Here is a 144,179-nt window from a genome sequence, read left to right as displayed (position 1 = left end):
ACACGTGAATTCCGTGACACGTGTTTTAAGAGCTCTACAATACAGTATCACTCGAAATAAATTGTACTTCAATGTCATGTCATAGAAGAGTCTGAATAAATATTATGACCAAATCTTTATTCTTGTGACAATTTTTTTAATTAATCAGTACATTTGTGTATGTAGAAATAAGTTTCATTTACTTTTGGTCTTTAATAAAATAAGCATACTACTTAATAGTACTTAAGCAGTGCATTTTATAAGGAATTTTCACTGGGTGACAAAAAATATTTTTCTCAAAATGTCAATGTAATATCATAGTACGATTATAGTATTACACGTTTGTTACGCATTATTAATCTTTCAAAATATTGTCGATAGAGTATAATCACTGGGCGACATTTGTGTCGCCTAGTTAACTAGTTAAAAAATGCACTGACCTTAAGATTACTTATAAGTAAGTTTTCACACGAGGCAACTTCCTGGCGATGTGACACATAGTTGAATATTGTCTGTTTGATTTGCTTATCAGTAGGATATCCATTAGTAATGATGTAGCAAGAGTGGTGCAAGGGCAAACGTGCATTTTTGGTACCCATCCACTCATTAAAAATTGATAATGTCTCTGTAGAACGTCTAGGTACATTTTTACAAGTAATAACTGAACAACTGATAATTGGCCTAGTTTACTATACCTAATAATAATTTATAGAACAAAATATATTGTGTAACAAATATTAGTGCTAAGAGTCATTACCATCCCTTCAATATTTGATACGGACAATTGTCCGTTTTGGACTCATGTTCACCACACCACTAGTGGTGGATTTACCATTAGGCACTGTAGGCAGCAGCCTAGGGCGGCAAATTCTGTAGAGTTTCATTAAAAAACATCAAACGAATGAAAAAAAATTGGAAAGTAAATTACTTTATATTTACGAAAAATAATTGTAAAATAATGTGTGCATTTCGTTAATATTTTTATATTATTGTTATATCTATTTTGTTCATTATAATTTATAGTCATTTATAATGACTCATAAATAAAAACAATTGTACAGAAAATAGTTGTTGATAATATTATACTTAACACGTTGGTATAGTCCGCCCAGAGCCCGCGTTGCTACGTTAAAAAAATGTAAGGTCGACTATGGGTCATACTCATATTATATAAAGCAACTATGGTTATTAATAGGGCAAAGAAGTTATAGGATTTGCATGTTTTATTCTGGGCCTCTATTTTATAGCAAACCAAGATATAAATATAAGCCCCACAGTTGAAATCTAAAATTTTTTTTGCATATTTTGAAGATTTAAAAAAAATTGCATATTTCGTGCATATTCTACATAAAAACTGTATGGTATTATTATATTTTATATACTATATAGTAACATTGTACACCACCCGATTCCCATGTAGACTATGTACTATATTATAGGTACCCACATATTTTAGGTGGGCATTCGGATGTTATCGAAGATAACTTATCTTTATTATTATAACTTATTAGTTTTACCTACGTCGAAGTAATTGGCATTTAAGTATCTATATCAAATTTTATATCAAAATTATTAAGTGTCCAGAGTTCACTGTTCGTCGTTCGATACGAAACTGCGTGCCGTTTGTTGTGTTTTCCATGCTTACATTTTACTTTTAACATTTTTGCTAACATTTTAGACAATGCCAAAAATAAATGCAAATATATTTAACAAGTATGTGAAACAGTTTGGTGAAGATACATTTACTACCGATGGTACTATGCTTTATTGTAAAATTTGCGAAGTTAAAGTAAGTGCTGATAAAAAATTTACAGTAACTCAACATATAAAAACAAATAAAAACGAACGATTATTAGCTTGTCAAAATAACCCTGTAGAAAATAAACAACAATTTATATTACAGCCGTCAAACAAAAAAATCTGTTTTTTCACATGATTTATGCAAGGCTATGATATGTGCAAACATTCCTTTACATAAAATTTCTAATGTTCAATTCCGATCGTTCCTTTAAAAATATATTCTAAGTGACATCCCAAGTGTATCTACGTTGAGGAAAACTTATAAAAACGATTGCTATTTAGAAGCTATTGATCAAATTAAAAAAGACGTTGTAGGAAATAAAATATGGGTTTCTATAGATGAAACGACAGATGTCCAAGGGAGATATATTGCAAACGTAATAATCGGAACTCTACTAAAGGATAGACCCGAAAAAGTATATTTACTAAATACCGAAGTTTTAGAAAAAGCCAATTTCAAACTTTTTGACACTTCAATGTTTCTCCTGTGGCCCGACGGTGTTCGTCATGATGATGTCCTCCTATTTTTAAGCGATGCTGCGCCATACATGAAGAAAGCAGGTACAACTATCAAGGCTTTGTACTCCAAGATGATCCATATTACTTGTATAGCACACGGATTACATAGATTAGCAGAAAATATTCGGAGTCATTTCCTAGAGTTGATAAATTAGTAGCAAAAGGAAAGCAATTATTTTTAAAAGGATCTTCGCGTACTTTATTTTTTAAGACAGAAGCTCCCGGAGTCCCTCTTCCTCCCGAACCTGTACTTACACGTTGGGTTTCTTGGATTTAAAATACTTCTTATTACTGCCAATATTTTAAGTAAGTACGAGATGTTATGCAACATTTTGATTCTAATGATACTGTATATATAAAAGAATCTCAAGCCCTTCTAAATGAAATTTCAATGGAACCAAATTTGACTTTTATACATTCAAATTATGGGTTTTTACCATCAACTATAACTAAATTAGAATCGCAAGGAATACATTAACTGATTCAGTAACAACAGTAATGTTCACAAAAAATAAATTGGAAGAAGTTGCGCGTGACGTTGGAATGAAAGTAAATACAAAATTTAACCAAGTTTTAGAAAAAATTGATGGGTTTGCAATAATATTAAAAATTTTAAAACATTTGAATGGAGAAAGTTCATTAATGAATGGTTTACCAGAAGACCTAACGGGAAATGATTTAACATTTTATAAATATGCACCAGTAACATCAACAGACGTCGAAAGAAGTTCTTTTCAGTACAAAACCATACTGGCTGACAATCGGCGATAATTTGACGTAGAAAATATTGAAAAAACATTAGTTGTGCAATAATTTATCAGGTGAGAAAAAAGTTATTTTAAAACTATTTTTGTATTCATTAATTTAATATTTATTTTAAGAATAAATTCAAAATTCGAGGTTGAAGAAAACCATGCTAACAATTGGCGATCATTCGACGTAGGAAATATTTAAAATAAAATTAACTGTGCAATGCAATAATTTTTATATTTCTTTTATATCTAATTTTTTTGTTTTACTAAAATATAATTTAATTTTTTTGTGCATATTATCTTGCATATTTAATGAATTTGAATGCATATTTTCAATTTTTTATGTGCATATTTTTCCAATTTTACCTCCTATAACTTCTTTGCCCTAATTATTAATATTATTTTTATCGGATATCGTTGTCGTCAGAATTTCGGGGAAAAATAAATACCCACACTACAGAAGAGATTTTATTCTGTTCCCACACCACCACACTATATTACTAAATCGACTGTATATAAATAATTCTATGCTGTTATGAAAATCTGTTTTTATTAACATTTAGAAGACATCCATTGACATTTTTTCAAATGGATATAGGCAGTACTGTGCCTAGTATAATTAGCGCCCGGTGCCAAAAATCATTTTTAGCGCCCTCATCCCTCTACAAAATATTTTTGAACCTATAACTATAGCTAAGCTTAAACTATAAGGCAGTGGTTCTCAATCCGTGTGCCGCGAGATCAACTAGGTGTGCCGTGAAAAATGTCTGATATTTGAAAATACCGATTGATGAAATTATGACAGCTAAATATCAATTAATTAATTGTGCAGATAATACGATACATATGTAGATAAACTGTACGGTTCTAACCCAACTGGATATCTTAACGCGTAGCCAAAGTATTTGATGTTGTCAAGTGCATGAGTGTGCCGCGAAAACTTGTGATGTATAATGATATTCCGTGAAAAAAAAAAGGTTGAGAACCACTGCTATAAGGAGACTACTTAAGAATATGGGGTTTTATGTAACTTCTTATTTTGTATTTATTAAATTAATAAAAGAAATAATTTACGACTAAAGAACAATATAAGTAATATAACTCAAACTGATTCTTCGACGCCATGTTTTCTTACTATGGTCTACCTACTTGAACAAGTTACCCGCGAATTTTGCCTCTAGATTTAAATCTGTAGTTCCTGTTATACTAGACAAAGTATGGTTCAACGATCTCACTTTTTCCAGATCCCTCGTAATCAAATTTAACCGATTACGCACTGGCCATCATCTCTTACCATGTTGCTTGCAAATTAAATCTTAATGATTCCCTTCCAGTGGTGCAATTATTGGGAGTATTGTGTGTAAAATTCACAAAGATCCCCGGTTTTGGGGAGCTTCGAGATCTCTTCTGATATTACCAGGGCTTTGCACCCGAATTAACCCGAACCCGTAATACCCCTAAGAACCCTTAAAAAATTAAACACCCAAAACCCATATAACCCGAATGATTTTTTTTTTTAAAACACCCAAATTAACCAAATATTGGTTTTAACCCGAAACCCAAATAATTTTTTATTTTACAATCTTTATGTGACATAATTTTGTATGTATTTTTATGGTTATTTCAATTTTGTCATTGGTTGTTTAATAGTAAAATTATGATTCACAGGAATAATTTCACATATAACATACAAAATTGTTAATTAATCTTAATTTATATAAATAAAGACAATAGCAATATATCATATTGACAGTTGTACATGAATTGTATGGTATGTTGAATGTTCAAGTGTAAACAACTGGGATACTATTTTTAAAACAATCCCAAGCGGATACATCGTATTATTATAATTTAATAGGTAATAGGTCTTTTACGAATCACCGAGTCATTATTTATTGCAATACTGTAAGTCTTATATAGAACTGATGTCTCGCGTATGATTACCTAAATTGTTGTTCGCGTTATTCGTATTTGTTCAGTGTATGGCGTGTAGTACACATGTATATGATGTGAATTGTCAATTTTTGTTAGTGTAATAATTTCATCGTAACATTCATAAGTACAAATTATTATTATTTTTGTACTCGTATTACACTATGTCCTAGCTAGTGCGTTTTTAGTGTGTGCGCGCACCACAAACCATAAGCGGAAATTTGGTGAAATTTGTGGGGGGGCTGAGCATTATTTGCTTATTACTCCTATAAATACCACTGTGCGTAATTATTTATTTCAACAAGGCAATTTACGAAGTTTGACAATTTGACATTTTTAATCAACAATTTAAACAAAAAAACAATTAGGTGCTTTATCTTATACATTTTTTTGAGTAGGTATTCTAAACAAAAATTATTAATTAATTAAATTAAACAACCTATACGGGTATTATTACATATTAATATTACATTAATTGCTATCGTTCCAAGTGATGACAAGAAGTTTGTAAAATCTTATGAATTTTCTAGAGAATTGTACAATCTGTAAAATTACGGTTTACAATAAGCACAAGTGATAAGGGAGTAATAATGTAATTGGAGCACCAATTTTTAATTTTAGCTTATGTGGAGGAAATCCCGAAGAAGAAAGAGAATTGAGAAATTCTTGTGGATAATGAATAGCATCATCTGTTGATGTAACTGTATCAATTGATAGATATTAACGTGAGTGTCCATCGAATTTTAGAAGGATGATATCATTAATTTCTCCTGCTGCTACATTTCTCGGAGAGATAATAGCTCTTTCACATAACCACTGATAAGATTTATTGGACAGATTAAAAATTTCAGGATAAACTGTAGAAATCAACTCTTCCACGTTATTGACCACCCGTCCAATCGTGTGATTGACAGAAATATAACCATTTTCATTTTCTAAAGTTCCATTTCCAATTTTCAACAACTGTGCTGGAAAAATATCGTCCCCTCCGCATAAATAAACTCTCATGTTTGTTCGCAAATAAAGTTTTTCAACATAGTTCCATATAGAGGAAGATTTTAAGCAAGCATTAACGACATCAGCTCGAGTACCTTTAGGGATTACTGGTAAGGTTTGACGGAAATCACCAGCGAAAACAAATGTTATGCTACCCATAAACTTATTATTACACCTTTCAGAAATCATTTTTGCCATCATATCTACGGCGAATTGGGTGAATAATGTTTTGTAATAATGTAGATGATTTAGACTTGTTTCTCTAACCTATAAGAATAAAATTGCATGCAGGAGACAGTTTTGTTCGATTTTGGTTATTTTTCTGTAAAATATTAATGTGATAACCGTCTTCGTCTCTATGGATATTGCAGTGCATCATAAGATCTATTCAATTCGGAAACTCGACTCAAGTGTCCACTCCGACCGTGCAAAACTATATCTCTGGGACCTTTATCTTCATTAACTAATAATACAGCTACTTCATCGATGGTAGGTGCATTATATTGACCTCTGTGTTCATCTTGAAGAACTCTGTCAGCATGAATAATTAACTTAAAGTTTTGCAACTCATCAAAAGACCTTGAATCCAGATTAAATCTGAAGCTCTGTATGAGGTGATTATTTTCACGCAAAACTGTTTGCAACGATTCAATGAGACCTCTTTTTAAATTTGGAATCATATTTGTTCGAATAGATATTTGATCCGACTCTGACATAAAATATATTTGTAAAAATTTAGCATTATTTCCAATTTCGGGTAACAAACTACCTATTAAATGATGCACTTGACCCTGAATTTGAAAATAGGGCATGAAGTTCCCTTCAGCTATTTCGTTTGCTCCAAACGATGTCATTTGAAACAGAGTATTATACCGTCTAGAATTATCAAAGAAATGTTTTGATAGAGGGTGAGAATTATCAATTAAACTTTTAATTAGGTCTGGAAGATCCTCAAATTGGTATAAAACAACTTTACCGTCAGCGCAGCAAAGTCCATGGGTTTCATCTTTCCATTTTTTTGCATGGCACTTAGGACATAATATAGTCATTCGTCCAATTTGAAGCGCTTTAATATTTAAATAATCAATCTCGGAGGTGCACGCACAATATAGGTACAATTGTTTTTAATTTTTTATGAACTTTTATGAACTTTTTTACTGACAAAAGTGGTACTAAACCCTTCAGCAGAGTGTCGGGTTTCAGCCAAAAAAAAATTTCAGCCAAATCGGTTCAGTAGTTTTCTCGGTTAGCGTGGTCGAAGAAAAACCCTTACAATTTTATATATAGTATAGATAGATAGATAGATAGATTGATAAGATATTAAGGTGGTTTTGGATAAAGTTTGAGGCCGTTTCAGGGTTTGAATGGAGAGCCAGGAGTGCCTTGTCATCGACAAAGTCCCCAGTAGTTGTATGGACAGTGTAGGTTGGTCAGAGATGATGAATTTGTTTAAATTTTTATCATAGAATATTTTTTTTTTAATTCAGTTATTAAAAATACATTTTACAGTTATAATAATTATTGTATTTTTAGTCACTTAACAATTTTTAGGGCTAGGGGTCTCATACCTGTACTTTATATTTCTTAGTCCCCTCCCCCGATTTCCGCCTATGCCACAAACACAAACGCAGAATACAAAATAGTTTGTTCTTTGTCGCATGCGAAATGCCCGCATTAACTAAGAGTAAGACATAGTGTTACTATTTTTAATTTTAATAGATATTTTAATTTATAAGCTTCATACACATATAAAATAACCCCCTCTTCCCCGAAAATAAATTGTAGTTACACCATTACTTAAAATTAATATAATAATAGTTTAGTCTAAAAAACTGTTGTACAGTTGTATAAGAAATTGATATTTTATCACATAGGCAGGTAACAAAAAATATAAATATTTCATTAGTGGAGAGGGACTCAGCTTTTCCAACACCCTCCACCAATGAAAAATAATATTTTTCCTTGACTACTTAATCCCGTATTAACCAATATTAACTCAAATAATTACGGTTATTAATACCCAAACGTTTGTTTAAATCAGAGGTTCCTAACCAGGGTGCCGCGGCACTCTAGGGTACCGTGAGATTAAATTTAATGTTCCGCAAAAATATTTGAAATATATATTTATTTTTAAACACCTTCATGAAGAATGTAGCACTGTGAGTAATAAAACAGACTATACACTATGTCTATAGTATAAAACCTATTGCGTATAATTAATTAGGTATATACAATATAGTTTAATGAATTAATCATTAACACATATAATTTTTACATAGTAATACTGAGATGTTCAATCTATTTTAATTTTCATACTGGTTTGATTGCTAACGGTTTTATGTGAACTGTTTTAAAATGATTTACGGTGATATACTTGTGACTTTATCTTATATTTATTGTTTATTTTAATGCTAAATAAAACCGAAGTTACAAAATATAAATTTAAATTTACGATACATTAGTATTGCGTGTTTAGTATATACTATAGAGTATAGGGCATAGGTTAAAGAGTGTTTGCAAATTTTTAGAAAATAATAAAGGGTGTCTTGAGTCAAAAAAGGTTGGGAAGCTCTGGTTTAAATGTATTGCGGTGTTTGAACACCCGAAAAAATTATTCGGATGCAAAGCCTTGAATATTACCTTTGTCCCTTACAATATTTCTACTATAATCTATAATATACAAATATTATGTTGTCTGTTTTAATATAATCATAATAAATAATAATATAAGTCTGGACATTTTCACATGGGCCCCTTATTGTCAAGTTGCGCCACTGTTCCCTTCTCTGCACACTCCATTTAGAAAAAAAAAATCTATATTCTATCTTATATTCTCTTTGACTGCCCTTCCTTACCTACCATAGACATAATATAATATTATATTATGTCTATGTTACCTACCAAACGTAATATCCTAATTAGTCTCTCAATAACCCATTCAATACTTTCAGTATTCTAAATTTCAAAATGTGCTCTCATTCTAATTATTTCCTTCATTCACGAGGTTGATTTCTGTATATAATCTATTATTATTTTAATAATTTTATAAATGGTATATTATTGTTAATTTGTCATCTCGCCGATTTCGGGGCAAAAATCAATACCAATACTAAACACCTGCGCTCGACTTGTGGAGGGACGCAAGGGGACAGATTACCCCAATTAATTTTCAGAAATTTTAGCGTCCCCCTACTATTATTATGTTATAATTATAACGCTTAACAAGTTTTGGGGACGCTCTTTTTTTTAAAGTAAATAGAGTCCTCCTTCTTTAATTTTTCCAAATCTAGCATTGCTAAACATAATTTAGCAAACACCGCCGATCAAGACAATGTAAATGATGTCGACTATGCGCGAAACCATGGCGTTAAACGTGAAAAATATTTTGAATTAAATAATATGGTTAACTTTCAGTAATTTTACTTAGATTAAAAAAAGCTTTTGGCATCCGGTGCACATGAACCTCTCGTACCCCCCTGGATGTAGGTATATTTGTCTATATATTTAATATTTAGATTAGGTATTTTGGAAGGGGTAATATAACTTCTTTACCTATTATAGGAGCAGCAAATTGTTGGTACCTATAGCCGTAAAAAGATAAATCCGCTTCTACACGCTGCTATCCATAAGCAATCGATCGCCACACTCTTAAGTGATGAGATCTTTACAGTATACCGCTAGCCTAACATTTGTTTATAACTTCATTGTTGCTTTTCGTTTTATTATATTATTGAGTTTTCAATAAGTCGTCGAGTGATGATGATATAGTTGATACTTATTATAAACGGGAGAAAATCAAAAACTGCCCTTGACTAAAAAGAACATTCATTAACGCTTATTTGTTGCTCCTAAAGAGCTAAATTTTAAGTTTATAGCATTCTACCGCATGACAAAAGAATCATACCAACTGTTAAAGGCATGTTCGGCCATAGTTGTTTGGAAAATACTTGTAAATCGAGAAATGTAGAATACGCGTCACTTGGCAGTAGTGTCGTTTGTGCCTTTCCAGTATTACATATAGTAAGATTATAAAGTATCCCTCGCGTCACCTGGAAATTGACTTGTGTGAAAATGGCCAGTTATTAAGTTAACCTTTTATAATCATCTTTATTCATTATTTGTAGATGAAATACTTAAATAAGTATATAAACATTGATGATATTGATATTTAAAATAATTATAATGAGCTTAGTAATTAATAAAATATTTTAGTAGAAAAATGATTCGGAGAGAAGGCACATATCAGGGACAGACCAAGTATTAAGAGACCCAAGAGTTAATCAACTAGATTATTATAAAATTTCAACTAATAAATATTTTTAGTTAATAATGCTCAATTCAGGTATTCTAATAGTAAATTATATTTTGCATATGAGACTAAATATGAAAAATATGACACTAGAGGAAAATCAAGGGCCGGGAAGCTACTGCCCATTTTTCTCTCTGGCCAATCCACTTCTTCACATATTAGCATCTATAATATAGATGTTAATATTAATATATTATAACTACATGGTTAAATATTTTAAATATTATTGAGAATAAAATATACTTAATAACCACCAGTATTTGTAAAATCACTAGACATTACTCTATATTACTAACTTCAAAAGAATAATGTAAATGGGTCAATAATTTGATTCTAATACCATATGAAATAAATTAATAATTTGATTATAATACAAGGCTATTTATCTTCAGTATAAAAACCATGAAACAGTTATTTCCAATTTCTCTAAAAATTCAAATTTTTGTAGGTAAATAATAAACTTTATAAAAGCACTTCAATAAATAATGAATATATAACTTTATTTTATTTAGAATTGGTATACACCATTACAGTAATCTAATCTTAATATTAACCATTTAAATGATTTAATTAATATGAATTATACATTGAATTTTTTTTTAATGTACCAATGTTCAGGGTATTTCAGAAATCACAATACTGATATAAATATGGCCAATATAGAAAAATAAAAAAAAACACAAAATAATAATTATTAAATATTTTTTTTTCATAATTTTTTATAACAGTTAACTTCTTATATCTAATACTTAAATATTATTGATGAAATAATACACTTACATTGATTCATTTATATTTTAAGGAGTGGTTATGAAAATATGATTATAATTTGAAAGGGAAAGGGCCGACAATATTATATTTTAGAGTAATTCATCAATAGTACATGTATTTAATAATTATTAATAATATAATTTAAAGAAAATAACTAAAATTGATACTATTAACAATATTATAAAGAAAAACAATTAATGAGTATTAAAAATACATATTAAGACATGAAAAGACAAATAAAAGAGTAAATATGTAATTTATATTGATTTTAAAATAAATGTGTTAATTAAAACATAATTTAATGATTATAACCTAAGAAAAAAAAATCTAATTTCTAGTGTTAATGGAAACAAAAATATTATGCAAGTTACTTCTCTGTCTGTGGAGATAGAAAATAGTTAAATAATTAAAAGCTAATTATATTCATAAAAGAAATAAAATTGTAAAAATAATAATCACACATAAAAATACTAATAAACTTGAAAATACATTTATATTATACCTTTGAGGGTAAAAATAAAAAAATTTAATAATTACAAGTTATTTTGACAGCAGGTTAAGAATGTTGTATTTCATAATATATCTCATATCTGCTTATTAATAGTTTTAAAATTAAAAAAAAAAAAAAAATGCTTTTATTGTTAACTTTTCATTTGTATAAGTCACATATATAGGTTAAAGTAGTATTGTAATCGTCCAAGATACACCTCCACAAAACTTTTATGTATTAAAATATAATATATATAAATTTTTCATTTTGGCGGCCCTTATTTTAAATTGCCCATTATTAAATTGTTAAAAATTACATAGAAATTATAAATTTACAATCATATATATATGCTTGTATATGAAATTAAAAATCATATTAAGTATTAAGAAATTATAAAAGTATTTGGGTTAACAAATTAGAAAAATATGATTAAAAACAATTACCGCGACAATAATACTTTTGGACAGCAGTCAAAGGATAACGATTCATATTATTTTTTCATTTGATTTAAAAATATAGTAACGTTAATAACTAATTATTATCACCATGGCTGCACAAACAATTACCAGACAATGATATGTTTGTGACAACACTTTAAATATCAGTCTTTCGATGTTCACAAATCGGATAATGTAATTTAATCCGTGGGCGCCTTCAGATAACAAAATGTTAATAATTTACAAAATAAAGAATAAAAACTACATAAAAAAAAAAAAAAAAACAATATGTAAAAATTAATAAAAATGACTAACATTTAGCATCGTTCTTCACATATTTCAACGTCTTTCGTTTGCAATAGTATTTACATGAATAAAACTTGAGTTCTGGATAACTTATAAGGTAAGGCCATATGAACAAATTTCTAAATATATTTAAAATAGTATATTATTATACTAATAAAAGTATAACATAACTCTATTACTTACATTTCAATAATTCAATTTTCAACCTCCAACGCAGGTTTTTGAATGATTTTGGATGTACTTTCTGATAAAGAACCAGACACACCATTTTCTAAAATAAAATATATACACAATATTATATAAAGCAATCAATCATTGAAAATTTGTTGATGTTTTATATATACACAGTTTTATTTAGAACTTATAAAACATGATATTTATTTGATGAAATAAATTATATAATTATTATAATAAATAATGAATAAAGATGGATAAAATATTTCTGTTTTGGATAAATTCATGACTTCAATGCCAGTATATTCACAATTAGTAAACAACTATTGAAGACAAGAAAAAGTTTGAAAATTTTTTGAATACACCTAATCATAAAAGCTTATAAACATGACAGTTTTATATATTAGAAAAAAAATAATATAATAAAATAATAAATAAAAAAAAATGAAACAAAATAAAAATAAATAAAAAATGAAATAAAATAATATGTTACTACCAGCTAAAAATCATGTAGTTGATACATATATAAACCTAAAAATTTAAGTACATTTACTAATACACATTAGTTCTCACCATTTGGAGTAGTATTTTTAAATTGTTCTTCAACTGATGAATTACCATTCACTAAAGGCAAAATGCTTTGTACAATACTAAAAAATCAATAATTAATGAAAAATTAGATACTTCATTAATAAATACAAAAAAATGTACATACCAATTTGTTTTTATATCTTCATTTTCTTTATTTAATATTGACAATTTGGATTCTTCTATAAGTTTAGAAGTTAAAATTGTTTCACTGAAAATAAAACAAAAATAAATGATAAGATATAAGGTATTAGCAACATTTCCTATTTTTAAATTAGATAAATTTGAGTTCCCATATGATTTTGAAGGTAAATGGGATTATAACAATTGTAACTTGGGTTAATAATAGTACACAGAAATAGCATAAATATAATTTATAAACTCATTTATACTTAAAAATTCTAGTAATAAAAAAAAAAAAATATACATCAAAATATGTCATTTTTGATTCCATACAGATTCTTTATTCATAACATATTATATCTTTTTTTCATTCTTGTAGGAATATTTATATTAATGAGCAATACTATAGACTAATTTATAACATTTTCTTTTGTAAATAAATTACAAAACAGACAAATGTTGTGTATGTTTAACAATAAGTTACCCAGTGTTTGGAGTTATTGTAGATATACCGCGCCCTTTAGAAGGGGTCTTTTTGATGATATTATCTTTTTTCACAATATTATGAGTGATCTTTTTTTTATTATTCTATAAACCAAATAGTTATATTAATATAATTAATAAAATAATAAAATTATTAATTAATCTTTTACGTGTATTTTTTGAACATTACTACGTCCTCGAACAGATTTTGAACAATTCCGTGTATTAAATACGGGTCTTGGCATGAGATCACGTTGATATAAAGAATTTGGACCACCGATTGGAGGCATTACCTAAAGATCAATTAATAATTGAATTTTTTATTTAAAGTTCAAATACATTTAAATATTAAATCTTACATGTTGAGATGGTAGCATATTACCACGAGCCATGTAAGGGTTTCCAGTAGCAGCCATACTATAATTTGCACCCCAGATACCTACAACAGCTCCGGCAACTTCTAATTGGCCACCAGATGATTGTTTCATAATCCCTCTTTGCCGACTATTTTGTTGTATATCTCGAAACTGACTAGGATTTTGATTTACTAATCTACTCAGCCTTTGTTGCTGCTGGTATGATATACTAGCATGAGCCACATTAGAGCTCATTTTTTGGGGAGGAATCATTCTTCTTTGATTAAATATTGTATCTATAGATAATAAAAATAAAAATAATTTTTAGAATCAAAAAATATATTTAGAATAAAGTACCCAAGAATGACCCTTGAAATGGTGGAACTGATTGAAAGTGTTCATTTAATCCTTCTAAAATAGCTTGTCTCATTTTTTCAACTTTAATTGTCAATGAAAAATGATTTTCACACAAATCTTCTAGCTTATTTGCAGTTGATGCTCTAGCTAGATGATATTGGAATAACCTTCCATCAAAATACATCCATGGACATGACATTAACCATGGTACAGGTGCACCACAAGAATCATTGACCAACATAGCAGTTTCAATACCGCACATAAGAAGTGTTGCTAATTGTACACCTCTCACACTAACAGTACCCTAAAAATAAACATAATTTAATACTGCAAGAAAATATTGCCAAACCTGGAAAATCGTTGGCAAATTCAAGTTAAAATAAAAATTATGTTAAATTATTAATAGAAATTTTACATTAAGTTTGGTTAATACGTTTATTTATTTATTTATTATTTTAATTATAAAAATAAACATAAGTAAATAATAAAATATATATATTTATGTAATGATGAGAAAAATATTCTATAACATTTTAAAGAAATTTATATATTTAAAAAAAATTGTTCAAGTTTAATATTTTTACAAGCTATTTTGTTTAGTTATAAAGAAAACTACGACAAAGAATAATACATGAGAAAATTGCCAACCCTTATTACACAGAATAATTACAATACCTTAGAATTTTTTTAATCCAAACAATAGGATATATTTTAAGGTATAAATTATACATATTCAATTGAATATATCCACAAATAAATATATACTATAATGAATAAATATTATGAAAAAAGAAGTTCCTTCACATAGTCACAATTTATAATTAACAGCATTATTCATAACTTAAATCACCCTCTTTATATTTTTATTTTTTAATTATTAATTGATACAAGTTGACAATTTTAAGCACACAGTTTATAGTATACGTACAATTTAATTTAATTTAACATAGTTGGTAGGAAATTTTTTTTTAATAATTTTAAAAAAATGAGGTTCAGTTGCACAAATCAATTTAATGACATGATTTATATTTAAATATTACTTAAAATTAAAAAATAATAAATTAATTCATCTCTTGTCCAATTGAAGAATTATTGAACACAGATGATTTTTTTATATATAACTATAATACATAAAATGGTCAGGCGAATTACTCTTAAGAAATTATTAATTTATTTTTGTTAAATTAGATAATGCAATTACGTAAATATATTTAAAACTCTTTAAATAAATTAAAGTCTGCATTTTAATGAACATTTACCATGTTTTAAATAAACTAATAATAAAAATATACCGTGAAAAATTTACAATATTAATAATTACTAATAATTCTCAAATCTGTGTTATTATTATTTAATCTCAATAAGTTTTTATTACTAATAGGTAAACCTTTGTTAAGCTATAATCGCTAATACCATATTTTGTATTGTGATTGGTATCAAGTTAGCATTAGGCTAATATTATGGTTTTTTGGTCCTATGCATTTTTATAATGAATTTAGTATAGTGAAACAAAGATGAAAATATTTCTCTATTTATAGCAATTATTATTTAAATTTCTAGAACAAAAAATTAAATACCAATAATTTTTTGATAAAATACAAAGTATATTATAAAAATCATGACTCTTCATTAGATATTTTCGAGTTTTGTTTTGCGGTATTGTATGTTAGACAAGTATGGGTAGAATATTATGTAGTATTTGCAATAACAAAGTCAGAATTGGCATCAGTATCTTCGGAAGCATGTGATCATTCTCAGACTCAGCCTCACTTAACTATGCAGATATTTTTTCGAAATTACTGCCCATATTATGAAAAAAAAAAAAAAAATGAAAACCTTTTAGACACAATTAGCATTGTTTGAACAAGACCCTAACAAATTCAGTACTGTGGAAATTAATAATTCATAAAATCCACAAATAAATATTTTCATATGTTAGTACATTATTTTGAAGAAAAATATATGGAATGTCATAACAATCTATTTTTATTAGAACGAGAGGTTCCTAATATAAGTTCAATGTTAGTGAAACACTAACACTGATACTGATAACAGGTTAAAGAGGTTAGTCAAATCTAACTTAAACTTGATATTATTGTTATAAATTCTAACATCAATCACTTAATTTGACTTAATTATTTATTATATTAAGTAACATGATATGTTTTAAAATTCTACAGGGTTATATTATATTATTAGGTTATATTTTGAAGGTTTAATTATGTATACATAATACTAACTTGTAATTCCTGAGTGTTTTCATTTTTTGATAGTTCAGGTGCAACAGCTGTTATAATAAATGCATCAAGTTCATACTTTTGTAGAATAGGTACTTCTGTAAAAGTCATAATGTATCTAAGGACAGATGCAATGATTAATGTATGCTGAGGAACATAGTCTGTGTTGTACATAAGAGGAGTATCTGAACGCATACAAGTGAGAAAAGCCCTCAAACGTCTTATGTTGTCTTCTGGAGTTGTTCTAGAAGGTATGTAAAAATATAAGTAAAATTTTATTAAAAATTAATAATAAAATTATTAAAACTAACCCAAACCAAAGTCTATGGACAGTAGGAACTCCCCACCCTAAAGGTTCAGCTTTTACTAAATGGTATCGTTTATACAAATTAGTTTTATCTCTAATCCATTCACGTACTTGAATTATTGGCAACTCCACTGAAAAATGTATACATCAAATAATATATAATATTAATTACTAACTATATACAATAAGTAATTTACCTTTTTGACCGTTACTTGATTTTGCTAAATAATGTGCATGATGAAGATTAAATAAAATACCATAAACCATTTGACGAGCTTGTCTATAAAATAAATGAATGTTTGGAATTTCATGATTCATTTCATCTTCTAGGACAACAGGTAATTTTATTTCGGCCTAAATGTAAATAAATAAGATAATTAAAATATAAATTTAACTATCCAACTTTTGTTAAAATATGATAAATAATTGTAATTTTTACTTTTGTTAAAATATGATACAAATAAGTAGACATCAGACCAGATGTATGCCGTTCATATGCTGTATTTACTATATCAACAGAAACTTCGGGAATTTGGAACTCAACAGATTTATTTGGAGATAGCTGATTCGATGAAGGTGTTTGAGTGTTGACACATGTATTAGAACCAGATTCAGAGTTATCATCAAACAACAACAAATTATCCAACTAATGTAAGGAAAAATATTGAATTAATTAATATAATTCTTAACACACTGGAGCATTTATGTGTAATATAATGCTGTAATTTCACTGTAATATTTAAGTGTGTACAATGTTACTGTGCATTTCATCACAGGTTAATTCAACATTTGGATCCACACAAAAGTTAGTATTTTGATAAATATGAAAAGGAATATTACATTACAATATGCCACTAGTATGTATGGTAAACCAGTTATTCACAGCAAATTGCCCTAATCACTCTACCTCTACTGAATTTTATTTTAATAAAAATTGTTACTGCAAACTTAATTGATTTAATTAACTTGATATGATTCATCAGTAGTCAAAAATTGTTGTTACATCTAATCTTTCTTGCACAGGAATGGTTTTATGGAAATAAATATTTTTTTTTTTTTTAAATGTTTGCATCAATTAAATTTATTAAGCATTTCAAATCAATAGAAGACATTCTTATGAATTTTTTTAATTGTCTACTTATTTCTTGTTACTGAAGATTGTTAAATCTGAACAAATAAAACAAAATATGTTCCACAATTTTACATCACATTTTCTTCCGCTTTTTTTTTTTAATATAATGTATTAAATAATATTGCATTAGCTTAGGGTAAACATACACCTGGTTTAAACGGGATAATATTTTTCTAATAATCATGTCTTGTTTTCCCAACAAAATAAAATTGGAATGCTTTTTATCCCTTCCTTTCCACATTATTACATTATATTTATAAGAGAAAAAATGTAAATTTTTGAAACAAATATTAAACATTTATAAACGATATACTATAAACATATCAAAACCACAAATTGATAATTATTGCAAAAGGTACTGTAAAATTTAATTTGTTCACAATTTTATGAACTTTTTTTGAAGCACCCAAAAATGATTATATTCAATAAGTTCTTTAGAATAGTGCGAAAAAGAGTGAAAAGTGTAGAGAAAGAAATATTAAATTCATGAACAATGTAGATTAATAATGTAGTTGTTACAGATATAAATAATGTATGCACTTACAATTATTATTACATGGGGACTACATAACTAATATTAAAATAACTTTTACTATAAATTTATTATGATACATAAATACAAGTCACGCAATAACAACATATGAAGGATTAGGTATGAAATTTTCAAGTCTCGAAGCCAATCACTCAAGTATACAATTATATCAAAGTAGAATAGGTACTTAAATTAGGACAATAGTATCTAATATATTAGGTACTTAATGTAGAACATATTATAGCGGATGGAAGAATTAAATATAACATGTATATCACAATTATAAAATACTAATTGCAATATAAATTGGACCGTAGCCGGATTAAATGTGTTTACCCCTTGAGAGGACCACAGTGTCATACAAAACATGGTATATAAGGGGGTTCCAAACATACCCATAGGTTGATGTATTTTATTCCGATTATAGCAAGCACCTTCATCCCAGTTTATTTAATTAATAAATTAAATGTTTTCGACTTAGAATATTTGATAATAATATAAATAATATTAATTTAATGTCAAATTATTATTTGAAACACCTTCCCACTCATCTTCAAAATAAGAACCATTGAATTGACAACACACAAGATAGCTCATATTGTATTTTTTTTATTTATGGTAAAAAAAAAAATGAATCAGTAATGATTTGTAACAATGTACCTACTTTTTTAAATACGAGTACTTAAATAATAAAAGGTAAATTATTTAATTGTTAAATGCAATAATGTTAAAAGTAGTATTATTATTTTTAAAAATAAATGTCTTATATTTGTAGTCATTATAATGTTTTGAAATACAATTTTTTATTTGAAGGGGAGAAGTAACCACTGTTGCTTTTTTTCTAAAAGTGGTTACCATACACTAGCTACTTGTAAATTAAACATTGCACACAATGTTACACGACATAAACTTAAGGATTTTGGTGAACAACTGACATACAGTAGTTTTTGATCTGTACATACAAAATGGTAATATGTAATATATGTTACGAGTAATGTTAACATTTGGATAATGTCGACATTATCCGGCTAATGTCAATATTAGCCATCTGTTATGGCTAATGTGTAATTTTTTGTTTATAAGCAGGAATTATTAACATTATCTGGATAATGTTAACTTTAACCAATCAATATTGGATTATGTTAAAAGTTGTATATTAAATAGACTATAGTTTTTATTAGCATTCTATACAATAATAAAGCTTCGGACTTCCAGAGTATAATATTTTATCTCTTGACTTGTAACCGAGTTAGTCAATTATCTTAACGATAATGTGAACAATATATATCGATATATCGATGTATAAATGCAAATCATCTAGCATTTTGTGTAATTCAAAATGTCACGAAAGCATGCCATGTAATAATAAAAGTTAAAACATTAGCGTTTTAATTCTATAGGTACTTAAAATAATATTTTAAGAAATAATTTATAATATAAAATGAAATTCAATATTGTATCATTAGTAAGTTAGATTATTAAAAATAAAAAATAAATTCATACTAATAATATTATGTATTTTATGGTAATTACTAATTTATTATATGTTAAATATATTTAATATTATTAATGATTTACAATGATTTTATCTCATGCATGTTAAATTTTTATGGTTGTTAAGACATTATCCAAAAGTTTTTGGCTAATATCATATTATCTGGTTGATGTTAACATTAGCTAACATTTAATAATTTTCAATGCGGGTAATAACAGTTGGCTAATGTTGACCTTAGCCAGATAATGTCGACATTATCCAAATGTTAACATTACCCGTAACATATATATATAGAAATATGTATGGTTTTACATACAAGCGAATACAAACTCTCTAATATTACATACAATTTTCCAGTGTGAACACACCTTAATACAAACTCAATTTAAATTCATAAATAATACTAATTAAATTTAGTTTTTAGTAAAATAAAAATTTTACCTGAGTATTGAGATTTTCGGAACCCAATTTTTTAAAATCGTTTATTTCAACTATTGGTCCAAATATATCAATTTTGTCATGAATGTTTTTGTTCTTTTCTAGGGTTTTACTTTTGTTTTTAACTATATTATCTTTGGCACCATCTAAATAATATTGTATGCTTTTAACTAATTTTGGTACACGTTTATCATCTTTATGTCCAAGTATATGTATTGCTATTTCATCCAAGTTGTTTTTAATAGGAGGTAATCCTTGAAGAGAATCTACTATTTTTTTAACGACCTCCTCACCAGAAACCTAAATTGTACAAAACATTTAATAATAATTATGACTATAATGCAATATGTTATTGTAATCAATTTTTATATAAACTTATTGTTAACCTTAGAAATAACTTGATTAATACCACAACGTTTGTAGTAATCAAAAAGTTCATGTTGGGGCAACACAAAATTTCCTAAAAGTGATAAAAGAGTACATAATTTGTCTTTGGTCAGTTTTAAATCTTCAATTAATTGAGAGACAATATATTCTTTAGCTTCTAATGTCTGCCGCATTGTAAGTTTGAGTGAGTGAGCTGAGAAAAACCGAGGTGGATCAAATGCTAAGTATTCAGCATCATCTGCCATTAAGCCATGGAATTTATGCTGTCTACAGTATCTAATAAACTCTAAATGGTGGTCTTTAACTGAGCACACCACTGGTATTTTTAGATGGTGAAAGTATAGCTTCACAGCAGTTCGTAAACAAACAGGAGGTATCCACCATACTTTAGGTGGTGGTGTTCCTTTGGCAGCAATATGTCTTAGGACCTATTTACAATAAATTTTAATAATCAATAATAAAAATTAAATAGATTAAAAAGGTAATTTAACAAACTAACAGCATTAGCTCTATTACGAGTCTCTTCTTGTTTTTGAACCCATTCATTAAAACGATCTTCTTCAAAAGCACCATTGAAGAATACAACAACATGAACATTTGATTGTCGTAAACTATTAACAAAATTTGTTAAAAACGATACCATTCGATTCCATTGACCACCACAAACCCAATCTACACATAAAATTATTTATATATTCAATTTATTAAAATATATATTTATAGTACAAATATTCACCTGAATAATATCCTCCATACAAGCGATCTAAACAACATTCTGCATCCACCAATAAACAAAATTGAGCTTTCGATACTTGCATCTGATTTAAATTAGGATGAACCTTTCTAATAACCATTTTTTTAGCAAGTTGTTGAGATACAGTATGTCCCAATTGAGTAAGATTAACATTGACACAGCTGCCTTCTATTTTACCACTGTCTAGATATTCCAAAAGCTTATCAACACCCATTTTCTTTTACTAAAATATAATTATCAATTAACTTAATCTTGCATTTTTCAATAATCTTATATTTTTATTTATCTTAATAAATAGATTTAAAAATAGCTTGAATACCAGTCTCTAAAAGTATAAAGTATGTAGATCTAAATTTACTATTAACGGTTTTAAGACCTAATTAAAATAAAATATTATGCACATACAAAAGAACTAAAATTATTTAAGATAAAAATTATATTTTTAACACAATCATAGTAGAACATATATAAAATATTAAGACAAATTATATGTAATTAACATTATTAACATAATTCTTTATGAATTGATAATTTAATGGATAAACTTTAACTTTGATGGAACTAAATCTCAACGTCTTCAACAGCGTCCATGCTAAATTAATTAGGTAATAGGTATGAAATAGTAAAATAAAAACAATATATACTTATAATAAACTAAATTTTTTACAGCATTTGACTGACCAGTGTAATTTGAACATGTTATCATGTTCCACTTAATACGCCAGTGTAGCACATTAGCTAGGTACACCCGTGGGGTGTAATATTACTAAACATGTGTAGTGTAATTAATTAAATAGATGGAAAACGCTATAATTAACATTATTATATAAATGGCAAATGGTATTATGTATTAAAATACGGAACTATCTGGATAGTACTATAGTAGTCGAGATAACAGAATTGAGTAGTCGCGGTAGTAGGGATAACAGAAAAGTACCCTTTAATAATTAAATTTTCCTAAATTTATCAGTACAAAAAATATTAATAAGATTACTAATAAAATTCTTAATAAGAGAATAAATCAGGGTGGTCCAACCTATGTCCCTTAAAGCTTTTTATTTTTGCCCTCCTCCATAGAAAACTTTTAACTAAAAAAAAAGTCACAATAATATTATAATAAAATTGTTACACGATTATATACTTTTTATGTTTTTTTTTACTATAAAACGTAATTATAGGTGTAATGAGTAACGTCAAAAACCATGATTGAATTTAGCTCACTACATACATTAAGTACATACATAAATAGATATCATGTTTTTGTAGCTCACAGCGAATCCAATTTCTTGAAGTAGGAGATTGTTGAAGTCATTATTATGCAGCGATTATTTACTGCAGTTTGTATACTTGTAAGTATACTGCAAGTTTTTTACTTAAAAAATGTTGTCTTAGTTCATGAGTTATTTTATTTAATGTGCTAGGTAAGTAACTATAAAATAAATTATTTGAATAAATAGTTATAAGGGTGAATACTGGATAAATAAATTAATTTAAAAAAAAGGGGCAATATTTTTACCAACTGATGACTGTATTTAAATTAAATATCATCATTCAATATCATAAAAAGAAATAGAAAAAAAACTTTTCAAACCAATTTTAATACTTCAGTAAATAAATACCAGATATTGTTACTAATATAAATTTATAGACAAAAATAAATGATTATATAATTGATATATAATATTCCTATAATAAATTAACACATCAGCTAAGCTGCATAACTATTTAAAAATCAAAAATAATTTCAACAAATTTTAAGAAATCAATTACAACCTATAACTTACATAATAAATAATAAAAAAGATATATATATATATATATATATATATATATATATATATAAATATTATCTTTAATGATTACAAATATAAAATTAATTATTTTTTGATAGTGAAATATTTTTATTTATAAATAAGATAATGGTAAATGATTAGTAGTTTCAGATTTTTGCTGATGTTACATAAACAAATTGGACTATAAACTATGAATTGATTTATTATTTTTACAAAAGTGTATAATAAATAATAAAAAATATATTTTAGTTAAAAAATTGAAAACAGTAGTTACCACAAGATGGCTTCTACATATGCCGGTACTTAATACATATTCTAAAAAAAATGTTTACCTGCAATGTTATACTGGCAACACAAGTAATCAATTACAGTAAATAAGTGGAACCATAACAAACAAAACTATGTTGTACAGTAATGTACGAACAAGTTTACAAACACATAACATATAAATTAAAATAAATTATGAAATTCGAACTAAATACGATCCAAATAAAAAAAATTTTCAGTATAATGTATATTAGCGTGCAGGACAGAGATGTCTTGTCGATTGAAGTAAAATGGTAATTGCGCACGCGCAAACGCCGGGAATAATAATATAGCCAAACACGTGGAAGAAAAACAATATTGATAACACTGGTACTATTAAATCACAAAATAGATCATTCTCGAAGACTGTGTAATAAAAATTTGTTACTACATAATTATTACTATATTATACAAATACAGAGTGTAGACGTTGTCAAAGAACTACAAATATTCAATGACCAATTATGAATAAAATATCCATACTTTGCAATTACCGTAGATACTTTTAAATAATAATGTAAAAAAATGAACCTTTAAGGCTTTAAAATGTCTTTCTAGCTAAAAGTTTTAGTTTAGTTTTTAACCACAACGTATTTTTATCTAAAAATATGAACCACACCTTCAATAATAAAAAAAAACTAACAAAATACATAAGTTGAATTATGCCATATTTCTTAAGTTATTCTATTAGTTATTGCTTTTTTTTTTAATTTTTATTATTAAATACTTTTAAAATTGGTTTAGTATCGATTGGAATATTTTTTCCATATAAATCATTTAGGAAACTATAAATAAGTGTTCACACTCTTTAATGCTGAAAATATTTGATAATTTCAGATTATGACTATTATTAGATGCTCCTTTAAAAATTACTATGGTGTAGTATAGTTATAGTGAAAAAAATACTATTTAATACAAGATTAAAATTAATGTTTTAATTTAACTTAATTAAGTATTCAGTCCTCAAAAATCAATGTATACAATATTTTAATCAAGCCAGAATCCAGCTACCAAAAAACAAACATTAAATAAATACAAGTGGTTCGATTAAAAGTACTTCGGCTCATCACTAACGCATTTTTGTACGTTTTTAATGACACTTCACATTGACTTGTATCTTTTGTTAGAAAAATTACATTCAAAATTTTGTACAAAAAATTCTATGAAGAATTTAACTATCACTTTAATCCTATTATTTAAGATAATATATTTTTTAGAACTATCTTCAAACTGCCTTTTGGGTAACACTACAAGGAAACTTACGCGAATGTGGCCCAGAGATTTCTTAGTTGATAAACAAGTTGGTTAGCATAATCCACGAGTTATAAATATTTATTTTTAATATAAAAGTATAAATAAAAATAATACTCCCCCCGAAGTGCTTTTCTTCAATTCATGCACTTTTAGTTTTTGTACTAACATTTTTTGTATTATTTACATAAGTAGGAACGATTTTTAAATGCTTATAATTGAATACTATTGTTTGCCTATTGAATTCACTTATATTTATTGTATCATACATTTTCTAAATTAATTATAATACAGTATTTGTATTTAATTTTTATGAAAATAGTGTGAACTTATGAATACATTAATACATTAATACATTAATATGGCGAAATTACGTTTTTGATGGAGGAGTTGATTAAGTCACTTCCTAGGAATGAAATAATATACTAGCCAGTATTGAAGATTATTAGTTGTTTAGGTAATATAAATTTATGATAGTATATTTAAAATACCAACATATTAAATCATAAGCCAAATAATAATTGTCTATTTATCTTAAAATCTTATCTTGTTGAAATTTAACTTTGAGCAGTCACTCATTATTTATTTGGTATGATATAAAATGTACAACTACATTTAAATTTTTATATTTTGTGTATACCTATGTATAGATTATAAAATAAACAATTCTATAATCAATGATCTAAATAAAATGTACTAAAATAAAAAATAATTCAAACACCCATTAAAAAGTACAATACTTAAATATAATATACTTTTATCATTGAAGTAAAATAAATGAATTTAATATTTTATTAAATTAAAGTGTTAATTAATGAAATTAATTTAAAAAAAAAAATTTAATTGATATTACTAAATATTCTCTGCAAATCTCTCGACCCCGCTCTCAAATTTCAGAAAAAAAATGTTATAAAAAATGACCAGATTTACAAAAATACTTACATATGTAATAGTTATTTCAAAATTTCACAAGGGACTTGAAAATAAAATATATATTATATTATAAATAATAGAGCATACTATTTATTAATATTTTACATTTTTTTTTTCATATCCTTTCCCCAGCCAATTTTTTTCCCTGCGTTTGCTCCTAGTTAAAAAATTATATTAAAAAAAATGTACAGTTTTTAAAACAATTTGTATTACATTTATGAGACAATTATACTAATAAATCAAACAAATAAATATTTTTTATAATTAATAATTTGTACAATAAACTTAATGTAGCATATTAAATTATTATACACAAGAAAATTATTTATTTACGGATTTTTTTTTAATTTTTTTTTTAATGATGTTACAAAATATAGTATGTAGTTTGACAATACTCCATAAGAAAAAAATTCATACAAAATACAAAGTGCTACTGGTAAATTGATGATATAATAAATACATTACTTATTCGAATAATATGCAAAAATGTTGCAAATCAGACTTATAATTAGATAAACTGATACAGTCCATCTTTAAAATATATTATTTATCTTTTTTATAATTCCTCGTGTTCAGGTGATTCTTCTTTTTCTTCTTCTTCTTCTATTTGCTGATCAGCAATAGGTTCATCATCATCATAACTTACTTTCTCATCCAAAGGAATTCCTAATGACTGTTTCATTAAAGCTTCAACGCTTTCAGCAAAGTCTGCAGATTCTTGGAGCATAAATCCTGATCTTAATGTAGCTAAACATTAAAAATAAATATTTTATTATTTTTAAAATTAAAATTATATGAAAAATACATTGGTACAATATAATTTAAATTGTTTGACCGTTTATAATAAATTGAAATAATAATTGAATATAAAAATAAAAATTTTGAATTATTAATAACAGGAAAAAATAAATACTATAACCTAATTTACCTGTTCTAAACAACATAACAGCAATTTCTTTTGCCTTTGGGTCTTCAGGATCATCTCGAACTCTTCTTAACAAATCTTTAATAAGAGGATGGCGAGGGTTTATTTCAAGAGATTTCCGTTGTTTTAAATAAAACTCTCTTTGTGGATCATCAGCTTTTTGATGAGCATTAGATAGAGCTAATCTTTCCATGTTACCAGTCCATCCAAACATTCCAGCAACAAGGGCACATGGAGATTCAGCCAAACGGTCAGATACAACTGCCTTAGAAATCTAAATATTGAACAAATATAAACAAACAAAACATAAAATATAGTTGTCTATAAGTATACACTCAATAAATTATATATTTAATATTAATAATATTATGCATTATTTGGTATTTTCATTTTTTTTCCCTTAGTTTCAATTATAAAAAATATATTAATATTTTATGTGAATTTCTTTCAATAGCAGTTATGTTTTAGTTAATTTATATATAGAAATGCACAAATTTAAAACTAAAAAAATTAGTAACAGAAATTATCTTTATTAGTGGTGATTGGGAGAAGAGCGTTTTAAGAAGTCTTTCAACTCCAATTTAGGAGATTTTTATCATTTCCAATCCACATTTGAATTTGGTGTTAACTACTTGAGTACTAGGAGGTAGAGTAACAATATTGAAACCATTTTTTCAATGAACTTTAGCTACTAGATTAAACAAATTATAAAAAATTATATCTTAGACTTATACATTTCTTCTTCTTAGAATAGTTTGAGAGGATAGGGAGCCTGTTCAAGCTCAAAGTAGTTCTTGAGTTTTTCATCAGATTTTTTTATGTATGATATTCTTCGAAAAATTACACCAGGATTAACAGGAATTTCTTCCTTATGAATTTTTGAAGAAAAATCATGTAGGGATATCACTCAATTTTTTTGCTGGAACTTGACAAAATTACTTTCTATTAAATACTTAAATAAATACTGATCCAATGCTTATCTTATATGTTAGATGTCAATTTATCTTTTTGTCTCCTATCACTCAAGTACTTTAGATATCACGTTGGATACACTACGATATGAGCTTTTCACAAAATCTTTTATGAAGAAGGGTTTCAATTTTGCTTTTCTACCTCCTACTCAAATAGCCACACATCACATTCCTTGCATAATTATCACCAAATTCATATGTGGATTGGAAATTATAAAAATTTGCTAGATTGAAAATGGAAGAATTCAAAAAATCTTCTTTCAATCACTATGAATAAAGAGACGTTTCCACAATTTGTCTTAAATACAATTTCATGTAAATGTGTGAAGAGATGTAGTGGACCATGCAGTTGCCAAAAACTAGGCATGACTTATTCAAATATATATTTTTTTAATTGTTGGGGACAAGCATACACAAACTGTTCGAAATACGAAGATTTAAATTTAGTAAGCCATATCATTGAAATTTACAAGGATTTTGAAAAAATAATTGAAAAATACCATGAAACAGAAAGAGAGGACAAAGAAGACAAACAATGATAAAGAACACCAGATAAATCATTTGACAAATTTTGTAAAAACAACTATTAATTAGTACAAGAATAATATAACATTAATATAATATACGAGTTTGTTACAAACATGCAATAATAATTGTAATTTAGCAACGCATAATTGCCATTCATTTGAAGCCGGTGATTTAAGGTTCTAATTTCAAAATTTATTTTTAAACCATGATACTTTGTCAAAACTATTGACATTACTTTATAACATTATTTTATAGAGAATCTAAAGCTCTATATTTTAGACCAAGTTACGTTTGTTGATAAAACTCAGTTTACGGGTTATTATCAAACAACTAACAAAAAAACTCCAATTTTAGAGCTGTATCAAAATGACAGCAAACGCCGATCTCAAAGGTTAGGTTAGGGAAAAATATATTTCCTTAATATCAGACCTATGCTTAAGCAATTAAAATTATTTCTAACTTACCACTAGTTAATTCCAAATTCAAACATAATTTGATTGGCCTGAACACCATATTTATTATTATATTATATTATATATATATTATTACTAATACACTTTATTATTTATATTTTATACTTATATTGTGTGTTTGAATTAAGTTCCTTTAAAAATTAAAGAAGAGTACAAAATCTAAATGTATAATCTTTTTAAATATCTAGAATCGACTTCAAACTCAATAAAAAAGAACAATAAGTTTTTAAATATTGCATACCAAGACGTTCAAAAATTTAAAATTTGATATATATCAAATCAATTTTATATCAAACTCACCATATCTTTTAGACCATGTTCACCAAGCCATTTTGTTAGTGGTTCAAATTGTTTTTTCAATTCTTCAGCCTTTTCTTTATTTTCAGCAAGTGTAACACCTTCTTTAGCCACATTTTGGAACTTTTTACCTTCAAATTCTGGAATAGCTGATAATGTGTATTCATCTACAGCTTCAATTAAATATAATACTTCATATCCTTTGCGAATAATTCCCTCGACAAAAGGGGAACGTTCGAGTTCAGCTCTACTGGAACCAGCAATATAGTAAATATGTTCTTGCTTCTCATTCATACGTTTCACATAGTCTGCCAATGATGTAGGAATTTCTTCAACAGATGATTGGAAACGTAACAATTTCGCTAGACGAGCTCTATTGGATGGATCTTCAATTATGCCCAATTTAATGCTATAAGTTTTTGAAATGAATATTAAATTAAATTTATTAATTCATAAATTTATTTTATAGTATTTAAAAAATAAAAATGTACTTACTTTGTTGAGTATTCAGCCCAGAACTTTTTATATGATTCTTCATCTAATTTTTTAAGCATATCTAAAGCTTTACGAATCAGTTTTTTCCTAATAATTTTGAGCAATTTGTGTTGCTGTAATACTTCTCTAGATACATTCAGTGGTAAATCATCAGAGTCAACTATTCCTTGAAGGAAACTTAAATACTTGGGCAATAAATCAGTAAATTCATCGGTTATAAAAACTCTTCTAACATAAAGTTTAATGTTATCAGTAACTGTGCCATATTTGTTAAACGTATCTGATGGTTGAGCAGATGGAACATACAGCAACGATTTAAATGATACTTCACCTTCTGCATTAAAATGTGTATAGGTTAATGGATCTTTAGTATCTTTAGTCAGTGCTTTATAAAATTCAGTATATTCATTTTCTTCTACTTGATCAGGTTTACGAGTCCAAATAGGTTTATGATCATTAAGTATTTCCCAGTCCCAAACTGTTTTGTCAACTTTTTTGGTTTTTGGTTTTTCTTCTTCTTTAGCATCTTCAACTGCACCATCTTCTTCTGATTTCTCTTCTTTTTCTGTTTCTGTTTCTTCTTCTTCAATTGGTTCTTCTACAGTTTCAGTTTTGCTTGACCACAAATAAATAGGGAAATTGATAAATTGTGAGTATTTTTTCACTAAATTTTTTAGAGTATCTAATTCTAAATTATCAAGAGCTTCTTTTTTCAATTGTAAACTAAAAATACAAATTACAAAAAATATAAATTATTATTTAATTTAAAAGGTTATTAATAGGGTATTTAATTAACCAATAAACCTTATTTGTGTGCCTCTCTTAAGAGTTGGTCCTCTAGGATCTTCGACAATGGAAAAGCTATTAGCATCAGATTCCCAAATATATTGTTTATCATCATTATGTTTAGTTGTTACTAAAACTTTATCAGCAACAAGAAAAGCAGAATAAAATCCAACACCAAATTGTCCAATCATATCATTAACATTTTTATCCTGACCGTCAGCGTTATTTATATTACTTAGAAATTCAGCTGTACCAGACTTAGCTATAGTACCCAAATTTTTTACTAGATCATCACGAGTCATACCAATACCCGTGTCTGTTATATGCAACATCTGGGATTCTTTATTTACCTAATATATAAAATAATTATTAGAAAAGTCAAAATACATTAAATGTGGATAAAAGGAATTATGAAGTCATTGTAAGTTATGACATTAATATGTTAATTGAATTTATAGATCACAATAAAAAAAAAAATTATAGTTCTATTAAATTTAATTTACCATTAATATGTTAGTATGGTCATATAAATGTAAAATAATAAAAAAATAATATAAAGTTAAATATGAAAGTGCATGATTAACATCTTGAGATTAACAGATTTTAATATTTAAATAATTAATAAGAGAATATAGAAAATAAAAATTAATTTATGAATTGTGTAAAACAACAATTAATTTATACTTATTATGTAAAAGTAATAATAAATCAATTTAAAATATAAATTAAAATTGAATAAACGATCAGCATTGTCCAACACAAAGTTATTAAAATAATCAACATTATATACTAATTACCTTTATTCTTATTGAAAGTTCATTAGTTGCGTCCAAAAGATTAGCATTAGACAATGCTAATAGCCTAATTTTGTCCAAAGCATCAGAAGCATTGGAAATAAGCTCTCTTAAGTAAATCTAAAAAATTAATATAAAATAATTATCATTAAAATTAAATAAAATAAATAGGTCATATAATATTTACTTCTTTATTTCTATATAATGAGTTGATAATCAGTTTCATCATTCGATTTACTTCAGCTTGGAAAGTAAAATTTTCAGCTTGTTCTTTTAACTCTCGTAATTGGGCAGCATTTAACCCATCTAATTTTATTCGTTCTTCTTCAACTACTACTACATTATCATCTAAAATAAAATTTAAACAATAATGAAATTCTGAAATTTAGCTACCTACATAGAATGTATTTAACATTATGTAAAATTAAAATTTTTTTTGAATATTACATAAAAAACTTTCTACTTAAAAACATAAGATTTTCAGTTACTACACGAGTCGCAACTGAAATTAATTAAGAAATTAATATTGTTATAAAATATAAAAATAAGAAAGTAAAATACCAATCAAATAATAACATATATTTTTTATATACCATATTAGCAAGTAGGGAATTAATTAGATTTATAATTTTTTGAATTCATATAGGTAAATAGGAGACATTAATAATATGTAAAGTATGATAAAAGAAGTCCATAAAATTGAAAATATTACAGAGATATTAATTGCTTAACATTTGGTATAATAATGAGACTTACATTACTATATAGTTTTAATTAAAAATTATTAGTTCAATATTATTTACTGTCATTATATTTTAATCACAGATTTACAACATAAATTACCCTAACCTTATTTTAAATAAAACAAATATTTATTTTTAAAGTATGTACTATTAAAATAAATTAATAAAAAAACAGTTTGTGGCTGTTTTAAATGCTCGTTAATTTTATTTTGTATTTTTTATTATATATTTTTTTATTTCAACAATAGGTATGTAAATGCAGATCATCACAGTAAGCTTTGCAAGAACTTGATTTAAATAATATATAATATAGTATCATAATAATTAATATAGGAGATTGTAAATATTCAATTTTAATTTACCAGTAGTTGCACCTTCTTTACTAGCACCTTCAACAGTCGATGAAACTGTAAACTCTTGTAATACATCTCCTTCACCTTCCAAACTTTCGGCTACAGACCGGTCTAAATTTAAAGTGCATTAACATTGTAAAATTATACCAACAAAAAATTAAATAAATTGCTTAGGAAAAAAAAAAATAACTTACCAATTATTATTGAAAACGACAAGCTGAAAACAACAAGTATTAAATACTTGAGTTTTATCATGCTGACGTGATGTTGGCCAACGGTTTAAAACGAAAATTGTCAATATGAATTGACGACAAAACAACAGCTCAAAAATCAAGAATATTATATGAAGTAGAACGAACAGTGGACATGCATTAAAGAATATTAGAACAACTGTAATATACCAACACCCGCCACACTGTTATAAATATAAACATCGACCAATAAAAACGCTACACGAACATTGGATCGACCAATCCTGTACTATTATGTGGCTTTTCCTTAGGAAAACACGGTATGATGTTAGTGACGTCACACGTAAATAAATGTAATTCGTGATGTGTCATTCGATCAACAACAGTATGCCGGTCAAAACAAAATTAGGTACTTAAAATCTGATAAAAAATAAATATATCGTTATACGTGATAAGCTGATGAGTGATAATGTTACTAGATATTTATGGTTTTGCCTTAAATAAAATTGATTTGTAACTTCATTTTTGTATATGTCCGAACGAGTTATAATGTATGGAAAATCATCTCTTACTATCCTACGATCACTAGCACGTGAACTCCGGTCTTTCACTTCTAATGGTAAGTTACTCAACAAACCTCTGATGCAATGGATTCTGTCTGAATACCGATCCAACTTAGTAACTTCGGCGCAATATTGTCGTGGACCCAATGAGATGATATGGATTGGTGATACATATTTACAATATATACGAGCACAACGTGTATATCGTGAGCTCACCAATAAACATCAAAGACGTGAGAAAACTGTTCAAGAAACAGCAGACATGATTGGATTTAGATTACCTCAATCAACACCAGATGATAAAGTTAATTGAAATATTTACAGTATTTGTAGACATTTATTTTTTAGAGACATTATTAAAAATACAATTTTAGTTATATTTGTTTGAAGTATGAATTATATTATATTTTGGTATATTTCTAATATACGGAACACCTTTTTTTTTTAATTTACGTAGTTAAGTACCTTGAAATGATAGTGAAGTCTTAGCTCCCTTCCAAATATTTTAATAGCCCCCCCCTCAGAATCAAAACTTTGTTAGAAATGTTTTTCGTTGTTTTTCTAAAACAATTTTTATCTGTTCGTATTTTTTGAAAATCGTAAAATAAGAAATACATTGTTGGTTCATGATAGGTTCAGCAATCTTTCAATACAATATATTGAAAAAGATTTATCGAAAAATATAAAAAGCAATAATATTTTGAATATCATTGTTGATAAAAATAGATATTTGTAACAAAATATTAATTATTTTTAAATATACGTTATTTAGTGTCTTTTTTAATACAGTTTAAACATATCTATATTTTTAATAGTAATAAGTTTTACTTGAGCATGGGAAGGGGGTGTGGGGCAAACCCCCTACGGGTTATTTTACATTGAATTATTATAGCACCCCAAAAATTCAACCAAATGTCCGCCTATGCCAGTCTCTATGGGAAATAATAGAATTAAATTGTATTTAGCAAATAGGTTAAAAAGATGATAACGTCCAATTGAGAATCGAACCAGTCACTTACCTATATTTAGGTTGACGCGTTCCCAACCAGGTCACTGAATAAGCCTAAAGTATTATTTAAAGAAAAATATATATATATTGTAAAATACGCAAATTTAAAATTACCAAATTAATGATTTTTTACATTTTTTTTTGCACCATCATTTTTAAAACATCGATTTACCTAAGATTCCGAAAAAAAATTGCAAAAAAAAAAGTTTGTCCCGTAAAATAGAAATGTTCCTATATTATTATAGAATTTCTTATTTATCCTTCTTTTTTTCTTTGAGTTTGTCGTCCATTAAGACCATCCCATCACACATCCAATTCTCCAGCCTTTCCTATCCAATGCTTTTACTTTTTAATCGAATTCTCCCTCTATCAATATTTAATTATTTATCCTTAGCATGCTTATTTGTTTCTTTAGTAATTAATTTCCAAGTATTCTCCAGAAAAAGTCAATGATTTGAAACTAATAACTAACCTTTTTCAATTCTCAATGTTGGTCATAAATAAATTATTTATGCTATTGAGTTTCCTTTACTCTAATATTCTTTAATTAAATATTCTCTAATCACCAAATATTCTTCTTCTTTGGCAAAACTACTCTTTAATAGTTTTGGCCGCCACTACTATTTCACGCCATCTGTCCATATCATGTGTTACCTCCCTCCGGTTTTCAAATCTCAAGCTTAACATATCTTTTTCTGGGTCTACCTCAAGTCTCTTTCCTTTGCGATACCCATTCAGGAGGTGTTCTGAGTTGTTCATTTCCTCCTCGCTGCATGATGAATCCAAGGCATTGTATCCTCTGACCTTTGATGAAGTTAGTTACCATTTCGACTTCTAATTAAATTTTTTATTTATAAATATACAAATATTTATGAAATATAGAAAATTACTGTAAAAAAAAAATATATACATACTTAATAAGAATTATAAATAATAGATCAAATTTAGCTTTTAGTATAAAAATCATTTTATCAAGACATTTTAAACTACAAATAATACAATTAAGTTTTTACTGTACATTTTAATAAGGTTTAAGATTTTAATGAACTGAAAATCATAAAATAAAGTATGGTTTTTTAAAAAAATTGATAAATTAATACACTGACAGGAATTTTTGGAAGGAAATACTGTAAATATTTAAAATTATTTAAAATAAATATTTTATTTAAAAAACTGTTTATTGTATTTAATAGAAGCTTAATTACAAATACTAAAATATTAATATAAAATGGTTTTCTTAAATATATGTATACATAAAAAAAAAATTTAATTATGTAAAACATGAGTTTAAAATATAAGAGAAAGAATGTTGTCATTACACCAACATTATATTTAAAATTTTAAGTTTCCAATATTCTTTACACTAACAAATAAGAAAATTATATTATAAATACATAAATTTTAATGTTGAAATATTAAGCAATCATGTTATATTCTAAAAAATATATTACAAAAAACATTTTGCAGTGTAAATAAATTAAGTGGTCAAAATTTTTACTTTAATAGTAGTATACTTACTGCAGTTAGTACTCAACTTTAAAGTATAATAAATTATGTCATTAAGAATAAAAAACAAAACTTCCTAATAAATGTATGATAATACTTATACAAATTTTCACTTATTTAAATCAATTTTAAAATGGATTAAATTTAGGTCCTGGTCCAGACATATTTCTAGGTCCTGATGGTCTTGGATATCCACCACCACCCATATTATTAGAAAAAAATGAATTTGGAGGACCAGAATTTTCATTACGCCTGGAGAATGAATTGTTTCCAAATGAATTTCCACCGCCTCCGCCAGTACCTCCATATGAATTGTTTCCAAATCCACCAAAATTTCCACCATTGCCAGTATTTGGGGGTCCCATATCATCCATACTAAAATTATTACCTCCAGCACCCAGTCCGCCTCCAACTGGTCCATCCATAAAGAGTTCTATATATCTATGTTGCATATATGTTTTATCCTATAAATTCAAAAAATGAAACATTAAATTAACAATATTTTGGTAATTAAAATAAAAAATATTACTTTTGACATAGCTCTCATAGCATCTTCTTTGCTAGCAAATTCAACATTAGCTTCGCCAGATGGCCGGTTATTGTTATTGAAAAGAATTACTATTTCAACAGGTTCCAATGGTTCAAAAAACTGAAATTATATACATTTATAAAAGATACATCAATTCATAAAAGTTTAAAAGTATAAAAATATACGAACTGCAGCAATATCTTCTTCGTTTGCTTTAAAAGGTAATCCTCTCATATGAACAACATACAAAGGTCTACTCGGAGGAGCATTCCAGTTATTACTATTCCATCCTCCACCACCTCCGCCACTACCACCCATCATACCTTGGCCACTTCCACCACCCCCTCTTGGTCCGCCCATATTTCTACCACTATTCCATGGGCCACCACCATTATCATAACCATTATTTCCAAATGATTTGATATTACGACCAGCTCTCATGGGCATATCAAAGTACCGTCCACTACCTCCACTACCGCCACTATTACCAAAACGATCCATTCGATCATATGGAGTTTGCCGAGGTCTTCTTTGTAAAGCTTGATTACGAATTTCAGCTAAACTACTGCGGAATATCTCAATATATCTAAAGAATGATAAAAAAAAATTAATGTATTAAGTATTTACCATTAAAATATAGATATAAAATACCTAAAAATATTTAACTTAAAATAAAAATTAAATGTTCATCATTTTAAAAAAAATAATGAACATATAAATTACCATTTAAATTAATAAATATATATATATTTAAATATAAAAAAAAAATAAAAACAAACCACAAATAAGGAGGAGCGAAGGATAACCCTCCCGGCCTCCCTTTGCTTAACTACATGTGATTATATTACCCGCCAATTTTCACCGGGATAAATAGAGGAAGACACCCCACCTGTGTCCTATTTTCTCCTTGTGTTTCTGCAGAGCTTTCTCTGCATTCTCTCTGTCTACAAATTGTACAAAAGCTTCCCCCGTACTCCGCCCCGTGAAGTCGGTTGCTATGGTTATACCGTCTGTTGTCATCTCCAACCCTGTTGCCCACAATACAACCAATCATAGATAACCCAATCATTAGCACAACCAAAAACACAAACATTTTAATTAACAAAAAATAGATATAAATAAATTAGTCTGAAAATATTTAAAAAAAATAAGGCAATTCATTAAGGTTAATCATTTATTTTAACTGTTTATTAATAGTTTTGTGATATTTAATTTTCTAAGCAGTTGATTCTCATATAATTCTTAACAAATTTGATTTAGGTGATATACCTTATTATAAAGTATTTTACTTTCATTTCTATGGGATTCATAAATTTAAAACATATCAGACATTAATTGAAAAAAAATACTTGCAATATTGTGTACTGTCATAGTTAACTATTAGAATAATATAATGGATTGTACTTTCTTAATGATGTTTATTAGATATATTTAAATGTACTAAATCTAAAATGATAATAAAAAATATAAATATAAATATAAATCTACTTAAGAATGTCAGAAAAATAATTTTATTAATTAGATATTCTATATAAAAATATGGAAAACAACAATATTTTAAGTACTATATATAATAAACAATAGAAACTTACAAGCCATTACTTATACATTTAGAATCTATAAATTTCAGTTTATACTGTTTAATAAATACAAATATCACAAAAAATTAACAATATTCATTTCGTTCTTATTGAATCACCAAAAAAATCATATTTAGCACCAACCCATAAGTTGAGAAAACAAATTAATAAAAATAATGCATTTCAAGGTTTAAACAAAAAAGTCTACCTTGAAAAAATTGTATTATATCATCTTTTGTAGATCCAAATGGAAGACCTCTTAATCGAACACAATTATCATCTAATACACTATCGAGTGTAGATCCAGTTTTTTTAATCACCCATTCCATTTCTGAACGTTTTGATCTAAATACTGAAAATATAAGATAATATATTTAAGTTAATATAATAACAGTTTATTAATTTATATAGATTATAAATATAGTTAAAAAACTATATATATTAACTATAGATTAATATTTATAAATATATTGTCATAAGTCATACCCTCAACTTTTTGGTAGCTTTCGCTCAAGTCATATATATATATATATACTATTAGTCTCTATACACTAGGGATCTGGAACCTTTTCATAGAAAAGCCATTTTTTTAAATAAGTTTCAAAACCGTTTTGTTGTAAGTTTTTATCACAAATGAGATATTTTGAATGTCCCATGGTGTTTTGGTAAACGCAAAAGTATCAGTCACCAAGGCCGTATCTGGGGGGAGGCCTCTAGGGTGTCTGGAATCCCCACGAAATTTCTTCAATATTTTACGAATATTTAAAACACTCATTTATTTTAAATATCAACATAAATTTTCTGTCAAAAATCACTTAAACTCCAATTAATCATTGACTGCTTTTAATTTTATATCGTATCATATGAATTTATGATATTAATCTCAATAAAAGAAGATTAAATCTTTTTCTGTCTTATTTTCAACCAAATATTAAAAGTTAAAATCTAAATTCAGTAAAATTACAATATACATGTTTTGGACCTCTCCCAAAAAAAATTTCTAGATACAGCCTTGTCAGTCCTTCACTTTTAAATCATCTATTTTTCTCTTTAATTTTATGCTTTTTGTTTATAGAAATCTTGTTCACAATATTGCTGTTTTAATACAGTGAAACGTTTATAGAAAAACCTATGTTAGAAAATAGTACAAGAAAAAATTACCGAACTATACTGCACTGATAGAATTGACCTATGAATTCACATATCGATTTATAATATAATAATATACAAAATAATAATAATCAAGTATACTAGATAAGACACATACATATATATTATATACACCATAAAACTAATTGTGCGATAAGGTTAAAAAATATTGTGAAGTCACTATCGATAAAATATTATTTTATTTTTACTTGAAAAAAATAATCGTTATTAAGATTCAAAAATATTATCACTATAACGTATAATATAATTTATATTTTTTGGGTCTCGATATTAATATATTTTCCAAAGAGTTAAAAATTGCATGTTAAGAAGCTGCAGGTACTAGAAATCTGCTATATACTCTGTTTATTTTCTAATAATTATCAACCTTTTTCTTAACTAACTTATCCACTTATCAACCTATTATTAACTACTTCCAGATTTTCAGATTTTAGTGATATAAATAATAAATAACAACAATTTTAAGAATATAAGACAACAAGAACTGCCTTCATCCCTGATAATAGCTCTGAACCTGATAATTTTTTTTTTTTAACTTGCTTATGTATTAAAAGGATATTACTCCCACATATATTATCAGTTTTAAAAATATACAATATAACAAATCAGTATGTAATGAAATAAATTGTGTAATTAATTTTAATATACATAAGTTAGATAAACTGACATATTGCCAAGCTTAAAAAAAAAATAACATTATCTGTCTTGTCATAAATTTATTATATTTTAATAATTTAGTGAGTTATTTTTAAAATTGTAATATTTCACAAAATCTTATATAATTGTATATATCTTATATAACTGTATTTATCGTTAAAATGTATAATATGAATAATTGATAACTATCTTAAGTCACATCTAGCTACTTTAATAATGAAGAATTTAACCATTTTTTATGAGTTATACAGTCTCTTACCATGTTTTACCAATTTTTATTATTTCAATTAATATTGAAATATATAAGTTTAAATTTTAATGTAACATTGTGTAAAGAGGACGCATATATAATTATTAACACAATTTTTATTTTCACCACAAATCACTTTAAAACAATAACTTTCTTGATTGATTCACTATAAAAATTTCAATATAGTCAACAATGTACATATTAATCTAAAAATTTAAATGTAATATACGTAAATATCCAATGAATATTTCCTAATTAAAAGCCATTTTAGTTTCTAAAGAGGTAGGTAAGAAAATTTTTTAGTTGAATATTTATTAACAGTAATAAATATAAACTATTAGTAATAGCATTAATTATTAATTATACAATACATACATACATAATTCTACATAAAATGTTATAGATTTTATAATAAAAACTGGTTTGTTTGAAAGTACAAATTATCTGGAATGATGCTTATGATATGCTTCTATTCATATCGGAATTTCATGATTGTAGTAATTCAAGGTGGCGTAATGTAAAAGCAATACTAATAATTTATATTTATTACTGTTAATAACAATACAACTTAAATACTTCTTCATACCACTTTTCTAGAAACTAAAATAGCTTTTACTCAGAAAATATTCATCAGATATTTATGAATATTTCATTAAAATGTTTAGAATAATATCTTACACAATGTGACTATATTGAAATTTATACAATGAAAACAACTGGATAATTAATTATATAAAGTGATCCAGGGTTGAATATAAAAAATGTATTTTAGTTATAAATGTGTTCCCATTATACAAAATACAATTGAGAAAAAAATTTTTTTTTTTAACCCGTCAGAAGTCGCGTATGAGCGGTGCTCATTCCGTTATTAGTTTAGCTACCAATGGTTTCAATTTAATTTTTAAATTGTTGAAAACTACGTATACCTTATGTTATCTTATCTGGACACTTTTCTAAAAATAAAATAACCCAATCCATAGTCTTGTGTTGAAATGACAATTGATTAAACTTGTCAGTACCGATAGTGAGCAGCGCGCTTATACGCGACTGATATGTATTACCTATGTATGTACATTAATTTTTTTACTTTTCATCTCCAAGTATTATTATTTTTTAAAACTTTAACTATAATTAATTATAATGTATTTATTTCAATTTTTCAACTCCAAGTATGATTTATAAATTTTCAATAATTATATTATATAATTATGTATTTTTTAATTTTTATTTCAGAGATTTCTATCTTAGTTTTTTGATTGTAATAAGTTTTAATTAAGTATTGTAACTACCATCTATTAATAATAAATAAACAAAGTGATCTTGATTAATAACCCATAAAAAATTAACATTTACAGTTCGATTTACAACATTAATTAGTAAAAACTGAGAAAGTGAGCGCCGCGCTCATACGCACCTAACTGTGTTACAAATATACACGCGCCTACTGACAGGTTAACTATATTTTAACTATATATTAATATAAAAATCAGTATAACACAATGAGACATTCTGTACACGTTTGTATTATTATAATAATAAATTATAATTTCACCTTCAATATAACGATTGCCCATATGTTCTCGATCTTTTTTAAGTGCAGCCTTAAGATCTTCCTCAGATTCCATTTCAACATAAGCTTCACCACTAGGACGTCCTTCTCTAGCCATAGTAAGATGTACTCCTGCAGTTCCACCTCTAACTTTTGCTTCACCTAAACATTAAATATATATGACAATTAAAATTAATATGCAATAAATAATTTTAATTAATGAATTTAATTTCATTAGTCATAGGCAGGAATTCATTTACGGAAAAAAAAAATCATAAAAAAGCAAAGAAACTTCTAGAAATAAAAAATTAATATTTATATTAAAAGTAGCATAAAATACATCTGAAAGCTTTACAACCAATCTAGTTTCAATTCTAAAAATTCAATACAATACAACATTTATTAGTACAAATAGTTATGGGTCTTGAATTATATCTGGTTGTAAAATATTTTAAAACAATAAGCCATAAAAATCTTTATGAAATAAAGATATTAAGGTTTTATACGCAATACATTATACCTAGAGTTAAAATTTATCTCAAAATACCAACAAATATGCTAAAATTAATAATAAACTTAAAGTCAAATACCTAATATGCTAAGAAATTTGATTATATCATCAGCCGTAGCTGACCATGGAAGACCACGCATTTTCACAACAAATCCTTCATTAGACTGATTTTCATCATCAATTTGTTCATTTGATCTTTTTTGGTCTTCGTTAATTTGTGGCTGTGTTGGTGAAGGTTGTTCTTGTTTTAGCTGCTGCTGCTGCTGCTGCTGCTGCTGTTGTTGTTGTTGTTGTTGTTGTTGTTGTTGTTGCTGCTGCTGCTGTTGTTGTGGTTGCTGCTGATTCATCTTTAGTTATCTACATACCAACATAATACAATAATAATATAAAATATATTAAGTAACATTTCAAAAAAAAAATTGCTTTTACTTTAAATAGTTTCTCTCAATGCTGAATATTAATGAGTAATAATGATATTATTATACTTATTTTTCCAACATAAAAGTAATGAAAGCAATGTAGAACTTAAAAATAAAATACTTGAAATCATAAAAGGGTAAATTATCCCAATAAACAAAGACGGTCAACAACAATAGACAATGTTAACTAAGCACATACAAAAAATATTTAAGACATTCAAAAACCATCGCAATTCAAATAGACAAATAACTATGCTTCAAAAAGAATTGAACGACAAACGACTGAACAGGGAAAACGTATGACAAAATGGCCGTCCTGAAATATTTGCTTAATGTTTACACATTATTCAAAACGTTTTTCTTCCATGTATTATTGTTTAATCCATGATAACTCAAAATTCCAATTTTTTTTATTTTTATTAAATCAGTGTTTCTCAAACTGTTGGTCGCGACCCCCCAGGGGGTCGCGTGAAGTTTTTTTTTTAATTATACAGTTTGTAAGAAATAAGCACATTCATCACACACGCCTAATTAATTAAGTATTATATTATTATTATTATTATTATTATAAGGCAGTCAATAAGTAGGTAATAAAATAGAAAAAATTTGTTTTTTAAAAATTATTTTTATTGATTTTGTAAATGTAAAACTATGGGGTCGCGATAGATTTTTAGAAAAAAATTTGGGTCGCGGTCCTAATAAGATTAAGAATCACTGTATTAAATGAAAAATACACAAATACACAACTATAATTTTTATTCTACAATAAGTTTAATAAATTATAAATACGTGTACATAGGTAATCATTAGAATTTTTTTTTTTTTTATTATTGTTTAAGCATCAACTACAAGGTTATTAGCTTAACTGTTATTACATTTTTACATTTTACGGAGTTATAAGTTAATGGACAATTCGATTATAAACAATTATAAACAAGTATTACAAATAAACAACTTGTTATATGCTGTTATACAATTCTATTTCTTTAAGGTATAAAATTGTGTTTCGCCAGTTAGAAAAAGGACCAATAGCATCATACAAGTTATCAGGGATGTTGAAGTTTCTTCTGGCTGCATCAAAGTTTGGGCAGTGGACAATTATGTGTTTAATAGAGTAGTCTATGTTGCATGTTGGGCATAGGGGTGGATCTGTTTTAGCCATGAGATGTCCGTGTGTGAATTTGGTATGGCCGATTCTTAAGCGATTAAGAATTACCTCATTTTTCCTATTTAGGTCGGTGAATTTTGGCCAGAGTTCAACAGAGTGTTTAATTTCTCTAAGTTTGTTTTCCGTGGTGTTGTGCCATTTTGAGTTCCACCATTCAACGCAGTAATTATTTATATTCCTCTTTATGTCAACAAGTGAGGAAAAGGGGATTAATTCACTGTTTGGACTCATAATTGCATTTCTAGCTGCTTCATCAGCCTTTTCATTTCCCTTTATGTTGCAATGACCAGGGATCCATATGAATTGAATATCTTTGCTTGATTTTGAAAGAAGGTTGCTAATTAGTATAGCCAATGGCTCTGAAAGTGTTATTGATTGCAGATTAGCTAAGGCACTGAGTGAGTCGGAACATATATCTATTTTAGTATCTTGAATCTGTAGAGCTAATTGGACTCCTTTATATAAAGCAAGATATTCAGCTGTATAAATGCTGTTGTAAATGTTAAGTTTGAACTGCTTAGTTTCGTTGAGGTGAACTATTGCAAGTCCTATTCCCATTTCTGTTTTAGAAGCATCGGTGTAGATCTGAGTACTGGTACTGGAACTATGTATAAGTTCGTTGAATAAATTGTTGTAGATAATATTTGAAGTTTCTTTTTTCGAGTGAACTGTTAGGCTTGTATCAACTCGGAAATTAGGTTGTTTCCAAGTAGGTATCTGGCAGTTTTCACGTTGGCATATTTCATTGGCTACAATATTAATTTCCATCATCTCTTGCTGTAGTCTAAGTCCTAATGGTTTTCTTAATTTAGGATTATGTTGGTATATATTGGAGAAACGATTTTTATTTAGAAAATGAATGGTTGAATTATTTGGTGTAGATAAGATACGAGCTATATAATTAAGAGATAACTTAAGTCTACGGAAATGAAGTGGAGGTTCTCCAGTCAGGGAAAGCAAACTTATTATCGGGCTACTTTTAAAAGCTCCAATTGACAATCTGTTATAGGTTAAGGAAAAACCAGGGTGTGTGTTAAAGAGTTCATGAGTAGATTCTAACCATTCATCGATGTTTGTAAGAACTTCATCATTAGAGCTGGAACTAGGCCCGGTTTTTAGTTTTTTGCTTGTAATTCCTTTGGTTATTTTTGCTGATTGAGTTTGGCCGTCTTGTGTATTAGGGGGCCTCACGATTGGAGGTGAGCTGGATGGGAGAGACGAGCTTGATGATGTAGGTGAAGGCGGCTGAGAATTAGTTACAGTAGAAGGAGCTGGGCGTTTTCCTGTCTGAAGAGACTTTACTTTAGTATTTAAGTTAGCTGACGATATTAGTTTGTCAGCTAGTGTAGGTTTTATAGACTGCTCCAAAGAAGTGACATTGGTACTTTCAACGGATAGGTTTATAAGTGAAGTGTCTCTATCCTGGGAGGAATTAACTTTTTGAGCATTGGTGATAGGTAAAGGGCAAGATACATTTATTATATTGTTGGCTGTTGATGATAGGTCTATAAGGGTTTCCATTTCAGTTTCTGTTTGTTCAGTAACATTAATTGAATTGGGTTTATTTGTACATTGGCTTGAGAAGTGACCAGTTTGGTGACATTGAAAACATGTTACCGTGTCATCAGTGATAAATATTCTGAACGTTGTGTTCTCTATTGTAACAGTGATGGAGCTAGGTAGTTTGGACATGCTATCTTGACTAATATAAATTTGTCTTCTAAAGCTTAATATGTGAGAAAATTGTTCAGTGGCGAATCCGGCTCTCATGTGAGAAATTTGCGAAACAGTTTTGATTCCTAGCTCATGAAGAGCGTCTATTATGAGTTGATTTGGGATAGTCGGGTAAACATTTGATAAAATAATTCTCTTAGAGGTGTTAATAAGTCTACGAATTGGGATTTCTATTCCATTAACTTGAATTGATGACTGAATCTTAAGTAAATTTTCCATAACGGTTTGGCTATTGAAGAAGACGCAAAATCTGTTATTGGAAATACGCGAAACAAATTGTATATTCTTTGCGGGAATAGTTTTGCTGATTGCGGTGACATAATCGATTTGTTTGATATTATTTATGGAGTTAAATACGATAGCTTGATTCATTTTAGGTAAACTAGTATTTGAAGTTATTTCAGCGAATGTCTTATTACTGTGTGTAGGTTGTGAAGAACTGTTGGAATTATTCATATCGGTTGTTAAAATAGGCTTATCACCCATTGGGTTTGAGATATTATTTAATTGGTATAGTTAACGTAAAAACGATAATCATATTACCTGCACGTTGAATCGAATGATGCGTGTTACTGCTATCGATAGCTATAAATGCGGTAATGAGCGACACAAACGTGTTGCACGGTCGGGCGCTGAACACGAACTGAATCATTAGAATTATTTATTGACTATAAAGTTATTTTAATTAAGGAATTCTTTTATTTCATAATGAACAATGAAAAATAATTTTATGTTTGTGCTGATACTGCGGTGCTTATTATATTATATATAATGTATAATATATATGTAAACATTATATTTTATTGGTTTAGTTATTCATCCCGATACACCATACTCAGCCCCTGCTATTCGCCGTTGTCACTCATCCACCATGCATTAATACAGTGTATACACGTCGCATGTACACATACTAATTAAATACTAAATAACTTATTAGTTAAATATAATAAAAACAATAATTCATCAAAAAAATTAAATTAATCATCCTTATTTTTTACTACTTTCGAAATAAGGGACATTTAATGTCCCAAAATTTCCTCGGGAGACACGGAATGAAAATACGATAATTGGGACATATGGTCACCTTACCCATGATCATATCACAGTGGCCAGTATGAAATTAACTACTTAATTTGTTTCATGATGATGTATAATTCTAAGTATAATTATTATGCCGTATTAAATATCATTACATTTTTTCGTCTAAACATTATGTAATATAAATATTATGTACTGTGGTATACGTCAAAATATTTTAATATTGATATTAAATGGCAAGTTACGGGAGGATATCAGTTTGCTACACGAATTAAGATATCTTAATATATATATATATATATATATATATATATATATATCTTAATTCGTGGTCTGCAGTCAAAACAGCTAAGTCCAGTTACTGGACTTCAGTAATCTTACCATGATAGGTAGTAATTGGCAATGAATTCATTATCTACGAAATCGAAGAGAATATTTAATTTCTATTTCTATTTCGTACACCTTGTGTTCTGTATTTGATTATTTTACTAAAATAATACTACCTATATACAACTATTTACCAGATTTCTGACTTCTATATTATTTCTGGCTCCTCTATAATTCTTACTCATAAGATGTATAAAAGTCCGTAAACTATACATAATTATTAATTTAAATGCATTTTTATTAATAAATCAACAATTAGCTATTGTCAAGGGCGTATTTGAGTTGAGGCCATGGGGGAAAAACTAATTTTTCTTCTATACAAACTTAAAAATAATTTACAGTTCATTACCTACAGCTCATGTTCCTGTTGCTCATTCGAGTACCTAAATAAATAAAAATACAAGTACCAAATTGAATTAAATATTTATTTAATAAATATATTTAAAACCTACTGCATATAAAATAAGTATTAATAATAACGACACAAATAGTTCCTATATTAAAATTGTACCTTCAGTGTAAATCTTGTAAAAAAAAAATCAATAAATAGTCATAGTAGTAATAGTACCTATTAATTAATTTTTGAAAATTTAAAAAAAAAAAATTAAGATAAGTAACTTCATTTAATAAATATCTAAATAGAAAACATAAGGTTGGTGTGTAGTGTAACAATCCCATAGATATTACAAGAACGTCGACTGCAAGCATAGTAATCCTATCCGGGTTACGAAACCTTTGGGTAGTGCGAGCACGTCGAAGGTAATACCTTATGGACTACCCGAGGCCATGGAGACCTCGGCACCCATGAGTCTTTTTTCTTTTTTCCTATTTCCTTATTAAATTTCCATTTTCTTTATTGTCGACCTTCCAGAAGCACGTAACGTAGGAGTAGCACTAGTATATATACGGATACGTTTGTATACTAGGGCATAACTAACTTGTGTCTTCGCCTCAACACGTAGTCTATATTTCACTCTTTGCGGCTGAACCATAAATTACTTTAGTATTTAAAGTGTTAGTTTTCATTGTACTTTTTAGTTGATTTAATAAAGTCTTACATTCATTAAACGTTCGTATATTTTAACTCAACCTCTGAAGTTTTCCATCTACCAGTCAACAGCGAGTTCTCCGTCATTAAACAATCGTACGAGCTCAACCCTTTCAGGTCGAGGTTCGCTATAGTAGTCAAATAACAAATTTCAAATTTCTTTTTTTCATTTTGACAAAATTGTTTATTATTTCATCAATGGATACAATAATATCTTATGAATAATAATTTATATTTATTAAATTACTATATTATCTAATTTATTATCATATCATAGTGATAAAATAGTAATTTATATTCTTAATTATTTGTACATTACATTTTTTTAAATAAATCAATGTTTTATATTAAAAAAAAAATACGAGCCATGGGGGTTGAATGCTCCCTCCTCCTCAAATACACCCTTGGCTATTGTAAACTATTTTTATTAGATGAGTTCGTTAAAGACAACGGACGGCCATAACTTTTTTTTTAGTAGAAATCGACCGAAAATAATTTTAATACGATTGATTTGAAAAAACATCGACAAACATTTTAATTACAATAATGATACCCAACAATTATGAACGAATCCAATAATACGATCTTAAATAATGGGAAGTGGTAACAATAAATCATGAATTAAGACGTTATTTTCAATTTTCATTGATTAAAATATGTATATAATTCTATGTTCTTAAATATATAATTATATATTTAAATCCCTGATAAAAGTATAAACTGAATATTTTTAATCTTTTAAATCGTGCGGTGGACTGGTAGATTAGTATCGACTATTTGGCTACCCCTGTTGTGGACCATGAGTTTCATTTATCAGCAAATGTCCAAAACTGATAAGAATATAAAATAAAAATCATAGATGTATCTGTGAAAATTTAACTTCAATCGCAGATTTATATATTTATATTTATATATCTGTTCGTTCAAAATCTTTAATATTCAGTTTTCATTCGAACTCTTCTAACGTATAAATTAATTAATTTTATATCCTAGGATGTAAAAGTTTTTTTGTAATTATTTAATGTTTAAAAATGACCATTTACAACATTTATATTTTTGATCGAATGGGTACATTATTATTTCATACAAATTGGAATCGTCTCAAACAATCTGGCATGAGTAGTGAAGAAGTGAATTTTAATTTAAAAGTTAAATTTGTCTACAAGCAGATAAGTTTATTTATTATTTTATAGGAAGCCAAATTGATGTATGGTATGTTATTCTCTATCAAGTCATTTGTTTCTAAAATATCACCACTGGATCCTAAACGTGGGTTTCTGTGTTACAAGACTAATAAATATGCTTTACATTACTATGAGTCTTTAACTGGTGTTAAATTTATATTGAACACTGATATTTCAGTAAAAAATGTTAGAGATTTATTGCATCAGTTATATAAAGAAGTAAGATGGAACTTTATTGTTTCTTTTATTCAATTATGTTCTTAATTAATTTATATTATAAAGAGTTGTAAATGCCCATATCTTAAAATGGTTGTTATTAATTAATTTTTAAATTATAGAATTTATAGGAACTTAAAAATAAATTATTCTAAATTCTTATTGAAATATTTAATTATTTTGTGTTTTAAATTCCATGTTATCTAGATTTAATTAACAACTTAAATATATTTAACTGTATTTTTTTTTATTTCAGATTTATGTGGAGTATGTTGTTAAAAACACTGAATGTACTATGGGGCAACCCATTGAAAGTGAATTATTTAAATTGAAACTTGATTTATTTATAAAACAAAACATGAAAAGTTTACAATAATAAAATACATATTACATTATAATTATAAAAATTGTAAGTTATCAAATTTGAAAATAAAAAAAATATTTTGTTTATTTATTAAAGCATAGTTTTGGGATATTTTATTATGAGTTTGTGGTGATACTGTATAACCTATTATCCCCACTGTTCTGTATTATAATAAACATTAAACAATTTAATTTGAATCATCCAAAATTATTAAAAAATTTCCTTTAAATGTATTAAGTAGTTTAAAGTATCTATTATACTAATATTATAAATTAATTTTTTTATTTTAAAAAATTATGTAAATGAATGATGAATATTCTTTGAATGAATAGACAAATATTTTTTATATATATATATATATATATAATCAAATGTCTGTTAATAGTAAATACAAAATCATTATGTTTGTATAATTTGGTTGTCATAGTTATTTAGACTTGGCGTCTACTATATGGTATCAGATTTTTTTTTAAAAATTTTGAAAATGAGTCTGTACCTTGAATACAAAATAAAAACTAATCAGAATAATGTAACCACTAGTATAAGTTATCATCGCCAACTTGGTTTATTGGCGATTCTATCTTATACTCAAAATGATGAAGCACAAATTCTAATTTGTGATGAATTAGTGAGTATTACTGCATAGTTTTCAACATACACCTTCTCATATTATTATCTACAGGGTGAAAATTTGCACAATTCTGGTCCAAATATTTGTAAAGGTCACATTACTTCATTTTGTTGGCATCCTACTCAGCGTACCCTAGCTATTGGTTCAAACAGTGGTGACATTTGTATTTGGAATGGTGGATTAGTAACTACTTTAGATTCTTTCCACGAAGGACCTATTGTATTTTCAAAATGGTCATCACTTGGAGGTTGTTTAGTAACTGGTGATCAGGTTAAAAAAAAAAAAAAATTAAATTATTAATTTATCATGAAAATAATAATTGATTAATGTTATTGGTATAGACTGGTGTAATAGTTGGTTGGAAATCAGATAGCCGAGGGTTACTGAAAATGGTATTTAAATCAAATGTAAATGCTCTTTTATTGAAAGAAATTGCATTTAGAGCAGGAAGAGCTGCAATTGATATTTCTAATTTAGCTAAAATGGCAGTAGCTGGTGATCAAAGTGCTTTAGATATATTTAGTTCTTGGCGCCCTCGTACAACAACACACTGTCCACGGACAGTTACTACAGATAATATAACATTTTATTGTGCTGCAAAGTCAGGTAATCTCTTCATCAGATATAATTTGTAATTAGAAGTACTAGAAATTATAATTTGTTCTTAGGAGAATTATATTATTTCGATGAAGATGGAGAATTTAAAATTATACTTATATCCAAGTCAATAATTCTAAGAATTTTATGTCATGAATCAAAAGACATTTGTATTTTAGTATGCAAGGACTTAACTGTAGCTTATTATAAATGTCATAAAAAAGGTTCATTAACTGAAGTTTCAAAAGTTAGTAATTATATTAAATAAAATTAACTTCCATTATTTTTACAGTACAGTCAAGTTGTAAAACTCAAATACAATTTAGATGACTTCAAACTTTTAATAAAATGAAATTTTGAGAGTTTAAATTAATTTTTGATTTTGAAATTTGAATTATTCTACTTGATTTTACCATGTACTTATTTTTTTTAGTGCATGATTTGTATAAGCCATTACTAATAACTAGGGCTCGAATTTAAATTCCCTAAAAATATCAAAAAAATGCCCTTTCAAAATATGCATTTATGACCTAAAAATATCAAAAATTGCATCATTTATTAAATAAATTCAAATTATTATAAAAAAATGAAATTTTATTAACATTACACTACAAAAAATAAAAAAATTTAATTACATATTTGAATTGCACTGTACGATTAATATTTCTTTTAAGTTTTGGAATTTGAATGATCGACGGATGTCTACCAATAAGTTTTTATACACTGAAAATGACCTCTCAACATCAACTAAAGTTAGTCATAATACGAGAAATAGGTCTAAAATGTCCTAAAATATAAAAAAAAATGCATTAAAAAGTCAAAAAATGCTCTAAAAAGTATAAAATCTGCTGAAAATGCCAAAAATGTTTGTGGGTAAAACACGGAGAATCTAAAACAAATTTGTAGCTTGGAAAGCATCGCGTAAGACATTCCAAAAAAAAGATGCAAATGCATTGAAATCCGAGCCCTACTAATAACTCATTAACCATGCCAATTTTGTTAGTACCAGTATTAGTGTTTAATTTGTATTGTACTAGAAGCATAGTTAACTACACTCTGAATATGTTAATGAATTTACATTCAAACTGTCTTAAATTTAGTTAAAAATTTTTTTTTATTTTATTTTGGTTTCATGTAAAGTTAAAAATAATTTTAATTGTTACTTGTTATTAAATGTTCAGGTAGTATATTTATTAATCTATACTAATATAAATAGAATATAAATTAATTAATGCATATAAATATTATATATATATATATATTTTTTTTTTTTGACGGGTTAGTAAAATATTGAAATTCTGTAGATTAAATATCTTCCAATCTGGTCCTGGTTTATTAAAATTTTTAAAATTAAATATTCTGTTTATTTATATACTGATTAAGACCTTTATTAAGTATCATTTCTTAAATTTAATGATTTTATATTTATCAATTTATATAAATGTATTTAAATAATATGATTAAAAAAAGTGTATGTATGTCTTTTTAAACTTGATGTATAAAATTGATCAATGTACAAATTTTAAATTTTTATTTGACTAATTTAATACATTTTATATTTTTTACACTTTTAAAACTCTAATGATGTATGTTAATTGTTGGAAATTTATTCATTATTTAGGTTAAATTAAATGGATTAAAAGAAGATGTTAGTATAATTTGGACGGGTCCATCGTTATTAGCATGTACCACAAATGATCTATTTATTCATTTTTGGGACATTGAGTCTGGAAATAGTTATGTTATATCTGCACAAATTCCTTATTCTTCTTCATTTCCTAAACAAACATTTATAAATATTTCTTACACAAAAGAAAAAGGTAATTTTTTTTTTTTTGTTGCATTGAAAATGTATTAATTATATTTTCTTTATTTGTAGGATTATTATGCGCTGCTACAAATCTTGGGAATATTATTATTTGGCGTTTTGATGAAGAAATCGAGGACCAGTGGATTATTCAAGGGTCTTGTAAAATCCAAGATAGTATAAAACACTGTACTTGGGGTCCATTAAATCTTGCAGTACATGCAATAAATGGAATTTATATTTTACGCGAACATGCATTGTTAGCTAGTTATAAAGAAGAAATGGGTGTTGTACAAATTTCCGCTAACACCCTTAATATATTTTACTGTTGTAAAGATGAACCACTTAATTTTAGCACTGATTTCCAAATAATAGGTCTAGCTTTATCTAAGGAGCATATTTGTTTATGGAATGGTAAATATAAATTTGATGTTTGATATGAGTTAATTTTTACTACTTCAAAATTTTAAAGGTAAATCAATATCAGTTTATAACACAAAAACTGAAGAATTACCAGTTATGGTTGGAATGTTTAATTGCGATGTACAAGAAGCATGCATTTATGATAGAATTTTAATTGTTGCTGAAAATAGTGGTAAATTACAAATAAGAACATTTCAAGGTACTATTAAACAGACTTTGGATATTGAAACACCAATAGTTTGTCTCAGTTTAAATAATTACTATTTAGCGGTTGTAACATTGTCTGGAATTATTCACATCTGGGATTTGAATAGAAGGTAATTTAAATATATCTTTATATAAATGTCTTTTATAAACAAATATAATATTTTTATTTTATTTTTAGAGAAGCAAAATCCATGTGCAAACCAAAAGATTTAACAATAGATATAACTGATTTTGGTGAAGCTATTCAATTGCGTTTAAATAGCAATGGTACTAAAATATCATTTACAGCAGCCAACTTAAATTTAGTACCAATGGCAAGATTATATGTTTGGGATCGAGATTTGGATACAATATATGTAAAACATTTTGATAATGGTTTAGATATTGATGAAATGTAACTGCTATATCGCAATAATATTTAATAAATTTACTATAAAATAAAATAATTAAACTTACATTTATAGGAAATATACTGATACAAGATTTATTGTTTCTCATTATTGGGATACAAATGAGCTAAATTTATTATTTTGTGAAGCTAAGAGTATTGACAAACCTGAAAAAAAATCACTAAAACCAAGTTTATACACAGCATATAAACAGAAAAAAAAAAAAGTTGGACGGTTCCTCGGTATGTTGTATCACTTTTTCTATACTTAAAATTTTAATACTAATATTTTTTTTGTCTAGATCATCCTCAGTATGTTCTTTATAGAACATAAAGGTATTAAAATTCAGAATATTATTCATTGTCCAGATCAATTTTATGCTTTATTAGGACTTGATGCTCCTTATTATATAATATCATGCAAACATAATACAAATGCTGTAATTAAAATCATATTTACTACAAATAATAATTGAAAATTATACATTTATATTTTCATATTTTAAAATAAATATATAATTTATTTTTTAGAAAATACGAATTGAACGCCGACTCATGAAGGAGTTTGAAGGTATTGAAAACTGTAATTCTGATATTCGAGCAGCTATCATTAATTTTGGTTATAATCTATGTCTTGGGGATTTAGATCTTGCTTTCAATTTTATTAGCAATATTAAAAGGTTTTTATTTTACTAGTGTTACATCATAGTTGAAATTAAAGTTTTCTTTATATATACTCTATAGTTCTGCCGTTTGGATAAGTTTAGCTAAAATGTGTGTAAAAACAAAACGATTAGATGTAGCAGAAATATGTCTTGGGCATATGAAAGATTGTAGAGGAGTAGCAATTTTACGTTCAATTAATAAAGAGGAGCTAGATGCAAAAATAGCTTGTCTTGCGGCTCATCTAGGAATGTATGTAAGTGTATTTTTTATCTTGTTGTAGTGTTTAAATTTTTCTTATTTATATACTTATTAGGATGAAGCTGAGGAACTTTATAAATGCTGTAATCGCTATGATCTTCTCAATAGATTTTACAGAGCTCGAAATGAAATAAATGCATCTTTAGATGTAGCTGAAACAAAAGATCGTATACATCTTAGAAATACATATTTTAATGTAGGTCGGAATTTTGAAAATAAAGGAGATGTAGTTGGTGCAGCTGCTATGTATTGCAAATCTGAAACACATGGATTTGCTATACCAAAGATGTTGTTAGATGATCCTGTCACTTTGGAAAATTACATTATAAAAAATAAAAATCCGTAAGATAATTGTATTTTTTTGTAATTACTTATTTTAAACTATTATTAAAATATTTGTTGATTCAATTTGTAGAGTTTTATTAAAATGGTGGGCTCAATATTTAGAAGGCTGTGGTGACATGGATAGTGCAATTAAATATTATCAACAAGCAAATGATCATTTATCCACTGTCCGTATATATTGTTATCTTGGTAATTTAGAACAAGCAGCTCAAATTTGTATGAACACTAGTGACAAAGCTGCTTGTTGTCATCTTGCTAGGTCATATGAAGTACAAGGACTATATGAAGAAGCTGTAAAGATGTATGTTGATGCCACTGCGTATGTAAATGCTATCCGTTTATGCAAGGTAAGATATATTTCATATAGTTCTCTATATAATAGTAAATGTCTAATTTCTAATTAATACAATTCTGTTTTTAATTAATTAATTGCTTTTTCTAGGAGCAATTTTTTGATAACCATCTTTGGAATATAGCTTTATTAGCCGATACCAGAGAGAAACTAGGTGTAGCCCAATATTTTGAACAAATTTCACCTGATAAAGCAGTTGTACTTTATCATCAAGCTGGTTATTTACATAAAGCTATTGATTTAGCATTTAAGTAAGTAATATAATTATATTCTGTAAATAATTCATAGATTTTATAAAAAAAAATATCTAAAAACAGAAACTAATTAAAAAATAGTATTGTATTACAATAAATATGTTAGCATTATTACACATTTTTAAAATTATGAAAAGACAACATTTTTTTTCTTATCTATTTATTTTATTTTAAATGTGTAAAAAAAATTAATTTATTGTAGTTGGATAAAAAATATTAATTCACTATTTAAAAACAATAATTAGTAAAAAAAAATTATTTAATATTTTTCAATACTTGACCATTCTGAATTTTGTCATAAACAATAGTTTAAAAGAGCATTTTTTGTTTAAATTATTTATAATTACTCATTCAATGCGTTAAGATAAGGAAATCAAGTAGATGCTATTCATACAAACTTCACAAAGGCGTATGACTCAGTTAACCATGCGGTCCTAACTGTAGTATTAAAAGCATATGGTTTTGGCGATCCTCTTTTCTCTTGGTTAAGTTAATTTCTGATTTATTTTGCACAATGGGTAAAATTATTTAATACCAAATCAGAAGTGTTTCACCTTTCCTCTGGTGTCCTTCAAGGTGGATATTTTTCCCTTTTGCTATTCTCGCTGTTTATAAATAGTGCTTGCTTATCTCTTAAACATTGCCAGCTGTTATGCTTTGCAGATGACATGAAATTATTTATGAAAGTTAACTCAATAACTGATTTTCATTACCTACTAGATGATCATGATAATTTTGTCGCTTGGTCCGAATCACTTGGGTTAACTCTTAACATTAATAAATGAAGATATATGACATTCACCTATTGCCAATTTCCGTTTTCTTAATCATACTCCATTAATGGAATTAACCTGTGTCCTATTGTCTCTAGCATATGTGATCTCAGATTTACCTTTACTCCTTCCTTTTGTCCTCAAGTTTATATTGATAATATCACTTGTAAAGCACTTAAGGTTTTAGGTTTTATTAAAAGAATAGCTAATGAATTTAAACTTTCCAACTCTCTTAAAACAATTTTTTGTGAACTTGTCAGGCCTATTGTTGAATATGGCTCTGTGAGTTTGGGATCCTAAGACCGTTGAGGCTTGCAAGAAGCTTGAATGTGTCCAGCAAAGGTTCTTTTGCTTTGTTAAATTTAACTTCAACATTACTTGCAAACCTCATGACTATACTCTCATCCTCCATTTTCTACATCACTCCTCCCTATTCGATCATCGTTACTAACATAATTTATTTTTTCTTTGCAAACTCTTCTCTGGCTCTATTGACTCCCCTTTTCTCCTTGCATTTATTAATATAAATATATCTTTTAGAAACACTCGCAATAATGCATATTTTCTTGTATCACATTGCTCAACCAATTATTTAAGAAATTAACCACTCTCCAGAATGATGAAAATTGCAAATGAAGATCTATCATTCATCTTCTAATTTTTTTCTTATTGTTGTTTTCTTTTGTTTTTTCTCCTAATATTTTATATCTTTAAATTATTTATTATGTATTTATCAAAACTTGCATTTATATAAATTGGGCTCCGCCCGTTATTATTATTAAGTAAATAAATAAAAAAATCACAATTACAAAAAAACTAAATTTTGTATTTGCATTATTATTTATTACATTTGGAATGGTCGTAGATTTTGATATTTTTTTTATTTTACTAATTCGTTTTTAGCAGTTTATATGGCCTATAATGATTTAAGTCAGTTCAAACAGCTCAAATTACTTAAGTTATAAAAATTTTGAAGTTAGCACATTTCAAATCACTCATACTTAATAATTTTAGGTATCAAAATTATGATGCTATTGTTACTATGTCTCAAGAACTAAACATAGAAGATGATTCAAATTTATTATTAAAATGTTCAAACTTTTTCATGACCCAAGGACATTATGACAATGCAGTTAACTTATTAGCAATGGCTAACAAGGTATATGTAATTGATTATTATCAATTTAATGATCTTTAACATAATTTATTAAATTTTAGTTTGAAGAAGCTGTAGATCAATGCCAAGAGCATAAAGTTATTATTACTGAAACACTTGCAGATCGTTTAACACCTCCATCTAACCATGTAAAGCGTACAATTATACTAGAGAAACTTGCTGAATGTGCAATGATGCAAGCAAATTACCATATAGCAGCAAAAAAATTTACTCAGGCTGGACAAAAGGTTAATAAATAATAGTTGATACTATTTTTATTTAAAATAATGTTTAAACAAACAAGCATGGAACTATTATTAATACAATTATTTTAAAAACATGGTTTTTTTTACACATACATTTTTTTTCGTAACTTAAATTAAATAACATATTATTAAATATTACATTAATGTTTGTTTAACAAATCTGAAGTAAAATAAACCATGTTCCTCTAATTATATTGATTCTCTTACATCTCTTCTATTATCACCCTGATGTATAGAAAAAAAACTAATTTTAGCAATCTACAGTTTTGGGTGAAAATTCAAGATTTAATACCATTATTATTTAGTTATAATTTTAATAGTCTAAAAATATTTATAGTTGAAGCTATTATGGTAGATTATTCATACTATTTTAATCTACTAATATGACGAACTTATAGTAATTTTATAACATTACCACAGAAGAAAAAACACTTAAATAAATTTAAATAATTTTTTAATAATTTAAACACTTAAAAAAATAATGATAATCAACTTCTGTCCAAGATACACTTCTATACAAGTTCAATAAACATGTGTATTTAGATTTTACATTTAGAAATACATTTTTTTTGGCCACAAAATGATATATTTTTTGATGAAATCCATCTTTGATTTTAATTTAGGCATCATTATTCTGTCTATTAATATTTGGAATATTAAAAATAATGTATATTTTAATTTTTTTATTTAGATAAAAGCCATGAAAGCGTTATTGAAATCAGGAGACACGGAAAAAATTATATTTTATGCAAATGTTTCTAGACAGCATGAAATATATATTATGGCTGCAAATTATTTACAAACACTTGATTGGCAAGAGCGTCCAGATTTTTTGAAAACAATTGTATCGTTTTATAACAAAGGAAAGGCTCCTCATCTTTTGGCTAACTTTTATGTGTCTTGTGCCCAAGTAAGAATCTCTAAATTAATATATTAGTTCACATTTTGACATGGTTATATCTTATTGTTGGGATTCATACTAAAATGTTATCTGAAATACCTTGCCAGATGTCACACTCTTGTGAAAATTACAAAGGAATAAAATGTTTTCTTAATAACAATTTGGTAATCTTAGTGAATTCATATAGAAAAATTATAATTAATGTGTAAAGCATTATCAATTGATACTAAGATTTTGGCTTTGACAACCACATTGTTATTTAGAAAATGGTACATTTTATTTTTTATTTTGTGTATATGTCAATGTATCCGTTGATACTTGATGATTTTATCTTAGACTTTATCCTATTTATTATCTATTTTAGCAATCATAATCATCTTTAGGTACTTAGACATCTAAATAAACAGTATTATATTTTTTAGTCGGTTGGATTAATCCACTTATTACTCATATAATAATCCACCACAGCAACACTAACCACCCTAAAAATATGGTCAGATTATGAACTCAACTTGAACCTCAAATTCAGTATTACTGGAGAGACCCATAAACTGTACATATCCTATAGAAATTACATAAAGCTATAGTAGTAGCAAAGATTATAAAAATCTTTAACTGATTTGTGGTAGTAGTATCAATAATTTGTCAACATTAATTTAAGAGCATCTATTTTAAAATTTGAAAATATGAATTTAATAACATTTTGGTTCATTATTAACTATAATAGTTTAGAATGTTTATATAATTTTTTAGTATATGCACAAATATATACAACTGATGATCAGATAAAATCTTTATCTCCTCATGTTATTGGCTTTACTTCTGTGTAAAATAAAGCTAGCTTTGTAATATGGCTAAAATTGTGGTATTTCAATTTCTTAAACTCAAATAAACCAATAAAAGAGATAATTTAATGTTTAATATTTATAAATATAAGTTAATCTAACTTAATTTTGTAATTATTTTGAATAGTTAGAAGTTGATGAGTATCGCAATTACAGCAAAGCTGTAGGTGCTTTATCTGAAGCATTAAAAGTTTTGTCAAAGGATAGTGATAAGTATAAAACATTAATAGAAGACATTGCTAAAAAAATAACATTAGTAAAAAAATTTCTTGAAATTAAAAGGTAAAATTATATGGTTTGCCTTAAATTCATAAGTATTCTAATATTAGTTAATTTTCAATACTATATCATTTAGGCAAATTGACAATGGTGATGGTGATTCAGGAATGACATTATGTCGACAAATTTTGTCAGCTCCAAGTGTGGATATACTTAGGTATGGAGATGTATATTCATTGATGATTGAATATTATACTAATCAAGGTGATAATAAAACAGCAATTAAATTGGTGAATGAATTATTAGTTCGTACTAAACAAAAAGATAATTTACTTTTTTACATTGATAAAGGTTTGTAAAAATTTATTTTATTTATTATTTGCACATTTTATCATTATTCTTTAGAATTCATAACCAACTATAAACTAGGAATCAAAATAATTTCAATCAGTCTGATTATGACAACCCTCTTTTTTACATATTTTTTCAAATGAAATTCGGTAAACGAATGTAGGTAGGTACTTGATTCATAATCAAAAATAATGAAATTTTTAAACCATTCTCCCCTAAAGAAAAACTTATAAGTATTTTTCACAAAATTATTTGTAATTTTTTTAAAATATTATTAGAATATTGATCAATTTTTTTTTTTTTTTTTTTGATAAAATTAGTGTTTATGTTTGCTTACAACTTCTAAATTATTTTTTGTAATATTGTATGAATTAAAAAAATTTCCCTTGTAATTTATTTTTTTTTACACCTTTTAAAGTATGCATTTATGGCACAGTAATAATTATGTAGTTATTCAATTTAGTATATTTTACTCTCATATTTATTCACAATTTTTCTCATATGCGAGAATACATAATTATAAATTCAAAAAAAATAACTTGCCCATTAATTGTTTTCATAAGATAATTTTTTTTTTAGTGATTTTACATAATATTTTTTTACAAGATTTATAATCATGATATATTTGATTTTAGTAGTTTATGTATGAAATTTATTTATTTCAAATGTAGATTTATTATCCATGGTGAATATCTGACTATTAAAGCACATAAATATAATTATTAATCATATTGTTTCATTGTTTTTGTAATTATTTCTAGTTGATAGGGGATAATGAAGTAGTTAATAGTAGCCAAATGAAAGACTTTTTAAATATAAATTCTCTCAAATGAGAGAATTTTTTTGTTGTAATGATTCTATTTCAATTTCTATTCTTATATAATATTGGTTCAATGAAGTATCTTTCAAATATAACATTTCAATGTAAGAAAAATTTTTTTTTACAATTATTTTTTATCCAAGCCCAAAACACAATTCATAATATATTAAGTGTACAACACTGTAACCTAATTAAAATGTAATTATTGTTAATAATATTAATAATTTTTATTAGAGAAAAATAAATTATTAATTGCAACTATTTTAAAAATAAATGAAAAACTACAGTTTAATATCAATTAACAATAGTTTAATATAAATATTTTAAACTTGCATTTTTTTTTCTAGATCTTTTAAGAAAATTAGGTTTTGAAAAAGAATATTCTAAAGAAAACACCATTGATGAAGATGAAGAAATTCTGGAAGTATAAATCCACGGCTTTGAATATAATTTATTCAATAACATCATTCAACAATTTCATTATTTTATTTATTAATTGTATTATTTAATATTTATAAATTATGAATATTAAGTGTGTTTATATCACATAGTAATGTAATATATATTTTTGCAATAAAACTTTGCCATCTAGTTAAATGGTTTTGCCAGTTACATTATTAATTGCAATTTTTGAGTTTATAAAAATGTGAACATGAATATGAAAACTTAAACTACTAATTGATTGTGGAAACTGGTGCTATTTACAATTTTTTTCCATTAAATTATTTAATACCTTTAATTTGAATTAATAAATTTTAACTTATACCACATGGATAATGTTATTATTTTATTTTTTATAATGTTTTATAAGTTTGAATTGTGTCATCCTAACATAGGAAAACCACTATCAATACTTTCTTATTTTAATAAGTATTAAATAATTCACATAAAATGATATATTTGTATTTTTTTTTTTAATTTACAACATAAAACATTAAAAATGTGATAAATTTCTAGAAAATATACTATATCCTATTTTGGAGTTATATTTGGGGCATTAACAATAAGTAACATGTTATGAACTACAATACATAAAATAAATACATTGAAATATTAATAACTCAAAAATATAATCAAATATTACTGTACAAAATAAAAATAATTGTTCAGTGACTAGCCTATTAGAAGATAGATATTGGTGATTAAAATATTGTATTTAACAAGGGGTAATCCTCTACCCAAGAATTGCAACTTCCCTATTTATTAAGTGTCTTATATGACATAGTTAAATGTATAAAAAGCATTAAAATTATTACAAACGTATAAAAATTTAACTTAACATTTTAACACATACAGCTGCTTTCAGACTCTTGCGAGTCGCCCTGATTGGCCGCATGATTCTGTAAATCAACAGCTATAACATTTGTTAAGGATTGTTAGAAAAAAGAAATGCAATACAAAGTTCAAAATTATAAAATATATTTACAATTACATTTACCATTCTACTATTAGTTAAAAATTATAACAATGTAATAAATAAAAATAATTGTTTATAAAACAATAATAATATAGCATTCATTAAAAGCTGGGAATGTTCAGCGAGGTGGAAATATTTTCATTAGTTATTCATATATAATTTATTTAAAAAAAATTTTAATTAATAATAATAGGGTTCCTCATTTTTTAATTAGTTATTTTATTTTCGATTAATTAATTTAATTATTGGTCTTACTTCACTATTATGTACAGTTATATTAAATCATTGTCTTAGTAAATGATTCTCCTGTTACAAAAAAAAAATAGTCTTCTGTTTTTTTTTTTGTTTTTAGACTTCATTTTAGTACATGGAAAAAATTGGATGGATCGCAATTATTTAAGTTAAATTATAAATTATATATTAGCATGCACAACTCTTCTCTGGATTTGCTGCATCATTTGGTGTATCTTTAAGCACGACTTCTTGCACTGAAAACAAGCAATAGTTAAGGAAACAAACATGCCGCAAAAAAAAAAAAAAAGGAAAAGTAATACTTAGATTATGAGAACCAATTAATTATAAATATTTAAAGTAAAATAGAATAGTTACAAATTAACATTTTTTTAATTTATTTTAATAAGTCATACTTAAATTTATGACATAAAAAATATTCAGTTTCAATTTATAATTAAAGATGTTAGAAATACTTTGTACAGGAAAGCATAAAATGTAATAAAAAATAATCATGCAGTGCTTGAAAAGTAAAAATGTATTTATAAAGGATACTGTCTTCGGGTGGTCGATTTTCAGCTACATCCATTCCAGGTAATGCTGCCGCCACTCTTCTGAATAACTAAACACATAATGAAAATACATAATTGCTATGTTATAATTATAATAAGTCATAACTAACTTGTTTAACATTGTAACCAGCTTTAGCACTAGTTTCAATAAACATGACATTTAACTCTTTTGCCTTACGTTCACCATCTTCAGCTAATACTTGGCGTTTATCAGTTAAATCAGTTTTGTTACCAACTAACATTATTATTACATCACTGCCACGTTCAGTTCGAACATCATCTATCCATTTAGAAGTTTGATGAAAAGAATTAGCATCTGAAACAAAGTTATAGAATTAATATATATTATTTCATCCACACAATAGATTAATAACTAACTTGTTATATCATAAACTACAACAGCAACAGTAGAATCTCTTATATAAGAGGGAATTAGACTTCTAAATCTTTCTTGTCCTGCTGTATCCCATAATTGTAATCTCACCTGAATATACAAGATAGATTTAAAATAGATTAAAACTTAATATTTAAATTTGAAATTGTCTGAAAACTAAAATATAATTAATTAGTTTACTAGATGCATAAATAGAAAAAACAAACTAATATTGGGATAATCGAGAAACAAAAATAATATTTTAATATAAATAAAAGTAAATTAGAAAAACAAGTTTTTAAAGAAAAGTTAACATGCATATTTTAGATACTTAATAAGATAATTGATTTGATTTTAGTTAATAATGATCAATGTAAGATACAATAAAATTTAACCACTGAAATTGAAGATAAGTAAAACAACTTCTATATTTATGTAGTTTGATATAATCTTATAATTCTAATAACATAAACACATTTGCACTTATATAAAATATGATTTTGTAATAATTAGTAGCATTTTTACGGAGGGGGACTTACCATGTTTTGAAAAAAAAAAGGTTCAGTCATAAATGACTAAGTAACTTGCAAATAGGAATAAGTATAAAATTCAAGATCTAAATTTTCTGAATATTGGGATTTGAATCAAATTCTTATTCAGATTTACAGATTTGATTTTTGTGACATAAATATTTGTTATTTCTAGTAAAATAATATATTTTATTTTATTATAATTAAAATTTGATAAATCAATATTATATTTTATGAATTACAGTATACTTATCATGACTTAAACAGTTTTTATAATTTATTATGATACCAAAACAAGTTATTCAAATGTTTAGTTTATTTTATACATCTATAACTTACAGCGATACCATGATCAAATTCCTAATTAAATTATTTTTATTGCATAACCTAAATTAAATTTATGTGATTATAAAAATCAGTCATTGAACAATAAAATTGAATTGAATAATCCAGGTAATTCATGAAATCTAAGTAATTCGGATTTGCTTATCACTAATTGTTATGAAATTACAGAAAAATATAACATTAACTATATTATAGGATTGTAGAGACTATATAAAAAATCATTTTAAACACTACCCCAACAAAATATGCCACTAGTAAAAATATTTATAATAATAATTTATAAAAGTATTAATTCAAATTGCTAACACAATATAGATTAAAAATATAAATATAAAAAGACACTTACAGTTCTATCTTCAAGATACATTGTTTTAGACAAAAAATCAATACCAATGGTAGCCTGTAATAAAAAAAATTACTTATTAATAATTTTCTTAAAATTGTAAATGGGTCTAATGAAATTGATTCAAATTTACCTGGTAGGTATTATCAAAACTATCATACATAAATCTTGTAATGAGTGATGTTTTACCAACTATAAAAAAAATATAAAGTTAAAAATGTATTTATTATAATTAGTTCAATGGTTAATAACTAAATGTAAAAAAGTACAAATTAATTAAAATATTATTAGTCGTACCACTTTGTTCGCCCAAAAACACCAATTTGAACTTCCTAAGAGGATTACCAAAATCTCCTGAAGCCGACATACTTAAAAAATTAATTTAATTTCTATGAAATATATACTATCAATGGTCACCACAACATGATTATTCAAAAACAAATCGATAAATACAATCACAGAATAAAATAATATTTAAGTGTAATTGTTATATTGAATATTTATATATATATATATATATATATAAATATATATGTAAATATTTATTTATTAATTTAAAAATTAAAAATAAAAATTATAAAAAATTGAATATTCAAGAACGATTAAAGTGTAAACGCCACGTTCGAGTGTAATCACACATTCACATCGTAGCCATTTTGATTTGATTACCCATAGTTACAGCTGACTTTATATACCAAGGTAGCAGTATTTATATTATCGGTGTATATTATCAATTTATTTCGATGGTTTGAGAAGTGTGAGATTAGAAAGAATTTTTGACATCTTGAAGGGCAAAAAAAATTTACCCATAATCTCATCGTTGTTTTCGGTTTCTTTCATACCATAAAGACTGGAAGTTCCTAAAATTTTTTGCTACCAATAATACTTTTATATTGCCTTTCATCAAAATGCAATCAAATATATTAAGTAAATTGTCAACAGCTGTAAAGGTAAGTAATGATCTATATATCATATTTATAATTTATATTTATTGATAGATACATTAAACATATACCAAATTTAAAATTAAAATATAGCCAACAATATTAAGAAAATCCAATCATGCTGATTGTGGTTTTTTATTCTCAATTGTGAACCGCCGTTATGCAAGTGGGGACTCTGTGGATTTAGTTGTTATTGGTTCTGGACCAGGTGGTTATGTAGCTGCCATTAAAGCTGCTCAGCTGGGATTAAATGTAAGTATTAATGATGGGAAATGAAAATTTTAATTCAAGCTCCTCGTCTATAAAAAAAAACTATCAGACCTTTCTTCAACATTATTATAATAATTATATGATACTGTCGTCTTTATTAAATAAAAATTTGATGTATTGCTGTAGTATATTAATATTTAATATAATAAGATAATATTTCATGGTTAGTAGTTGTTATGTTGGGTTTCTATAACTTATAAAGTACAATTGTATTGAAAGATAGTTTTGGAACATCATTTGGGGAATAATTAAAAATGTGGTATCTTGGTATTTTTTAAATGTCATGAAAATGATTGGATATAGTTATCCATAGCATATGTATAAGCTCCAGAAATGTACAAATGTTCCTTTCTCTGAGCGGCACTTCCAATTAAAATATACTGGTACCATACCTATTTAAAAGTTTTTTTTCAAAATTAAATAATTTGTTAATTTAAAAAATATTATGTATAGACTGTCTGTGTTGAAAAAAATGCTACACTTGGTGGCACTTGTCTAAATGTTGGATGCATTCCTTCTAAAGCTCTTCTGAATAATTCTCATTATTATCATATGGCTCATTCTGGTGAACTGAATTCTCGAGGCGTTGAAGGTAATTTCAATTTTATTAATTTTATTTATATTTTATGTTTTTGATTTTTAATTAAAATTTTTATATTGAATATTATTTCTTTAATATTTTAGTTGAAAATGTCAAGCTTAACCTAGAAGCATTAATGAAAACCAAAACGAATGCAGTTAGTGCTCTAACTGGTGGAATTGCTCACTTATTTAAATCAAATAAAGTAACATTGGCCAATGGTCATGGCAAAATTAAAGATCCTAATACAGTATCTGTATTGAAAGAAGATGGTTCATCAGAAGATATTAAGACAAAAAATATACTTATAGCTACAGGTTCTGAAGTAACCCCTTTTCCAGGAATTGATGTTGGTTAAAATTAATTTCATATTAAAGAAAAAATAATTTTATTTAACTTACATATTTTTTGTCATTTTTAGATTGATGAAGAAACTGTGGTTTCTTCTACAGGTGCATTAAAACTTTCAAAGGTCCCTGAAAAAATGATTGTTATTGGTGCTGGTGTAATAGGTCTTGAACTAGTGAGTTATATTTATATTTTATGTGTATAAATATATTTATTTATCAAGTTTTTAATTATTTAAATTATTATTTTGTTGTATTTTAGGGATCTGTTTGGAGTCGCTTGGGATCCAAAGTCACTGCTGTTGAATTTATGCCTTCAATTGGTGGTCTTGGTATTGATGGTGAAGTATCTAAACAATTTCAGAGAATATTAACTAAGCAAGGTTTAAGTTTTAAATTAGGAACTAAAGTAATTAGTGCAAACAAATCAGGAGGCCAAATTTTTGTTGATGTTGAAAATGCAAAAGATTCATCTAAAAAAGAAACAGTAAGTTATTATTAAAGAAATTAATAAAATATTTTAATTGGATTCTAATATTTAGTTAGAATGTGACGTTTTACTTGTCAGTGTTGGTCGCCGACCTTATACCCAAAATTTAGGGTTGGAAGAAAATAGCATTGAAAGAGATGCTAAAGGAAGAATACCTGTAAATTCCAGATTCCAAACTGTTATACCTAAGTAAAATAATTTATAATTTCATATTCATAACTTAAAATTAATCAATTTAAATCTGTTTATAGTATTTTTGCAATTGGAGATTGTATTCATGGTCCAATGTTAGCACATAAAGCAGAAGATGAAGGAATAGTTTGTGTTGAAGGTATAACAGGTGCACCAGTTCATATTGATTACAATTGCGTGCCATCAGTTATATACACACATCCAGAAGTAGCATGGGTTGGAAAAACTGAAGAAGATTTAAAAAATGAAGTGATTTTACCCCTAAATTATCAATATATTATGTTTTTATATTTAACTATGATTTTATTTTTAGGGTGTTGATTACAAAATAGGAAAATTCCCATTTGCAGCAAACAGTAGAGCTAAAACTAACAATGATACTGATGGATTCATTAAAGTTCTTGGTGACAAAGTTACTGACAAATTATTAGGATGTCACTTAATTGGACCAGTAATATTTTATATAAATATAAGAATTTTCTTATACATTTTCTAATAATGAATTTTATAAATGTACAGGGTGTTGGAGAAATAGTTAATGAAGCTGTTTTAGCAATGGAATATGGAGCATCTTGTGAAGATATTGCTAGAGTGTGTCATGCACATCCGGTAATTTTTACTTAATAATTTATGAAATATAACTATGATTTATAAACTGTGATTTCTTTTTCAGACCTGTTCAGAAGCATTGAGAGAAGCAAATTTAGCCGCATATTTTGGCAAAGCCATTAATTTTGGTTGAAAATGTTGTTATTTTTTAATTTTAATGCCATTAAACAATTTGGTACATACTACATGTAAAACAAAGATTGTTATTATAAAATGATTAGACATTCATTTTAGATAAACATCACACTTTTAAATTAATTTTCACTTTTACTTGTTACATAAACTTTTGCTGTACACAACATTCAATTTCATAGAAATTGCTGTCAGTTTTTAGAAATCAATGTTAAATTTATGAAATGAATAAATCTTTTGCTGAAACTATAAAAATATTAATTAAAAATTATATTGTGAAAACGACTAGTTAAAATTACCTATACTTTTTTTTTTTAGTTATTTGTTATATACTATGGATATACTTGTTAGATATCAAAAAAGTAAAAATCATCCATAAAATATTATTTTAATTATCAATTGGATCACTATTTTGATTACAATGTTTTGTTAATTTAACTGACAATTTTTAGAAACTAAGAATTTTATCCACAGATAAAACCAATACTATGTAATTAAATGTTAAATATTTTTATTTTTTTTTTATGTTATTTCTTTTTGATTAAAAATTAAGGCAAATTTGAGTTGTAGGTATATCTTCTTTTTATAATATAATATGACAGTTATCTTTTTTTCATAATAACTGTCAAATTATACCAATTATGTAATAGTTACATTTCTTAGGAAAAGTTTATTATTTACTTAATATTTACAGTGCTGGAATTGAGAGGGGGGATGCAGGGTGATGGAGTACCCCAACTAATTTTAATTACATTTTAGCATCCCCCTACTAATAAGTTATAATTATAGCGCTGAATAAGTCTTGGGGACATTTTTTTTTTTTAAGTAATCAGAGTCCCCCTTCAGTAATTTGACCAAGCCAAACACTGCATATTTTAAACTAATAAACAAATAACATTTTCATTAAATGTAACATTCATCCATCTCAAAATATCAAAACTTGAATGATAAATGTACACTTTTGAAATGTATTTATTTAGTTATTGTATATAGTTAATAAAATTAATAATTAAGATATCAGACTGTATATTAAAAAATAAATTGAATGATGATTTATTTTATAAAATAAGTAATGAGAAAATGTAATAATGAAGTAAGTAATCAAGTCTATGTTCTTAGTAATTATACAGCTCTTTATAAATAGACTAAACACAGAGATTAAGTATGTACAGCTATGGTAAATACAAAATTATAAGGCTCGAGCACAGGAATTGTCTAAGGAGAATGTTCAAAATTGTTATGTTAGATAAGAAGTCAATAGAAGATATATGTTGGAATATCCATGATTAATAAATGTCTGTGAATGTATGTTATATCGATGGCTGCATTTACAAAGATAATTTTCTATAAGTGGACACTGTGAGATAATTTAATAGAAAAAGGCATCAAATCAAGAAAATAGCCACTGTTAAAACAAAGATGAATAAATGTATGAATTTTCAAGTCAGCTTTACTTTTATAGAATGTGGACTAGGTATAGTCTTAGTAAAAATGTATGTATAAAGATCCTCAATGGAAGGGTTAAAACTCCCCCTCCTTCAAATACATACAGGACTAATAATAATAGATTCAGGAAGTAAAAAAACCACAGATCCGACCAAACATTTTTTAGGTGCATAAATTAAATAATTATAACTTCATAATTAAATGTATAGCTTTGAACTATATAATTTAGTATTATTTTGTACAGAAGAGTATAAAGTTGAAACTGTTTTTGAATATCAAAAATTACTTCAACATTGTCTTAACTATTTTGTAATTTATCCAAACATTTAATAATTATTTTATTTTAACATAGCTTAATTTATATTTATAAATAAATAAAATTCAATTATTTTGTTAAATTATATGTACATTTTTTTATATTTAATAATAATTTATAATAAAACTAAAGGCGAAGTAGAGAACTTTAAATATTTAGGATCATTTGTATAAAATAACGGGGACATTGGTATGGATGTAAAACAGGATTAAAAGCAGTTGGATGAAATGGAGAGAAACGTTGGGCGTTTAGTGTGATAACAGAATTCCAATGAGTCTGAAAGTTAAATTTTACAGGAGTGTAGTGAGACCAACTATGCTTTATGGTTCGGCGATTGACAGGAGAATAGAACAGAGTACGAGTGTTGCGGAAATGAGAATGCTTAGATGGATGAGTGGGGAAACAAGAGAAGATAGAATGAGGAGAGATTGTATTGGTGTACTGTTGATCGTGGACAAGATGAGAGAAAATAGACTGAGAAGGTTAGGGTGTGTGATGAGGCAAGAGGAAACAAAATCAATAAGAGTGGTTATGAAAATCAACGTTAAAGGGAAAAAATGGTTGAAAATGATAATAAAGCATGTTGGTGTGCATAGGGGATGTAGAAAATTGAGACATGTGGAATTTTAGGACAAGGGTAGTCGACCTCAAATAATTGGGAGATAGACGAAGGAGAAGCATATTATGATTATTATATTTTTTTTATATAATATGTAATTATTACATAAATTTATTATATTGGGTATACAGAAACAAAAAATTAGAAGTACTGTCCAGTATTAGGGGATCAAAATATTAAATTATTTGAGATTCAATTTATAGAAATTACAACAATCAGTTTGCCCCATAAAAATATAAATACTGTCAATAATATAATCATCTATTACAAAATTGGTTTTTAGTCCTAAATTAGAGGTGGATCGGTCGCGACTGACCGAATCAAAATGAACGAATCATTCAAGTGACCGAGTCGCGACCGAATGATGTACCAAAAAATGCAGTCTTTCGGTAAAATCGATCTTTAAGTCAAACGACTCGTTTGACGGTTTTTAATGAAACTTTTCTTTCAGACGGAATTATTTTATGACAATATACCGTTTACTTAAAGATACTTGGAGACTAAATATACCTAATAAATGCATTTTACAAAATATCAAGGGGGCAGTTGTCCCCTCCAGTTTATGCATATGATATATATAATATCAACTATTTAACACAATTTGTTTATACAGTCATACAACACTTTTTACTTATACTTTTATGATTTACTAGGTAAGAAATACTTAAAAATAAAACAACCAAATTTGAATTATAAAATTATTGAAAATATATAATATATGAACACAATATTGTAAATTCTGTATAATTCAAAATTATATATAATTTATAATTTTCTTGTACCAATTACAAAAATACAAAATGTTGAATTATTTTGTTTTATTTTTTGGTAATAGATAGTACAACCCACGCATAATAAGTATAAAATATGATAATAATAATAATTCTACTATATCATTGAGTCTTTAGTCTATTCTCGGGGAAAACAATAATTATCTAATAATAGACAGTATCGATTATTGAAATCACTATAGTTGACTATAGTGTTGTACTGATTTACATGTTAATAATAATTACATCTCGTGATTAAAAGATAATAATATTATAATATAATCTGTGGTGAATGGTGATATCTACTTTGACGATACCAACTAAGGTTTTGTAAGGTATTAAAGAAAACACAAGTCTATAATAGTAATCATAGGCAGTATATTAGTATAATATTAAATATATACAATAATAATAAATAATCCAAGACCGTGATAATTATCATGACCTATAATAACAACCACGGCGTTTTACTACAAACAATACAATTTACAATATTATCATAATAATAATCTCTGTCACTGATTAACTGATTCATATTTCATAAGAAAATTGATTCACCTAATGATAAGAACGATATTTGATGCAAGACCGAAATGACTGATATGACCGAATCACTAGACTAATCCGATTCAAATGATTCGAATCATTCAAACGACCGAAAATTCCCATCTCTAGTCCTAATGATTTATTAATTTGTCATAGTCGGAGATAAGAGTAGTAACAGTTTTTATCACAATCTAAGAAGATATCTTCTAAGACCGTGGATTTATCAACAAATTATAGAATTCCAAAGACTATACAAAACCATGCACCAATAAAAATGCATAACCATTTGCGTTGTTTTTATGCTTGTCATGATGATATGCCGAACTGGGTTTAATATACAACTCTTCTTAACTTAGAATTATTATCCCCTCAGTCTTCCGTATTTTTAAACTATTCTAAAAATTTTGTGTTTCTATTGTTGTTTGAGTTAATCACTTCAACATGTCATCAGGAATTCCAGTTGATCCAGTGAGGGAGAAAATTCTTCAGGAAAATCGTAAGAAACTAATGGAACATAAAGAAATTTCTAGCCGATTAAAAGGAAGTAAGTGCTGTTTTTACTTTTGTAATTTATTTAATATTTTGTTAATTTATTTAATTTTAATTTAATGAATATAAACTTTTTTTACCCGTGCCTTCTTTCTCTTGGGGTCACTAGCATACATTAGCTTCATGTTGCTTTCAAATCCTAATTCCATCGAACAATCTTTTCCATATCGTCCCTTTGACCTAAATTTTCGTAATATACCTTACTACTCCTATCTTATTAGTCTTCATAACATGTTTAAACCTAAGTAATTTGAATTTTAAAGTTGTTTGGTAAAATGTTTAATACCTACCTACTATAAAATAATAGTATTTAACTACTTACTACTGAAGTTAAATGTATAAACAAATACTACAAAACTTATAGTGTTAGATATTTAGAATTATATTTATAGTTTCCTATTCTGTTATTACAGTGCGCGAACAAGCCAAAGAACTAACAAAACAGTATGATAAATCTGAAAATGACTTAAAAGCACTCCAAAGTGTTGGTCAAGTAAGTCACTAAATAAATTATAAATAATTAATTATTCATATTAATTTATATAGATTTAAAGTGCAATTGTTTTAAATTATTATTTTTAGATTGTTGGAGAAGTATTAAAGCAATTAACTGAAGATAAATGTAAGTCATAACATTCCATAATTTAAGTTTTCGATAACCTTAATAAATATGTTATTTTATTAGTTATTGTTAAGGCAACAAATGGCCCACGTTATGTGGTTGGATGTCGGCGTCAACTTGATAAAGCAAAATTAAAAGCTGGTACTCGAGTAGCTTTAGATATGACTACTTTGACAGTTATGCGTTATTTACCCCGTGAGGTTGATCCATTGGTCTATAAAATGTCCCATGAAGATCCAGGTGAAGTTACGTATTCAGCTATTGGTGGATTATCTGAACAGATCCGTGAACTTAGAGAAGTATATTTATTTACATATTCATGTTTTATTTGTATTTCAATTTATTGATATTAATTTTCAGGTTATCGAATTACCATTATTAAATCCAGAATTATTTCAACGTGTTGGAATAACTCCTCCTAAAGGTTGTTTGCTATATGGTCCTCCTGGTACTGGAAAAACATTATTAGCCAGAGCTGTAGCAAGCCAACTGGATGCAAATTTCTTAAAAGTTAGTTATTGAACACTATTAAAAATATTTAACTGTTTAGTATGTAAAAATATTAATGTAATCATTAATTATATATTAAAAATAAAATAAATTTATAATTAGGTTGTATCAAGTGCCATTGTTGATAAATACATTGGTGAGAGTGCTCGCCTTATTCGAGAAATGTTTAATTATGCTAGAGATCATCAGCCATGTATTATATTTATGGATGAAATAGATGCTATTGGTGGTCGTCGTTTCTCTGAAGGAACATCTGCTGATCGTGAAATTCAAAGAACTTTAATGGAACTTTTAAATCAAATGGATGGTTTTGATTCACTAGGCCAAGTATTTTATTATTTATTTTTATATTTCAAATACTTTATTGATAGATTCTAATTAGGTTAAAATGATAATGGCTACCAATCGACCAGATACATTAGATCCAGCTTTACTAAGACCTGGACGTTTGGATCGTAAAATTGAAATTCCACTACCCAATGAACAAGCAAGATTAGATATTTTAAAAATTCATGCAGCTCCTATTACTAAACAAGGGGACATAGGTATGAAATAAATTATACATTTTAGATTTTAAATAAACTATTTCAAATGGTAAAAGCAGATTAAATTAGGTTGTGTCCAAAGGGATATTTAATATTTTCATAACATTTTAGATCAGTATCTAATATTTTTTTATTTTTTTGTTATGCTCAAAGTCTTAATAAATATATATTAATCAGTTTTGTTATTTATTTTGTTTAGATTATGAAGCGATTGTTAAATTGTCTGACAATTTTAATGGAGCAGATTTGCGTAATGTGTGCACAGAAGCGGGTTTATTTGCCATACGTGCTGAAAAAGATTATGTGACTCATGAAGATTTTATGAAAGCTGTTAGAAAAGTATCAGACAATAAAAATTTGGAATCTAAATTGGATTATAAACCATTATAATAATATATCATGTATCTAAAACCAATTTTATCAATGTATTTCATGATAGTAAGATAACAATTTTCATTAATGAATATGAGCATCATCTGTTAACTTTTTATTTTAAATTCATTATTTTATATTTTATAATTATAATATTGTAAAAATTAAATTTGTCAGTATCTGCTAAAAAAATAATAATAATATAGCGTATATTTAATTGAGTTATTTTTTGAAAACAAAAACTACAAGTTTCCTAGTTTTAAAGATATATACATTTAAGTGATAATATCTTACATATTTTTATTTTAAAGAATATATATCGTCAGATTAAATTAATATAGGTGTACCTTTTATATTAAATAATAATGCTAAAAATATACCGTTTACATTATTATTTACATCTGTTAAAAAAAAAATAAAAAAAATAACTATTAAAACAATAATCCATATAATAATAATTGATTGTCTATAAATAATAGATAAAATAAATTTTCTTCGTATAATAGTTTATCATGATAAAATTAAAATTATTATTTCTATAGATTAGAAAACGATATTAAACGACTATCGGTTTAAAAGTTAAGACATTTCTCAATGTTATTTTTGATTTTTGATATCGACAACTATTAAGTAATTGTGCAAAATATTGTTAGGATATTGTTTATTTTCTATGGAGGGCTGAAGCTATGATTTTCCACATCAGTTTTTTGGGACAGTAGTAGATTTTTATATTTAAGTACTTTATATGGTTAGTAAGAGGTTCTATGGTTACAGTTATTTTTTTCGTGATAAATATTTCGTCTAGAAACAATATAATCTGTGATTGGGTTCAAACTCACACTTCCTTAAATAGTTAGATTTATTGTAATAAATATTTTTAAACATCTATGACTGTTTTGTAAAAATATTTATCTATTTCAATACAAACAATTGAATTAATTAGGGAAAGTCTTTCTTTTCCATTACATAAATACGATACATTTTTATAGTAAAATGAATCACTCAAAGGTCACTGGACAGATTCCCTACTCAAAGTAATCTAAGTAATTTTTTTTTTTTTATTGTTAGAAAAGCTATTTGCTTATTGTATGTTTTATTTTCTACACATTCTAAATGCAATATTTTTAATTGAAAAAAGTAATAATTAGTTGAAAACATATTTTCTATAGAGATATTGATTTTCCCAGATAAGATTTAAACTAAATATTGGAAATAAAAATAGTATAATAATTTTTCTAACAACATCTGACAAATACAAGAAAATTACACTCCTAAATCAAACACATTTTAAACCTTAGTTTATTGAGAAAGATCCAAACATTTAAATTTAAAATTGATACATCATCGTCTAATATGGAAATCACATTTAATAATATTTTAGAGTTAAAGCCTAATTATATAAATAGGCATGTATTTAAAATGTTAATCTGCAAGTAGAACTGAAAACACGAGTAATCCACATTGAAAAATGTATTAAACATATTAAAATTTCAACCATTTTTAGATCGGCAGAATAGCATGTATAAAGTAAAATTATAATCATTAATTATTTTATGATTAAAATAAGGGAATTAAAATATTTATCTATCTCTGTGGTCGTGTATAAGATAATAAAATCGGCATATCAAACTATTGTTTATCATTCATAATTGTGATAACGAATAACGTAAACACTTAAAGCCAACTGAGCGATTCAATTTCTAAAAGTTAATTTCACTTCTAATCTTGGTTAAGAATGAATTTTTATAATTTCCGAAAACTATTAAATATAATTTTTATATATTAGTAATTTTAATAAGTATTCCTTACATAAAATATGAAACCAATGACATGAATTATATATTTTTCACTACAAATTAAATGGATTGATATTTAGGTGAGGCATGTACAGTAAATATAATAGGAAAAAAACTAATATTGATAATTATGTTACTAAAATATTATATATTCTAAGGTTTTTAATTTTTATATTTAGAAACAATATAATAACTATTAAATAGTTTGTATTGATGGTTTAACTATATGCCATTGATATAAGTCTAAAAAATTCTATATCTATTAAATTTATAAGCATATTATATTTTTAATAATTTTATTATAATTTAAGTAAAACTTTAAACCAAACCAGTATAGTTAATAAATATGTATTATGTTTTGACTATGGAATGTATTGGTTATAATATATTGATACCCAATGATATAGGTACTAAGTATTTTAATACAAATTACAATTAAATTTACTCGGTGGTAATTTAAATTTTCTTGTAATACTGAATTCTGGTTATATTTTACACATAAAAATAGTTAAGTTTTTTGTTGTTAAAAGTATTATACTATTAATAACTAGGCCTGTTTGTACAAATGTTCATTATCTAGTTTTTAAAGTTTGAAAAAATTAATGTTAATTTTTTTTAAATAATTTGTAGGTAAATATTTTATTTAAACATCTGGATCATGATTGGAAATGATTAACTTTTATATTTTTATATAACATTTTAAATTAAATTTATCACATTCAAACAATATTTGGTAATAATAATAAATATTACCTAAATATTTTATGATGCATAAATAGCAACTTAGTATTAAATTTAAATAATTTAAGAAAAATAACTATTGATTCAGACATTTATGTAAAATTAATTTCTTTACTCTTTTATTGGAGTATTTTATTAATGTTACAAAATATGTATATATGTATAATTATATTTTTATTTTTATTTTTTAGTTACCTGATTGCTGTTAAAATGTATTTTAATTCTCACCAATATGGGGCTGATGAAGAAAATAATATGAACATTGCCAAATTACAACATAAATAATTTGTACTAAACTCACACATACTCTTATTATGGAGTTCAGTTCACATTTTGTGTTTGATATCTCAGTAATTTTATTATCACAAACAATTTTCTTTATGTGTGGCTGGGTTTATTTTGTCAAGAAACTATTTAAAGACTATGAAGTGCATCACAAAACAATTCAACTAATATTTTCAGTCACTTTTTGTTTGTCATGTACTATGTTTGAACTGATCATATTTGAAATTGTTGGTATATTGGTTCCCTACTCGCGCTATATATTTTGGAATATAATTCTATATAAAATGTTGTTTATGGTTGTTGTACTCATACCATTTTACTTATGTTATTTTACTTTGAGTAATATGTATCCATTTTTTCAAAAGAGAGTTGGAATTTTAGCATTAATTATTTGGATATTTTATCTGTTCTTGTTCTGGAAAATTGGTGATCCGTTTCCTATGTTACCACAAGAAAAAAAAGGTCATTTATTTATAGAAAATTGTATCAGCAGAATTGGTGTGATTGGTGTTACAGTTATGGCATTATTATCTGGTTTTGGTGCTGTAAACTACCCTTATACTTCAATGGCATATTTTATTAAAGCAGTGACTGGGGATGATGTAATAAATGTGGAAAAACAACTACTTCAGACAATGGACGTTATTGTTGCTAAGAAAAAAAAGGTCTTATTGGCAGAAACTAATGCTGGAGTTAGTACATTTGGGTTTATGGATATGCTAAAAAGAGTTAAATCAAATGTATCTAGTGATTTAAGAGGAATCAAAAGTGATATTAAAGCCTTGGAAGAACTCAGCAGACATTTATTTTTAGAAACACATGATTTACACAATACATTAGAACGTACTGCTTGGGCCAAAACATGGAAAGGGAAATACTTTAATTTTCTTGGTTATTTTTTCTCGTTATATTGTGTTTGGAAAATTATTATGTCCACATTGAATATAATGTTACAGAGAGTAGGGAAAAAAGATCCAGTTACCAGAGGAATGGAAATTTTGGTTGAATGGGTAGGCATTGATGTTGATGTATCATTTTGGTCTCAACATGTGTCTTTTTTGTTGGTTGGATGTATTGCCTTCACATCAATAAGAGGTCTCTTGTTAACATTAACAAAATTCTTTTATGCACTTTCCAGTAGCAAATCATCAAATATTATTGTTTTAATATTTGCTCAACTTATGGGCATGTATTTTGTATCATCAGTACTATTAATGCGTATGAACATGCCAGCAGAGTATAGAGCTATAATTACAGAAGTGCTTGGAGATTTACAGTTTAGTTTTTACCATCGTTGGTTTGATGTTATATTCTTAGTAAGTGCTGTGTCATCATTAACTTTTTTAACATTTGCCCATAAACAGAGTAAAGTGGACTTGCCCCCTATGATTTAATAATTAACTATCATTTTTTAATGAGGATTTACTGTATTTTATTATATACATTTATAATTGTATTGTTAATAATTAATAAATGTTAATTATTTAAAAAAAAAAAATCAATTTAATTATTTGAAAAAATTACTAATAAGTGATGTTATACTTAAGATTATTTTATTTATTTTGTATTAATATGTACGATTTATATTATACATAATTTCTTCATAATGTATTTCTATAAATATATTCTAAATGATCTCATTAAATATTTTGAAATGATGTACTTGAGTATAAAATACTTAAGAACATTGAGTGTTACCTCTAATCTTGTATTTATATTTTTATATAATTTAGTTAGTACCTACATTCAAAATGTTATGAACTATTCAAAAAATATAAATTCAATTAATGTAATATGTTATTAATTATTGAATGACAAGGCCGTATCTAGAAATTTTTTTCGAGAGGGATCCAAAACATGTATATTGTAATTTTATTGAATTTATATTTTAACTTTTGACATTTGGTTAATAATAAGACAGAAAAAGATTTAATGTTCTTTTATTAAAATTAATATCATATTTTCATATGGTATTATAATATAAAATTAAAAGCAGTCAATGATTAATTGGAGCTTAAGTCATTTTTGACTGAAAATATTTATGTTGGTATTAAAAATAAATAAATATTTTAAACGTTTGTAACATATTGAAGAAATTTCGAGGGTGGGTCTAGACACCCTGGACCTCCCCTAGATACGGCCTTGTTGAATGACATAATTCATCTATATATCATTAAGGTACCTTTTAAATTGGAAACTTCTATCTAAAATAAGAAACCTGAGTTCGACGAAAAATCATTATTTTTACAGAAAACATAATTATATTTACATTGCCTTCTGTAATGCTGTGAAAAACAAAGTTCTTAAAAAGATATTTTAGGGACTCATTAAGTCTAACTAAATTGTTTAAATAGCCAGTATAGATAATATCAGTGGCACACGTTGGAAGGTTCAAGGCATAGATAAAATGGTTCAAGGGCGGCAGCTGGTTTTTTGGTTGTTGTGTTAGGCCCTCTCATACGACGGTACTCGAAAAAACGGTAAACACCTGAATACTGGGTAACTGAACATGTTTGATTAATTGGGATGTTATTCAGACGACACCACTGTTGTAATCGTCGCGATTGATCAACTTAAACGACTAGACATGTCAGTCTTCTCGCTACATACTTTGGTTGAACGAATATCTAGGTAATTTTTATTTTATATTATTTCGTGTATAATACAATAATATAATATGGAACAATAGTTATACAGACGTTTTAAAAATTATTCCAGAATACATAGCACATTTTTTAAACGATTATCTTAAACTACTGTGGCCTGAAGGGAACAATGATGATAAAATTGTATTGATTCTATCTGCTCCTTAAATGACGGAAACTGCACAAAATTTAAAATAATTTTATTTGAATTTTGTTCATGTAATTTGAGTCGCTCATGGTATTCACCGAATTGCTGAAAAAATTATAGATACTTTTCATGGCATTAATGATTTAATTAATAACGGAAAAAAGGTTTTCTCGAAGGCTTCGTTTTAGAATTCAGTTTTATAAAGACATTTTGTCAAATACATCTTTACCATTACAGCCAATAATTATCCGTTGGGGTATCTATTGGATGTGGCAGCGCGAAATATTTGACTTCACGAGTCCTGTTAGGATTTTGACCTAGAAATTTTGAAAACAAGCGCAAATCTTCTATTATTAATTTGTATTTTCTTTTGCAACTTTGGGTATAATTACATTTATCAAAAATTCAAAATCAGCACTTGATATTCTTGTATAATAATTAAACAAATCACTTGCGTGTAAATCCAAAATGAAACGCTCACCACTATAAGTTTTTCGGCGTTGTGGTAGTTTAGGGTTGCCATACGTCCCGGAAAACCGGGATTGTTACCGGTTTTGGACTTCGCGTCCTGGTGTCCCGAAAAATGTTTTTGGCACGTCCATATGTCCCGGCTTGGACATTTAGAGGAAATGTAGTATTGTTTAATTTTTAATTTCGACCATTTTATCTCAAAGTACATTTTTAATCATAATCGATTAACAATGTATAATAAAAACATAATTTGTAATTTACATATATAAATATATAATATATTTTATTTTACAAAAATTTTTTTAAAAATTATATTGCCGACCATTAATGGTCCTCTTCAGTGGCATATATGTACATAACTTTTATTTAGGGGGATAATTTGCAAACAAATCATTATTATTTTTTACAAGTTTCTAACGTCCTCACGCTAAAAATATTATTTTATAACATTTAAAAAAAAGCCTAAGGAGATCTGACCACATCCCTCCCTGTATACGCCACTGATCCTCTCAATATATTAATAGATATAAAAAGTAAATTACTCGAATATACTATACGATTATACAACCGAAATCACTTTAAAATTATATAGTTATTTAGTCATGATTATTATCTTAGTCCATCATTGTCGTCAACGATAACTGTTTTCTGGGAAAAAATATTACTTTGTAGTTTGCTATAGAAAATAGAAATAAACGAAAAAAAAATCCAAATACACCATTCAAAGGTAAACATCCCTAGGGGGAACTCCTTTTTAGCGTTCCTCGCTTAATTAAATAAAGGAGGACGCTGAAATCTATGGAAAAATGAAAGCGGACTTCGTCTTTAATTTATGAATGGGTTATTTTCTAGTGTGATTGACTCAGGAATTCTCCTAACACTTATTCACTTTAAAGTTTTTCCTCACCAAACTCGTCCAAACGTTCCACTTTATATTCCTTTATCTTCTACTAATTATATGTCCAGTTAATCCATTCGTATATTGATACATGCAGCCAATTTGAACCCCTCATCTTTATAATTTATTCAAGCGATCACAAGTTTTTGAGTTCGGCAAATTTTAATTAAATTTCGATTATAATATTTAAAAAAAAATATTTTTAATCCAAACATTAATTAAATTATATATATTTAAATATTATAATGAATTGTGAATTCAAAGATAATGAAAATATTACATGCATTAATACGGAAAATATGACAATATTATAACCTAATTAGTAATTATAACGAAGTTATTACTGCTATGTTGATTGAATGACCACGGCCACTGAAATATCTCAAGAATTGATAATTTACAAAAGCATAACTACTTGGATTCTTTATAGTTTGTATAACGAATGTTTAGTTCTTAACCACCCGCGGTTCACACAAAAAGCTTATAATCAGCTTATTATAGATGGTAAGTAAAAAATTGCTTTAAAAGCCAATTGTGTAAATCTATCTCTGTATACAAGCTTGAAACATTTTAAAGTTTATGCCAATTCAATTTAAAATTGTGAATTTTTGTATCAAATAATTAAGTTAATAAATACTATTTTTATATTATAACATATTTTTACTTTATTATATTATAGTATATAATTAATAAAATCTAAAATTGTTTTCTTGAATTTCGTACTCTAAATTGTAATATACATAGTACAGTACGTTGGTTTTTGTTAATTAATCTTCAAACGTAATATAAAAACATGTGGTTAACATAAATCGTTGGTTTTTTAAATGTTCAGAATAAGTAGAACATGTATAGGTACTTCATAAATAAGTGTGCAATAATTAAGTATCTTATAATAATTACATATTTATCTGTGTTTATTAATTATAATAAATTAATATATGATTAATAGGTACCTAACTAATTAACATTTTAGTTGGTTTGAGCATAAGTATTAAATAACAGTTAAACAAACAATTATGGATGCTTTAACATTATGTGTGATAGAGGGTGTTAATTAAATCTCAAATATTTTTATGTGATTATAAATAGACACTTATAAAGTATGGATAATGTTTTGCGCATTCGCAGTATGACAGTATAACAAAGTTTATAAAATGGGTCAACTATATTTTAAATGTAAATATTCGTAAAAAATAATTGCTTCAACGATAGAAAAAAAATCTAGAATATTTCTAACTATATGTAATTTTCATAATTATAACGTTTAACAGAGTTGAAATTATTGTTAATAAAGGGCGCACCTTACACTAAGGACTGAATGCGGCTGTATATCCTTTTTTATCAAGTATTGTTTTGTTTGACATGCAAAATAGCGATTTAAAAAAAAATATACGAAAAAAATAAATAACATACGGTACCTCGCTGCTTATGGGAAGGTACGAAAGTATAAATGTAAACTTAATAGCTCGTGCTGTAGAAGGGATTGAACACAAACAGATTGGATTTGACATGCAAAACAAACGCTCGTTCGTCGCTAGCTGATTCGTTGCTAGAGCAGTCATGGACAAGGTGAGCAATTACAATTTCTTCATTAGTTTTAAATTCTGAATAAACTAAATAATACGAGAATATTGTTTTAAATGATTTTTGTGCTTTTTTTTTTTATATACATATATTTTTTTAAGCAATATGAGCGTATGGGATACAAATTTTAACTGATTATACTTTTAATATAAACAGTTCAATTTTATTAAGACAGCTTTGCAATACCAATAAAATATGATGAAATGCATTAATAAATTTCAACAAGACCTATTTTAGTTATTATTATTGTAGTTCAAAATTAAATAATTTTTAGAAAAAATGGGGAATTTCGAATATTTTTTAACACAGAATTTATCTTTTTAGAACTTGAAGATTATAAATAAGTAATAGTTTACATGGTAATCAGTGAAAATGGTAAAATGTCAGTTAATTTTAAAAATGTTATCACCATAGCTACTGTAAAAATGCATTTTTTTTTAATTTTTTTATTTTAATGGAAAATTTACCATCTGTATTAACAAAACACAATAAGTAAATTTGAACACGTATAACAAAGCAAAATTTAAATTATAAAATGGCTTGATAAGGGCAACTATCCAATAATAGAACCGTTCAGAATTAATTAAACATAATTTGTTATTATTATTATTATTATTTTTTTTTTATAGAATAAAATAATTTGGATTAAAATTCAATGTTTTAATGTCAGACTATAAAATTACTTCAATATTATAGTCAGTTTACCCAATCATATTTAATAATGGTGCCTATGTATGTATATAAATGTACATCAAATGACATGATATTATATAATACATTTATAACATTTGTTTTTAATTTTACCATTTAACTTGGACAATTATTTAATATATTTTGAGTAGTTATTAAATATAGTATGAATTTCATTTAATTAATTTATAATTTCAAATAAAAATTAATTGTTTTATAACCATTTTATTTTATAACAAAAGTCAACATTTTTAATTCTATATACTATAATTAAATAAATTACAGGATTAAAAATAGATTTAGTGTAGTCAATAATTTTTATAAGGTTATTGAAATTAAAATATCAAATATAAACTCAAAAACTTGTATCAATTATTAAAATTCTTAGAATATTATGAAAACTTGCATTTATTGCCATATTATAATTGGTACCAATATCTTTTCATATATATTTGTATTGCAAAGCATAAAAAGATTACACACGAACAAATATTTTATAGATTTAATATAAAAAAATTAATTTCTTTCATAAAATATTAAATTTACTAACATGTACTGAGCGGAATTAGAAACATTTAAAGGGAACTAAACCCCGTTGAGGCCTATCTTCCAAAATTTCTCCAATGTTCAAAGTATAGGATGACTAAAATATTACTTTTAAGTTATTCAATTTAACAATATACATAGAAAATTTATTTTGAAATTCTTATATTCTTATAATTTTATTCGTTAAATTTTTATCAATTGTCTTTTAATTGAATTTTATCAATGGATGACTTCCTCTAAAATTATTTTAATGTTATATTTATTTATATGTATATCCAAATTACCAATTAATGTACAGATAGTATTTTATTTTCGATAAAAAAAAAAATTGTATTCGAAATTATTTTTACTGATTAATCTACACGCTTCAGTTTTGTAATTTATACATCAATAATATATATAATATTTAGTATCCACATAAACTTTGCGTATCTATAAATATATTATTATTATTATGTAAAAGTTCGATGTACATTAATCATTGAATATAAATGTGTCTATAGTGTGTATTTATTATGTATATGTATTATATAGTTATAAACATGTAATGCAAAATAGATTTGTTTGATCCAAATAGAAAAGATACCAAATACAAGTCACGATATTCATATAAAAATGTAAGAAAAAATTATGCAAAATAAACGTGAAATATGAAATTCAGTGTTATTGATGGTACTCTTTTTTTGTATCAACTTGACACACTGTTGAACATATAGAATTTAATATATTTCTATATGTTCTACATTGAAAAAATAGGTAATTAAAAATTATTAATATAACAAATTAAATTGTAAAATAATCATTGTGAAATTTGGGAAACATATTTTCGAAAACCAAATTACGTAAAAGGATAAGATCTCCCTTAGTTCTGCCAAAATTACTTTCCATATGCATATACAAAAATTAAATGAAATTTTAATAAGAGATATTTTATAGAAATTAGTGTTTTAAAGCTTTTTGTATTATTATATTAAGTATTTAATGGAAAAATGCATGATAAAATTAAATTAAATAAATAGGAAGTGTCCATATTTGTCGATGTTGAAAAATTAATTAAACGAATGATATATGATTATTTTCAGTTTTAATTTATGTTCAAATTTTGTAATGCATTAATTTGTTACCTAAATCAATAACCTAAATTTATTTATTACACAAAAATAAGACGGAAATAAAACGTTTTAGAATTATTTTGTACTTAACGCACCTAACTTTAGCTCAATATGCTGTATATAGTATTTAGTGATTACCTATAAAAATACCACAATAATAATAAATAAAAACAATAAATTTAATAAAAGACGTTTAACATAATACTATAATGAAAACATTAATTTCAATGTTATTGTTAAATGTTGTGATATAATTGCAAAAATTGAAAGAAATCATTGTTTATTTTACAGTCATGAATATATAAATTTATAATTATTATTTTTAAATTACATCTACTCACTCAATCGTTAAAATATTTGATAACATTTTTACATACTTGAATTTAAAACGTAGTTGAATTGACTGTACTTTAAGCTATATTTATATTTTTCCATTTACATAAATAATACGTATAAATATGATTAAACAATTAGGAAATTATTTGATTTTCCTTGTTTTTATTTCATGCTTCGTAGGTTGTATTTAGAATAGAGAAAATAGAAAATACAATATGTACCTGACTCCCTCATATCTGTCATAATAAAATATGATTGTTATTAACTATTGAACATATAATTGATTTTTAATTAATGATTTTATATTCTAACTTTGGTTTCGTAAAATACAGTTTATACAAATACATAGATTATAAATATCTACGTGTATACATATATATATATATATATACATAAGTTTTGCCAATAGGCACGCAAACAAAACTAATCGATAGTTTACATTACTAGAAATACTATAGGATTACTATATACATCTAACTATACTATTAACTGAATTTTTAAATATTTAATTTTACATAAATACATTAAAATGTGTTTTCATTTAATCATATAAATCATTGTAGCTAAATCAAATTGTTTTTTATTTTTATTTTTAGACTTTGTGAAATTGTTTTATTTTAATATTACTTGATGATTGATACAATGATGTAGGCAAATTATTTATGTTATAACATTTATAAAAATTAATAATTTTTTTGTATTAAAACAAAAATTTAAGTTTTAATGCGTAGGTAATTATTAATATTTTTTCATAATATATATGTTATAATAATCTGAATAATTAATAATTTAATGATTGTGTAAATTAACAACTTAAAATTATAAAATAAGATATTTATTTAATATTAATAATTAACTGCAGGGCTACTTTAAGTGTACCTATACCAATTAAAGGTTACTAACTGATTATTATATAGTATGCTTTAGATACTATATTTAGATATTATTATGTTAATACTTAAAATAACTGTAATTTTATTCAAAATAGGTGAATATACTATAAACATAATATTTGATTTATCCACGTTTGTTGAATTTTTAAACATCACAAAAAATAAAAATAAAAATAGCAGAAAAATATATTTTTCTTTAGTCATGAGTAGCATGTTAATGTAGTATAATCAAAATGACGACTAACAATTTAAAGTATTCCGTGTTTTATTTATAGAATGAACATAGTTGGTACGCGATATATGGTTTTAAAATATTACATAAATATATAAATAAATACAGAAATTAATAAATAATTTTTATAATAATTAATAATTATAAAAAATATTTATTTTTTTTTGTTACTCTCTAATAGTTAACTTAATGATTTTTAACAGTTTTTGAAAGCAATTATTTTTTATTATAAAAATATGTATGTTAAAATTTACATAAATGATCTACATAATGCTAAAAAATATTTTATTTTTTGTACTTCAAAATTACCATTTTATTTTATTTTCTTAATCATTATAAATTATATAAAATACCATCATCGATTGAAATTTATTAACTGGTTTAGTGATAATATATTATATAACTTCTAATTAAGGCCGATAATGTGTTTAATTAATATAAACATGCACTTATTTTTTTCGATTTTCAAAATACTACGTTATATTCTCTGTAATTAGTTCATTATTATGTTACCGTATAATTTAATTTAGCTAGAAATTAAATTAATAATTAGAATATATTTAAAATTCTTTAAAAATGTATTGATTATTGTGTACTAATAATATATATTATGTAGAATTAATACTACACAAGACTTATGAAAGTGTGAGAATGTTGTGCTCAACATAAAAGGCTCTAAAGATTACATTGAAAGCTTCAAATAATAAAATATTTGTAGATTTGTGTGTACATACTATATGTTTGTACAGAAATAAAATAAAATGATAAAAATCAATGTAATATTTGTCATAATCTCATTAGTCAACAGACATCAGTCATCTCATAACATAAACTAATATTTCATTTCATTTATAGTAATATCTGTCATGTAGTTACATACCATAGTATACAGGTATAGTAAAGTGATATTTTACAAAAACAAAAATATAGGTTAAATAAATATTTGTTGTATAGATTATTATGTGAGTACTTTTCAAATAATTTTAATTGTAATTTTGATTATTATTGTACAAGTACTTAATGCTTGTTTATGTATATTATCGAGTTCAAAATGTTGATATAAAAAACACTATATTCTTCACGTTAAAATCCGCATTCACTTTATATTTAAATTGTCGTATATTCATTTTCAATATAAATTTATACCGACCATTCTAATCTTTTTAGAATTCATTTAAATAATCGATTGATTTAAAAAAATACGTTTTATTTTGTGATTGGAGGGAATTTCGTATACCTACAAATAAAACTTTAAAATGAAAATAGAAATATTAGAAATCCAATATCAGAATTCAAAAAACATTTTACCCAATATGGTTACAGACATGTATTCAGATAAATTATTTTATGTTTATTCATTTGTTTCTGTATAATAGTACCACCAGATTAACTATTATTCAAAATAAGAGCATATACTATATTATAGAGATGAAAAAAATCAAAATATTATATAGTTGGTAAGTTGATATAAGTACTTTGGGGTTATATACTGGCAACTTATATTTTATATAAAAGTTTACGAATATTTATATATATAAAATAATTATTAACGCTTATTAATTGTACGATTAATTCATAACATCATAAGCAAGCGTGGTATATGAAAGGTGAATGGTGTAGGTTATAAAAATAATTTATACAGATACTAATATAATATTTGCTCAACATTTAAAATTGTTAAAGTATATTCTGAAAAGATTAACACTCATGCAGGAGACTTAAAAATTGCTTATGTCGTCTTCGTGAATAATGATCATCGATAATATCGTTGACCAAATATATACGATTTATTATCATGGTAGTGTTAAACTAGTGACGGTTAGTTATTTATTAATTAATATAATTTATATAACTAAACAATTATACGATTGAAAATAAAAATGTACTACAAATTAATTGTTTAATAAATAAATAAACCTTCTATATTCAATCATTTAATTATTATTCAATTATATATTCAATTTATTTATTATATATTATATATATTTAAAAAATAATTTCAAAGTTTTTAACACTCGCTATTTTTGGTCTTAATTAAATTCTTATTTATAAATCTATAGGCCATAATACTATCTGGTAAAAAATAAATTATTACAATTTATATTATGATAAATAATTAAATATAAAGGAACATTTTTTCAAATACTTTAAAAAATCTGAAGGACTAACTAAATTAAAATAAATCTTTATAAAACTTCTCGATTAAAATGGTTTTTTATTTTTTTGATGCTTTAAAATCTACATCAGTATTGAATTTCCAAAAAATCGGTCGAGTGACACCATGTACATAAAATAAAATTGCTGAAAAAATAAAAAAGACTGGTAAAATAATTTCTTTAGAGATTAAATACAATTGGACTAAGGTTATTGCCAATTAGAATTTTATTTTTCAAATATATAATAATTATTATATTACAAACTTACAAAGTGTATCTTAAGTTCTATTTTGGGGGTTAATACTGATATAATCAGTGCTCGACTTGTGGGGGGACCCAGGGGGACGGAGTACCCCAATTAATTTTCAGAAATTTTAGCGTCCCCGTATTATTATTACGCCATAATCATAACGCTCAGCCATTTTTGGAGACGTTCTTTTTTTTAAAGTAAATAGAGTCCCCCTTCTTTAATTTTGCCAAGTCGAGCACTAGATATAATATAACTTCATTTAGACCGCTCTAAAAGTATTTCACTGTCGGTATAAATTATTCTATTACTGATGACTTCTGATGAAGTGCATTAAAATATAAGTAGTAACCATGAAAATTAATTATTCATTAATCTTTTTTATGTTCTTAAAAGGGACGCAAATAGTATTTTACACTTGAGGTCTTTATTTGTCGCAATCAGCTACTGACATACCTATTAAAATTTATTATTAATACTAGTTATTATACTTAATACTACAATGTATGCATTATATTGCTACACCTTGATTGGCGATATTACTAAATACGTTTATTTTTAATAAATTATTATTTGATTCAATATACAGCTTGTAATACCTAATGAAATATACAAAACTTTTCTTTTTTTTTAATACTAAACAAAAAATGCCAGTATGCACGAATGTATATTGTGAATTTTTAAATCACGAAACTGACTTGCGAATTATTATATTACTATTGTATGAAAAACACGCGAGTTTACAAGGAAAGATATTTTATTACTTTTTCGTGCACTAAATGTTATACACATTATATATAGATACGTGTTGTTTCATAGTTACTGTAGGAAAATATTAAAATATATTAATGACTACCATTAGTACCATTATAATAATATGAATTTATATGTTATAGCTCCGTAAAAATTGGTGTATATTGTAATAATTAATGGGTTGAAACGTTGGTGACTTGATGTAGAAATGACATGACAATTACACGTTTTAAAAAAAAATTACTAAGTAGGTATAATTGTATCAATGTATTTGTAATATAAAGATAGCACCTAAATTTCTATTTATACCCAAATCTACGAGTATTAGTACGATTTAGTAAAAGTTTTAATAATATTATTTTTTTTTCATATTATATATATTTTACACGCAGGATTTGAGTAAAAAAATATACAATTAAAAACATTTAAATCGCTCATATAGTTCATTTAACTTATGCATTATTATACTACACAAATAAATAACGTTTTTTACTTCCTTTCCGAACCTTTACATCAGACTCTAAAGCAGGACTTTGCACAGCATTTTCTGAATTCGATCCTAAGGAATTATTACTATTACAATTGTGTTATCCTATTTTGACTGAACAGTAGTTGTTGTCTGACGACTAAGGTCTTAAAGAGCTTGTTTTAAACCACCATTCAATTTCAGTAAAAATACTTTTTAAAATAACTCAATAGTAAGGAACATAAATATAAAATGTGATAGCAATAATTATACTAACCGCAATTAGGAACCGCTGTCGATACGCGTCCATCGTTACAATTACTCACAAAAATAATAGCAAATCAAACCAAAGTTAATTGGTGGGAAATCAAAGCGGAATAATGTATAATATAATTATATATCTGTTATATTTAATGTAATTATTAATATATTATTAATAATATTAATGTTATAAATTAATGTCATAATATACGATGGGCCGTGTAATGCGATATATCTATAATTATATCAATTATTATTAAATATTATTTATTTATTTTATTTTATTTTTATTATTTAATTATTATTAAATATATCTATAATATTGGTTTAAACAGGTTTATTTTGGTATAGTAAAGTAAAATATTGTTGATGTGCGAACCGAGTACGTGTCTTCAACTCTCTTCTAGCAAATCACTAGTTTCGTGTAAACTGTGACTTTACTAAAACTAGTAGAGTAGGTAGGTACAGTTATTAGGAAAAATAGTAGGCTAGTGTACTATACCAAATACTCTATCAATGTCAATCCGGCTTAATAGATAATTATATTTTCTTATTGAGATTTTAATATCGTTGGCACATGTATTTGCACATTTGTGAATTGTCACGTTTGAGTTTATGAAGTCCTGTTAAAATGTTGTTATTTTAAAAAAAAATTAACAATTTTATTATTGTGCTATTATGACATTTATATGTCTTGATGGTTAAACGAAAGGAGCCCTTGAGAAACAATTATGCAGCCCTAAAAGCTACGCGGAGCACAATTTGGGAACCGCAGTATTTTTTCTATTTTTTTTTTTCGTTTGAAACGAGAACCGGACGGGTACAACGTTGCCACATTACTTTCGCCCGAGAATCGCAGTACTAGTTAATAAATAAAGTACTAGCAAATAAATACATCTGTTATTATAATATTGACTTAAAATAACATAGTTTGACGCTTGAAACCGACATGTTTGTAATATGACATATGAAATACTTTACATATACATATTATTGTTCTTAAATGACATTGATATGAATTTATTAGATATTGTTCGAAAGCTAAAATTGATTTTTACGACTGATATTAGCAGTGGTGAAACTACGGTCACGAGGCCTATGGATATATTTTTTTTGAAGTCTTATTATATCTTTAATCCAACTTTCTAAACATTGAGATATTTATTTGCATACAATAAAAATATAAATAAATAAATATCCCTAGTATATTAATAATTTATTGAATTATTATTACAATAACAATAATAACAATTTTGGATTTACAACGAAAAATATATTTTTTTCTGCTGCGATCTTGAGCAAACGTCTTTACCAACAATAATAAATTCAATTTTCTATCATGTTTATTTTCTATCGAAATCATAGCAAGATCATTGAGCCGCATTTGGGAAATGGTGCTTCTCAGATAATTTTTGAATTAATTTATGTTTTGAGAATGTTCTTTCGGCACTTGCTATAGTAACCGGTGGTAATGTATGGAACAAGTAAAATTCAAGCCAGGGACATTAAATTATACTTTTTTGTTCACATTACCTAATAATAGTAGTCTAAATACTATCGTGTACGTATTGTATCAATTCAACATTCTATGATTTTATTTATTTGAACTGAATATTTTTTTAACGGTAAAGAATTTTATTGCGAGGCCGATTTAACGATGAGGCCCGCGGAAAACCCGTCTTCAGTCATATGTAGTTCCGCCACTGGATATGAGTCATTAATACTGACAGATATACTACTTATTGCTATAAATATCAAGAAAATGAATATCATTGAACGTGTTAAAAAAATATTGTCTAGTTAAGTTATATTGATATAACATTTCAAGCTTTTTATTAAACATTAATTATTCAATTTACGGTAAAGTGATATTAAACATGATGAAAAATTATATAATAAACTATAGTAACATTTTTACAACACTATTATAATACTAACTAAATATAACTATATAATATTTATTGTAAGTATATAATGTATTAATATATCTGTACTAATTTCGATGTACAAGCGGCACTCCCGGATTAAGGGGGGCAGAGGGGGCCATGGCCCCGGGCCCATAATGGATATCAAACAATAGTGGGCTCCTGGCGGATAATAGGTTCTTTTTTCGTTTTTTTAATTCTTTTTTTAGTTCATATAAAAAACAAGTATAGAACGAGCAGTTCTCAAGAAAATTTAAATAGTTTTATGATTTTGTGTTCAGAGAGTGATATTTTGGAGGTAATTAATACCGATAATATAATTAAAAAGTTTGCTTCCCAAAAAGCGAGAAAAAATTATTTACACAAATAATATTTTTATTTTTGTATTTAAAAAAGCAAGAAATAATGTTATAAATTAAAATATAATATTTTTTTGTCCCTGAAATATATTTATGTGTGAGTCACCAATATTTTGATTATGGTTATGGGCCCCTAAAATTGTTTGACCCCGGGCCCCAAATTATCATAATCCGGGATTGACAAGCGGACAATTAAAAAACATAAATACCTAAATAATAAAGATCGGAAAATAGGATAATTAAATTTTAAACGTCGTGATTTTATTTGACGTCAAAAAATGTATGATTGTTATTAATTCGTATAAAATTGTAAAACTCTTCGATTCTGAGTGAAAGGAGGAATGTATTAGTTTTACCATGAGTGTATTTTTTTGTGTTTGTGTAAACGATTTCAACCAAAAATATCTGATTATCACAAGCATAGGATGTTTTTGATCGAAAATTATGTGCATTTGGAATTTTCGGAGAATATTTTGAAAGCCACAGTAGTTTTTTAAATAATGGAAAAAATATTATAAAAACTTTATTCGAGATTGAATTTTGAACTCAGCGAAATTATTACCTATACCTATTAATTCATTCCATTAAACTATTTATGGAAAATTGGGTACAAGATTTTTTTTCGTAAGAATTTCTTTGTAGACAGAAAGTAAAAACAAAATATTTTAAGCTATAAAAACTGAAGTGTTATTGAAATCGGGTAAATACCGATTCAAAAAATTTAACGAACTTTAATTATTCGATATTAGTTATTTGGTTGATATTTTATAAATACTAATCGTAGCGACTCAAAAGATTTACTGAGTCCTTTTCGAAATATTTTAATAAAATGAGTGTTCATTATATGCATTTGATATTGTCAATTAGAAGTTAAGCTTATATTATTTACTAATTGGATTATATTACTCTATTAACCATATTTAGAAATATAAAATGATCAATTTTATCTCTTTCGTTCAGAATTGTTTTTTTGAGAGCAATGGTTCCAAGGTTTCAAAGTTAAAATTCCAATAAAACGATCAATAATAATATAAATAATAACACAAAAACCAATATTATGCTAAAAATATTATATATACCTATTATAAAATGACTAGGTATATATTATCTTTCTATTAAGCTTTTAATAATTTAATTAAAGTTTAAGAGACTTGTTTAAAATAAATTAAATAAAGTAATATAATACGAATAAGTATCAAATATTGAAAAACATGGTATAAAACGAATGCACAAGAAAATGTTACATATTTTTTTGATCAAGAACATAAATCTATTCATTGGAAAAAATAGGAACAGTATTGCATTTTTTCAATTAATTATATTTATTTTTATTACTTCGTATTTATAAATTACCCAACTCATCCAAAAACATTCTAGAACCCGATAAAATGGACCAAGAACTTGAGCACATAGAAATCTCTTCTGCACTTACCAAACCTCCACCACATATTTTTATTCGTGTGGTTAATGATTATAAGGCTTTTTGTGAAAACATAAAACAACTTATGAAAGAAGAGGTTAGGTTAACCCTTCTTATGTAAAAGTTCTATCAGTGGCGTCAAACTCTTCACAAGCTCACCAGATTCGTATCGATCTGTTATTAAATTTCTACTAACTAATAAAGATTTTTTTCGCACATATCAGCTTAAAAAAGACAGAGCCTTTAGAATAGTTATTATAAATTTACATCACTCCACTCCAATTACTGAAATAAAAAAAGAACTCTCAGATCTCGGGCACATGCCTAGTAACGTCACAAATCGTTACACTAATGACAACACCACGTATCTGACATTTTACATAAAAGAATTTTTGGTATCAAAATATTTGTTATCTCCTTGCGCACAAAATTTATTTTTTGTATAATAACCTAAAATAAATTATTTCCTCTCGAAGTTAGATATATTATTTAGTATTTTTATAAATTTAAACCATGTTAAAGCATCAAATTGACACGGCACACTGGTGATGGTGGCGCACACACGTGTAACAGTAAATGATGAATTCACAAAAAAAAGAAAAATTAAGGCACCAATAATAAAAATAAAACTACGCGAAATATATAAATATCACGTCGTATATTCAATGTTAGATAAAATGTAGGATAGTCAAAATAGGTAATAATAATAATGATGGTCACTAAATGTAAAAGAAAATTGTAATCGAGATTGTGGTGAGACGACGAGGTGTCTTGTTGCACGATCTCGGAAAAACAGCACGGTTCAGATCGTGGTACCTGCGGACGTTGTCGCGACTGCGCGTGTCCCCTGTCCGGCGATGGATGGGGTGACGGGGTGTCGCGGCGACGTTGCGTGCCGCGAACTGATGGTTGATGAGAGAGATAAGAGCACGGGTCGGCGACGGCCGTTTCGATAACAGCTGCCGCACGGGTCCACGTCAAAATATCCCCCTCTTTATCTCAATCATTCAATGGGATGCCAATGGACTAGTGCGTTTAAAAAAAGGAACTTACTGCCTTCTTCTCAACAACTCCATTGATATTGTACTCATCAGTGAAGCACACCTGACACCAAACTCCTCCTACCAAAGGATCCTAATGATTCATCCCATGTGGGCTCTGCAATATTATTAAAGTCAAATATTAAACATACCATTCTCCTACCATATAAAAATAACATCATACAGTCCACTAATGTTCTATTAACTCTAAATCATATTCCTACCACTATCTCCATATATTTACTTCCGTCCTGGCGAAAATCTAAATCCTAACGATTTTGATCACTTTTTTAATTCTCTCAGTAATCAATTCCTGGTAGATGGGGACTTCAATGCTAAACATCCCCGATGGGGATTTAGCCAGCCAAATACAAGAAGCCGAATTATCAATAAATTTTTTCTCGATCACAATCTTAAAATAATATCTCCTCCTTATATTGGCCCTCACATGCAGACATCGTTCTGGAGTTTTTTATCACTACGCTCCTTAGTTATATAAAATACGCTGTTACCAACTCCGCAGATCTCTCTTTCGACCACATACTAATAATACTCATCCTAAACAACATTCCATTAACAACGAAAAAATATCCAACTATCATTCCAAGCAAAATAAACTTGAAAAAATGTAGTCAAACCCTAGATAATGTCGTCACTCTCAATATCCCCTTAAAAACCCATCTGAGTTAGATACTGCGGTACATTCTTTCGCAAATATAAATATATAAATATGTATACAGTGATCATCCAAAATGCTGCACTAGACGAATCCCAAAACAACCTGTCTACCTTCATACACATCCAATGTCTTACTCTCACACATAACACAAATCGTCACAGAAAAGCGTCGTGCCCGTCGTATTTAGCAAATAACACACTTGCCAAGAGATAGAAGACATCTCAATATTCTTTCTAACTCCTTAAAAAATATACTCCGAAAGTATAACTCTGATAAATTTCACAACTACTTGGAATCTCTCAGTCACGTGGACAACTCACTTTGGGGAGCTACTAAAAATATATTAAAGGAAAAAATTAAAATACCTCCCCTGCGGTTTTCTGACAACTCCTTATCAAATCTTAATAAAGCAAACTTAATCGCTTCAGACCTTGAAAATAGATAATTTATTCACTAGAAGCCACTACTCTCTTATTGAAGCCTCTCTTCTAAACACTCCCTTAATGTGTTTAATGTGTCCCAAAACATACCTCGCCTTCTGAAGTTCTAATATATATATATATATATATATATAAATATCATAAAAAACTTATAAAACTATAAATCCCCTGGCCACGACCTAATAACCAATACAATTGTTAAACATCTGCCTAGGAAAGCAATCTTCCTTCTCACTTATATATTCAATAATATTCTTCGCCTACTTTATAACCCTCCCACCTGGAAACACTCAGTTATTATCTTGATCCACAAACCAGACAAACCTCCTAATCAACCCATCTCATATGGGCTTATAGCCTTCTCCCTACATTCTCAAAAATTTAAGAAAAAAACATATTAAAAAGGGTTTATCCTATACTAAATGAAAAAAAAAAAATATTCCAAACGCTCAATTTGGCTTTAAAAGCAAGCACTGCTTTCTCCATCAACTATATAGAATAGTCGACAATATTGTCTCATCCTTTTAACAAAAAAAATTTTGTTCTGGGATTTTCCTCGACGTTACCCAGGCATTTGATCGGGTCTGGCATGAAGGGATATAGTTCAAATTATTATTTTTACCCACCCCGTTATTCCTCTCACTCAAATGATTCCTATCAGACAGTTCATTCTCAGTAAGTTATGAAGACGAAACTTCTGAACCACATCCTATAAAAGTAGGTGTCCCTCAAGGCCATATTCTATCCCCGACTCTCCATAATATATATACAGCAGACCAACCTTAATCCTTTAACATTACCTACTCTAGCTACTTTTGACAATGACACAGCCATAATCTCAACAAATTTCGAAAAAGCCACCACTACAAAGAACATCCAAGACCACCTAACTCAACTACTAGATTGGTTCAGCTTATGGAAAATTAAAATTAACGAAAGCATGTTCACTCACATCACTTTTACCTTTAGGCCTAAAACAATCTCCTATGTTAACATATATAACCAAATAATTATAAATGGACAAATCTGTCAAATACCTAGGTCTCACTCTCGATCAAAGATTAACTCGGGCTGATCACATCAAAACTAAAAGAACTTCGCTTAACCTCAGGTTTCACAAATTAAGACCGCTCCTCCGATCCAAAACCTCTCTTATTAATAAAATATTAATTTACAAACAAATTTTACGTCCCGTATCAACATATGGAATTAAACTGAGTGGTACCTCGAAAAACTTAAACCTAATCAAATTTTAAGTGTTCCAATCAATAACTCCCCGTGTCCTCTCCAATGCTCCCTGGTACGTTAGCAACCGAGCTCTAAACCCACCTACTAAATTGGTTCCCGTCTGAATAAAGGTATTTTATTAGGTATAGCCGAATTGATTCCCATTTGAAAAAGGTATTTCATTAAATTTAATTACGCACATTTCCTTCTCAATTTTACAGGCTTAGGACTGTCAACTTTAAAGTAGGCTTGGTTAATAATGTGCATTAATGTGTGTTAAAAAAAATGATTAAATATATACAATTTTAAATCGTTGATTTGGAAGTCAACTAGTCATCACTTAAGTATACGAAATATAAACAATAAAATATAATAAATATAATTTAAAACCACTGATTTGCAAATTTGAAGCTAACTTTCTTTAAATATTCAATTCTCGTAATCTTCTCATTAATGTACTCAATCATACAATTTTCCAAGTATTTGTTATTTATTTTCTGTTTGCTAGTAATTTGCTAGTCATTAGTAATCTATAATTTATTATATTACTATACTTTTTCTTATCGTTATAGGTAATAATTGTGTCTATATGTCATATATAGCTTTTAAAATTTTGTTTTTTGCTCTCTATACACTGGCCCGCTGGATTTTAATTTTTAATAGTGTAGGTAAATTGTGTTAAAAATTAAAATTGTCATTATTTTATCTGTACACTAACGGGAACCAATTCGGCTATTTCTAATAAAATACTTTTTTCAAACAAAAACCGATTCGGTTATTCCCAGCAACCGCATCCCATACCACGACCTCTCATAATTTTAACAATTTCCATAAAAACATCTTTAAACACTTTAATCCGCTCATATCTAAACTCTCTTCTTGCACAATACCTGACAATCCTCTCCATCGTCTTAAACGTAAATGGCCGCAAGATTTATTTAATAATACCTAGTAACTACTGAATATTATTTAGAAAAATTTACCTTCCCCATAAATTCATAATTTGGAAGTAGTATCACTGGACGTTCCCTTCCCTCGCGTTTGTCACGTTCAGTACTAATTTAATCTAATATATACTAATTGTTTTCTTATGTATTCTGATTCTAAATGTCTTTAAAAAAAAAAAAATAAATAAATACTCAAAAAATGTATTACTTAATATTAGAAGTCCTAACCTATCGTTTAGAATTAATGTTATACCTGAATAAATAGAAACTAATCACAATTTAAAATTAAAAATCAAAGCCCGCCTTTTTTATCAATATTTATTTATTTAAAAATATAAAGAGTAGGCATGTTACGTGTACTTATAGTTGTATTACCTACATATTTGTATTAATAATAACTGAAAAAGTAGATAGGCTAAAGAAGTTTGAATGTAGAATGAAATTATTTTTAACATCGAATTATTCAATATTTTTATAAAAGCAAAGCATTAATATAAAAATCTGTTTGCTTTCTATGATTTTAGGTAATACCAGGCTTGTATATTGGCAGTTTTAGAGACTCAAAAGATTTTGCTCAGTTAGAAAATAATCAAATAACACACATTATTTCTGTGTTAGATGCACCAAAGAAAATTCACCAAGTAAATACATTTTTGTTATCTAATGGTGAACATTGACTTATTTACTAATTTTATATAATTCAGGATAAAAACTATTTGTGTATTGAAGCAATCGATAGTCCCGAACAAAATTTAATACAATATTTTCAAATATGCAATGATTTTATACATAAAGCTCGTCTTAAAAGTCAAAATGTTTTAATTCATTGGTAGTATTTATTATTCACATAATAAATATAAATATTAATAAAATATTTACTATAAATTTAATTGTTACAGTTTGGCTGGGATGTCAAGAAGTGTAACTATAGCTGCTGCTTATATAATGTCAGCCACTTCTATTAAATTAAAACATGCACTTAAACTTCTAAAAGCATGTCGATCAATAGCAAGTCCTAACGAAGGATTTAATAAGCAACTTCAATATTTTGAATTAAATTATTTATTAGAAGTATGCAATATTTTTTTGTAATTTATTTGTCTAGAATATTGGTAAGAAAAAAACTAGTGATGTAAAATTTTGATTTTTAATACCTTAAATATGTTAGACATAAATAAAAATTTAAGTTTTGATTATTCAAGAGTTAAATACAATTGTCACCAAAATTCAAGTATTTTAGTTAAGATTTTAGACTGCATTAAATGTGGCTCTTGTCTTTTATTTAATATTTATTTATTTATTTATCGTTATGTGTAACAGTTTAGAGAAACACACATAATCAGTATACATGAGAAAAACAGAAAAAAAAAAATAAATAAAAAAATATTAGATAAATTAACTAATTCTAAAAAAAAGAAAAAACAAGTAAATAAAATATAGCAATATAACAGACATGCTAACTTTGTCATAGGTTTATGTGTAATGTTCTAATCCATTTGAGAGCTTCAGTGGATGCGTTATGGATTTCATACACTCTCTCTTAAAACCATCGATTGTGGCAGCCCCTTATAATATGTGGTTTATGGTTTAGACTGAGTGACTAATTGCATATAGGGCTAACTTTCATTCCCCATTTAGCTAGCAGCTTACCGCTTAGCATTCTTAAAGATAGGTGAGATTCACTAGGCATCTAGTATGCTACTGAAGAAGCCTTTCAACCATTATTTTATTTAGTTAACCTCTAGTTTAAGACAACATCAAGATCAAGCTTATTTCTTCCAAGTAAAAAATTGTTTAAGGAAATCTGGCTTTTTTCTATACAATTTAATAGTTTTTATGTTTAATGAACCATCATTTTCAATAAATTAATTTTATACAACTGTTGAAGTTCAATTTGAATAAAATTCTGAATAATGCTTTAAGTAGAAATTTAATTAGAATTACTTCTAGTTTTGGAACTGTGTTGTAGGTTTTAATGCAGTATAGGTATTAATAAATAACACATATTTTTTATTTTTCCAATACATTGAAATTTATATAATTGTGTTTTAAAAGTATATTTTTATACAAATAGAAATAATAAATAATAAATGCATTTTACTTGGTTATTAAATTTTTTTATACTTTAAGCAAAAAATACTTTGCTTGTAAATTAAATCCAAACTAATTAAAACAAACTAAAATACAGATTGGATAACTTGGAATTAAAATTAATATACTAAGTAAAAATGTTATTTGTTTTTTTTTTTTATAAATTTTTAAGAATTATATTTAAAAAGTTCTGACGTTGGAACATAATAATTATTAGTTCTAAATAAAACTTTTTTCTGATTATGTAATAAAAATTGCTTAAATAGGCTTATAAATAATAAGCCAATAATAGTTTCCTAAATTCTAGTGAAAACATTTATGTTAATAATTTAAATTTTTTTATTATATATATATATATATACATATACATATATATTTGTAAATTTTTTATTACAGGAAAGAACCAGATTAAAATCGCTGAGCAATTCTAATGATCAATTTACAGCAGATGAAGAATATTGTAAAAGAATAATTCATAATGGAGAAGACAAAAAATAAAAACGATTTAGTATTTAAATAAATTATTTATGAAAAATAAAACAATCAATACAATTTTAGAATTAATACTCGATAACACATTAATTAAATATAAATAGTTCAAAATTTAGTTTCAAATTTAATAAAATAAAATGGAAGACCAAACAAACAAGGCAAGTTACTAAAGGGTGAAAAAAATAATGGTTACATTATTTTTCATATAATTTACTAAACAAATAAATACTATTCATTAGATTTTATGATTCTTCGTACACCTCTTCCTGGTGCTTTAGGTTTACTGAATTTCGGTTTATCAGATTCTTTTTCTGGATATAGTTCATCCAATATATATTTTTCATTAATAACATCCTCGTTATCTATTTCCAACTATAAACATAATTTATTGTAAATACAATTATTTATTTATTCACAATTATAATATTTTTACTTTTTTATGAATTTTTAACTGATACAGGTTTTCCAACTCTTCAATAAAAGGTGATTTGCAACTAGCATATAACATTCTTACTTTTATAGGACATGTGTATCTAGGCATTGAGTAAATGAAAACTAAAATGATATAAATATATAAATATTAATTTAGCAACTTTAGTCATTGTTGTACTACAATTTACACTACTATTATATTACATATTCATTTTAAAATTTTATAGTTTTAATCTATTTTATCTGGAATATTGTTTAAATACTAAAAAATTAATTAATACATAATATATTTATAGTTATATTTATTAATTTTTTATACTTATTATATTATTTGATAAAAACTAATTTTCAACACTATTATTGTACATAATATATAATATACTTACAGACAGAATTTATTTGTGTACCATTTTTTTTATGTTGATACATATAAAGATGATACCTAGCATCATTAATAGGAACTTGTTCATTAAGATTAGATACTGATATATTACCTGAAGTAGCCAATTCAATACTCTCTTTTGTTATATCTAAAAATGATGATAATATTAAAATAATTTTATAAACAATTTTAATTAATTGTTGATTGTACCAATGTAAAACTGAACATAGTTAGTTTCACAACTGTCCACAAATTTAGAAAGTGCTGTAACTGCAGCAACAGACATAGGAAATTTAACACCAGATACTGCCTGAGAACGACTATCTATTGATACCGATGTACTATGTCCAACTTCGGCTTTTCGAAGTTCAGCAAGTTCTTCTTCACGAATTGTTAAAGGTGCTGGTGCTTTTTGAGACAACTGACTTTGTTCCAAACCATCCAAAGTAACATCAAGCTTTAAAATAAAATACAATAATACTACTTGAACTCTGAATATGTATAAAGATATGTTGAAATTACCATAATAGTTCCATGAAGTTCCTCTTTTATTTTAGCACTACCAAATTCTTGTTTGAGAGTAGCTTTTGTAGATGCATACAACATCTTTTGTCGAATAGGTGCTACATCTGGACACCAACTAATAAGAAGCCAATCATAGTTTTTGGTATCACTTTTAACATCAAATCTACAAATTAAAATTTCGTCATTTACAAATTATTCATACATAGACATCTTATCTCATATTATAAAAAAATAAAATTAATATACCTATATAATAAATAACATGGTATTTCTGGCAATATAAACTGTTTTATAATTTTTTCAAAATCATCCTTCCATGATTTATGATACTTTTCATGACCCGACAAAACAAGTTCTTCTACAGTAAAACAGCAAGTAATTATAAATTTGATCTTTATCCGTTATAATAAAATATGTAACAAAAAAATAATAATGATTCAGCTGGTAGAGTAAGTAACATGTACATAATAATTTATTCAAATCATCATTATAATGAGCTTCAATGTCAAGTGGAATAAGGTAACCATATCTATACTCAGTTTCCGGTCTAATCTTAAAAGTTGTGATGACCATATCAAGAGAAGAAACTAATACTATTTTTTTATCTACCTAACCCAATGTATTCAAAAGTTCTACTGCCTAAGCAAAAGTTACAATGTTATAAAACCACATGGTAGAAGGGAGGTTAGGTCTTGCCACTCTCTCAAGAAAATATATTGAACAAAAAAATACATTTAAATAATTGATCAGTAACTTCTAAATGAATTAAGGAAATAGCATAGTTAATAATAATACATAAATTAATTAAACTTAATATTCAATAAATTGCATAACTATATGGTAGACTGGTAATATATTCAAGATTTTAGCTACTAATTTTAGTTAATTAAAGTCAACAAGTAAATTTATAAGTTATATTTAAACTTTATAATATAAAATATTTAAACATTATTTAAACGGTATTATTATTATTATTTAAACTGGTATTCTAATAATATGAGCAGTTTAGATTGGTTAAAAATGTATATTCTGTACTAGTAATGAGGATATTGAATAATTAGTAGTCAAAATAAAATAATTAAATAATTAGTAATTACTCCAAACAAAAATAATCGGAGAAGTAATATTACTAATAACTATTTGAATCATTGATCATTTGAATGAATTTATAATTAGCATTGCTTGAACTAATTAATGAATATATAAATACAAGAATAATAATCTATATCTAATTATTAATAGTGTGAAACATTAAAATTCCTTTTCAATACAACAAACTATATTATTATTTAATATTACTTCTGAGTTCTGAATATTGACTATTATAATTTATAAAATTCAGTATTAATTTGATAACAATTTTTTATTAATTTTTATTTGAATGTTAACAAATAATTCATTCAATTCCATCAGATTATTTCATTTGATAATTCTCATCACTATTTTGCATTAGGAAATTCAACATAACAATGTCTAATAACTGACATAATCATATAATCCTAAATTGCCTACATTAAATGATAGTAAAGTTTTTACAAATAAAAGCAATACAGAAAAATCAAAACAAAATACTTAATAAATTATACAATTGATATTGCCTTATAACTAGGTATAGAAATTATTAACAATTATGAGAAAACTGAGTATTTTCTTAATTATTGTTTCTTCTGGAAACAGATATATATTAATTCAGCCTATGAGAAATAATACTAATTAAATAAATTGAACTTAGGTAAATATAAGTAATTTGAAAGTAAACTTCAAGAAAATAATTGAAATATGAACTATTTTACAAGTTTTTTCTTAAAAGATAGATTAAAATTGTGGAGACATCATAAAATAGAAATGTACTTGTAAACTGAAGTAGTTCAAATTTAAACATAGGAAAAAATAGAACACATAAACTCAATAGGTTATGCTTGGTTGAGTATAAAATGAAAATTGAATTAATTTTTTCTTCATAAGTATCAATTTAAACGATGAACTAACCGTCTACAATGGATACTTTGATCGCCCGAATGCTTTTGTCCGACGCTGCTTTACTGAAGAATTTCTTTAACGCATCGTTAGCTGAAACAACCACAATGTGTATTTTATAAGCCATTCGTCGGTTTCGTTAATTTTGTAAACGCCACGGGAATTTTGGGGTGTACCTTTGATTCCGGTTTGGTGTGACATTTTAGCCGTAAAACGAAAAGTAGAAAATCGGACAGGAGGCTGATTACCCCCAGCGGTATAGTACACTCTTATGTTCGGTCGGCTACCGCCGAGTCCGTTAACAACAGAAGTCAGACGAACGACGGATCAGATCAAAGATTGTTGTTGATGTAGAAAATTATGGGCGCGCAATTGCACAATAGTAGTGAACAGTTACGTGCAACGGCCCGTGATCTTCTGGCCGATCTTAACGAAATGAATTGTACACACATACCATATGCTCGTACGCACGCGCAACAGATCACAATGTGTATAATAATGATGAATAGTGATGACGACGTTGATAGGTATTGATAAGAGGGCCATGGTTACGATGCATTGCAACCTGGTTTCTCGACTGATCCTTTGTGTTTTGTACCGAACTCGTTTCCCGCCCAACGTTAACCGATCTCCCGCCCAGTCCGCCATATTATTCGTGTTGTCGTTTGTTTACCCTTTATAATTTCCGTTCGTCAGTTGACGTAAACCGTTTAATTTTTGTTTTCCATTCGTTATTTTGTGTCAATTGATTTAACCGATTACACGTAGTTTTGTGATTTTTATTCCGCTTCCAATGCTGTGTTCGACCATGCGTTTTGTTGTCGTAAAGCCCGACCGTGTGTCCGCCTAAGCACCAAGATCGAAAAGAAACGTACCGTTATCACCGACTTGGGGATTTCATTGACAAGTAAACAATAATTGCTTCAATTTTCATTTTTTGAATAAAAAAACTCGACACTCTAATCAAATGAATTGTGTAGTTATTGTTTAATGGTTTTTTAGGTATTCTACCGCGCCAATCGTCGTCCATTCATCATGTTCTATTCACACTTCTCGTTGTCCAAGAAAGGGCCGCTTGCCCGTATTTGGTTGGCTGCCCATTGGGACAAAAAGTTAACTAAAGCACAAGTATTTGAAACCAATATTGAAACTTCTGTTGATGGAATATTACAGCCAAAAGTGAGTAATAATATTACTTCAGAAATACTTAATAACATGTTGCTAATCGTATTATTATTATTAGGTGAAAATGGCTCTTCGAACCTCGGGTCATCTTTTATTGGGTGTGGTTCGAATCTATTCGCGCAAGGCTAAATATTTGTTGGCAGATTGTAATGAAGCATTTGTTAAGATTAAAATGGCTTTCCGGCCTGGTATGGTTGATTTGCCTGAGGATAATCATATTGCAGCCGCCAATGCTATTACACTTCCAGAAGTATTTCATGATTTTGATACAGCCATGCCTGACTTGAAGTAATTTATTACTATTAAAATACTACAGTTATCTATAAAATAAGATATTTAACACATTGACTGCCACATGACCGCTGGCAACCCAAATGTCATTTAGTGTGAAGCCAAATGGGTGGCCAGCGACCCAACTTATATTATTATGAAGCTACTTGGGTCACCGGTTACCAAATTCATCATAAACCTATATGTATTGTATTTTAATATGACTTGGAACTAAAATATTATAATTTTTACCACGGCATAGACAAGATAAAATAGATCGTTTTGAAAAAAAAAAAAACAATCAAAACTTTTAATTTTAATTTTAAGAAATGTATTTTATTAAAAAATGTATATTATGCATATAAATACTATATATGCATACAAATTAATTTTGAAATTCTTGATGTTGAAAACATTGAATACAAACAAATGGTTTTGTTGGACAAACACTACAAAATGTTGTCACTTTTAGCTTTGTTCACTGCTTCTCTAAAAATATGTTCAAAATCATTCTTCTTCTTTTTAGGCTTATAGCGGTCCATTCAAGACCATCACCACTTTTAAAATGCCTTTCCACCTGTCCCTATTCATTGCCGTTCCCATATCTAGTAGTGGGTTGTCTTAAGATATTTTTCTATTCTATCCCACCATCTTTGTCGAGGTCTGCATCTTGGTCTTTTTCCCGTTATTTTGCTTTCCGCGACTTTCTTAATTATCATGTTTTCGGCTCTCCAGACATGACCTGCCCATTTCAACCTCTTTCTAATTAAGAAATGTCATAGACTCGGCTTATTGCATAACTGTCGCAGGTTTTCATTGTTTCTTTCAAATCTTTTTAAGTTATTGTTGTATACTGGTCCATATATTTTTCTTAATATTTTCCTCTCAAAGTTCAGCAACTTTTCTTCATCTCCCTGGGTTCTAGATCATGTCTGTACACTAGTTCATGTCTCGGATGCATACGTCATTATGGGCCGCATGTACGTACAGTATAGGTGTTCTTTTGTGTGCCTGGACAGTAACTTGAAGGAGAACATTCCTTTCATTGTGAAGTAACATCTATTTGCCGCATTTATTCTCATCTTACTTTCGTTATGCATGTTGTTTTTTCGTTTATGTTTACTCCCAGCTATTTGAAATCTTCTACCTACTCGAAAGAAAGATCTCCAACCCTGAGATTACCCTTCGTCGTTGTGTTCCTAGTCATTACCATATATTTGGTCTTGTTCTCGTTTATTACTTGTCTCATATTACTGCTGTACTTAATTTCTTAGTTTTCTTGCTCTCTTCTCGACATCATGTTTGGATTATCCTAATAAAATAATATCGTCTGCATAAGCAAGCAGTGTATGGGTCCCTATTACGTCCATTTCTTTCGAGTCTTGTATATTTCTTACTACCTTTTCTAGGGCTAGATTAAATAACACTGGGGATAACGCATCACCCTGTCTCAGGCCAGCCTTACATTCAAATATTGTGGATAATTCTCCTAAAAAACGTACTTTACAATAGATTTGTGCATTACACATTTGGACTAGTGCTACTAATTTTTCCGATATGCTAAAGTTTCTCAAAGTTATCCACAGTTGTTCGCGACTAATGCTGTCGTTTAAAGTTTTCGAAAAGCATATGGAAGTCTTTATTATACTCGTAGTGTTTTATAATTTATAATGTTCAAATTCATTAAAAAATGTAATTAAATAAGTATAATTTTTTTAATTTTAACTTGTATTCTAATTCATTGGAATATTTACTGTAGCATTCAGTGCACCTTCTTATTTTTCTATTTAGTATTTTTCTTCAGTTTCTTCCTGTTTATGTTTAAAAATTTCTCTTCTTTAGTATCTATTTTCCACTAATCTGGCTGTGGCAGATTTGTGTAAAATAGCTGTTTTTGATGTAGGTTCCAGTTTAAGAAGATTATCTACGAGAACTTCACGAAATTGGCGGATGGTGAGTTTTTTTTGAAAATGTTTTGAATGCGTTTTCTATAAATGTATTCAACATTATCTCTGTTGCTATTTTGTGATACCAATGAATACTTTTTCTCATCGGGATACAATATGATGTCATCTAGTCGGATAAATCCCGGCTTTTCCAGCGTTATAGAATATCTGGTTTTATTATCCTCATTATTTCTATTTTTTCTTTCAGTTCTTGAAATGTTTAATAAATGTCGGGTTTAAAGTAAATAAATGTCACGTTTATCTTTGAATTTTGATACAACTACCTAGAATTATTTTCTAGACCTACAATTTCCCATTTTTTAATTTTTTTTTCGATTACAGCCTTTGGTAAAAATTGTCTGTTTTTCTTAAAGTTCCGACCAGTATTTTGTAATAAAAATTTTTCAGCTTTACTCCTATAGTCGGCTAATGATGTTATTTTTACTAGTCTCATCCATAACAAAAGACCCATACATTTTTCCATGTTATCCTTAGTTATTGGTTCCCAAGAAGAAAATCTATTGCCCCTTGAAATTCATTGTGAACTCAACATTTGTTGTGTATTTCTATTTGTTTCAATAACCATAAGTAGTATTATTTCGTTAGTAAGAAACAAATTGAATTAATCTATAGCAGCGATTTCTAAAATGTGTTCCGAGGGACAATCTTAAGGGTTCCGCAAGGCAGTGGCGCAACCACGATTTTTTAAGGGGGGGGGTTGTCCTAAAATACAATTATTTTAAAGTGGTTAGTAATTTGAATTATTATTTTATTGTTTGATAAATGTAAATATTATAATTATAATGTAAAATTTAATGATAATTAAATGTATTATGTAAAAAATAAAGGTAAAAGTTATGTACAAGTTTATAAATTGAAAATAAGATACTCGTAGACTAAGGTATATAATCATGTTATAATATAACATAAACAAAGGGGGTCTGGACCCAGGGACCCTCCCCTGGTTGCGCCACTGCCGCAAGGTGTATATAAATATTGAGAACGATAATTGTAGTAAATAATAATCATGAACTATCTTTAAAACCTTTTTCGGAGTATAGGTTTTACAATAAAAATAAATGAAAAATTAGGGTCAAGTTGGGTTTCCACGAAACAAATATTTCCTTAGGGTTCCGTGGTCGTAAGTTTGGGAACCGCTGATCTATAGAACCACTATCTTCGTCTAAAATAACTGAGAGTCCGTGGTTTCCAATAAAATTTAAATGTTTTTGATTATTACTAGTGATAGGAATAATCGAATCATTCGATTATGAAAATAATCGAATTATTTGAAAAAGTTGCGTGTTTTACTTATTATACTTAAGTTACTAAATTAAGAAGTCGACTCTCTATCAGTATTGTATTATTATTTATTTTATTTTTAACCATTGGTATAATTCCCGGTATCGGTAATCGCCACACTAATCGTTTTAATACATATTTGGATTGAAAATGCATTTCACTTTCACGCTTATAGATAATCATTTATTATTTATACAACCAGTTCATGCTGTTAAATCGTGAATCATTCGATTATTCGATTATTTTGTTTTCAACTACTAATCATTTGATTATTCGATTTTTTTCCCATTATTCCCGCCACTAATTATAATCTGAAACTGCATTCTAGACGAATTGATTATTTTGTAATAATATCTTGTTATTCTGCAGTTGGAATATTTTGATCAGACGAATCTCTTAATGAATCTTGAAAATCACTATGACTTTCACTTTCAATTCGAAATAATGGATCGGCATCACTGTCATCGATCCTTTCATTAGACGATTCATATGAATCATTAAATTAATTTATAATCATACGTTCGTCCATTTTGTTAAATTATGACGAATTCAACCCTTTCAGATCCTTAGGTCACTTTTGTGACCCAATGTTTTCAAATAACGAACACAAATTTATTTTATATTTCGATAATTCTATATACGTCTCACTGCGGTATGTTTCTAAGAATGCGATAATATGGTTGTTATTTTTCACACAATATTGGTTAGACTTATATTTAGATATTTATACAAGACAATTATCAGGAAAATAAATTTTTTCTTTTTTTACTTTTAATTTAAAATTAAACTTGGTGATAACATTACATCCGATTAATACACGTATAAAAGTAAATAAGTCATTTGTGGAAATATTACCATTGACAAAACTGTTCTATATTCTATACGTACGGTACGAACGTTTGAAAGTTGGGTCATTATGTGACCCATCGGTCTGAATGGATTCAAATTTTTATGAATACGGGAAACGAGCAAATTGCCGGTCGCCAGCGGGTAATCGTTTATTTATTGTAAGAAACGTTTTGTTTATATTTTATATGTATATTCTTCTGGTATACAATATAGTATTATTATTTCGAGTAATTGTTAATTAAATAAATAAAAAAAACATGCTTATAAAAAAATATGAAATGGTTACAACAACCATTTGACGACAATATTAAATTTAGACGATATTCAACTTGTAGGTGCATCAGAAATAATGCTTTTTCCTATTAACCATTTCAATAAATATTTTTCGAATGCCGTCTATGAACAAATTGTATTTTACACTTTATTATTACAGTCGAAAAGAAAATACATTTTCTCCAGACAAATTGTTTGAAAGAGTTTCACGTAAAAAAATAATCCTTTCATTATTTTTTAATTTATAAAAAGTTAAAAGTTGTTAATTTTTTTAATTTTTTTTTTTTTAACTATGAAATGGTCTTACAAAGTTTAATTTTGTTTGTTCAACTAAAAAGTATATTAAAAATGCTATAAAATAAATGAAATTGTTGTTCAATACAATCCTTATAGACCTCTGGGTCACATATGTGACCCTACTTGTATTTCCGCGAATATAGGTGCAAAAATTATAAAACGTCATACTTAACCTAAATTATAAATTTATCAAAAAAAAAATTCAGGCCTGAAAGGGTTAAAACATTAAATAAATAAATCAACTTCAATATAATCGTCACGACGAAAATGAATGTCGACTGACGGTAGTATAATAAATGATAAATATTGTGAAAATGGCAATGTAAAATAAATAGCCAAAAAATTACAAATAAAACCCGTAAAAACCAGGGAAACAACAATTTTATTTACTGGCTAAATTTAGAACAAGAGCCGCCCAGGGATAAAGTTACATTACTTGAAGACCGCATGACCGCCGGCGACCAATATATTTTTTTTTTGTGTATTATTATACAAGATTTGTTTATTAAAATCATATACATTTAATCAAAATCAAACTATTATAACTATTTTTATAAATATAATTAGTTCTGATAAAGAGGCATAAAATTGTTTGGTGTTCTATAAGCTGAACTGACTTGGGTCGCCGGCGGTCATGTGGCAGTCAACGTGTTAAATACTTATTCTTAATTTTATAATTTTTTAGTGATGTTGATATTGAAGCTCAATTCACTCTTAATCAATCAAGAGCTGAGGAAATTACTTTGCACGAAGATTATAATATTAGCTCTATGGTTTCTAAAAATTCTGGTTTTGATCAAGGATTTGGATTCTCGGAGGTTGAAAATTCTGATATACTTCGTCATGGGATTGAACATTCTCTATTATTCAGTGAAGGTGTTGACCATTTAATGAACCGTGACAAAGAACCTATACCTTCTACATCTGCTGGGTCTGGAATGTTAAGTCAAAATAGTTTAGGAATCGATGCTCCAATTAGAGATGATGGGTTTGGAGGAAATATTGGTCAAGTAATTCCAGATAACTTTTTTCAAGCTGGCGGCTTATTTGATGATGTGCCTGCTGCTCCTATGGAAGTGAATGATGGTCAAGGCCCTCCTAGTCCACCACCATTTAATACGCCTATTCGAAATGATGATGATGACGATGATTTTATGCCTCCTAGTCCAGGAAGACACAGTTCTGATGGTTCAAGACCAGCCTCACCTGTTAATTTACCATTCCCTAATGCAGGTGCATTAGGTCTTATACCATCACCAACCCATGATCAAACATTGATGCCACCACCAGATATTGATATGAATGATATGCATGATATACAAGCGTCTGAAGAACCTGAGCCATTAAATGAACAGAATATAGATGCTTCTGTAGATCAAACTACATTAGTACAAAATGATGAAGAAAGTTTTGCTTTAGGACCAGTTGATGCTAGTGTATTAAGAGGCTTGCCAAAGACAAAGAGAAAGCGAAAACTTATTGTAGATGAAGTGAAAAATATTTCTGGAGAAGAAATGAAAGCGCAATTAAGTGACACAACAGATATTGTAATAACATTAGATTTAGCTCCACCAACCAAAAGACTAATGCATTGGAAAGAAACAGGTGGTGTAGAAAAGTTATTTGCTCTACCAGGAAAAAATATACCTGCTATACCATTAGCTAAAGTAAGTTGTATAAATTATGTAATCTTTTAAATATTATTTTTATTAGATTTAAATTGAAAATTAACTATTATTTTTACTTACAATTTTAGAATTACCAAAGACACTTAACAGCAAAGACTTTAACTAATGAAGAGGTTGAAGGTGAAGGTGGTGCTGAAGGAGATGAAGAAAATGTATTACCTGCTTTAGCTGGTCCAGTTCCTGCTCGTCGTGGTCGTAAAAGAAAAACACCCTTAGATGATGATAATCAAAGACTCGCCAAAAAAGATGCTTTACCTGCTTTACCAGAAGTACCTCCTCAAGTTGTAAGTGCATGTCAAACATTTTTTAACATGTTTATAATTAATATAAATATATTAAATAATTGTACTGTTATAAAAATCGGTATGGTTATTTTTAGGAATCAATGGAAGTTGAAACTCCTGCACCTTTGTCAGTAGCACCTCCTACTCCAGCCATTCCTGAAGAAACTGAAAATATTGAAATGAATCAACAACAGCCTGTTGAACAATTACCATTTATAACATCACCAATAAATGATGGACAAATGTTACCACCTGGAACTCCAGCACACAAGTCTAATGAACCAATTAGTAATGAAGATCCGGTAATTATTAATTACTTTATATATTCAAATAATTCTTGTACTGATACTTTTTTGTGAAAGATATGATTTAATTATTTTTAATATATTAATTGATAAATTATATTTTATAATTCTTTTTAATTAACTTTCTCTTATATAAGATTTATAGAATATTAGTATATTATTGATATTTTAATACTTTTTCTCTATTATGATAAATAATGGTGTTAATAATTATAACTATGTAATTAAAAATCATAAGTCTAAAAATATTTTTTGTTTAATCAAATATTTTAGAATGTAAATGCATTTGATGATCTACAAGCCCCTCCATCAGTTGATACTTCAGTTGTAAACAATCAATCAATGCAACCAGAACTACAAAATATGGGATACGACAATCATATAAATCAAGTAAGTAACTTAAATAAAACTTGATTTTTTTTTTTTTTATTTATTTAAGTAACTTAAATAATGTATAAAAATGTACCGAATTTTGTTTATAGTTGCAATTTGTTTAATACTCTAAATAGTAAAATAAATATTTTACTATGTATCTTATAAATTACAATTGTGAATATAATTATTTTCAGTCAACTGATTTTAATCCAGTTATTATGGATAATATGGGATATGATGGTCATCATAATGCTCCTGTTACACCAGGTTTACCATCACCAAGAGGTGGTGCAACACCTTGGCGTGATCCAGATTATGATTACCCTGCATCTGTTGGACCTGTAAGCCATTTATTTAAATATTTTTAGTTTGTCTTTGTTTGGTTTGTACTCACAATAGTATTTTATTTAAGGTGGAGGAGCAACAGGCCCCACATGAAACTAATGAACAATATGAAGAACGAGTAATGAACAAAAGGGCTAATCAGTTGTATCATACAATTAAAACGAGATTTGCTCAAAAAGATACTCTTGTTTTTGATGATCTTACTTACAGAAATCGAAGAAAAGAGGTATATTTTTATTATAAATTCAAAACATATTTTAAATTTAATAAATTTAATTAATATTTTATTATTAGAATTTAATTTTCTTAACTATAAATATTAAATTAAAATTTTTTTTTTCAATATAACAGGCAGCCCAAAAGTTTTATTCTGTTCTGGTATTAAAGAAGTATAAAGTCTTAGAGCTTATACAACCAGCACCATATGACCCCATTGAGCTGATAAAAGGTCCTTGCTTCACTGATCCAAAACTGTAAACATATTGTCTACGAAGCATAACAATATTTGTAAAATAGTATTTTGTTCAAAATATATTTGCTGAGTACAACATACTGTGTGTTTAATGCAAATAAAAAAAATGAAAATATTAAGATGTTTTTAGATAAAAAAAAAATTAGGCATACATTTTATTTGAGGGATTTTGTTCATTTTAATTATTTTTATTTGTGTTATTAATATTGGTATACAAGAGGTCAAATTATCATTTGAATGATAATAAATATAATTTTTTACGTTTGGTCCTCCAATTATTTGATCTAATGTATACTGTCATATTTATTGTAGGTAATTTTTATTAAGTTAAAATGCTAATTATAATCATGGTGAAAAAGTATCAAAACCCTTAATTTGAGATATATTTAATTTCTGTAACTCGGATTAAGTGGTGTTCCATGATTATTAATTAACATCCTATTGATTCCCTGAATAAATTAATCTCAAAAATATTTTATTTTTAATATTTTTTCATAATGAAATGATTCTAACTTATTCATACATATACATTTATTTTGTTTATTTATTTATTTTTTTTTTTTTGTAAGTCGATTATGTTTAGTTTATGTTGAGTAAACATTTATAGATAATAATATATAATTAATAACATTTTTGTATGTTTGGACTTTAAAATAACCGAGTCATTTTCTTGTGTTGACATATTATGTTCCAATTATATTTATTTAAAATGTAATGTGATTAAATTGTATTATCTTTAATTTTAGGTACTTGGAATTGTATTAGCTATAAGTTTATAGATGATAATTTTAAACTCCGTTTATAGTTAACTTATATCATGATTTTCATGTATTTATTAATTTATTTCATAAAACGTGTTTAAATTTACCTATGTTATTTCTAACAATTTTCATATCAATTTACCATTTTCACGAGGAGAAAGGGTGTATGTTTATGAACGGTGAGAAACTACAATTATGATATTATACATATTTTAAGTTTTTATTATGAAATTGACTTAGCATGTGCATAAAATGTATAAGGAAATTAAATATTTGTATCTTTGATGACGAAATTGCCTTTCGACATATGTCGAAGTTAATAACAAATTAAAACTAAGGCCTCTTGTTCACATGAAAGTTTTTTCGCCTTGTGCAGGCACGATTATCAGTGTAGTATGGACCGTTATGGATGGAAGCTTGTTGACAGGCATGGCGCGTCCCGTTTACGCACGGTACGATATCCATCGATGTATATTGGAAGGCTACGGATGTTTCTACGGCGGACGATGATATTTTTGTTTTGTAAAACTTATGTAAATAAAAAGTTGTTGATTATATTGATTCATGAAAGGTCTGTTGGTGTGGCGTAAAACTACTTGTATGTTATCTATACATGTGCTAAACAATGATTATTTTTTTGCTTATTATTACTCGTGAGACACGTCTACGACTCGACATAAAAACCATGACGTGCCGTTATTTTGGACGATAGTTTTACTGTCATATAAACGATTATTTCACGGCGCGGTTCCTTGTGAACTAGGGGTGATTTATTTTTTCTTAATGAAATATTAATAAATTTAATAAAATAAAACTAATTTAAATTTATATTTAAGCGTTATTATAGTTATTAATATTATTAGGCTGTTTATAAATTATAAGGAATAATTTACATTTCAATTAAATGTGGTAGGTAACTGGTAATGCATTGTTGAAATAATTTTTAAATCCTAAATTTTGTTTACTGTAGACCTGATATAAGCAGTCTGAGATCTAGGAAAAATAAAAATATGACGCCTTGTCAACAGAAGCCGTAGGTATCTATGCACACTTCTCTACATATTAGTATTATAAAACAAATTATTAATTACAATTTTCATAACAAAATTATATTTTTATCTCTACAAATTTCTGTATTTCTTTAAAATACCTATTATATTTCGTTTATATTTATTTTAAACAATAAAAATTGAATTAAAGAAAAGTAAATGTTTGAGCCCCCTTAAAAACGAAAACCATAGTTGACTTCTGTCTAATAGTAAATATGACCCAGTCTATTTATACAAATAATCTACAAGATGCCTATCCTAATATTTCAATGGAATATTAAATATTTTTAATTTTATCTGTGACTATTGTTTTATCTAGCTAATTCATTGACAACCACGTCAATATCTACAAGTATATATTCATGAACATTTAATAATACTAAACCATTTAGCCTAGACTCAGTCTTTGTAGAACACAAACATTTTTTTAACCTTTTGAGGCTCGAGAATTACCTTTCATTGATTGCTGAGTAAACTAGATGCGTGGCAAATATTTGTAAGAGAATTCTTATGTTTAGGAAAAATTATTTTTTTATTATCATATTTAATTCATTATTACACTTTACAGTAAATATGATGATATATGGTTACTAAGTAATTTATAACACTACAAAAAAAGTTCAACAGGAACGGTGAGTGCTTCAGCCCCCTAGCAAACCCTAACCTCTAAATCCGGCACTGATTTCACGAATATTTAAATAAGAAAAAAAAATAATTCAAGTAGATTTAAAGCCGTCATGATAAATTTCTGTCTATATCTTTCGCAAGCGTAACTAGTAATTTGTTCGTTATGATATAACGAACACTAGTGGCGGATTTAACGGTCGTTTGGTCGACGGGGCCCCTTCCTAAATCGTTTATCGAGGTCCAGAAAAATTTATAGTTAATTTTTTTTAAATTTTACGACAAAAAAAAATTATATTACAAACTGTAATATCGTTTACAATTACCATTTTTATTTATAACAAAATAATTTAAATATACGGGAAATTCTCAGGAACACTCCGATTATTTCAGAAATAGAACATTTTATTTACGAACAAAGTCGAAAAGATCGAATATATATATATAATGTAGATATAATTAGAAATACTGTTGCTTATGGAATTCTATATAATTTCCGAGTATGAACACTATTCGAGTATATGACCGATTTATTATCGGTTTCGCTGCATCACGTTATTTCTAATGTACTATTTTCCATTATCGTATCGTAGAAACGCGAGTGTAGCGAGCAGCTTTGTAAAACGGGGCTAAGAATTTTAGTGATAAATTTATTACGAGGCCCCTCTTTTGGATTTGCCGACTTCATTTGAACCTTTAAATCCGCCACTGACGAACACAGGCCACAGTGAGCTTAACGCTTAAACATTTTGAAGCTCACAAGTAGTTAACCGTTAAATCATTTGGACAATCAAACATTTAGTCAATCATAAATCTAACATTTGTAATAAACTATTGCGGAGTCTCATTCCAATATTTATCTATGGTTTATTGTACAGCATTGCCATTTAATAATTTCATTTTTCGGTTTTAAATGTTTATTTAACATCAATAAACATTTTAAGCGATTCGATGTACATCACACTTATATGTTCAATTTAATAATAATTACGAGTGCGCGCCGTATGTACCGAATATACCAGAGCACATACTTGCTGCACATAATAACACGACCAGTGTTAGGACTTATCTTGATAAATTATTTAGATAATTATTTTTTTATCTTATCTAGATGAATAATTATAGGTCATCTAAGTATTTATTTTAGCTAAAAATTTCACTTATCTGGATAAATTTATAAGATAATTTTTTTTTGAAAATTAGCCACATTTATTTGAAAATGTTTCATTTTTTTTCTCATTATCTCGGGCACAATTTGTACGTAAAATAACATCTTGGGCTAAAAATATGTTATTCTGAAAATACTATAAATTATTCCTATTTAGTACTTATTACTGATTACTTATATTACTTGTATAGTTATTAATTAATAATCATATAGTAATATTCTGTACTCGGTTATATAATATATATTATATATATATATAATATACTAATCCATTTATATAAATATCTTATACTACCGTAGTTGTTTGTCGCGACCAGTGTGATTTCCCAGAATTTTATAAATATTTAAAATTAGAATAATTTATTTACATTAAAAAAAAAAAAATTGTATCCTTCATTTGAAGTATTTTTTGTTTTTTTTATATTTTCTCAATAATGTTTATATTTTATTTTATGTTTTTGTTTTATAAGCTATAGGCTATAATAAATATTATTTCTAAAAAATTTTTAGATAATATTTAGTATTATTAACTAGGTGTATTTTGTTTTTGATCCAATCGACAATCAACATCTACTTTACTGCAGGGCGATTTTTATTTACACCTTTGTCTTACTCCCTTATGTTGTGTTATTTATCTAGCTAAAATATTTTTATCTTTTTGATAGATGAATTTGATTTGTTCATCTTTTTTCTGTATCTTAGATAAAATGTAGTGTTGTTATTTTTATCTTTATCCAGATGAATTTTTTGTTATCTGTTCCTAACACTGAACACGATACAGGTTCAAAAACAAATGATACCTGTACAAAAGAAGTTAACGAAATGAGATGATTGTAATAACGAGATGTTCGATTTAATTGCCGACCAACTGGAAGTATGTTATTTCCGATGGTTCGGCGAGCATGACGTCACCCGTGAGCGTAATGCAATGACAATGTTATACGCGCAATTAAAATACATTATTTAAATAGTGACGTCACGTAGACGATATGGGATGAAAACGCTATTGATACCTTTTCAGCTACACGACTGAGCATAGAATATTTATGCAACATCACCACATTCACGTACCCGAAATTTTGTCACTTATATTCTTCATGTGTTATTCACCAATTATCAAGATACTAATTTTAAATAAGCCCAGCTTTATCGGCAACGTTATTGCTTAGTTTAATGCAATAAATATTATTCTCATGCGTAATATACTGACATTTTAAACATTTAAGGTACGGCTCCACTGAACGCGATTTGCGATACGAGCGATATTGTTCAGCGATTTTTACGATTTTGGTGTGGTCAGTCCCTCATTTTTATTGTTTTGCAGTGGATAGTTTTAATTATCAAGATGACTTCGTTCAATTAAAATTGCGAGCGTATAATACTTTTATCCGAAAGTTCTGCTTCAATAGAAGCAAAAGTTGAAATGTTTAAAGAACGTTTATGGTAGGGTGACCATATGTCCCGTTTAAAATGGGACTGTCCCTTTTTTATCATTATGTCCCGTTGTCCCGACAAACTTTGAACGGGACGCTTTTTGTCCCATTTTTAGAATAGGAGGGACCTGTTTTAATCCAGTTACTAACAACGAATTTGACCACCGGGATACCGGGAAAGTGGACCGGTAGTCGTATTATAACATTGGGCCGATCTACTTGGATTAAAAATTATTTTATAAATATAATGTATTTAAGTATATTATATTTAATTGTAAGATTTTGATGAAAACCTAGTTTAAACGTGATGTAAACAGTTCTACGAGCATTTAATCCATGAATAAAGGAGACTTTTAAAGAAAATTATTATTATTAGATGGTGGGCCGGTCATACGGTAATTTCCCGAGCCGAAATGTTTAGCCAATTCACCGCTGCCCGTTACATCCATAAAAATTGTAAACCGAGATTAAAAGAAAAAAATTAGACTACTATAGTTACTATAGTTTTTGTTATACTTACGACGTTTTACTGTTGTTTTGTCATTAATTTTTGATGAAGACGGTAACGGTAAATCAGTGGAGTTATCAGTGCTCATATTAACCGAAGTTGAAACTTTTTTAATTATAAATTTGTCCATACTTAATATACCTTTTTTAATATAAAATGTATTAGAAAATACGAAAATATAACGAAATTACTCAGACACAACGCGCACAACACGGTTATTACGATTGAGAATAGTGAGAACGTGCTTATTTACGTACCTACCTACACATAATGCCAATTTACTATTTATCAGTTATGATTACTTTGTAATCATTACGAGGTAAAAATATCTTCATAATTGTTTTTCTTATCTCTGGGTTTTACTAGGTTTTCATAATTCATAATTTGTTCGGCGACACACGCTGTATTAAAATGTGACACACTAGTGTGTCGCGACACACCGGTTGAGAACCACGGATATAGTATATATATACACATATATATGTACTACAAACTCATGTGCGAGACTTCTAACGAAATCGATATTAAATACGAATAGTTTGCCAATATACAGTACTATTTATAATCAACGATATTCGGTATAATAGGTATATTAGGTATATTAATCGAAAAATCGAACATAGTCGTGCAGTAATGTATATATATTGCAACGATCTTTTGTTATTAATTTTATAGCCACTGTGTATCAATTCTTTTTATTTAAATTGTTGTGAGTTTTATTACTTTATATTATATTTATTATATTGTTATTACTTTTATTGTTTTTTTAAAATGCCTAAAAATAAATATTCATTCACTGTAGGTTAGGGTTATTTATTTTGTCTCTGACATTAATTTATTTGTTTAGTTTTAAAATGTTTATTATAAGATACCTAGATATTATTATACTTGGACAGTATTTTTAGTTTATTTCGTTATTAAACTTATTTACTTATATTGAAATACATATTGCTACTAGTTGGTCACCAATTTTAAATTTCAATTAAATCGTATTAGGTTCTATTTTAAAAAACAAAAATAATCAGAAATAATCATTATTTTCATTTAAACGCCTGACCTGGGTTATTTATGTTTTTTATAGTTTTATACATTATAAGTAGATGCTCTTATAAACTTGACTTTATTGCTGAAAATATATAAATTAACAAATTATAAGTTTATTTTAATATATGACTATGAACAAGTTTGAAGTGTGTATTCGATTTAATTGCAATTTCCTTATCTATAATATTTTATCGACCTATTATTTACTCTGTGTATTAATTCTAGTATAGTTTATAAATTCTAGTAAGTTTATGCATAGTATAGGTACCTTTTATTGATTAATAATTAATCTTGAATCATTATGATTTACGATCAATGACTTTGGTTCTATACTTACAATAAGCATTAAGTATTAGAATAATATATTATAATACCAATACCTAATGACTAATGATCTTATACTTTACATTATTGCTTATATTATTTAATTATTAGGTATAGGATTATAACCTATACCTACTTTTAGTTTATACTTCAATTTTAAAAACTAAATAAAACTATACCCCAATATAGATACCTAATGTAATATATTAAAATAAAGTGCACTTGGATAATTTATGTTTTGTATTTATTTGTGTAATAATTAATGCACTTACTATCTATAATTACTTCTTTGCTTAAATCAGTCCTGTTTTTATGATCAGCATTAAAAAAAACTGCTACAGTCAATTTTTTTGGATTAACCGACATGGTGGGCTTTCAAGAGCGATTAATCTCAAGAAAAACTATTTTGATTTATTTATGCTAAAAGCGATTTATGGTAAAATGCGAAACGCTCTTAGTTTGGCCATGTTATAGTTATTCTATAGTTTTGATAAAATCGTAAAACTCAAAATGCGTTCAGTGGATCCGTACCGTTAGCATTAGGAGAAAATATAAGATAGTTAAGATTCCAAAATTATTATAAAAATATTTAAGTTCGATCACTTATAATCGTGTCACATGTGTATAGTGCGTGTGTATTATTGTATAATTGTATAATGTACTTTCTATTTTTTTAATATAGATATAACAATAATTTTGTCGGCAAGAGGATGTTGGAACGAAAAAAAGATAATCTTTTAAAATCAAGATGTACCAATAATAAATGTTCAGCAAAAATTATATCATGGTTAGATAAACGTAATGGGATTGAAACTTCTGGACAACACAATTTTATTCAAAATTCAATTGAAAAAGTAGAAACACAAATTTTGAGAGAAAATTAGTAGCTATTAATATAGTTTAAAATTGAAATTGGCAATATTGCAGAGATTTTTAAGCTCAATCGTGTAGGTTTCTTATGTATTTCTATATCCTCTAATATGCCGACAAATTTGCTCAATCGTGCCGTAAAAGGAAGTTTTATGCTCAATCGTGTTACAGTCAAATACAGACATCGGAAGTCGTGCACGTGTGATCCGCGTGAAAACAAAGAACTCGAAAGCTATTGGTCCGAGTTCGACCCATCGATGTCCACTTCCTTTCGCGTCGTCTTACTGAAGCTGTTGATTATTTTTACAAATCGAATATTTTAATATATTATTCGATTAATCGATTATTTTTATCGAACGATGAATAATTGAATAACTGATTATCGATTAATAATCGTACAATCGAATTATCGGTTAATTGATTATAATCGAAAATCATATAAATATTTGATTGTTGCGGAAAAAAAAAACGTCGCACAGTATGTAGTAGGTCTCAAGATTGATTTGCACACATGCCCCGAGTAGTTTAATCATGGCACATAAGGGTAAAAACAAGTGTACAAATATTATTATTCTACACGATCATGAGACATGCATTACACATTGTTATCATTACCCGTACACGTTTTCAGAGAGCTGACTAGCTCGTTAAACAGAGAGGTTCGACTGTTTTCGTTTTTATCGAAAATTATTAACTGGATCTCTTCGCCACCGAGAAGGACTTGCGTGAAGGCTCAGGGTTATCTCGGTTGTGCAGATATTCTTCAGATATTCACACAGGGGCGGATCCAGAGTCGGAAAACTGTGGGTCAAGCCATTTCAAAAGGCCATTTATTAGGGATGAAACTGAATTAGAAATGAATACTTTGTAAAAAAAAAAAACACAATATGCTCATAAAAGTGTAGGTATAAGTATATTTATATTACATTTTAAAATTAGTGATACCACCGATAATGACATTTACGATTAATAAATATAATCTAATTTTATCAGCACAACTAACGTACGGAATAAAATACGATTTACTTAATTTTCTACTAAAACGATACAATTTAAAATATAAATTATGAATTGAAAAATTTTAAATTTTAAATATACACGGCATTCATTTTTCAAGTAACTCCGATGGGCCAACTGTCCAAGAGTCCAAATCAAGGTCTAAAAAAAAGAAAAATATGTTCAAAAGGCCAATTTTGTCAACAAATATTAACTGTGGGTCAGCTGACCCCCTGAACATCTCCCCCCTAGATCCGCCCCTGTATTCACGTGAAGCGGAGGAAAAACGGATCGGAAATGTCTGTCTTACAAAAATTACAAAAACGGTTTTACAACGGTTTGGATTGCGAACGTCACCAAGTACGGACCATATCGCGTGCGTCGTAACGATAACGCGGTACGGTAGTAGTGCGCGCACTCGGCGGGCGGTGACGCGATGAGAAATATGGAAAAAACCAATAACACAACAGTCGTACGCGGCGGCATTGAATGTTTATTCATATATGGTCAAGACCGTGGACGCCCGGACACCGGACGACGACGGCGCGGGGAACCGGATCAAGGAAGCGGTGGCGGCAGCAACGGCCTTACGCGGCGGCGGCGGAGTCGGTTTCATCTCGCGCGCGCGACGGACCTCCGCGGCCGAGCGGTGAGCCGCAGTCGGTGTCGCCCGGGTTTATGTTGTTGTGCACTCGTCGCTCCAGTTTTCGCGTGCGCGATCATTACGTGTTGCGCGTTCACGTCGCGTGACCGACGCTGCCGCCGTGTTAGTTCTGGCCAGCATCGCTCTCGCCGTAAAACGCTACGGCCGCGGACACAAATCGTCTCCCTCCCACCGCCCTTCTGCACTCCGTCCACCCCGTACGACGACCCGTCGGTCTCGGCGCGCGTATCACGTGAGCCCGCCGGGTACCGCGTGTTCCGTACCGACTTCCCGTCGGTGCTGACGATGGCCACGCTGCTGAAAAACGTCACCAACTGCATATGGCACGCGTTCGACTCACTGGACGCGGCCGGCACCGGTACCGTGGTCAAGTCCAAGCTCAAAGTGAGTACGCTCCTCCGACCGGCGGGATGGCGAATTTTTTTCTTCCCATCCTTCTTCTGGACCAGGCGCGATCGGGCCCGCGGCAATATATTCTAACCGTGATCATTTTATAAAATTAAAAATTTCTACAGTGATAAAAATAAAAACTATTATTTAAACGAGCTTCGAACGAGTTACGAATCAAATTAAATCTTATAATTTTTAATTGTATTAAAAAAAATTATTATACAATAGATTTTAGAATGTTTAATAGAGTCAGCGTGAAATTTGGGCTTGTTTTTTTTTCTAACCAATCTTTCGATATTTGGAGTAATACGTGTAACGCCCCAAGTCATAATAGGGAGTGTAAGTGTTAATCAGTCACATTTTTCTGAATATTTTGCGTCATTCATGCAAGAAAGCGATGTTCACAAACATAATTAGCACTACATAATGTAAATATATGCGTTGATAATTATTTCCTAAATTCGATTGTATATGTAATCAAAGCGAATCGGTGTACACGACCCGCGGTTTAAATATAAATTTCCAATATGGCTCTCAAGTCGAAAAAGGTTGGGCACGCCTGGTCTAGACGTTGTTATTACGCTCCGTACATGGGAACGTACCATACGTACCATACGACAGAACGATATAACTGGCTTAAGATTGCTTGCAGTACTTAACAGTGACGGGTGTATCTTAATTCTTAGGGAGGAGAGGAATTTCGAATCCACAAATTTAATGGGTTTCAAACCCTTGTTTTATTGGCAATTTATTACCTACTTTAATTCGTACGAATAATATCTAAGTTTTGTAAGTTTTAAAAATCATTTAATCAATTTATTTTTATCAAGTCTAAAGTATTAAGTTATAGTCAAAATATATAGTAGTGACGAAAATCCCAAGGGAAAGGGGCGATCCATCAATCACCCAGCCACTGATATCCGTCACTGTTTACAAATTCAAAAGTTTTTTTCGGATTTTATGTATTTTTAATTGATTGATATTGATTGTTGAAATTTGGCATGTATTTGTTTAAAATTCTAAATACTAATAGTGAGTAATAGTAATGTATGAAAAACAATTCATATTGATTTACGGTTTAACATTATAATTGACTTAATTAAACTTACCGAGACGGAGAAGGCTGTCTTGGATCGTATGTATTGCAATTAATTATTAATAAAAACCAAAAACAATTATGTATACAAAACTGATAGGTTCATAATTTTACAATATTTTGCGCATCAACTACCTATCGCATACATTGAGACGGTGTGTAGAAGCCGACCGCCACGATGGGTCAAACTCCGACCGACACCTTTCGGGTTCATTGTTTTCACGCGGATCACGCGAGCACGTCTTCCGATGTCCGTATCGATAGCGTTTTAATCGTTTTGATCCCAAATCGTCAACGTGACGTCACTGTTTAAATGTTTTTCAATCGCCGTGCATAACATTGCCTTTGCGTTACACTCACGCATGACGTCACACTCGTCGAACCATTGGAAATAAAACATTTTCCCACTAGGTCGGCAATTAATTCGTACATTTCGTTATTACAATCATCGCGTTTCGTCCACTTCTATTATACAGGTATCATTTGTTTTTGAATCTGTATCGCGTTATTATGCGCAGCAGGCATGCGCTTTGGTATAATCGGTACGTACACGGTTTGCACTCGTAGATATTATTAAATTGAACATATAAGTGTGATGTACATCGAATCGCTTAAAATGTTTATTGATGTTAAATAATCATTTAAAACTGATACATGCCAAAAATGGCAATGCTGTGCAATGTAGATAATCACTGAAATGACACATCGCAAACGTTTATTACAAATGTTAGATTTATGATTGATTAGATTGTCCAAGCGACTGAATGGTCATAATACCTCCTTGTGAACTTTAAGTAATTTAAATATATTTAGACACTATTCATATTGGAATGAACGTGAAACAACGGTCTGCAAAAACCATAAAAAAAAAAAATGGTAAAATTATAATTGATAAGATGGATGTTGAAGAATCTTAGGAAATCATGCATTTCAAAATAACAAAGTACAATATTAATGTTGAGAAAAAAGATTGTATTTACCAAAGTAAACACTTAACTAAAAAATATTTTTTTTTTAATGCACAATTTTCTTAGAATTGCTTTGTGATATGGTAAAAATGTCTGAACGATTACAAGGGTAATCGAAAAGAATTCAAACATTGACGCATTTCAGTAATTACCATAGTTTTAATAATGATTAGGGTACCTACTCGAGTCCAATATAATAATACGTAATTATGTTTATAAATAATAGGCGTGTTCCTAATCCCTACTCCACTAATGCATGTTACTACACATTAGATATTACTTGGTTTAATTGAAAATTTATAATTTACAGTGTATTTGAATTAAAAATATTTAGGTTCATATTGTGGGCGTACGAGCGTGAGATGTTTTTCGTAGGCGTAGAATTATATTCGTCCAAACAAGAGTACTGCATACAAAAATGAAACTAATATTTTTATTCTTCATAATATTTTTACAGTTATATTATAACCATACCGGTGAATTTCAATACTTTGCTGAACATTTTTTTTAAAACTTAATTCATTTGAACGTATATTCGTGTTGTCATTTACTATTAATTTTACTGTAGATATGTTTTTGTGTTGGAGTCGATACGTTCGTAAGAATGTGTGTGCTATTATACAGTGTCAGTAGGTTTTTTTATGTGCATTGAGTAAAGAGAGAGAAGTAGCTGTTAGTCAGTATACTAAAGAAGGGCAATCAAGGAGATGAGAAATGTCACAGATTGATTCAACACTGTGGAGGTACTATGAGGTGAATCATTCAAAGCCGATTTGAAGGAAATATAATGAATCGTGGAATATTGAATATATTCGTGATTCATGAGTATTGACATTGGACTCTATATCTATAAACTTTAGGTTAAGTTCTGTGTGCTCGAACAATTAATTCTAAAACGATTAAAACGAAATTTAATTAGTAATGAATAATGATACCTAATAAAAATAAAGTAAAAACGTAAAGCCTTTGATTTATTATATTAAAAATAGTTATTTAATGCAAATTTTGTTAGTGTTCACCGTCTCTATTTAAGAACAATTATAAATCATCGCATTTCAAAAACAAATCTGAACGAAGTTAAGATATCAATATGATGTGGTATTTTGAACAAAACTTTAGATGAAACAAATTAATAACAAGTTTCTAGTTTCACTAGCCACCAGGGTAGTAGATTTTATACATAACAGCTGTTGTACACCTAATAAATAGCCATATGCTAATAATAATAATCTAATAAATAAATACTAACGATTTAAGAAATAAAATTAGGGCCGTGCGAGAGGTGCGTGTGCACCGGACGATAAAAGCTTTTTCATAGTCTATGTAATATTACTGAAAGTTAACCATATTATTTAATTCATAATATTTAACACGTTCAACGCCATGGTCTCGATGCGTAGCAACTTCATTATCATTGTTTTGATCAGCGGTGATGCTAGTTTATTTTTACTATTGATATTTATTCCCCCCCCCCCCCCCGGAATTACGACATCGTTCATCAAAAATTAATAATAATATCCATTTATACTCTATTGTTATTGTTACTCGATATAATTAATTTAATAAAATTAATAACATAAACGAATGTCGACTAGAACGATTTCATTTTGAACCCTTTTGTGACAGTGTTCACATTATGGTTCACGAACGTAGAAGTTGCATAGGTACCTAATTATTTTTCATCGGCAATTATTTATAGGTTAGATATTTTTTGTGCAATTGAAATAGATTGATTTGATTTGTGAATAAGTTATACAGTTTTATTGTGATAGATTATTATCTACATGTTTCGTTATACCTATACAGTTAAGTTATATACTTATATTGTTTTTTAGTTAAATATTTCTTTTATTAATATAGTAAATACAAAAAGTAATTATATAGAACCCCCTATTCTAATGTAGTCTCCTTATAGCTCATAGGCATAAAAAAAATTTGGTAGAAAGGTGGGGGTGCTAAAAATTATTCTTGGCACCGGGTGCTAATTGTGCTAGACATGATACTGCATAATATATTTTATAATTAATTTTTAGTGCTTAGTGTACAACTGAGCGAAATTGTAAATATTTTTTTTAGTTATAGAATATTATAAAAATAATAAAAATGTATAATATAGTCAATCGAACTAATATTGGTAATATTGATAAATTTACTATAGACATCACAATGCTAATCGTCCATACACCGACACAGGTTTTCAGGTCAACATTAATTACGTTGTAATGTACTGATAACGCTATGACTGAAAGAATTAGAGAATTCTGAATATTTCCTAATACTTTCACATTATAGTAATTATATTATGATTGTACGAGAATTGTAATTGTTTAAAATATTGATTTAGCTACGGAATCATCAAGGTTTAATGATACATAGTTATTACGAGTATATTATTACTTTTTTTTACACTTTAATCCATCCATGTTAATTGTAAATACAAGGTTTGTTTAGACGGTATATTATATTATAAAATTAAGTCATCGAAGATCTCTAACTTGACATTCATATACCTTTAAACGTGAAATAATAAATATAATAATAATAGATATTATGTAGAATGTGATGCTGTTTTATTGGTTTTATGTTTTCGTTTAATTAGTGTCTATTTTAGGTATGTGTTGACATTATTGAAAGAATAATTAAATAATAGTACATTTATATTCTAACTCATGTATTTTCTCAATGTCCGATTATTTCCTTTTATGCTTATAGTCTATAGAATAATCTAATTCTAATGGTGCAAAACTTGTCAATGGTCGTTAAGTTGCATAATATGTATTGTAAATAATTTATAATAATTATTATTATTACTTCGATAACTAAATCCCAAATTGTTGGTTAGCCTTTAATGAGAGATCCATAACTATTATCTTATAAAATTATGTAAGAATTTTTGAGAGGTTTTTGATTGATTGCAGAGTAGTAAATATACTGTGTAGAGAATTTGGATACTTGTAGATCAATATTTTATAAATAATTTGTAACAAAAATACTAAAAGAAAATATTTATCTTAATAATTATATTGTTATTCATCTAAAATATAATAAAATACATTTTTAAGGTACTTATTAACAATCAATAAATAATTTAAAGACGCGATAATATATTTTTCCGATAAATTGTATTGAAGTGTAAAACAATTACTAATTTATACATTTTAATTAGTACTTGCCTAAACGGATTTTATCACTAGTAATATATTAAACAATGTTCATATTTTTTATAAATAGGTTTTAACGGCAAATATTGGTATTCTCCTTGACCTTTATGGAGTGGAAAAGGGCCTTGAACACTATAGAAGTACTACAGCATTAAACTTTCAACATTACAAATATTATTTATTAAGAGAAGTATAAATAAGTGTTTAAATTTATTAAATACTATGATCGTTTTTCTAGAAATTTAGTGTTTTAGGTTTTTCTATCATTACCAAACGTTCTATCATTATCAGTGCTTCAGGGATTTGAATCAAATATAGACGAGACTTGTTGGCTGATTTGTAAAAAAAAATATATTCCTAAATGTCAAGTATTACCAGAAGATTGTATGTATAAATTATTCAGAGTATTCTGTTTCTTGTCAGAACTCGTAGTAAATACAGAAAGACCAAATCAATTTCAAGTAATTTCTTGTTGAAAATAATCTCATTTTCTCATTTATTAAAATAATTTTATGCATAGGTTATGATGGATACATCAGAAGTAGGTTTAGTGGCTTCTCAGATTGTTACTTCATTAGGTGCTGATTGGGATCAATCTGGTTTTGAAGACCTCATCGGAAATACCATGGGATTTCAGTTTGGTACGTTTTTAACTTTATTGGAAAAACGATACTTGACTGATGTTGATCGAGCTGGTTTAGTAGAAGCATTAAATGCAGTTACTAATACATTCATTGATGATATCATAAAAAAAGTAAGAAAATTAGAATATTAATTAATTAATAATTATTTTATACATAATATCATGTTATTGATTTAAAAATATATTAATGTATTTTGTTAGGGTGTATTGTCGAAGCGTGGTTATTTATTACCAACACTTCGTGAATACTGGTTTGTATTAAAACCATGCCAGCTTTTGTACTATAAAAATGAAGAAGAAAAAGAGCAATGCGGGTCGATTACTTTAGATCCAAGATGTTGGGTGGATTCTAATTTGCAACGTATAATGTTGCACACAACTGAAAGAACTTTTGAACTTGCTACTAAGGACCATAGGTAAAGTTCATTTATAGTGTATGATATTATTTATTTTTAACTTAAAATATTAATGTAATTTGTAGATACATTAAATAATGACTTTAAAAAAAAAAAAATACACACTAAGTACCATAAAAATATTTTATAAAAACTATATTATAGTTATAAGATTATGCATAAGTCTGGAATTATAATTTTGTGTTACTTTAATAATTACTATTACATATTTCAGGAGTAGATTACAATGGTTATCTGCTTTAAAATTAGCCATAGCTTATTCAGCGGGAACAGAAGGATATCAACGTACATTATTACGCCGGAGGCAAAAACGAAGGAAAGCAGAACTTCAAGAAAAACATCGAAAAAGTAGTATAATACATGATATGGATGTTCAATTACAAGCTGAGAAACAAGTAGTAAAATTAAAAATGTTTCTACTTCTGGTTATTAATATATAATTGTTAGGCCAGGGCAGCAATGGAAATTCAAGCAAAAGAACTAAAAGTAGCTAGTGAAAAGCATGTCGAAGAACTAGAATGTTTGCTTGAGGAAGAAACGCAGGCTAAACGTGATGAAGAAATAGTTCGTAACTTACAAGCAAGGTAATATAATATATAAGAAAAATAATAATTATGAACAGTAAACAAATTTAAACAATTTGTTTTAGAGTTTTAAGAGAAGAATGGGAAAAAAGAGAAGAGCTTGAAAGATTACAAGAGGAGCAAAGATTATTACTAGAACAAGAACGGGAAAAAAGGAAAGAATTTGAGATCAAACAACGAGAGAAAGAAAACCAGTTACTTGGTAAGATTTACATGATAAATTATTACTTATAATATATTATTTGTGTTTTTAAGTTTATAATACCATTATATAATGGAATATTGATAAATTAAATAGGACAGGGGAAAAAAAAATAAAAAAAAATGAGACACATGCATGTTTATTTCAGTAATTTTTGATAATTTAATTTATTAGTCATAATCTGACAAAGAATTCAAACTATCACTAAAATAAATCCCAAAAAATTCTCTATTGAAACGCAGGAAAAGTTCCTTCAAGTTCTCAAAATAATAACATTTAGAGATGTTTGAGTTATTAAGGTTCTTCTGTTAAATATTATTAAATATGATATACAATTAAAAATAATTATTTTATTGTTATAGAAGCACAACAAAGATTAATTGAATTAGAAGCTGAAAAACAACGACTTGATGATGAACTGACAAGAGCTCAAAAAAAAATTAGTGTTTCTGAAAAAGCAGTTGCATCACTTACCATCGTAGACCCTGTAATATACTATACTATTTATATTTATAACAATTTGCTATAGTTTTAATTAAGTTAATTAAATATATTATATGCTATAATTTATAATATTCAAACGAATTATTAAATGTAGTTGTATTTACAGGCAGAAACATTGAACATCAAACCACAAGTCAAAGTGAGAAGGACAATGTCATTCATTCCATCCACAAAGGAACGACCAATTCATTTTTATAAGTGAAAAGACTATTTTTTTATTTATACATTTAAATAATTGTTTAATTTATAAATTTCTTGTTTATATAAAAATTAAGGAAATACTTTATTTATTATTTAAATTATAAAAATCATTTATACAATGAGTTTCAAACTTTATACATAAATTGCTCACACTTACATAATTATATCATTGTTTTCATTTTGATGTTGTAAATATGAGAAGAAAAAAGTAGTTATTTATTTAAAAGTTGTATCTCTAGGGCGGTATGGAATGCCTCTGGCTTTCATCTCTCTGATAAAATTTGGAGGTAATCGACCAGCAACGGATATAGCATAAATTCCTTTGGTAAATCTGTCTACAAAATTGACAATATGTTTTATATTTTATATTTTGAAACAACTTGAAAATAAATACATGACTAAATATACATACTGATTTTTTGCCATCTGGCTACCCAACTGTCTTCAGGACTCATTAGTGCAATCATTCTAAGTATAAACAAATAAGATAAATTTAATAAATAATATAGATATTATTTTAGTAAGATTTATAATACATACCCATCAAAATTTGAACTAGTACAGTCATAAACATGATCACGGTTATTTTTCATTCTTAGAAATTCATCACAATTATCACATCCATCATATTCAAACTGATCAAATGACTTAAAAAAAATATATATATAAATATATACAATTAAATGTTCAGTATTTTTTTTTTTTAAAAATTTTAATGAATATGATAAATAAAATGTTATTAGTTATAGTAAAATTATTTGAATTTAAAATAAGATTAAAGTGCCATGATTTACTTTTAATGATAACAAAATATAATATAATGTTAAAGAACTGTATTTATAAATTTATATAAGACCAAATAGAGAGTTTAATACCATTATTTTTAATATAAATACGTTTTGTGTAATAATTAATTAAGGCATTTAAATAATATTTAAAAGTACAATTATTGATCATAATTATTAGTACAGCAGTATTTATAGCAAGAAAAAATCTAAATATGCTCTTGATAGAAAATACATAAACAAATATGCATTAGAAGATTCAGTAATTGTTCATATATAGAATAAATTATTTGTTTCCTAAATTAAAATGAGTAGATTTGCTTTATTTTGTAGATTCTACAACAATTACTACATTTATTAAAAATTATCATTTTCAAAAAAGTATGAGGTAAGACATAAAATATAAATTAAGAAAAATAAAAAAATTAAATATTCAGATGGCCTTTAGAGTGATGAAGTATAATATCTAAATTCAATAAAATCAAAATGGAACTAAGTACAAATCCATTTTTGGTTAATTTGTTAATTATGCTTGATGGTTAATACATAAATTTAGAAACATATTGTACTTTTGAAGTAAAAATGTTGACCATTAATGGCATAAATTATTACATCTCATTGCAATATTTATCCAGAACAATATTTATTTTAGATATTTGTAATTTGTTCCGGGTTTCAAACATAAACAAATCAAAATTTGAAAGACTGGTTATAAAATTGTAGAATTAAAATAAAAACTATCAATATTTAATATTTATTTTAAATACAATTTAATTAAATAAAATAATTTATTTGTATGATGAGATATGTTTTAAACAAAAATTAAAATTACCTTAATTAGTGAACACACTAAACATGCTCTTGCATTTCTCATATCTTTAGGTATTGATTCCAGCGACATTGTGAATTAGTAGGTTAAAAACAATATTAATACCTACCAAAAACAATTTGTATGGTATTAATTAATCATTAACACGAGAAAAAGTTTGTGAAAAAAAATAACTTTACTATAAGTTTATAGTTGTGTTATATGATTTGTATTAACTTATTGAAAATTTTAATTTGTAGATATCTGAAAAATGTAGTTGAAATAAAATAAATAACTGGAATAAAATTAAAGTTTAGTACTATGTATCAAGAAGTAAAAAATCAATAACCAAAAATGTAATGAACTATTGAATGTTAATAAATGTTTAATGTTTTTATTAATTTTTTTTATCACCGAATCGAGTTTGCTTTTTATCAGAAAATGTAGTTTCAACCTCAAAGAGGTTATACACCACCTGTATCTATGATATCCATGCCAAAATACACGTATGGAATATAGTCACCGGTGCAACAACCGTAAATTTTTATTTTTCTAAATTTTTAGTAGACATAAAAAACTGTTTATAAAATTGGCAAATATTGAAAACGTGGCACTAAAAATTTCGTTAGAATGAGGTAGGTACGTCAATTAATAAATCCAATTTCATTGGTAAGTATACATAGGCACTATGTACATAATAGGTAGTATTTATAAAAAAACAATAAAATTATGATAAATCGTTGACCAATTAACACTGCCATCCTAACCACCAATAACGCTCTAGATCAACACTGTTTGACGCCCCTCTCCCTCATACAAAAAAATATTTATTTAATATTTTTAATTAACCTCTTACCTTAAATATGTTTAATACTTATTAATTAAAGGTTCCTGCTTATTTTTTTATTACTATTATTTTAATCTTATTTATATAAATTTATTTACCTATTGTTTTTATGATTTTTTGAAGTTGACACTAAGTTCATTATTCTGAGTAGGTACAATATAAAAAGAAAAATAACACTATTCAAACATAACAGTATATACAAATTATAAAAAAATCTTTGTATTCATATAGTACATATAATTATGAGTTATTTATAAATGTATAATATATTAACAAAATATTCAAAGTAATTAATATCTTTTATGCTTATAAAAGCTAAGTTTATTTACAGAATTCAGTTGAACTACTCTAACTTGATTTATTTTTAGATTTTGGTAAAATTGATAATGAGTTGATTATAACTAAAGATATCTATACCTAATACCATTGATAATAAATACAGTATATTTTATAATCAATGATAATTAATGATACCTATACAGTGTACAGTATATCTTTGAGTTTTGGGTAATAAACTAGGTAATAATAGTTATCATGATTCAGTCAATCACAGTTCACAGATAATAATAATATTGATAGTTATGTACCTATTATTGAAGGACTATATAATAAACAATTTGACTCATCTTCGATATTACAGTAGGTATAAAAAGAAAATTAATATTTAAAATAAAAACATCAATTTTTTTTTTTCAATTTTTTTATGACGCCCCCTAAATTCATAATACTTTGGACGTCCTAGGGCATTTTCCCCATTTGCCAATCCCCCCTCCCCCTTGGGACGGCTATGCCAATTAACGAATTGAACAATGAAAAAAAAATGTATTATTTATTATTATTTCGATTAAATGCTTAAATAAGATAATACTTTTAATCTAACAATATACAAATAAAACGCTCATAGATTTTTAGTGTTTTTACATTTAGAAAATAAAGGTATGCATTTTGTTGTATGAGGTCCGCGAATCTTTATTGAGCACCGGATAGATGACAATCTAATTAAACAGATTAACAATAAGTAATTGACTACGATTTATACTCGTATATAAATCATAAGAAAACATAGTTTCAAATTTTAAATATTTTTTAAATTATTCTAAAGGTATTTTATAATATGCCTTGGTTATAATAAGCATTCAGTGAAATGTCTTGGCAGATAAAAAAATCCATTAAAACTAAATGACTGTTTAGGCAGGTAGAAACATTTCTGATGTATATGGCGATAGCGTTTCCAAATCCTAAAGTTAAAATTAAATAATATCCACTTTATATTCTGTTTATGTAGTTTTTAAAAGGTAATGAGATGTTTTAATTAAAAATATTGAGATTAAGGAATTGGCTGGGCTATGAAAGCCACAGCGGTTTATTAACACAGCGTTCACATTGAAAAGAATGCTAATTCATTGGATTAGGAAAACAACAATTATGAACGTGGTTTGCGTAGAATCGTACTTGTTTAAAAAAATTTAACCTTTTTACATTTTTTTTTAAATTACTTATAATGTTAAAGAAAAGTTCAATAGAAAAATGAAATAAATAGAATTAGTTGATGAATAAAATAAGTTGAAATAAGTTCACTAGTTAATTTCTGATCTCAAAGTTATCGAGACAATAATTTGACATATCTGTAGAAAAATATATAATAATCCTATTTGTATTCATATTTATGATCAAACTGTACAAAAACATGTATTTTAGTCAATATTTGAAAATAAGGTCAGAACAAATGCACAAGACACTTTTATTATGCAACATATAATTGACGCGAAAAAATTAAATAGGTAAATAGTTAATTGTTCTAGCTTGTTTGAAGCATTTATTATTTTACAATGACATCTTTCCAACTATAATCTATTAAAAACTTGGCTTGTCCAAAAAAATTGGTAAAATCATTTGTCAAATTTTAGCGATTCATCGTTATGGAATTATTCTTCAAACTTGTAATATTGCTATCAGACGTTAGTGGCATATATAATACTAGTTTACATTTTTTTGACGTTCACACTATTCTGCCGTAATTTGATCTATACGATCAGTGTGTTTTGAAGTCTTATTCGTTGACAGGAGTTTTTTTTTTATCATTCAGCTGTACTTATTGGAACCATCGTGATAGGAATATATTATACTACAGATATAAATAATTTATATATATTTTTTAAATATAATTTGTGTCTGCGGTACAGCCAATATTTATGTTTGATATGATTTCGTGAAGCGTTCGCGTTAAATATTGTCATCGTATGTTAAAAAAAAAAACCGAGCCTTAAAATATTATTCTATGTCAAAATGTTCCTTTTAACTTTGCGGCATTAATTTAGGAACCACTATAGGTTATAATAATCCAAGCGTTGATGAAATGTAAATGTATACGAAAAATGACTAGGCCAATAATAATTGCAAATTTTAGCAAATGTAAATAATAACTATTCACTTGTTGGTAAACTTTTTTCTCCGGCTTTTTGTCGTAGTATAATATTAAATAACACAGTAAAACATAGTATATGTGTATGTATATATATTTTATAGTAGATGCGGGCATGTATACTGTCGAAAATGGTAGGAAAATCAGACGTTCTGAAAATAATGTTAAAATAATAAAGAGCATGTTTCCCTTAGTTAGTACATAATTTAGTTGATTATTATTCAATGGTGTGTAAACACTTGAAGGCAAACAATGGCGGTTCTATTTTAATAATTAATTTTGCAAGATGTTGCATTGCCCGTACACCGGAAACAATGGAAGCTAAAGGCTAAGGGCCTTATTTTAGAATCCTCTATCACACATACAAACACACATGTATGTACGCACTCACGCACCCATACATATGCACGCACATAGTACACTCACACATGTACAAAAATTAATATGACACGGTATGTTTGATCACAAATCGTGGTTAGCGAAATTGATTTTTATTTAAATTGTAATAATGCTCGACAAATTCAAAATTTATTAGAATTCACTTATATAGGTATTGTACGCATTTTTTCTTACATATAATAAAATAACAATATTTTCATCCCCGTTTGAGTTTTATAGGATTATATTACATAAATTAATAGTTTATACACAGAAATAAATAAATAAATAAATAAATGAATGCTGAGCATGGAGTATTTTTATATTTGTAAAGTACGACCAGTTTCGAATTAAAAGTTCAACATCAGGTACCTACTCGTATAAAGCCAATAAAATCAAACTGATTATGAACAAATAAAGGAAGGAATACACTGAAAAAAAATTGGTCATTTAACAAAAAAAGAGATAATTTATTTTAATAGGTGAAAATATTTAAAATGAGTTCTTATTAGACATAGATATGTTATGAAATATAAATACTTTGGTTATTATTATTTATAATGATCTAATATTTAAAATCGATTTGTATGTTTAAAACAATATTAAAATAATTTTTTAAATTAATAAAATTAATATCCAAAAAAGGTACAAGATAGTTTTTCTTGGCATTAAAAATGTATATACATTCATTCTTAAACTCGAAATAGTAAATATTTCAAAAAATAAATTTATACACAGTTATACATTCAATACAAAAAAGGTAAAAGGCAAAAGGCCTGAATGGCCCATAAAGCAAAAAAAAAAAAAAAAATACATTCAATACAAACAAAATACAAGAAATTATTTAAACAATAAATGCAATTACTAATAAAAATTATTTCCAATGTATTAAAAAAATTATTATTGCCAAAAAAGGTTAGTTATGGATGGATTTTTAAGAACTTTTTTATCTGAAATTTACATGTAAAATTATGAAACTTCTTCTTCTTTATTTTTAGGCTTTTACAGGCCTTTAAGGTCCATCACCGCAACAACATATTGTTTCCATTCTTTTCTATCATTTGCACGTTCTTGTGTGTTTCTTACGATCAGGAATTTCAGGTCTTCTTGTAGGTACTCTATCCACCTATCTTTGCCTGAGGCGTCCTCGAGGCCTCTTAGTGTCGGGTTCCATTTAGTTATTGATCCAATCATTTCTTCTGATTTATGAAACTAATTATATTATTAATAACAAAGTATAAAATATATCGATATATTGATGACACTTTCATTTTATTTAGAGGTTTAAATAGACAACTAGAAAATATAGTTTTAGATTTAAACAAAATAAATAAAAAACATTGAATTTACACTTGAAATACAAAAAAATTATAAATTAAATTTTTAGATCTTACTGTTTCCATAATAAATAAAATATTTGAATTTGGTATTTACAGGATAAATGTAATTGTAAAAAATTGTATATAGGTAAAACAAATAGAAGTTTTAAAGTAAGGTATAATGTCTGAAATAAAATGAAAAGAAACTTCTCCTAATTCAAATTAGTTAAACATGCTTTAGAAAATAACGATAATATGTATTTTGATATACCCAAAATAACATTCACATTAATTCAGTTTTAAAATAATTACATATACACAGTTAAATAAAGTACAAACATTTTAATATTATAAATGTACAAACTGATTTTAAAAATAATATCTTGTATGAATACATTTTATATAATACTCGTAATAAATAATAATAATCAAATTATTTATATTTCTTAACATATTTATGTCTTATAAAAACTCATTTTAAATAATCCATCCTATTAAAATAAATTATCTCTATGTTAAACGAAAAATGTTTATCAATGTATTCCTTTCTTTATTTTTTCATATTCATTGATGATTTTATTGTCTTCTTATATATCTGATGAATTTATATTTCGAAACCGGTCGTATATTATAAATATAATAATAAGCTAAGTATAAGTAATAATAGTAATAAATAATAATAGGCTAAGTATTTATTTATTTATTTCTATACATAAACTATTTATTTATATTTTAATTTACAAATATTAACCATTTACTAATTATTATTTTATTATTGATTGTACTGTATTGTACAAATGTTATATATATATATATATTACATAGTAACCGCTTTTGTGCTTATGTTCAATCCCATTTGATTTATTTATGATGTGCTATAAACTCTTTTCAGACAACTTTGGTGTTCTTATCACTTATTACTTATCTGGTTCTTTTTTTCTTTACTTAACCGTTAGGTATTTATGTTGGAAATTGAAATATATAGTATTCATATTTATATTTTCACTTATAATGGTAATGTAAAAATTGTTCCAATATAATATTGTTGTACACATTTTATTTTTATAATTACTTGCAAATGGAAAAAATTAAATGAACACTACATAATTTTATAAAATGAATTTAGAAAATTAATATTTATTGAAAATGATCTGCCGAGCGTAATTATATGGTTTAAAAAATTTATTTTATCCGTCTCAATGACAGTATGAATTTTAAGTTATAGTCAATTTCATTTTATTTTCCAAACACTTGAATTAAACTTTTTATATTTTAAAAATTATTTACTCCGTTATAGTATAGTGTATTATATAACTAATACATTTTTTGGTTTTGAAACATTTTAGTATATTAGGTTTACATAATCGACAGAAGTGAATTGGAAAATGTAAATGTATTTAATAATTATGTAACGTTACTTTTATGATTTGTTATGTTTAGTACTAACGATTTTAGTTATACTTACAAAGTACTTAGTACATAGGAATCCCTTCTTTATTGATGGCGACCATCTATAGATTTTCAGGAATTAAGATATACAGTAGAAGCTGCTCATTAGAAACACGGATGATATGTGGAATAGTAAATTCCTGCACTAGAGTAGCAGGTAAAATATTATATATATTAGTTTCTAAAATATGATGTGTTAGTTCCTACACGATAAAAAAAAAAAAGATGTGTTAGCTAATTTTCCCGATTTATGGTGTGTATATAGTTTTATATTGATTATTTTACTTTTTTATAATAAATTAATTTTGTTATTGAAACTTTATACGCTAGTATAGATTACTATATATGTTGATAAGTAAAATTTCTATTAATATTATCAAATACATTTTATTTGAAGAAAAACGTACATGAAATGTCAGGAAAATAAATACAAACTGATAATAGTATCCTGACTCGACATAGGGAGGAACCCACCTATTAGTATGACAGGCGTTGTATAAATGTAAATATTTATGACTTTTCATTTTTGATAAAAATGATATAGAAAACTTAATTATATAATATTTTATAATCATCATATATTTATTTAATTATGGAATGTAGAATTTGGTATTTTATTATTTTTTCCCGTCGTGTAGGAACTACACATAAAAAATAACATACGTACTTGGTTTTTATCGTGTAGGAATTTATATATATATATATACATTTTCCGTAGTATAGAAACATATGTATTTTTACATGGTAGGTTTCATGTAGGAACTTACATTTACCTATTGATAAGGTCGCGTTATTGAAACAAAATATCTAGGGATCGGTTGTATATTAAAACATTAAAATTAATTGGATTATTGAAATAATTTAAAGTTATTTGGCGATAACAAATTAACTGTAATTACAATGAAAATTATCTTTTGTGATATGGTTATGAACCCTCAAACATTGGACAGTCTGACACTGATGATGAAGAAGAAAACACCTAAGCACTTCCATCAAGCAAAGAAATCGCGGAAGCTCTTGGTGTCCTTAGAAGAGCAGTCCAACACCAAGCGGATGAAAAAGGCTTTGAGCTACATTATTTTTACGAAAACATGATCATCAAATTACTCAATGTAATGCAAAAACAGACATCGATCAATACATATTTAAATTAAATAAAATATTACTTTTATTTTTTCTCAGGGATACTTTTTTTTTTTTTAATTGTACGGTATTTCATTTTCGGGAGTTTATCAATTTCGCTTAAAATGACCTCTTCATATATCAGTTGCGCTCTAAACATTTTAGGGTCTATTGACCAATTGCACTCAAAACATTTTATAATACCCAAGGAAAACTTATTAGTTAGTTATATTTATACCTATAATAAATGAATACACTAACCGATTTTCGTTCTATTATAAATACTTAATATAATATAAATACATTATTTTTCTTCACATTTAACAAGTTACTTTTTGATTGTCAATTATTCAAAATTAAGTTATACTTATAAATATAATTTAAATAAATAATACACTAACTGATTTTTTTTGCGACTATTATTAATCATAATATAATATAAATAAATTCGAATTTAAAGTTATACTCAGGCCCGGCTCTAGTGTTTAAACAAACATAGGTAAAATTTAGTTTTTGCCGCCCCTTACGTGTAAATATTTTATCAAATATTTTTTTTTTATGTATAAATATTTTCCAGTAAAAATGCCGCCCTAGGCGTGGGCCTATGTCACCTACCCCTAGAGCCGAGCCTAGTTATACTAGTTACATTATAATTCGAATTTAAACATTTTTACAATAATAAATCAATAATATTTTCATATCTGAAGGTAGGTTAGGTGAATAGCGTAATTGGTATATTAACCTTAAAATATATGGAGCGCAATCGAACATTGTCCCTAAACAAAAAAATTTTTTCAGGTGCAATTAGTCCATGTCTTTATTTTCTTTTTTTTTATAACAAATAAATCCAATCGCTTATTAGCCACAATTCACCTAGGTCCAAAAGTGTTCCTAATAAATGGCTTCTACTATATTTTGAATCTTATGTGATTCATCGAGAATAATTTACTTATGTAATATAAATTATAATTTTTTTAATTTAGAGTTTATTTTAGATACATTAAATGTATAGTTAAATTAACTTACTATTTAAATTTTAAATAGCAACATTGCCAATTGTATAGAATTAAATTCCAATGTTTAATGTTTTTAATAATAAAATACCTAATAATAATGATACCTATTTAAAGTCTTTAAAATCACGAAATAACCAAAACATATCGATAAGTTTATAATTTATTTTGGTTATTTTCATCAATTTTACAAATTTGTTTTGTTTTTAAGCTCATAGAGAATTTCGAAAAAATTTGACAATAACTTCTTTAATGCCCTACCTGTATCCGATTTAAAAAAGTTGCTGCGAACAACTTTTTGTTCACTTTTACTACAAGATCCACATTTCAAAAAAAAAAAAATCAAATACAGTCGTTGTCAGATAAATCGACACGGCGGCGGCGGCGGTGACTCTTTTCGGTAGGTGTATCCCAAACTAATTGTGATGTGTTCTGACCGCGCGGTTTTATTAATAGATTAATGTGATATGGAAATAATTATGGAATGCATTAATATATATGGATATTTACCCATTCACGCTAGACAGGGCCGGCTCAAGGTATAGGCGAGCTAGGTACCTACCTAGAGCGGCACTTTAGTAGGGGCGGCATTTTCAAAATTGAACCGAACATTTTTTTAATTCTATTGGTGTTTTATAAGAAAAATATTTAAATGAATTAATTCGTAAAAACCACTTACCTATATAATAAAATAGAATTGTCTAAAATTATTATATTACTTTATAATACGGCCTACATCGGGCGTTTTAAATTTTTCAAAAAATGTAAATAACCACATATTCGATAGTCGCGGTAGTGATGGGTTTTGAGTAATAGTAATAGAAATCATTTTTATGTCTTTTTACTTATAATTTTATCCATAAATTAAAAAATTAAAATTTTTTTTAAGTAGATATTTCACATAAAAATAGGGGGAGGGGGTAAGTTAAAATAAGAGTTCAATTTTTTTTTTTTTTTAGAAGCGGCAAAATTTGATTTTGCCTAGTGCACTATTTTTGCTTGGCCCTGACGTTAGAGTATTGTGTTCGTGTACTTTTATATTAAGTACGTACGTTATAAAATATATAGGTACCTATAGATTTGTATTGCGTTTTTTTATATCATTTTATATCATGAGTTCAAAAATTTAAAATCTTAAAGCTCACAGTCAAGCAAGAGTTATAATTTGGAATATTTTAAAATATTTTCAAAACAAAAATGAATACATAGCCAAGTGTAGGTTTTATACTATGACTGCAGAAGCTACTGGTTATTCTGTCACGTCAGTTCAACGTACTGTATATGAAGGTAACAAAACATGGATTTAACTAGAAATTCTTAATTGGCTAGATTTATTAGGTACTCCTGATAAAAAAAAGGAATAATGTGACCAAATTAAAAGTTTTAGCTAACGATTTTGATGGATGTGCTTTAAAGCGACCATCATAGATATGTATACGGTAAATAAAATTGTATCTATTGTTAAACTTATTTTTAAAAAACAACATTTTTTTATGAATTTAGGAAGTACTAGAACAATAAATAGAATAATTTTTGAAAATGGATTTTGATTTTCATAAAACTAAAACTGATAAAAAATTGTTGATGGAAAAATATACGATCATACGTAATTTATATATATATATATTTATATATATAGGATTGAATACTTAAAAAAATACTTAAGTTTCTTTGACAAGCTAAAAAAATAGTGTATACTGACGAAAGTTATGTATTATCATCACACGTTGTTAATTAATCATGGAGTTCCGCCGATGATGACAATACAGTGAAACAGAGTTTAAGTAAAGGAAAGCGTTTAATAATTGTTCATACTGGAGGAGAAGAAGGTTTTGTTCCTAATGTTTTACTAATATGGGAAGCTCAAAGCTTTAGTGATAATTACCACGATAATATGAATAAAGATAATTATTATAATTGGGTCACAGCAAAATTACTACCAAATTTAAGTAAAAATTCAGTTACGGTATTGAATAATTCGTCTTATCATTGTCATCAATCTAATCGTGCTCCAAACTCAAATAGCTTTAAAAAAAATATGATCAATTGGTTGACTAAAAATAACATAAGTTTTGATTCAAAACAAAATCATAACGGTAGCATAAAAAAAATTGCAGAATTGTGTAATAAAAAATGAAATCCATGAGTAAATCTGAGCGGGGAGCAGTTTGTGAAAACGTGAAAAAGTTAGAAGCAAAAATGTGGAATATGAAAGTTATATGGATATCGAAATCTATAATTTAATAGTAACGTACGGAGATGATAGTACAACTGAAGACAGCGATACAAGTAGTGTTGAAAATGAAGACGATGATTTAGGTGTGACACCATTACAGCCA

The 144,179-nt window shown here is 26.9% G+C and overlaps 17 protein-coding genes and 1 pseudogene across 19 annotated transcripts in view; 12 read left to right on the top strand and 6 right to left on the bottom strand.

The window, feature by feature from the left end:
* Positions 1-1,570: 1,570 nt before the first annotated feature.
* On the top strand, positions 1,571-3,254 carry LOC112692872 (annotated as a pseudogene).
* An 8,663-nt stretch (positions 3,255-11,917) lies between these two features.
* LOC112692871 (constitutive coactivator of PPAR-gamma-like protein 1) lies at positions 11,918-23,977 on the bottom strand. Its single transcript, XM_025567687.1, has 17 exons — positions 23,780-23,977; positions 21,637-21,877; positions 21,400-21,572; positions 20,900-21,328; positions 20,517-20,813; positions 17,356-17,562; positions 17,114-17,270; positions 16,921-17,047; positions 16,613-16,853; positions 14,373-14,676; positions 14,019-14,311; positions 13,830-13,952; positions 13,661-13,764; positions 13,181-13,264; positions 13,039-13,115; positions 12,475-12,562; positions 11,918-12,410 (listed from the first exon to the last, which is right to left on the bottom strand). The coding sequence occupies exons 2-16, from the start codon at positions 21,866-21,868 to the stop codon at positions 12,486-12,488; spliced, it is 2,925 nt and encodes a 974-aa protein (XP_025423472.1). The 5' UTR covers positions 21,869-21,877; positions 23,780-23,977; the 3' UTR covers positions 11,918-12,410; positions 12,475-12,485.
* Positions 23,978-26,368: 2,391 nt separating this feature from the next.
* Positions 26,369-32,687, bottom strand: LOC112692849 (endoplasmin homolog). The gene is made up of 9 exons (XM_025567663.1): positions 32,497-32,687; positions 32,312-32,413; positions 31,394-31,554; positions 31,210-31,326; positions 30,431-30,762; positions 29,627-30,349; positions 29,135-29,540; positions 26,866-27,136; positions 26,369-26,684 (listed from the first exon to the last, which is right to left on the bottom strand). Exons 1-9 carry the CDS (start codon positions 32,555-32,557, stop codon positions 26,494-26,496), a joined length of 2,364 nt encoding a protein of 787 aa, XP_025423448.1. The 5' UTR covers positions 32,558-32,687; the 3' UTR covers positions 26,369-26,493.
* Positions 32,688-32,807: 120 nt separating this feature from the next.
* LOC112692850 (protein FMC1 homolog) lies at positions 32,808-33,435 on the top strand. The gene has a single exon (XM_025567664.1). The coding sequence runs from the start codon at positions 33,025-33,027 to the stop codon at positions 33,367-33,369; it is 345 nt and encodes a 114-aa protein (XP_025423449.1). The 5' UTR covers positions 32,808-33,024; the 3' UTR covers positions 33,370-33,435.
* Positions 33,436-35,512: 2,077 nt separating this feature from the next.
* On the bottom strand, positions 35,513-42,538 carry LOC112692857 (heterogeneous nuclear ribonucleoprotein H3-like). The gene is made up of 8 exons (XM_025567672.1): positions 42,247-42,538; positions 41,897-42,174; positions 41,310-41,468; positions 37,889-38,032; positions 36,990-37,128; positions 36,290-36,686; positions 36,101-36,220; positions 35,513-36,035 (listed from the first exon to the last, which is right to left on the bottom strand). The coding sequence occupies exons 2-8, from the start codon at positions 42,162-42,164 to the stop codon at positions 35,700-35,702; spliced, it is 1,563 nt and encodes a 520-aa protein (XP_025423457.1). The 5' UTR covers positions 42,165-42,174; positions 42,247-42,538; the 3' UTR covers positions 35,513-35,699.
* A 5,926-nt stretch (positions 42,539-48,464) lies between these two features.
* Positions 48,465-49,400, top strand: LOC112692846 (trafficking protein particle complex subunit 1). The gene is made up of 3 exons (XM_025567659.1): positions 48,465-48,741; positions 48,805-49,014; positions 49,268-49,400. The coding sequence occupies exons 1-3, from the start codon at positions 48,643-48,645 to the stop codon at positions 49,385-49,387; spliced, it is 429 nt and encodes a 142-aa protein (XP_025423444.1). The 5' UTR covers positions 48,465-48,642; the 3' UTR covers positions 49,388-49,400.
* A 344-nt stretch (positions 49,401-49,744) lies between these two features.
* On the top strand, positions 49,745-61,128 carry LOC112692845 (intraflagellar transport protein 140 homolog). Its single transcript, XM_025567658.1, is given in 22 exon segments — positions 49,745-50,003; positions 50,058-50,276; positions 50,348-50,612; positions 50,675-50,850; positions 52,225-52,423; positions 52,483-52,824; positions 52,883-53,150; positions 53,219-53,434; positions 53,505-53,634; positions 53,636-53,671; positions 53,731-53,868; positions 53,960-54,108; positions 54,173-54,347; positions 54,408-54,694; positions 54,768-55,044; positions 55,140-55,300; positions 57,091-57,235; positions 57,295-57,480; positions 58,190-58,408; positions 59,372-59,526; positions 59,600-59,814; positions 60,982-61,128. Coding segments are annotated over 22 exon segments (4,218 nt in total). The 5' UTR covers positions 49,745-49,826; the 3' UTR covers positions 61,065-61,128.
* Positions 61,129-61,601: 473 nt separating this feature from the next.
* On the bottom strand, positions 61,602-64,944 carry LOC112692856 (ras-related protein Rab6). Of its 2 annotated transcripts, none has more exons than XM_025567670.1 (7): positions 64,743-64,944; positions 64,579-64,637; positions 64,449-64,502; positions 63,233-63,338; positions 62,965-63,170; positions 62,838-62,904; positions 61,602-61,988 (listed from the first exon to the last, which is right to left on the bottom strand). In XM_025567670.1, exons 1-7 carry the CDS (start codon positions 64,810-64,812, stop codon positions 61,918-61,920), a joined length of 633 nt encoding a protein of 210 aa, XP_025423455.1. In that variant the 5' UTR covers positions 64,813-64,944; the 3' UTR covers positions 61,602-61,917. The 2 variants fall into 2 exon arrangements, with proteins under 2 accessions (XP_025423455.1, XP_025423456.1); XM_025567671.1 differs by lacking the exon at positions 61,602-61,988 and adding an exon at positions 62,345-62,539.
* Positions 64,945-65,196: 252 nt separating this feature from the next.
* Positions 65,197-68,135, top strand: LOC112692855 (dihydrolipoyl dehydrogenase, mitochondrial). Its single transcript, XM_025567669.1, has 11 exons — positions 65,197-65,395; positions 65,483-65,641; positions 66,113-66,251; positions 66,344-66,588; positions 66,661-66,762; positions 66,849-67,073; positions 67,129-67,265; positions 67,328-67,517; positions 67,582-67,719; positions 67,788-67,877; positions 67,942-68,135. The coding sequence occupies exons 1-11, from the start codon at positions 65,354-65,356 to the stop codon at positions 68,008-68,010; spliced, it is 1,536 nt and encodes a 511-aa protein (XP_025423454.1). The 5' UTR covers positions 65,197-65,353; the 3' UTR covers positions 68,011-68,135.
* A 1,906-nt stretch (positions 68,136-70,041) lies between these two features.
* Positions 70,042-70,401, top strand: LOC112692869. The gene has a single exon (XM_025567684.1). The coding sequence runs from the start codon at positions 70,042-70,044 to the stop codon at positions 70,399-70,401; it is 360 nt and encodes a 119-aa protein (XP_025423469.1).
* Positions 70,402-72,026: 1,625 nt separating this feature from the next.
* On the top strand, positions 72,027-74,347 carry LOC112692847 (26S proteasome regulatory subunit 10B). Its single transcript, XM_025567660.1, has 8 exons — positions 72,027-72,250; positions 72,669-72,748; positions 72,838-72,877; positions 72,941-73,176; positions 73,238-73,387; positions 73,490-73,714; positions 73,770-73,932; positions 74,132-74,347. The coding sequence occupies exons 1-8, from the start codon at positions 72,148-72,150 to the stop codon at positions 74,320-74,322; spliced, it is 1,188 nt and encodes a 395-aa protein (XP_025423445.1). The 5' UTR covers positions 72,027-72,147; the 3' UTR covers positions 74,323-74,347.
* Positions 74,348-77,059: 2,712 nt separating this feature from the next.
* On the top strand, positions 77,060-78,570 carry LOC112692848 (Golgi pH regulator). The gene has a single exon (XM_025567662.1). It carries the CDS (start codon positions 77,156-77,158, stop codon positions 78,518-78,520), a length of 1,365 nt encoding a protein of 454 aa, XP_025423447.1. The 5' UTR covers positions 77,060-77,155; the 3' UTR covers positions 78,521-78,570.
* Positions 78,571-82,588: 4,018 nt separating this feature from the next.
* LOC112692833 (dual specificity protein phosphatase 22-B-like) lies at positions 82,589-101,256 on the top strand. Its single transcript, XM_025567634.1, has 5 exons — positions 82,589-82,857; positions 99,126-99,242; positions 99,306-99,430; positions 99,501-99,672; positions 101,089-101,256. Exons 1-5 carry the CDS (start codon positions 82,849-82,851, stop codon positions 101,188-101,190), a joined length of 525 nt encoding a protein of 174 aa, XP_025423419.1. The 5' UTR covers positions 82,589-82,848; the 3' UTR covers positions 101,191-101,256.
* Positions 101,252-104,983, bottom strand: LOC112692832 (twinfilin). Its single transcript, XM_025567633.1, has 8 exons — positions 104,677-104,983; positions 104,513-104,593; positions 102,770-102,881; positions 102,521-102,686; positions 102,209-102,455; positions 102,003-102,146; positions 101,618-101,739; positions 101,252-101,556 (listed from the first exon to the last, which is right to left on the bottom strand). Exons 1-8 carry the CDS (start codon positions 104,699-104,701, stop codon positions 101,413-101,415), a joined length of 1,041 nt encoding a protein of 346 aa, XP_025423418.1. The 5' UTR covers positions 104,702-104,983; the 3' UTR covers positions 101,252-101,412.
* Positions 104,984-105,130: 147 nt separating this feature from the next.
* LOC112692831 (double-strand-break repair protein rad21 homolog) lies at positions 105,131-114,169 on the top strand. 2 transcript variants are annotated; one of them, XM_025567631.1, is made up of 10 exons: positions 105,131-105,407; positions 105,503-105,679; positions 105,744-105,973; positions 111,308-112,289; positions 112,379-112,594; positions 112,690-112,896; positions 113,173-113,289; positions 113,469-113,615; positions 113,687-113,845; positions 113,971-114,169. In XM_025567631.1, the coding sequence occupies exons 2-10, from the start codon at positions 105,536-105,538 to the stop codon at positions 114,094-114,096; spliced, it is 2,328 nt and encodes a 775-aa protein (XP_025423416.1). In that variant the 5' UTR covers positions 105,131-105,407; positions 105,503-105,535; the 3' UTR covers positions 114,097-114,169. The 2 variants fall into 2 exon arrangements, with proteins under 2 accessions (XP_025423416.1, XP_025423417.1); XM_025567632.1 differs by having other exon boundaries at positions 105,481-105,679.
* An 8,886-nt stretch (positions 114,170-123,055) lies between these two features.
* On the top strand, positions 123,056-131,754 carry LOC112692840 (switch-associated protein 70-like). The gene is made up of 10 exons (XM_025567653.1): positions 123,056-123,916; positions 129,218-129,337; positions 129,402-129,608; positions 129,668-129,901; positions 129,992-130,206; positions 130,421-130,601; positions 130,654-130,790; positions 130,856-130,992; positions 131,355-131,479; positions 131,603-131,754. Exons 1-10 carry the CDS (start codon positions 123,305-123,307, stop codon positions 131,696-131,698), a joined length of 2,064 nt encoding a protein of 687 aa, XP_025423438.1. The 5' UTR covers positions 123,056-123,304; the 3' UTR covers positions 131,699-131,754.
* Positions 131,755-131,766: 12 nt separating this feature from the next.
* LOC112692842 (transcription elongation factor SPT4) lies at positions 131,767-133,602 on the bottom strand. Its single transcript, XM_025567656.1, has 5 exons — positions 133,491-133,602; positions 133,315-133,416; positions 132,238-132,344; positions 132,110-132,165; positions 131,767-132,032 (listed from the first exon to the last, which is right to left on the bottom strand). The coding sequence occupies exons 2-5, from the start codon at positions 133,381-133,383 to the stop codon at positions 131,914-131,916; spliced, it is 351 nt and encodes a 116-aa protein (XP_025423441.1). The 5' UTR covers positions 133,384-133,416; positions 133,491-133,602; the 3' UTR covers positions 131,767-131,913.
* Positions 133,603-133,770: 168 nt separating this feature from the next.
* The window catches only part of LOC112692841 (D(4) dopamine receptor-like), a 144,517-nt gene continuing 134,108 nt past the window's right edge, over positions 133,771-144,179 (top strand). Inside the window, exon 1 of the mRNA XM_025567655.1 lies at positions 133,771-133,925. The gene's annotated coding sequence lies outside the window, so the exon portion shown is untranslated. The remainder of the gene's footprint in view (positions 133,926-144,179) is intronic.

The sequence above is a fragment of the Sipha flava genome, unplaced genomic scaffold, assembly GCF_003268045.1.
Source record: "Sipha flava isolate LNK unplaced genomic scaffold, YSA_version1 77_pilon_pilon, whole genome shotgun sequence".
In the NCBI taxonomy this organism is placed as follows: domain Eukaryota; kingdom Metazoa; phylum Arthropoda; class Insecta; order Hemiptera; family Aphididae; genus Sipha; species Sipha flava.
This window is presented reverse-complemented; position numbering and strand designations above follow the sequence as displayed.

Coding starts and splice junctions, on each gene's coding strand:
- LOC112692847 (XM_025567660.1), top strand. CDS start 72,148: ATGTCATCAGGAATTCCAGTTGATCCAGTGAGGGAGAAAATTCTTCAG. Junction 73,177..73,237: donor AGATCCGTGAACTTAGAGAA/GTATATTTATTT, acceptor ATTAATTTTCAG/GTTATCGAATTACCATTATT. Junction 73,388..73,489: donor TGGATGCAAATTTCTTAAAA/GTTAGTTATTGA, acceptor ATTTATAATTAG/GTTGTATCAAGTGCCATTGT.
- LOC112692857 (XM_025567672.1), bottom strand. CDS start 42,164: ATGAATCAGCAGCAACCACAACAACAGCAGCAGCAGCAACAACAACAA. Junction 41,469..41,896: donor CAAATTTCTTAGCATATTAG/GTATTTGACTTT, acceptor TTTAATGTTTAG/GTGAAGCAAAAGTTAGAGGT. Junction 36,687..36,989: donor AAGGAGAAAATAGGACACAG/GTGGGGTGTCTT, acceptor ATCATTCTTTAG/ATATATTGAGATATTCCGCA.
- LOC112692842 (XM_025567656.1), bottom strand. CDS start 133,383: ATGTCGCTGGAATCAATACCTAAAGATATGAGAAATGCAAGAGCATGT. Junction 132,166..132,237: donor ACTAGTTCAAATTTTGATGG/GTATGTATTATA, acceptor GTTTATACTTAG/AATGATTGCACTAATGAGTC. Junction 132,033..132,109: donor AGCCAGATGGCAAAAAATCA/GTATGTATATTT, acceptor TCAATTTTGTAG/ACAGATTTACCAAAGGAATT.
- LOC112692846 (XM_025567659.1), top strand. CDS start 48,643: ATGACCATTTACAACATTTATATTTTTGATCGAATGGGTACATTATTA. Junction 48,742..48,804: donor CTGGCATGAGTAGTGAAGAA/GTGAATTTTAAT, acceptor ATTATTTTATAG/GAAGCCAAATTGATGTATGG. Junction 49,015..49,267: donor TGCATCAGTTATATAAAGAA/GTAAGATGGAAC, acceptor TTTTTATTTCAG/ATTTATGTGGAGTATGTTGT.
- LOC112692850 (XM_025567664.1), top strand. CDS start 33,025: ATGTCCGAACGAGTTATAATGTATGGAAAATCATCTCTTACTATCCTA.
- LOC112692840 (XM_025567653.1), top strand. CDS start 123,305: ATGAGAAATATGGAAAAAACCAATAACACAACAGTCGTACGCGGCGGC. Junction 130,993..131,354: donor GAAAGAAAACCAGTTACTTG/GTAAGATTTACA, acceptor TTATTGTTATAG/AAGCACAACAAAGATTAATT. Junction 131,480..131,602: donor CACTTACCATCGTAGACCCT/GTAATATACTAT, acceptor TTGTATTTACAG/GCAGAAACATTGAACATCAA.
- LOC112692871 (XM_025567687.1), bottom strand. CDS start 21,868: ATGGGTGTTGATAAGCTTTTGGAATATCTAGACAGTGGTAAAATAGAA. Junction 14,312..14,372: donor ATTTCAAGGGTCATTCTTGG/GTACTTTATTCT, acceptor TATTATCTATAG/ATACAATATTTAATCAAAGA. Junction 13,265..13,660: donor ACAATAACTCCAAACACTGG/GTAACTTATTGT, acceptor TTTTATTTTCAG/TGAAACAATTTTAACTTCTA.
- LOC112692833 (XM_025567634.1), top strand. Junction 99,243..99,305: donor CACCAAAGAAAATTCACCAA/GTAAATACATTT, acceptor TATATAATTCAG/GATAAAAACTATTTGTGTAT. Junction 99,431..99,500: donor CAAAATGTTTTAATTCATTG/GTAGTATTTATT, acceptor TAATTGTTACAG/TTTGGCTGGGATGTCAAGAA.
- LOC112692849 (XM_025567663.1), bottom strand. CDS start 32,557: ATGATAAAACTCAAGTATTTAATACTTGTTGTTTTCAGCTTGTCGTTT. Junction 31,327..31,393: donor CATTATATAGAAATAAAGAA/GTAAATATTATA, acceptor TTAATTTTTTAG/ATTTACTTAAGAGAGCTTAT. Junction 26,685..26,865: donor TGTTATGTTGTTTAGAACAG/GTAAATTAGGTT, acceptor TTTAATGTTTAG/CTACATTAAGATCAGGATTT.
- LOC112692855 (XM_025567669.1), top strand. CDS start 65,354: ATGCAATCAAATATATTAAGTAAATTGTCAACAGCTGTAAAG. Junction 65,396..65,482: donor AATTGTCAACAGCTGTAAAG/GTAAGTAATGAT, acceptor ATTAAAATATAG/CCAACAATATTAAGAAAATC. Junction 66,252..66,343: donor GAATTCTCGAGGCGTTGAAG/GTAATTTCAATT, acceptor TTAATATTTTAG/TTGAAAATGTCAAGCTTAAC.
- LOC112692869 (XM_025567684.1), top strand. CDS start 70,042: ATGAGTCTGAAAGTTAAATTTTACAGGAGTGTAGTGAGACCAACTATG.
- LOC112692848 (XM_025567662.1), top strand. CDS start 77,156: ATGGAGTTCAGTTCACATTTTGTGTTTGATATCTCAGTAATTTTATTA.
- LOC112692831 (XM_025567631.1), top strand. CDS start 105,536: ATGTTCTATTCACACTTCTCGTTGTCCAAGAAAGGGCCGCTTGCCCGT. Junction 105,680..105,743: donor ATGGAATATTACAGCCAAAA/GTGAGTAATAAT, acceptor TATTATTATTAG/GTGAAAATGGCTCTTCGAAC. Junction 113,846..113,970: donor ACAGAAATCGAAGAAAAGAG/GTATATTTTTAT, acceptor TCAATATAACAG/GCAGCCCAAAAGTTTTATTC.
- LOC112692832 (XM_025567633.1), bottom strand. CDS start 104,701: ATGTCACACCAAACCGGAATCAAAG. Junction 102,687..102,769: donor CCATGTTATTTATTATATAG/GTATATTAATTT, acceptor TTTAATTTGTAG/ATTTGATGTTAAAAGTGATA. Junction 102,456..102,520: donor AACTTCATGGAACTATTATG/GTAATTTCAACA, acceptor TTTATTTTAAAG/CTTGATGTTACTTTGGATGG.
- LOC112692856 (XM_025567670.1), bottom strand. CDS start 64,812: ATGTCGGCTTCAGGAGATTTTGGTAATCCTCTTAGGAAGTTCAAATTG. Junction 63,339..64,448: donor TGTATCTTGAAGATAGAACT/GTAAGTGTCTTT, acceptor TTGTATATTCAG/GTGAGATTACAATTATGGGA. Junction 63,171..63,232: donor TGTAGTTTATGATATAACAA/GTTAGTTATTAA, acceptor ACTTTGTTTCAG/ATGCTAATTCTTTTCATCAA.